The following is a 144,179-nucleotide window of genomic DNA, read 5'->3' as shown; positions in this document are numbered from 1 at the left end:
ACCTCCATTAATTCCCGAAATGCTCAGGCATGGGACATTCTGGACCTCCAAAGGTCCCAATACAGGGTTCCAATCGTTTGGGGGACTAAGGAAACATTCAATCTAGCCACAAAAGGGTTCCATAAACCCTAAATCCATATACACAATCAACATAGCAGAATGTAACTCGAATTATTACCTGAATAATGTGCTCTCTGTGTCCCCAATCCTCAGAACGCGACTTCTCTTGTTGTTCCCTTAACCAAGCCTTCTCTTCTTTGCAAGACAATGTTTCCAAAATCAACAATGGTCTTCTACTTTGCTCCAGATGCTCACAATCGAATTAGGGTTTCTCTCTGCAGGCTAGGGTGAACAATGACGGCCATAAGATCCCTCATATACGTCCCAAACCTGAACGGTTAGGGTTTTCGCTAAACAACGCAGACTCGCCGAGTCCACATCCGGACTCGTCGAGTCCAGTCGCGGACCCGCGACCAGATCTGCGATCCTACTCGGCGAGTCTAGGCTCCAACTCGCCGAGTCCCCTCTTAAAACACCCAAAAACATAATTATAACAATACCTGAAATTCCAGGCTGTTACAACTCTCCCCCACTAGGACTAGACTTCGCCCTCAAAGTCACTCTGAAAATAGCTCCGGATGCTGCTCCCGCATCTCACGCTCCGGCTCCCAAGTCATTTCCGATCCCTTCCGGTGTTGCCACTGAACCAACACCAGAGGTACCTCCTTGTTCCTCAGAACCTTGATCTTCCGATCCCTGATGGCCACTGGTCTCTCAGCATAATTCAGGCTCGCATCCACCTGAATATCCTCTAATGGAACCACTGCCGACTCATCGGCTATACACTTCCTCAGTTGCGACACATGAAAAGTATCGTGGATCTGCCCCAACTCTGCTGGCAGCTCCAAACGATAGGCTACCCGGCCTATCCTTGCAATCACACGAAATGGACCAATATACCGGAGTCCCAACTTGCCCCTTTTCCTGAATCGAATCACTCATTTCCAAGGAGAGACCTTCAGGAGAACGAAGTCGCCGACTTGAAACTCAAGCTCGGATCGGCGTCTGCCTGCATAACTCTTCTGTCGGCTCTGGGCGGTCAATAACCTCTGTCTAACCTGCTGAATCTGCTCTGTCGTCTGAAGCACGATCTCTGTACTGCCCATCACTCTCTGTCCCACCTCTCCCCAGCAAATGGGGGTCCGACACCTCCTACCATACAACAGCTCAAAAGGTGGCATACCAATGCTCGAATGATGGCTGTTGTTGTAGGAAAACTCCGCCAAGGGTAAATACGCATCCCAGCTACCCCCGAAATCTAACACACACGCTCGAAGCATGTCCTCCAGCGTCTGAATCGTTCGCTCGCTCTGACCGTCTATCTGGGGATGGTATGCGGTACTAAAATGCAATTTAGTACCCAGCTCCTCATGGAATTTATTCCAGAACCTGGAAGTGAAGCGCACATCACGGTCTGAAACAATCGAGATCGGCACCCCATGCCGAGATACCACTTCTCTCACATATATCTCCGCCAACTTCTCCGCTGAAAAACTCTCACTGATGGCAAGGAAGTGTGCACTCTTCGTCAACCTATCCACAATCACGCAAATTGCATCGACTCCTCTGGCAGTCCTCGGCAATTTGGTGATGAAATCCATAGTAATCTGTTCCCACTTCCACTCGGGAACCTCCAATGGCTGTAACTTGCCATGCGGTCTCTGGTGCTCGGCCTTAACCCTACGGCAGGTCAAGCACCTCTCAACGAACCATGCGACGTCCCTCTTCATACAGGGCCACCAATACTCTTTCCTCAAATCCAAATACATCTTCGTAGCCCCGGGATGGATCGAGAATTTCGATCGATGAGCCTCTTCCATCAAAGTAATACGCGTACCGCCCACGAACGGTACCCAAATCCGACCCTGAAACGTCAGAAGCCCTCGTCCATCCTTAACGAACTCTGAAATCAACCCAACGACCCGCTCTCTCTTCTGCATCTCTGGTCGCACAGCCTCAGCCTGTGCCCCACGAATAGCATCCAATACTGGAGTCATCACAGTCAATCTCAAACATACACCTCGCAGTGGAGTGCTCTCCGCCCTGCGGCTCAATGCATCGGCTACCACATTAGCCTTGCCTGGGTGGTAAAGGATCTCGCAATCATAATCCTTGACCACATCCAACCACCTCCTCTGACGCATATTTAGGTTGGGCTGATCCATCAAATACTTCAAGCTCTTATGGTCCGTGTATATCGTACATCGAACCCCATACAAGTAGTGACGCCAAATCTTGAGAGCGAACACTACTGCCCCCAACTCCAAATCATGCGTGGGATATCTCGCTTCACGAGGCTTCAGCTGCCTCGACGCATAAGCTATCACATGACCCCTCTGCATCAGCACTGCACCCAGTCCCGAAATCGATGCATCGCAATATACTACAAAATCCTCCATCCCTTCCGGGAGGGCTAATACCGGGGCTTCGCACAACCTCTGGCGAAGTGTCTCAAAGGAGGTCTGCTGCTCGGGTCCCCATGAGAATGCAACACCCTTCCGGGTCAATCTGGTGAGCGGCACTGCGATCTTGGAGAAATCCTTAATAAATCTCCGATAATACCCTGCCAACCCAAGGAAGCTCCTGATCTCAGAGGGTGACTTCGGCACCTCCCAACTCATCACCCCTCAACCTTGGCCGGATCGACCAATATCCCTTCCTGATTAACAACATGTCCTAGAAATTGGACCTCCCGCAACCAGAAGTCACACTTGGAGAACTTTGCATAAAGCTTCTCCGACCTCAATACCTCAAGGACCTCCCTCAAATGCTCCTCATGATGCTCTCTAGATCTCGAATACACTAGAATGTCGTCGATAAATACAATCACTGACCGATCCAACATCGGCCTGCATACCCTGTTCATGAGATCCATGAACACAGCCGGGGCATTGGTGAGCCCGAAAGGCATCACCACAAACTCATAATGCCCATATCGCGTACTAAACGCTGTCTTCTGGACGTCCTCATCCCACACTCTCACCTGATGGTACCCTGACCTCAGATCGATCTTGGAAAACCAAGATGCTCCCTGCAACTGATCGAATAAATCATCGATCCTCGGTAACAGGTAACGGTTCTTGACCGTCAACTTGTTCAACTCCCGGTAATCAATGCACATCCGGTGTGAACCATCCTTCTTCTTGACGAACAGAATAGGCGCTCCCCACGGCGAGCTGCTCGGCCGAATGAACCCCTTCCCCAGTAACTCCTGAAGCTGCGAGGACAACTCTTGCATCTCTGGAGGTGCAAGACGATAAGGCACCTTAGCAATAGGCGCGGCGCCTGGAATCAGATCGATACCAAACTCTACTTGCCTCACAGGAGGTACTCCCGGTAGTTCCTCGGGGAAAACATCTGAAAACTCACGCACCACTGGGACCTCCTCAACTGATCTCGGTCTCTCGGAACCCTCCCGCGTATCCATTACATACGCCACAAAACCCTTACAGCCCTGCTGTAGACACTGCCTCGCCCTAGCGGCCGCACAAAAAGCTGACCCCGAACGGGTACCCTCGCCGTACACCGAAAGAACTCCCCCACTAGGGTCTCGTATAGTCACCAGCTGACGCTCACAGTCGATGACAGCGCCGAATCGGCTCAACCAGTCCATGCCCACAATGACACAGACATCACCCATCGCAATAGGAATCAGGTCAATCGGAAATTCAACCCCGAAAATCTCTAGCACGCATCCCCGGAGAACCTCCGTGGCGCAAATCACTCTCTCGTCAGCTATAGAAACTCTCAAAGGCCGACTCAACGACTCACGACTAACGCTGATATGCTGACTAAAAGCTAAAGATACAAAGGACCTACTCGCACCCGAGTCAAATAACACTAGAGCAGGCACAGAGTTCACAAGGAAAGTACCTACGCATATAATAACATAAGCATAACATCTCGACATTAAAATAAATACATGAATTACAGCATACCTGCCACGACATCGGGCGCAGCGCGGACCTCCTCCGCAGTCAGCTGAAAGGCTCTCCCACGAGCCCTCGGGGCCTCGGCCTTCACCGGTCGAGTCGCAGTAGCTCTGGCAGTAGGTGCAGATCCCTGAAGAAGCTGAGGGCACTCGGCCTTCCGATGGCCTGTCTGGTTGCAATGAAAGCAAACCGTAAACCCCTTGGGGCACTCCCTAGCAATGTGCCCCTCCTTGCCACACTTGTAGCAAGCACCAGATCGGCATGCCCCATCATGACCCTTGCCGCACTTTCCGCAAGTGCGGCCCTTCGGACCTCCTGTCCTCGAATCGGCGGACTTTGTCTGCTTGGCTGCCGGCTGAGACTGAGCCGGCCGCCGGTCCACCCGCTGAGACTCGGCCTCTTCCCTGGCCTGGGTCTCCAACTCGATCTCGCGCTTCCTGGCATTCGCCTGAAGCTCAGCAAAGGTATGATAGGTGGAGTTTGACACAAACTCCCGGATATCCCTCCTCAAAACACCCAAGTACCGGCTCATCCGAGCCTGCTCTGTGGACACCAGCTCGGGGGAGAACAGCACCCTCTCATGAAACTTCCACGTGATCACCGCGACCGAATCAGTACCCTGCTTGAGGGTTAAGAACTCCTGAACCAATCATTCCCTCTCCACCGGGGGAACATACTCGTCTCTGAACATAGAAGTAAACCCCTCCCATGTCACTGCTGAAATCTCTGCCAAAGTGAAGTTCGCCGTTACGAACTTCCACCAATCATTCTCTCCCAGACGGAGCTGGTTCAAAGCGAACCGTACCCTCAGATGCTCCGGACATGAACAAGTGTAGAAGCAACCCTCAATATCAGCGATCCACCTCATCGCAGCAATCGGATCCTGCGTCCCATCGAACTCAGGTGGCTTCGTGTTGCTGAACTCCCGGAACAGCAACGAGTCACCCCCCTGTGGCCTGGCAGCGGCCACAGCTGCGGTAGCTGCAGCGGCTGCAGCTTCAGTCAATGCGGCGTACCGCTCCTCAAACGTCTCCATCAGGGTGGTCTTAATAGACCCAAACATCTCCGGGATCTCAGCCCGGATCGCTGCAGCTACCTCCTCGTGAATCATCTGACGAATCTCCTCGTCACTCACACCGCTCGAACTCGCTCCGTGGCGTGGTCTAACCATGATGTCTCTGAAATACAACATAAAACTATCAGAGACTCCATCGAGTATAATCGTACTCGATAACGCAACCCTACTCAGTCTCCGATATCCAGGGATTCTTACTTGGGTCTCCCACCGACCCGGTGTCTTCAGTAGTACGGGCCCAATACTACCGACCCCACCGCATCAGCATTCATCCCAAGTCTTCCTCCCCAAACCACGGATAGTGAGCACTCTACTTTTGTTATGCACTATCTACCCGCACACTAGCAAAGCATCTCATATCGGCAAACTTCCCTAGACTAAGGCATCACAAATTAGGCCACTCTAGTCCTATCATGAATACCTAGTCTTCTAGCATGCATACCAATTCATACCATATAATATTGTAAGGTATTTTGGGGATCTTTACCGTTCGGGCGCTGACTGATCGTACACACTGCTTCTTTCTTGTTTACCACAAAATCATTTATAAAACTTTATGCCTTTATTTTAAAAGTTTTCCTCAAATCCTCGGTTTGAGTTCAGTTACGCCCGAAGGTGCACCCGAATCCCTCAAACCAAGGCTCTGATACCAATTGTAACAAAGCAAATTTTCAAACAAATTTTTCATTTCAAAAATAAAGTATTTTCATTCAGACAAGGCATAATTATTCCAATTGTCATGTCAAAATACAAATCATAGAATTCCCAAGATCTCAAAACATCAATCAGTGTGTACAGATCACGTCGGTGCCTTCCCACGGTCCTCGCTAGTACCTGAAACACATACATAACAACTGTAAGCATAAATGCTTAGTGAGTTCCCCAATATACAACTTACGCACATACGCCTTTCCAGGCCCTGACCTTCCGGTCCATGTGTCTCAGGGGACTTTCGTCCCTGCTGGGTAAACCTTCCGGTCCTACCCACGCCGACCTTCCGGTCCATAACACAACGCCTTCCGGCCCATAACATAATCGCCTTCCGGCCCATAACATAATGCCTTCCGGCCCATAATATAATCGCCTTCCGGCCCATAACATACATAGCACGTATAACAAATAACTTACCACATATAGCACATATATCATATATCATATCTGACCTTCCGGTCACATAGTCAAACCCTTCCGGGTACAGTATAGTGAGAAGACTCACCTCGTGAATATCGAAAGCTAGCAAATCTCGAAATCACTCGTGCTCGATCCGCCGAGCTACAATCTCCCTATAACATCATATATCTCTTATTAACACTTATCTTCTAAGTTTGACTATCCCTAAGAAGTCAGACATAGGTCAACTCTGGTCAACGGTCAACGGTCAACTTGACCGGACTCGGCAAGTGCTATGGCGACTCGGCGAGTCTAGACGTCCTCACCAATTTTCTAATATTCCCTTTCTACTTGTCGAGTATCCCTCTTGACTCGACGAGTTCCTCCTGAAAGAATCGCGGGGCCACCCCGACTCAACTCGCCGAGTCTGAAGAACAACTCGGCGAGTCCCAGTTAATCTTCAATCTACTCGCCGAGTCTGTTCATCGGACTCGGCGAGTCCATGCCATGCAACCGCTCAAACTGTTTTCTAAAGTCAGAATTGCTCCGACCATTCATAGGTTTGGCCTTCCTAGATTGATCCATCAAGTAAGGTCCTCATTTCGGTGCTCATAATACACCCCATGACTCATAATTTACATTTTGACCTAAGGCATAAGGATTCCAATCCAAAACCTCCATTAATTCCCGAAATGCTCAGGCATGGGACATTCTGGACCTCAAAAGGTCCCAATACAGGGTTCCAATCGTTTGGGGGACTAAGGAAACATTCAATCTAGCCACAAAAGGGTTTCATAAACCCTAAATCCATATACACAATCAACATAGCAGAATGTAACTCGAATTATTACCTGAATAATGTGCTCTCTGTGTCCCCAATCCTCAGAACGCGACTTCTCTTGTTGTTCCCTTAACCAAGCCTTCTCTTCTTTGCAAGACAATGCTTCCAAAATCAACAATGGTCTTCTACTTTGCTCCAGATGCTCACAATCGAATTAGGGTTTCTCTCTACAGGCTAGGGTGAACAATGACGGCCATAAGATCCCTCATATACGTCCCAAACCTGAACGGTTAGGGTTTTCGCTAAACAGCGCAGACTCGCCGAGTCCATATCCGGACTCGTCGAGTCCAGTCGCGGACCCGCGACCAGATCTGCGATCCTACTCGGCGAGTCTAGGCTCCAACTCGCCGAGTCCCCTCTTAAAACACCCAAAAACATAATTATAACAATACCTGAAATTCCAGGCTGTTACAACTCTCCCCCACTAGGACTAGACTTCGCCCTCGAAGTCACTATGAAAATAGCTCCGGATGCTGCTCCCGCATCTCACGCTCCGGCTCCCAAGTCATTTCCGATCCCTTCCGGTGTTGCCACTGAACCAACACCAGAGGTACCTCCTTGTTCCTCAGAACCTTGATCTTCCGATCCCTGATGGTCACTGGTCTCTCAGCATAATTCAGGCTCGCATCCACCTGAATATCCTCTAATGGAACCACTGCCGACTCATCGGCTATACACTTCCTCAGTTGCGACACATGAAAAGTATCGTGGATCTGCCCCAACTCTGCTGGCAGCTCCAAACGATAGGCTACCCGGCCTATCCTTGCAATCACACGAAATGGCCCAATATACCGGGGTCCCAACTTGCCCCTTTTCCTGAATCGAATCACTCCTTTCCAAGGAGAGACCTTCAGGAGAACGAAGTCGCCGACTTGAAACTCAAGCTCGGATCGGCGTCTGCCTGCATAACTCTTCTGTCGGCTCTGGGCGGTCAATAACCTCTGTCTAACCTGCTGAATCTGCTCTGTCGTCTGAAGCACGATCTCTGTACTGCCCATCACTCTCTGTCCCACCTCTCCCCAGCAAATGGGGGTCCGACACCTCCTACCATACAACAACTCAAAAGGTGGCATACCAATGCTCGAATGATGGCTGTTGTTGTAGGAAAACTCCGCCAAGGGTAAATACGCATCCCAGCTACCCCCGAAATCTAACACACACGCTCGAAGCATGTCCTCCAGCGTCTGAATCGTTCGCTCGCTCTGACCGTCTATCTGGGGATGGTATGCGGTACTGAAATGCAATTTAGTACCCAGCTCCTCATGGAATTTCTTCTAGAACCTGGAAGTGAAGCGCACATCACGGTCTAAAACAATCGAGATCGGCACCCCATGCCGAGATACCACTTCTCTCACATATATCTCCGCCAACTTCTCCGCTGAAAAACTCTCACTGATCGCAAGGAAGTGTGCACTCTTCATCAACCTATCCACAATCACGCAAATTGCATCGACTCCTCTGGCAGTCCTCGGCAATTTGGTGATGAAATCCATAGTGATCTGTTCCCACTTCCACTCGGGAACCTCCAATGGCTGTAACTTGCCATGCGGTCTCTGGTGCTCGGCCTTAACCCTACGGCAGGTCAAGCACCTCTCAACGAACCATGCGACGTCCCTCTTCATACAGGGCCACCAATACTCTTTCCTCAAATCTAAATACATCTTCGTAGCCCCGGGATGGATCGAGAATTTCGATCGATGAGCCTCTTCCATCAAAGTAATACGCGTACCGCCCACGAATGGTACCCAAATCCGACCCTGAAACGTTAGAAGCCCTCGTCCATCCTTAACGAACTCTGAAATCAACCCAACGACCCGCTCTCTCTTCTGCATCTCTGGTCGCACAGCCTCAGCCTGTGCCCCACGAATAGCATCCAATACTGGAGTCATCACAGTCAATCTCAAACATACACTTCGCAGTGGAGTGCTCTCCGCCCTGCGGCTCAATGCATCGGCTACCACATTAGCCTTGCCTGGGTTGTAAAGGATCTCGCAATCATAATCCTTGACCACATCCAACCACCTCCTCTGACGCATATTTAGGTTGGGCTGATCCATCAAATACTTCAAGCTCTTATGGTCCGTGTATATCGTACATCGAACCCCATACAAGTAGTGACGCCAAATCTTGAGAGCGAACACTACTGCCCCCAACTCCAAATCATGTGTGGGATATCTCGCTTCACGAGGCTTCAGCTGCCTCGACGCATAAGCTATCACATGACCCCTATGCATCAGCACTGCACCCAGTCCCGAAATCGATGCATCGCAATATACTACAAAATCCTCCATCCCTTCCGGGAGGGCTAATACCGGGGCTTCGCACAACCTCTGGCGAAGTGTCTCAAAGGAGGTCTGCTGCTCGGGTCCCCATGAGAATGCAACACCCTTCCAGGTCAATCTGGTGAGCGGCACTGCGATCTTGGAGAAATCCTTAATAAATCTCTGATAATACCCTGCCAACCCAAGGAAGTTCCATAAACCCTAAATCCATATAGACAATCAACATAGCAGAATGTAACTCGAATTATTACCTGAATAATGTGCTCTCTGTGTCCCCAATCCTCAGAACGCGACTTCTCTTGTTGTTCCCTTAACCAAGCCTTCTCTTCTTTGCAATACAATGCTTCCAAAATCAACAATGGTCTTCTACTTTGCTCCAGATGCTCACAATCGAATTAGGGTTTCTCTCTGCAGGCTAAGGTGAACAATGACGACCATAAGATCCCTCATATACGTCCCAAACCTGAACGGTTAGGGTTTTCGCTAAACAGCGCAGACTCGCCGAGTCCATATCCGGACTCGTCGAGTCCAGTCGCGAACCCGCGACCAGATCTGCGATCCTACTCGGCGAGTCTAGGCTCCAACTCGCCGAGTCCCCTCTTAAAACACCCAAAAACATAATTATAACAATACCTGAAATTTCGGGCTGTTACACATACACCTTGGTACACTGGGCGTACTAGGTTCCATGACAGTACGCTAAGCGTACACAGCCAGGGTGTAAACCTTAAATTTTAGGGTTTGGACCCTATTTAAGCACCTTTATGGACTCATGCAACCTCTTATCTTCAACCCCTTCATCATTTTGAAACCCTAAAGTGTGTGAGTGCAGTGTAAAGCTTGAAGAGCCATTTTTGGTGTCATTTTGGAGCCTTGGAGTAGAAGGAAGAACCTTGAGCTTGTGGTGTTTAGCTCAAGGCTTTGGATCTAGCATTTTCTCTTCATTATACATCCTGTGGAGGTACAAAGCTTCAATATTGGTATATGTTTCTTGTGAATCTAGTTTTAGCCCAAAGTTATCACCTTTTTGTCCCAAACTTGATCCTTATGAGTAAGAGATACTCCAAGACATTGGAGTTGTCCTTTCAGAGGTTTTAAGGGGTGTTAAATCAGAAAAATGTGCTTTTGGTCATTAGGTTCTCCCCATGCATGTGCTAGAGTGTCTTAATGGGTTAAGAAGTTAGGGTTTTTGGAGCTAAGGTCTTAACAGCCATGATGAAACTATATGGTTAAGGACATATTTTTTAGCCTAAATCTGGATTTTGGACGTAAATGCTTAAGGAATAAGCACTTAATAGCTTAAGTGGAGAGCAACCAGCCGCGTACGATGGACGTAACAGGGGGTACGCTGCGCGCACGTGGTCAGCTCCCCAATCCCCGGTGACCATGTTGTACGCCTTGCGTACGTAAGGAGTACACCCGACGTACTCTGTGACAACCCGAAATTTCCATTCTGAACAAACCATATCAAGCCAATAGAGGTTAGGACAGTTTCAGTGAAATTCCAGACTTCGGGTATAAGTTTGAGTACTTCAGGGTTTACATTTCAGGAAATATCAGGAGAGTGGATGCACTAAGGTTTTGTGCAACACTGTTATTCCAACACTCTGTTATATTAGAAATCATTTCGGGAATAAAAATATTTTCTGCCAAAAATATCTCAGGACTATAAATAGAATTCTGAACCAATTTCATTCATTATTCGCATTTCCAACTAGAGAAAAGTCATTTTCTCTCTCACGGATCTTCGGGTTTTTATACCAAAACGTGAGTAACTCTTTCTAGTAGTGTTAGAAAGCTTTAAATATGTTCATAACATAGATTACATAGCTAAATCATTAGATTTAGGAGTTTACTCCCCAAGGTGTTCTTGGGCGGTAAACTCCCGAAACCGAGCCTAGACTGTCCCCCGTGATATACTACTGCCTTGGACTTGTATAGGAGTGTATTAGGGACATGAAATCAAGCAAGAATCACCCAAGTTTGGGAGTTCACGGCCCAAGAGTATCTTAGGCCGTAAACTCCAAAAATCATGCACAAAAGGGTGCTTTTAAGGCACCTAAAGCATTGGACATTTACTAGGAATTGTTCCCACTTAAATCAAGGACCAAAACACATCAAAACCACCTTCCAAAGTGATTTTATGGCCAAGACATGGTTCATGGGCCGTAAACATGAAAGAAGGACACCAAAGTGTGCCTAATGCCTTCATATGCTTTAGGTAAAAGTCTAGAACCTATCCTACATATGCAAAAGACTTGAAAGCAACAAAAACACCATTCCAAGGGAGTTTACGGCCGTAAACTCCAAAGGAAATGGCCTTGGGGCCGTAAACTCCTCTAAGGAGTGTTTCTAGGCCTTAAACCCTTCCAAGAATTTAACCACCAAGTTGGAATAATTCTAGGAATCATTTGGAACTTCAAAACACACAATACACCCATGGTTGGGAGTTTACGACCGTAAACTCAATAGATTACAACCATAAACTCCATGTGTGATGGTATATGGGGAGTAAACTCATATATGGGGTCCTTTGGAACCCTAAACACAAGTGTCGTGTCCCACAATAGCTTAGATGCAATCCTTAGGGCTTAAAACACTTATATAAAGTGTTTATTATGTCTAGGATGTCTTAACATTATCAATTAGTAATTTGAGACTAATTGAGTGCATATATGTGTGATTATATGTTCATTAGGATCGTAGTGTGTGTACAAGTCCTCACTTGACACCTAACAATCCTACACCGTCCTGTTCATCTAAACTACCAACTACATGTGAGTTCATACCCCATTAATCAATGTTTTAAATGATTTTAAATGTTTTAATGGGGGGGGGGGGGGAATACAAGTAGAAAACAATATGTTATTAAATCAATCTTATGTATTTTATAACTGTGTTTTCACTCAGTAGATTTCACATATTTCAAAAGGTGACACATGAAGTGGTTTCCTATCTTAAAATACCTTGATAACAAAAGTATTAGTTTTGAAATGTTTATTAAAATGACATCAAGTCATTCTTAATTATTGTTCAAAACTCCTAGATATCTTGCAAAACCATTATTTTACCTTCTTGAATCAAACTATACTTATGCACATATGTTCATATATATGTTAGAGATTATAGTTTTCACCCTTCATTTAGTTTCCAATACTCTTGGGTAGCAAGAGTGCATAAACCTACATAAACAACCAGTTACCTTTCAGTTAACTATCATAGGGATAGTTAGAAGATATCAAACATTATTACTACTATAAGGAATCACACAAGAGTCAGTTCATTCATGAGTCTATACCAATACCTTACATGATACATGAGTACACTTACTTAGGATTACATGATACATGAATATGTTTACATATACTTACCTGTTACATGAACACACTTACATGAATACCATACAGGAACACTTTTACATAGGTGCATTATCCTGTATTCACTTACCTGGATACTTGTACTTAGAACTACGAGGATGATTTATTAGTATTTTCTGTGTAAATTATTTTTCCTATCCCGGTTCAATGGGATATCTCGGCGGGACTTACCATTCCGAACCCCACTGATTAGCACCAGTGGTCGATGACCATCTACGGAGGTCTAAGGTTACTACTTATACTAGGTAGATCGATAACCGGGGCTAACCCCTCCACCCACCTGCTGCTGCTACAGAGGACAAGTGGACAATCTTTGATTGTTCATAAGGTTATACCTTTCGCTTATTGCGATGTTGTGTTACTCCTAGTACCCAGCGATGACACTTACATTAATACTTTTTCTGGACAATCTTTGGATGTTCGTTAGGTTACATATTTCGCTTAATGCGATGTTGTGTTAGTCCTAGTACCCAGTGACAACACTTACAGTAGTACATTTTCCTGTTTACTTTATTTTGTGATACTTTCACATAAACGATGAGTTAGACTAATTACTTTAGTACTAAACAATTGAAGGAAAAACTATCATTTTACTTACAAAAAATTCGGGTCTTGGTAGAAGACTACATTGTCATAACAAAACATTCGGGTCTTGGTAGAAGACTACATTGTCATAACAAAACATTCGGGTCTTGGTAGAAGACTACATTTCATACTTATAGAAACTAAGGTATTTTCTAGGGTTTTTCATACTTACATCAACATTTTCATTTAAAGGTTTACATGGCCTTCATAATAGATTTTCATAAGCAAGACAATGACACTTAATTACTTATGAATTCACCAGCTTTAAAGCTGATACTCTCTTTCAAAATAACTTGTATTCTCAGGTCAACAGTAGACAGGTACGATGGCCAGGTTTTGACAAGACGGAGCAGACAAGTCTCGTCTCTTATTTTGATTATTCATTTTATTGTTGTACATTATGAAAGAACACACATGTATTAAAACTCTACTTATAATGCAATGGATGATGTTGTTGCTTGTTTATTATATTACACTGTTGTGATACTGTACATGATGTCCTCCACCCCTGAACGTTTCCGCCGTTCGTGGTTTTGGGGTGTGACATACTCACTGAGTCAGCTCGGCTGACTCAGTTCACTTTGACCTGAATTTTGACTAGGGTTTGACCTAGGGGTATTTCAAGTATTTGAGTGGTAGTTTGAGTTTTGGTCATTGTTAGTTGTAAAGGTGACCAGTAGTGTGGGTTTCGGAGTAGCGTGTCATTTCAGCTTTTCGTCTATTTGTGAGATGAGACTTCTTACCACCTTAAGTGAGTCGAAGGCACCAAGGCTGACCCACTGTATTGCATGAGTAAAATTGTATGTTTTCTTATGATTTTGTATGATGTGATTCTATGATTTATGTATTGAGGTAATCTGGGCTCAGAGTCATTATGGACTCGGGGTTGATACGGACTTGGGGGTTAATTCGGACCCGACACAACTACTTGTTGTTATTTTGGGTTGATACGAACCTAACACATCCACGTGCTATTATATTATATGTATGCTATATGTGGTATTTGGGAAAGCTCATTGAGCTTGCACTTACAGTTTGTTTGTGGTTTCAGGTACATCCGGTACAAAGGGAAGGGAGTGTCCTGATCGCTTGCATCCACCTGTGTGACGTATTTTCCTTACGATTTTGATGTGAACTTTGATAATAAATCTTATTAGACATACTTTGGTTGGTTCTTATGAATACTTGTTGGTTTTCGATTAAAATAAAAATAAAAAAAATTATCACTATTTTGGGAACGTTACAGTAGGTTTAAGATTTCTAGTTTTTTTTTCTAAGTGTTTAGGATTATTTCTAATGTCATATTATATTTTTTTAATTAATGCAATGTAATGTTTTTATTTTATTTTGAAGTAATGATTTTTTTAAATGAATTTTTATTTAAATTTAATTATTAAAAAAAAAGTATGTCACCACTTCTTGTGTGTAGCAAAGAAACACATTTTTGTGGTAAAAAATGACACTGACACATATGTGATAGTGAAGGGAGTGTGACAAAAATGACATCACTTCATCCACCCTTAAAACAAGAGTTTATTTATGAATTATATATCCTAAGTTTGAATCATATTAAGTATGTATATTGGTTTCTAAATCTTTAAAGGTGATAAAATCCCACATCCAAATCATATAAGTGTGAATCTTATTTTTTTTTTAATATATCATTCAATAAAAACGTTTATGTATTTATTTATAAAGATTATTGTAGTGTATACCATCTAGTTAAGTTGTTGAATTAGCAAGTAAAATTTTTACACTATATTTTTTATATCAAAGTTATTACAATATATTTGAATCATTATTGATAAGTTTCAATAAATTTATTATACTATTTGATTTCATCGATATGTACTGAACTATATTTGATTTCAATCCAAATTAATTATACTATTTGTGTACGATTCATGTTATGTTAGCAAATATATTTATTATATCTTATGTATTATTGTTTTACATAATCGGCCCATTAGCCTTATCTTGATGTAATTTTGTATATATATGTTTAATGAATAGAATATCACTTTTATGGGAAAATACAAACAATCGCATGGTAGCAGAGCTTATCTATCTCCCTATTATATTGCATCGACAAAAACCCTAGATGATGTTGGATTAGGTGTCTAAGCCCATAACTGTAATTGGTACGTACTTGATTTGATGGTAGCATGGTCATTTTGGATTATCTTCACACTAGCAATTAGACAAGATGACTATCAGGGAGAGAGGCTGAATTTATTATTTAGAATGATAAATTGGGACATAAATATGATTTATTAATATATTATAAGAATAATATATTAATTATCTATCATATTGTTAATAAGTATTTAATCAGAAATTAATTTTGGGATTAAAGGAACAAACTGAAAGTGCATGGTGTGACACTCATAAAAATTTGCACCAATTTTAAATATTTTAATTCATTCAAAAGCCATTAAGTTATTACAACTTGTTTTCAAAAGAGTTTAAACATAAAAGTATCCCCAGAACCAAACCACAAAATCATGAAATATGAGGAGCGATACGATCACGCCTTCGCCTTGCCACGATCTCCTGAAGTACCTGAAACCAAAACACTAAAACTGTAAGCCCGAAAGCTTAGTGAGTTACCCCCAAAATACCAACCACATATAACTATATTCATATCATATCTCAATACAGAACAACCATGCATATCGAGTGTACAGCGTGACTGGTCCGCCCGCACCAGGCCTTCAGTCCACCTGGTCCACTCTCTGAGTCTACAGTATGACTGGTCCGCCTGCACAGGGCCTTCAGTCGGTCTGGTCCACTCTCTGAGTCTACAGTATGATTGGTTCACTCGCACCGGGCCTTTAGTCGGTCTGGTCCACCCTCCGAGCCTCGACACTTTTGGACCGCCCTCTTGGAGCCTTCAGCCTATCCGGACCGCTCGCTGGGCCTACGGTATATCCGGCCCTCCCTGGGTTTGTTGGCCTACAACACAAAGCAGGACCCGCTCAACCTAACCCCGGTCCAAAAACCATGTGCACATAAAATAGTTAATCACATAAAAATCCTCAGCCAAACAAACGGTTCAATCAGATCATGCAGCATAACAACATCCTAACCAGGATACCGACCTAACCAGGTCACTAACATAACACCATCCTAAAACCAGGATACCGACCGTAACCAGGTCCCTAACATAGCACCATCCTAAAACAAGGATGCAGATATAGCAACTCAAAAACATATCAAACAAATACCCAGATTCCCATCTGATAAAGGGCCGACCTTGGTGCCTTAAACCTTGTTGATATAGTGAGGATAACTCACCTTACACTTGCCAAGATGGAGAGATAGAATCAAAACTCCCCATCACCGCCACGAACACCACCACCTGATACTCCAATGAACCATAACCATAATAACCGAAATTACCAACATACCCTCGAAATTCAAACTGGTCAAAGTCAACCTTCCTGATTGACCCTACTCGCCGAGTCAACCCATTGATTCGCCGAGTTCCTAAACTCAGGAAACTCTCATAACACGACTCAACTCGCCGAGTCACCCCATGACTCGTCGAGTTCAACAATCTCCGAGTCATATCATGTCCAACCCACTGTGTGACCACTCAACTCACTGATCTGAGTCTTAACCAGAAGAGGTTGGGGGTTTTTCACTATGACTCGCCGAGTCCAAGAACAGACTCGTCGGGTCCACGGCAATCTTCATCAGACGCGTCGAGTTATTCTTCCAACTCGCCGAGTCCAAGCTCATCTTCATATGACTCGCCGAGTCCACCCATGCGACTCGTCGAGTCTCTTTAGTCCTTTATCAATACAGAGGCTTTTCGAGCCATTCAAGGGCTCCAAACAATAGATTTGGGTCCCTATAGTGCATTAGCAACATAAAGTTGCTACCTTTACGTGCTTCCATGACCCAAAATTCAAAAACCAAGCTAGAAAGGAACTTAACTCATGGGGGATTGGCTTTTGCATAGCAACTCAAAGGGCATTCTGCATATTGGATCCAAATAGAACTCAGATCTGGAGTTTCAACTCCAGATCTAACTCATGCACTAAAATCTCATCATATTATCCTCAAACAAACCTTAAGACTCCATGAAAGGTAGATCTAGAAAGGAGAAGGCCAAGATAACGATTCATTACCTCCAAAACGACCTCCCACTGAAGAATAATCCGAATCTCCACAAATGTCCTTGATCCAAGCTTCTTGATCTCCAAGATCTGTTCACAAAACACTTATCTAGGCTCCAAATTGCCTCCAAGGACTCTCACTCACGATTTAGGGTTTCTAGATCTCAAAAGGGTAGTAAGGAGGCTGAGGGGAGGACATAAAGTCCTTTAAATAGGGTGAAAACCCTAAGATTAGGGTTTTCTCTTCCCAACACCAACTCGTCGAGTCCAGCTCCCGACTCGGCGAGTTGGTCACTTAACTCGCAACCAAAACCCGCTCCGACTCGACGAGTTACCTCACCAACTCGCTGAGTCCACCCTCGTAATAACAACTTACTCCCCTGAACTCTTGCTTCCAAACTTGGGATGTTACAATTCTCCCCCACTTAAATTAGGCTTCGTCCTCAAAGCTGGCTGCAGCACATGATTCAAAGAAATCATTTCTACAATGCAGCCTTCCTCCTTGAATCGAACCCCGGTCTCTACTGACATTACTTATCACATCCCTAATGAAACCACTTCTTCTCATGTAAAACTTTGCCAACTGATCTAAGCCGGCCACCGACTTCTTTCCCCCGATAACTACACATATCAACTAAGCATCACCTGATGGTACCATCATATTCCCGACTTGCACCTACTTCCGCAACTTTGCGAAAACCAAATACCATAATAAACGACCGAACTCTATCATAGCTCTAAGCTATCATCCTTTTGTCAAAAATGACGACAACCTGGGTGCGTGCAATATTGCAACTCATCCAGTTCTCCTCCCGAATCTAATCCTCTTTCTGTGTTAAGATAACACATCCTTCAGCGTCCAACAACTCTCATGGACAACTAGCTAAATCACATAAACACTCATACCTGGCCCAAACAGCCTCGGGCTGGAATTCTAGGTACATCTATGACGGGTCCAGCCATCCCTCGGATGGAACACCACCACATACATAACCCATGACTACAACCATACTTGGAACCCAAGGATCTATCCTTACATCACTCCCGAACTCCTCTGATTCGACATCAGAAATAATCATTCCACAACCTTAACGGACACCCATCCCAGATGTGCTTCCATACAACTGGTACAATCTCAGTGCTCACAATCCATAACTGGAATACCTTCGATCATCCATTCACACTACTGCTTTCACTTCAGTTTCCCAACACTCCCTCCCTGAGCTACTTACATTTCTCTTTCCATTATTCAAGGAAGTTTACTCGACGACCTTTACCACACCATCAAGTGCCTTGGTGCTAAAACTCCATTCTACACTACCCATTGTAGAGCAACTGCTACTCATAACTCCTATATACTCCAAATCTGATCACATAACTAACAAAGCCCAAACACGACCTTTAGCTAACTCCATTATCGTGATCAATACTTGAGACCAGACCCATTGATTGCCATTGCATGGCGACATACTCACTCATTCCTCGCATACAGGTCCACTATCACATACATAGTCTTCAGCATGACTAGACAGCCTTACCAAGCCTTCAGCCTATCTGGACCACTCTCAAAACCTTCAGCACGTCTGGACCGCCCTTCTGGGCCTTCAGCCTGTCTGGACTGTTCTCCGAGCCTTCGGCCTGACTGGCACGCCCATCGGCCTTCAGTTTCTCCGAACTGCTCAAAACTATTGTACATCACCCTGAACCATTCTACCCGGTAATCACTCCCATGCATTCTGTTCTAGCCCTCAAGGGCTTCCGAACTCCAGATCCATCCCATGAATTTTAACCCCGGCTAATCCTAGGCCTCACGCCGATCAATTACCTCATCTAAAACCATGGTCTGTTCCATGCCTCACGTGTCTATCACCTGCTCTAACCAGTTCACATTCTCCGCTAAAGATACTGCTGAATCCAAATAGTTAATCATCCCTGGATGCTTGCTGATTCACCTGAGAATTTTCCAATTCTCCCTACTTAGTGCACCAACTACTAACTACCAATGGCGAAACCGGCATGACTCGATCGACCCCACTTGGTATAGACCCCTTCTCCATGAACTGATTCTGAGGGTGAGCAACCTCCACAGAACAACTCCCCCGTCATCACATATCCCGAACTCAAGTTGCTATTCCTAGCAAAGAGATCACATATCTTATCTTCGATCATCAATCCTCCTGGAGGCTAGCCGAATACCACTCCTAACTACTAAGATCCTCAATCCTACTATGAATCGCGTGGAAAAACAGACAAGTTTACAATACCACGCAAATAAAAAGATAACAAGATAAAAAGATGGAAACATACCCGCAGCTGCATCTGGCTCTGCCTTGACCTCCTCTGCCGTAAGCTGGAAAGCACGTCCCTGAGCCGTGGGAGGCTCCGCTCCACCCTGACCCCCGCCCGTAATCCTCAAATTGGCCGGTGTTGGATCATGCACCGGTCTTGCCACAAGTTGTGGACAGTTGACCCTCAAGTGTCCCACCTTGTGGCAATGATAACAAATCCTCATATCCTGAACCGGGGCCAACTGACGGCAATCCCTCGCATAATGCCCCTCTCTCCCGCACTTGCGGCACGCACCACCAGACCTACAAACTTCGGCATGACCCTTCCCACACTTCTCACAAGTGCGGCTGCTCTGACCTCCAATTCTATAGTCAAAGGTTTTGGACCGTTTCGGCGCCGGCTGCGATTGTAGCAGGGCCTGCCTCTGCTCTCGCAACTACAGCTCAATCTCCAACTCACGCCACCTGGCGGCCTCCTGCAACTCTAACAAGGTATCACATCTCTGCGTGGACACAAACTGCCAGATATCTCTCTTGAGCATACTTAGATATCGGGACATCTGAGCCTGCTCCGAAGCAAACTCAGGGCAAAACATCGCCCTCTCTGTGAACATCCTGGTGATCTTCGTCACCGACTTTGAATCCTGCTTTAGCTCCAAGAACTCTTGAGCCAACCTCTCTCTCTCAACCCGCGGAACATAACGAGTACTGAACATTTCCTGGAACTGATCCCATGTAACCGCAGCTCGCTGTGCATCAGAATAAGATCATGTAATCAGCCTCCACCAATCCTTCGCTCCGAGCCTCAAAAGGTTCAGAGCACACCTCACCCTCTGATCCGCAGGGCATGAACACGTGAAGAAACAACCCTCCATGTCTGAAAACCATCTCATAACAATGATAGGATCCTGAACTCCATCAAAGGTAGGGGTCTCGTATTATCGAAGTCTTAATACTAAAAACCTCGACTGGTTCCTCCCCCTACCACTGCTACAGTCAGTTTTGCAAAACTCGCCGAGTTGGCCGATTACTCCTCCGAGTACTCGCTACTCGACTCCTTACCGAGGCAAGTTGCAAAATACAGAGTACTCCCCGATCGGCCAGTTACTAAACTGAGAAATGTCGTAAAACTCGGTCAAGTCAGTGATTAATATGTATAATATAATTAATTAGTTATTATTTAACACACTCACATATGATTATTACTACATATATATCTTAAATTTTCAGTAATTATTCACTAAGTGAGACCATTATGTGTTTTTCAGTTTTTCTGTATTCACATGTATCTAATTTTGTTATATATTTCTATCAACTTATGATTTTAACTTATGATTTTGATATATATAATGTCCCTAAAAATATCTCTACATGAATTACCGAATCCGAGTACTCCCCGAGTACTCCCAAGTACTCGCTACTCGGTAGTCGGCCGAGCAGGTATCGAGTAACGAGTTCTACAACCTTGGCTACAGCCGCTACAGCTGCTGCGATAGCCGTCTCCGCAAGAGTTTCATAGCGCTCAACAAAGTACTCGACCATGGCGGTCTTGATCGACCCAAACATCTCCGACAACTCAGTCCGAAACATAGCAGTAACCTCATCATGCAGGATCTCACGAATCCTGACATCCAACTCACCCGTACTCATCTGACCAATGAACTCGGGAGGTACTAGTCCATCCAGACCACCCTCTCCTGTTCCCGATCTTGAACTGGATCCTGCCGTGAAACGTCTCGTAATCGCCATACAGCAATACACCAACAAGACCCTTAGACACATCACATACCCGCCCGGGGGGACTATCTCATAACCGACACTCTAGAGAGTTGTGACTTCCTTGATATGCGTATGGGTCCTGTGCTTTTAGTAGTACGGGCCCATACTACCTTCCACACATACCCATATTTGTCTCAAGTATCACCATATACACACATACAACGAGCGCTCAATCCTCACTCTTAGAGGAAAGCTGAATATATAATATAAGGAAAACCCTAGGCTAGTAGTTATCACATAATCAAGCAATTCTATCATGAAATTCCTGAAGATCCCTAGCCTAGTACTAGCATGTTGTTCTAACATATCACAAAATCAAATAACCTGTATGGTATTTTGGGGTCTACTTACTGGCTCTGGCTGATCGTATCCTCTACATCCTCCTTTACTTATTTTGAAAACCTTTTGAAAACCATTTTGAAAATCCCTCTTTTATTTGAGATTGGATTCACACGAATGTTCCTCCAATTCACTCAATCCAAGGCTCTGTACCAACTTGTAACACTCATAAAAATTTGCACCAATTTTAAACATTTTAATTCATTCAAAAGCCATTAAGTTATTACAACTTGTTTTCAAAAGAGTTTAAACATCAAAGTATCCCTAGAACCAAACCACAAAATCATGAAATATGAGGAGCGGTACGATCACGCCTTCGCCTTGCCACGATCTCCTGAAGTACCTGAAACCAAAACACTAAAACTGTAAGCCCGAAAGCTTAGTGAGTTACCCCCAAAATACCAACCACATATAACCATAATCATATCATATCTCAATACAGAACAACCATGCATATCGAGTCTACAGCGTGACTGGTCCGCCCGCACCAGGCCTTCAGTCCACCTGGTCTACTCTCTGAGTCTACAGTATGACTGGTCCGCCCGCATCAGGCCTTCAGTCGGTCTGGTCCACTCTCCGAGTCTATAATATGACTGGTCCGCCCTTACCGGGCCTTTAGTCGGACTGGTCCACTCTCCGAGCCTCGACACTTCCGGACCGCCCTCTTGGGGCCTCCAGCCTATCTGGACCGCTTGTTGGGCCTACGGTATATCTGGTCCGCCCTGGGTATGTTGGCCTATAACACAAAGTAGGACTCGCCTCAACCCAACCCCGGTCCAAAAACCACGTGCACATAAAACAATTAATCACATAAAAATCCTCAGCCAAACAAACGGTTCAATCAGATCATGCATCATAACAACATCCTAACCAGGATACCGACCTAACCAGGTCACTAATATAACACCATCCTAAAACCAGGATACCGACCTTAACTAGGTCACTAACATAACACCATCCTAAAACCAGGATGCAGATCTAGCAACTTAAAAACATATCAAACAAATACCCAGATTCCCATACGATAAAGGGTTGGCCTTAGTGCCTTAGACCCTATTGATATAGTGAGGATAACTCACCTTGCACTTGCCGAGCTGGAGAGATAGAATCAAAACTCCCGATCACTGCCACGAACACCACCACCTAATACTCCAATGAATCATAGCCATCAGAACCGAAATTACCAACATACCCTCGAAAGTCAAACTGGTCAAAGTCAACCTTCCTTATTGACACTACTCACCGAGTCAACCCATTGACTCGCCGAGTTCCTAAACTTAGGAAACTCTCATAACACGACTCAACTCGCCGAGTCACCCCATGACTCGTCGATTTCAACAATCTCCGAGTCCTATCCTCTCTAACTAACTGTGTTACCACTCAACTCATTGATCTGAGTCTTAACCATAAGAGGTTGGGGGTTTTGCACTATGACTCGCCGAGTCCAAGAACAGACTCGCCGGGTCCACGACAATCTTCATCAGACTCGTCGAGTTGTTCTTCCAACTTGCCGAGTCCACCCATGCGACTCGCCGAGTCTCTTTAGTCCTTTATCAATAGAGGCTTTTCGAGCCATGCAAGGGCTCCAAACAATAGATATGGGTCCCTAGAGTGCATTAGCAACATAAAGTTGCTACCTTTACGTGCTTCTATGACCCAAAATTCAAAAACCAAGCTAGAAAGGAACTTAACTCTTGGGGGATTGGCTTTTGCATAGCAACTCAAAGGGCTTTCTTCATATTGGATCCAAATAGAACTCAGATCTAGAGTTTCAACTCCAGATCTAACTCATGTACTAAAATATCATCATATTATCCTCAAACAAACCCTAAAACTCCATGAAAGGTAGATCTAGAAAGGAGAAGGCCAAGATAACGATTCATTACCTCCAAAACGACTTCCCACTGAAGAATAATCTGAATCTCCACAAATCTCCTTGATCCAAGCTTCTTGATCTCCAAGATCTCTTCACAAAATCACTTATCTAGGCTCCAAATTGTCTCCAAGGACTCTCACTCACGATTTAAGGTTTCTGGATCTCAAAAGGGTAGTAAGGAGGCTAAGGGGAGGACATAAAGTCCTTTAAATAGGGTGCAAACCCTAATATTAAGGTTTTCTCTTCCCAGCACCAACTCGTCGAGTCCAACTCCCGACTCGGCGAGTTGGTCACTTAACTCGCGACCAAAACCCGCTCCGACTCGACGAGTAACCTCACCTACTCACTGATTTCACCCTCCTAATAACACTTTACTCCCCTGAACTCTTGCTTCTGGACTTGGGATGTTACACATGGGCTGTTTTGTAATTATTTGATAGTTGATGCTTTGGGCCATTGGGTCACCCATATTAGGGAGGGCCAAAAATCCCTAGAAGGTTCTAGGTATTTTTGTCCAAGCTTTAAGGTAAGGGAGTCCATGGACTTGCTTAGGCTCCAAGCTAAGGATTTAGGGTCTCTGCCCTAAAACCCTAGCTGGCCTCAAGTATAAATAGAGCCCTTAGCTCTTGAATTCGGCCACACACTGTGAAACCCTAGAAGGAGCCGATTTTCAGAGCAAGTCATTCCCTTTCCTCTCTCTCTCTCATATTCACTCTCTTTCCTTAGTGTGTTTGTGAGCCATTAGTGGTACTATAATTGTGGTACTTGCTTTCAAAAGCAAGGATTTTCAAGTTTGAGTTGTTATTACTATATAACAACAAAGGTATGTGATCTAATATTTCATATGTGTTTTTCAAAAATATTAGTGTTCATTTGTTGTATGTCTAATAAAGAAAACATAGATCCAAACTAGGGTTGCATACACACATAGGATTGTTTGTATAAAACCCATCAGCCGATGGCTTCCTTCCAGCCGACCACTCTCTCGTTTCTCTTTTTTAATTACTCGTCTGATCTTCTATTCTTCTTTCGATCTCTTAATGTATACAAACAATATCTCAGACAAAATCTCTCCCACTATCAAACATCAAAAACGCAATACCTTTAGTTCTTATTATATGAGATGGACTATGATATTTGGCGAGAACTTTTCGAAATCCACTGTATAGGATATGGAGTAGATGATCACCTTTGTCCACCAACAGAACCTGTTACACAGCCGGATGTCAAGGAGAAAGACAAGGTTACTACTGGGAATGTGCGCGTTCTTCATGTTCCTTCTTCGTCTCGGTATGCTGGCATCTTTACTAAGAGTCTACCTTCTCCGTTGTTTCTTGATTTCAGATCCAACGTCGACGTTAGAGATCATCCTCCCGTTTTCACCAACGGAGGATGTTAGCAGATATATTTATTATATCTTATGTTGTATTGTTTTATATAATCGGCCCATTGGCCCTTATCTTGATGTAATTTTGTTTATATACGTTTAGTGAATTATTGATCACTTTATGGGAAAATACAAACAACTCCAATGATCATGTTACACCTAAGTTACCTAATAAGATTATAAGCAACGGGCTCGGTGAAGAGAAATGTGCTAACATCTTACAAAAACTTGAACCAATCGACCTCTAATTTTTTAGAATCTTTCCTTACCGCTAAACCAAAAACATTTTGATGATATGTTCATTTTAGCAATAAATTAATGACCCACGACTAAACAAAGGAGAAATGGAATTACAACTCTACGATGTTTTGGAAATTGATCTAATCAGTTGCTAAACTTATTTTTTGGCTTTATAAGGGCATAAAGTGACTTTTTCTCGTTTAAATAGTCATTTTGAGAATTTTGAAGGGGTATCCGGTTACCCCTTTCCACGTTGACAACTTTTTTGACCCACTTCCTTGAACAACTCCACCTTCAATGCTTTTTTAGAGTATGTATTTTGTAAGTCTAACAACTAGCAATGGATGAACCTGATTTGACATCAAAACTTTCTTGCACCATTTTCCAGCAAACACAAAGCTTCTTTTGGTTATCGGATGGTTTTGATTTTATTGATTCAGTCAACATAGGAGAAATATGGGCGATTACGCTATGGAACGAAGTTGTATGGCCTCTGTTTGGTATAAAATGGGGGATCTAAGTCTGGCACTATAAATAATATTGAGCCCTAATCTAAGCACCCAATCTTGGTTACCATGTTTTGTTTCATCGTTATCGAGAGCCAATCATAACTTCACCTTATCGTGTTCGTTAGTTTCTCGATATCCGATATATGTCCATATTTAATTGATTCGTAATTCTTCCACCAATAATATTGCTTCTTCGTCTATCGCTGTATAATCTGAAAACGATAAGAAACTAGTTTATAAATTCTGCAATTCCATGAAACCAATGGGTTGTGATTATCGGATACCTGGAGCATCATATGAACTCCACTTACTGACCGGAGACACAACTCGATATCTCGACCATGATGAGGAAAAAGAATGCACATTCTCGAAAAGTGTGTCAGATTCATCAGAGATTAAGGTTTTGCATTGAGATGAGGCACTTCAATCTGATATTCCGATTAACCCATCGAACAATCCAATTTTGTGAAATATTTGCTCAATTTAGATCTAAAAGAATCACTTCCTTCCTCTAAATCAGAACAATCATCATAAGTTAATGCCAAAAGCTTAGGAGCCGACTTGATTTCATGTGGTTTGGTAACTCAGATTGTACCCAAATTACCATCTTCATATTTGATCGGAACTTCAACAAGACGATCAAAATCGCCATTCAACACTCCTCAATCTTCCACAAACTAATCAAAAAAGCAACTCACATATCATATGTTTGTATTGAACGATTAGAGTTTGATTCTTCATATACATGACGATGATCCAAGATCCACCACATTTGTGTAATCATTAGCAGTAGCATATACATGTGGTACTTAGGTTAAAGGGACTTAAACGACATGTTACGACTCACTTTATGCCACCCAAAGCCAACAAATAAGTTTAGAGACTGATTAAAACCATTTTGAAAACATTGTAGGGCTATAATATCATTTCCATTAAAGAAATTATCCGAAAATACATGATTAAATTAAGTCATTGAAGTAGAGTTTATGTATCATTTTTGTTTATGAATCATTATGTTTCTTATGAATCCTTTAGTTTTTACAATATGTATAGTGTTTATGTTTTAATCCAACTAGGTTATAACCCATGTACTACACGGTAAACAAAATAAAAAAACATAGATTATAAAAATAGTAATCATTAATTAATTATAACATGGTTTCAAAAAATCTGCAATATTCTTTTACCCAAGATTATTTTTATACAACATTAGCTCTAAAACGAAGAAGCCATAGACAAAAAAATTATTAGATTGCAACTTAACATTTTAGTGAGAATTCCAATTGCATGTGTGTATTACCAAAAGGCTTATGCCTTCCCAATTCATTCCACCCCCAATTCCAAACAACCTATTAGGAATCCCATTTTTTTTTGTTAAACACAATAAAAGCAATAGAATCTAAAAAAAAACTCATTCCTATTTTTCAGTTATTAGCCCAAAAATGAAAAAAAAAAAAAAACCCTTTTTCTGTCGAACCATTTTTGAACCGGTTTTTGAAACCATTTTGGACCGGTTTCTATAGAACCGAACCGGTTTACATATGTTTGGATTATTTAGAAGCTGAACCGGTTTTAGGGTGAACCGGTTTTGACTAAGTTGACCAGAACCGAACCGGTTTTCTGAACTGGTTCGGTTCATAAAAAAACCGGTTTGTGCATGCCTAGTTTAGATTAATAGGCCTAAAAAAATGAAATAACCCAACATGCAACAGCAACCCGCAACAACAAACAGTTCATGCCTTCCTGTGTAATTTTTACAAAATAATATGTAGTTATATTAATTTTTTGGGTTTAGGTCATTTTTGGTAACTTAACTTTTGGTTTTGTGCTCATTTGATCACTTAACTATTTTTAAGTTTTAAAAGGTCATCAAACTTTTGACTTTATGCTGATTTAATCACTTAACTTTTGGTTTGGTCACATTTAGTCACTTAACTTTTAGGGTTGTGCTCATTTGGTCACCTAACTTTTAAAATTTTGCTCATTTAATCACCAAACTTTTAAAAAAATTTAGAAGTTTAGTGACTAAATGAGCACAATTTTAAAAGTTAGGTGACTAAATGTGACCAAACCAAAAGTTAAGTGACTAAATGAGCACAAAGACAAAAGTTTGATGACCTTTTAAAACTTAAAAAAAGTTGAGTGACCAAACGAGAACAAAACTAAAAGTTAAGTGACCAAAAATGACCTAAACCCTAATTTTTTTTTATCAATGATTAATATAGGCATAAAAATAAATTAAAATAGAGAACAGTCGAACATACTTAAAATTAATACGTTAAGTTTTATAGAAAATTTGAATAAGCTGCATTTTATTTATTGAGTAGGGGGAGAACAAAATCTAAATAGAAAAATAACCAAATGATCATGGGGTTATTTTTAATGCACATGTTTAGATTGACCGTATATTTTACAAAAATAACCAAATGATCATGACTTTGCTTTTAAAATGACTTTTGAGACTTGTGGCTTTTTCAAAAATCAAAAGTTTAAGAAGTTGTTTGGTAATTAGAAAATATCTTTTAAATTAGCTTTTTGAGAAGAAGAAAAATGGGGCTTTTAAAAAAGTCACGAATCTGTGACTTTTGGCAACTTTTGCCGTTTTTCTTTTTCCCCCCTCAAAAGTTTAAACAAACACATTTTAAAACTATCTTTTGGAAAAAGATATGAATCAAAAAGTTCTTTTCTAAAAATGATTTTTTGGTCTGAAAAGTTATCCCAAACACCCCCTAAGAAAACATATTATATTATTATTCTTTTTCATTAAAGTCGTTATCAAATTAATAAGATTAATACTATAAATACCCTAAATGTTTTCCAATTCCATCCTATGTGATTATTTTGTCTTTTGTTGTTGTTGGGTTTTTCCTATTTTGTTTTTTTTTTGGTTGTTTTTAATTATTTTTTATTTTTTTATTTTAATCTTATTATTATTATTATTATTATTATTATTATTATAAATTTCGATAACCGTATAAAATTCAGACAACATTTTAAAATTCGAATGAAATTTTAACATTCGGACGACATAATAAAATTCGAAAGATTATATAAAACGGAACAAAAACAAAGTTTGTCTTTATTTATCACAGATATATTAATTGGTTCGGTATTACATTTGTATGGTGCGTTATGCGGATTGAAGGCAAACTTTACTTTTGTTCCATTTTATATAGTCGTTCGACTTTTATAATGTCTTCCAAATTTATAATGTTGTCCAAATTTTAAAATGTTATCCGAATTTTATATGGTTATCAAAATTTATAATAATAATAATAAAAAAATATAAAATAAAAGAAAAAACAACAAAAAAAACAAAAAGGAAAAAAGAATTGATTAGATTCATTTAAGAGGGTAAAATTGGTTAAGGGAGTATTTATAACATAACCCATTAATAACCCGTGAAACAAGTTTTTGTAATAAAATAAAGTGATTTTCTAATATGTAATTACGAAAAATATTGTCATGATTAAATATGAAATGTATTTATTATGGAAATTATTAATGTATCTTACATTTAATTATGGTAATAATATTTATAATTAATGTATTTCATATTTAATTATGGTAATATTTGTTATAATTAATGTTTTTTATATATGCCTTTTAAAGCGCAGATGTTAGAAAATCCCTAAAATAAATTTATAGCTTTTTCTCGGTTTAAGGTTGTATCTTCGGCTCAAAGAGAGGGATTTATGTTTTCTTAAAAAAAGAAATTGGGAGCTTTTTAAAGGTGATGTCTGTGGGTTTGCTCATGAGTTCTTTGAGTTTGCTGCTATTCTAGGAGGATCCAACATGTCATTTATTACGATGATTCCGAAAGTCGATAATCCTTTGGCGTTTAAAGATAGATCGGCATAGGAGAAAAAAAAAAGAAGTTGATAAATATTAAGGTAGATTTTGATAAGGTGTGTATAATTCTGTCAACTGAGATTTTTTTTTTTTTTTTTTTTTTTTTTTTTGAAAAGCTTGGAGTGAGAAAAAGAAAAATCATAATTTTTGTCGCTTTAACATTAGCAACCGTGTCTTAATTAGTACAATATACAACAAAGACGATACAGCTTGTTATGTGTAAGTGTAAGAAACAAGATTAAAGAGAAATATAATATGAAGAAGAAAGAGATAGCAGCATGTACTAAAGGAAAGGCGTACAAATATTTGTATTAAGCATCATAAATACATGTATGACAGTACAATGTTCCGATAAGAAGAGAACATTACATATAAAACAACGTTATTCAAAAAAGAAAAGTTAAAAACACAAATACAAACAAACAGAAAACTGGAAACAGAAGCACAACAAAATTTACAAATATCGATACAAGGCAAGGCAAGAACGACTCTTTTGAGTCTAGTTATTGAAAACATGTAGTAGGAGTAGTAGTAAAAAGTCATTAAAATAGAGAGGATGTAATGCCAAAATCAAGATTCCAAAGGGTAAAACCTCCTCTCACAAAATCATAGTGTCCTCCTCTTAATGAAAGCTGCTTTTTCACCACAGCTTCTTTCACAAAAGGATATGTTAAAAGGTTCGCCAGAGATACATTCACAGCCTCCTGTAATATTTCATATTCATTTTTAACTAATCAAAATTATATATATAACTCAAATCAACTTGTTTGTCATATAATTAATATCTTTTATATATATTTTATGAATTTAAGTTGTTGTGAAAAATGAACATACATACCTTCTCACAGTTGGTACATTGATCAAGAAAATCCAAATCGGTGCAATCTGATTTGACCTTGCTCTTTGCAGATAAACCGATTTTCACCCATTGCTCTATGAAATCACTGTTCATTCAATATGCAAAAAAAAAAAAAAAAGAATAAAAAAAAAGTTATTTTTATAACGAAAACATGAATATGATATATTCGTCAGGTTTAATGTTGAATGAGAAAGTGGCGACTTACGTGGCGGTGGTTCCATCCTCAGGAAGGGACATGAGCCCTTTGATTCCACCACAACAGCTGTGTCCAATGACTACAATATTCTCCACCTGAAGGTACAACATCAACAGCGTAAGGGTAATATTGTCAATGTAAAATGAAACTAATTGAATATTTTATTATTATCCCTCTCCCAGTTGATAGGATATGAGTAAATAAATACTAGTAGTCTAATACATTTGATTAAATAAGTGGTCCATGACAGATAGAAAAAGAAAGAAAAAGATATAAGTAAAAGAAATGGGACTCCACCTCGCTCAATTGATTATCGTAACGCTACCGTTTTTTAACGCAAACTTTCTACTTTCTTTTTCTTTTTAGATAAGTAAAAAGGAAATTAAAGATGGAATATGCTAAACTTACGTGAAGTCGTCAAGGAAAAAAAAGGAACTTAATCCTTTTCTTCTAATTAATTACTTACTTACCTCGTTCCAAAATAATAGTTTTACTTTTTTGTTGTATTTAATTTAATGTTAGTTGCATGATAATTTAACTAATAATGAGAGATATTATAATAAAAGATATATTTATTTTTAGAAGCAGATTATTATTTTGGAACAAATAAAAAATAAAACATGGACTATTAATATGGAACGGAAGAGATATATTTTAAAGGATTATTGTTTTTATAATAAAAATAAATATCATTAAAACAATAAACTTTTTGCTTTGAGTAAAATAATTTAAAAAGTTATATGCATTTAAATGTACGTTACATGACCTTAATTCATTCGTCTTGACCCATTCAATATATGTTTTCTTTTTAATTAACATTTACACTTTAGATCAAATATAATTTAATACCAATTTTATGAACGAGTTGAAATTGCTAACCGAGGACACATGTAACGACTTTATTACATGTGGGAGACATGAAAATGAAATGAATGGTATCCAAAATTTTGAAATTTGATCATGTTAAGTTAGGTTGAAAGGTTTTCATGGTAGGCCTTCTTTTAAATAATGAGATTTTCAACATGATATGTTTGATAAGACTGAATAAACGGGGTAATATAGGTGGAGTCATTTTATATTAAAATAAGTTTAGAGTTAGTTAAATAAGTTAAAACCTTACTTAAATGATTGTTGAAATTTTAATAGTAAGATGCTTTGACCTCCAATTTTATAGGCAATGAGCATGAGAAATGAGACATGATCAATAATCTAGAATCTAGATACTTTTTAATAAAATAAGTTCTTTTTGACAAAAGGGCATATCTTGTTAAACCGTATGAAGGGCATATTCCAAGGGTAGATAGAGATATGGGACACAAAAGATGCAATACAAAGTAAGTAATAGTTGAGTTGGTCAAATTGCATCCACTCCAACACATTTAGGCATTTACCACCACAGATAATTGCTTCCTTTTACAAAAGGAGAAAACAAGTACCACTAAATAGAATAAAGTCCGGTATGGTACATAGGGTCCATAACTCACACCACATTTTCCTATCATATTTAATGTCCTTTTTTTTCTCACCTTTTAGAATTAAAAATAAGCTTAGTTTTTATTTTTTTTCTTTAAGAAAACAAATAATTTCCATTTTTGAAAAAAGAAAATTTCATATATTATCAAAATTTTATCTGAAAAGTCTGTTACTTTGTTTATTTATAAGAAAAACCATTTATATTTGTAAATGTTTTGAGAAAAAAGATTATTTACCTACTATAACCGATTAGAATGCCACTGTTAAATGTAAAACATAATTTATTATATTTTTCTGAAAATAGATACACAACTTAGTGGTTTTATTGACAAAATTATATTTTACATATAATGGTGACCTGTTAATAGGCTACAATAGTTGAAGAATGGTGTTTTTTTTAAACATTATTAAATGTCACTGACTTTTCTAGAAAACGAAAAAAAATAAAATATAACTTTTTTAAATAAAATGTTGAAAATATAATGACTTTTTTGAAATTAAGTATTGTATGTTACCAAAGGGTTTTTAATCCAACCGTATCCTCTTCCTCCAAGTTTGTAAAGTAAAAAGTAATTTAAAAATAGATAAGATTTATTAAAATAAAATTAGAAAAAAAAAAAAAAAAAAAAAAACGGGGTTTCAATTTTCACCTTTAGATGCACCACTGCATATTCGACGGCCGCTCCTACACCGGAGTGTTTAACCTGTAACAGATAATGTTTTTAATAAGTCAACTAATCCATCAATTATTGAACCACGTATCCACTATCATTGAAAGCAACCACATCCAAATATCGAATAACAAGATAACGAAGAAAGAAGAATTTTATTGAATAAAGAACGCTAACCATCATAAATTTTATAATAGTTTATGTTACTTAATTTGATTTATATAAAACAAACGTAAAATGATATAACTAGAGTAGATAGATATTTTTGTTTCAATATATAACTGAAAACCATGTGCTAGTTTAGACAACATGTTAGCAATTATGCTTTGAAAGATGCTTATGGGTTTGACTTCATTTAGTCTACTTAGATGAATAGAAAATGCTTATAAAATTTTTCGATTTTCTAAATGTTGAAATTAATTAATTAATTAATTATTTATTTATTTATTGAGTTTGAAGGATCACCGTGTCATAAGGGGGAACCATGTTAGCAATGTTTCTGACAACAAATGCTTCGCCTGGTTGGAAGTCTAGGATGTGTGATGGGCAAACTCTAGAATCCGAGCATGCAAATACCAAGAACTGTATTATAGTTCAAACAAAAAAATTAAACCCAAATCGAAACATGAATTCTGTTTATGTTATTTATTAAAGAGATTCAAGTGTAAATGTAATTAATGTAAAATCAAATCATTTATTGTATTTATTGGTCAGTTTAGTGTGAAATTACCTTTGGGCTCTGCCCTTTGGCAAGCTCACCATACAAAGCGGGATTTGTTCTGGAAGAAGAAAACATGAGGAAACAGTTAGATAGTGCATGAAAGATGAAGTGTGAGATAATTCAACTCATAAAAATAATGTAAATCGTATAATAATATCACCAGAGTTAAGTTTTTTTTTTTTTTTTCTTTAAAGTCAAATTTGAGGACGAGTAATGCCTAAAGGAGAAATAATAGTGTCGGCTGGTGGGTCAATTATCTAATTATCTAAAGAATTTAGAGCTTTATCAAGAAAGATTCAAATATTTTTTTTCTAACAAAAGAAAAGGTAAGTAGTGGATGATGATTTGTATAAAATATGAACAATAATTCGTGATTTTTAATGGCATAATATATAATCTGCTTCTTCCCATTTTATAGGATAAATTAATGAATTTTTAAAGCCTTCAACGAAAGTGACAAAATGGAAACAATAAATATGGCAGAATGGTTATATCCCACTACATAAAAATGAGCAGAAATGATCTGAGTAAATCCAAAAGGATGTACAGACGGACGTACTCATATTTCTCTTTCTTAAACCGAGCGAATCCGTCCTTGATCCTCTCCACCGGATTAAACTCGTCGCCGCCTGCTGCCTCCAACTCCGCCGTCAACTCTTTGATCTTAGCGGCGGCAACGGCTTGAAGCTCACCTTTCTCACTGCAAAACCGTTAAATTTTATGGCGTTAGCATTGCCGGTAAATACGCCGGAGAAAAAAATAGAATTCTAATAAACTACGGGACCCGCCTGATGACGGCCGGCTGACGGCAGCTGTATTGGTCAAATATATGGTGAGAAAATCAAAGCATTTAATCGAATTAACAATGCCAAAATTCTAAAGAGGACAACTCTGATCCATTTGTTTAAAAGTGTGAAAACAGCCGGCCAACGGTAATCATCACAGAACTGATCAGTCGTATATTAAAAAAAACACGGTTACCTCAGAAGCTTCTTCAATCCTTCAATGGCGTCTTCGCATGTATAACCATTAGTCGCCATGTCTTCTACAACCTGAAAATTTCGCGAAATCCAGTAAGAAAAAAAAAAAGAAGAAGCAAATTCTGTCAAATTCTACCGCTAACATGTAAAAATTGCTGATTATACATCTACGAATCGGATCAGATTCATAAACACATGTTTGTGATTAGATCATATCTGGATAAATGAATGATCGGCCAATTCAAAGAAGGTGAGACATAAATCTAAACAATCGATGATCGGAGTATATATAAAAAGTTAAAAACTATCGAATCGATGAAGTCTGATGATGATTTGGTTGATAATGGAGTAGCCATAAACCTTGTTAATGGTGTGACGATTATAAGCGTGTTGAAGCAAAATCTGCTGCTGATTAAGAGGAGAGAGATATCAGGCCACACACGTTTGTGTGACGATAAAGTGGGGGCGACTCTATTTATAGACTGCCCAACAAACCTTAGGTGGACTTTTTTATATAAATTTTTGTGTTTATTTATGTTCCTTAAAACATTTACATATGTAACATATGTGGCTGACTAAAAATGACATTCTATTTTACTACATGGACATAGTTATTATAATTTGTTGGTTGAATTTGATTAATTATTTTTCAAAAAAACTAGTTATAAATTAACTTAATTATAGTTTGATTTTTGATAAAGAATATTCATGAGATGTCTATTTAATAACACTCATCTTTTATATATATATATATATATATATATATATATATATATATATATATATATACTAATAAAAGAGTAGCTCTTTTGCTATGTGTTATCATATTAGACATTTTAATTAATGTGTTGTCACTTGTCAATCTATTAGTTTTCCATTTCAAATTTATTAAACATCCTCATTAATGTGATTCTATTTTAAATTTTAAATTTTAAATTTTAAATTATTGTTTTCATTAATTCACAAATAAAAAATATCTAATATATATTAAAAAGTAATATATAAAAATATATTATTGTGTAAAAGGTCTCTACGACATGGGATTAACGTTCAAAATTGAGATAAAGAAGTTCGTAAACATATGTTTTTTATTTAGTTTTTGCCAATCATAATTGTTCATCACTTAAATAACCTCATATATACAACATCAAAAAAAATCCAATATTTTAAATTAGAGTAAATTACACGAATGGTCCCTAACTTATTTTTTTAACTCGGAAGGTCCCTAATATTTGTTTTTGTTACGCGTTTGGTCCCTACTATTTGTTTTTGTTACGCATTTGGTCCCTATCTTACTTAAAAGACTATTATTTAAATATGGAAAAATTATGGGGTAGGTAAGGTAAGGTGATGGGGGTGGGGTTGGAGGTATGTTTATTTAAATAAATTAAAAAATAAATGGCAAAATAGTCTTTTTAGGTAAGACAGAGACCAAACGCGTAACAAAAACAAACACTAGAGACCTTCCGAGTTAAAAAAATAAGTTAGAGACCAAACACACAAATCACCCTAAATCATAGGGACCATTCTAAATTAGTTTCTACAGTTTTGAGTTTTAAATTAATTTCAAAGCCCAAATTGAGATACCCGTTTTGGCCGTTGATGTTGTTTTGTTAGTTGATGGTTTGGAATGTATATTAAGTGTTTTTTTTCAGATACTTTTCTGGTTAATATTATCTGGTATTATTGTAATAATACTTATATCACATTAATGGTTTGTACTGTTTTAAGACAATGACATAAATATTACAATATTACTTTTTCAAACGATAATATTATAATATATTATATTTTAGTATGATTTGTAAACAACATCATAAAACGAGGCCGAAAACTGGCAAATTTTTGGGACTTGGTTATGAGAATTTTTACGCTAAGAGGAATTGCTTTATTTGGAATTAAAATTTAAGGTTTAGTTATTTATATTTTATGATTTTACTTTATTTTATTAGACACTAGTTAGATCCATATTTATTCAAAAAAATAAAAATAAAAGTAAAAAGTAAATTGTAATTTTTTTTTCAATTAAATAAGGAAGAATGTTTTATATAGATGTAGCGGGTAACGATCAACAAGCTGTGTCGCAACTTTTTTTTGGATGACAAAACTAAGTCTTTTAAAAAACATCTATAGTTCTTGGGGTTATAACATTATTATGCATGACTCGTTGGACTATATTGAATAACTCCGCAACTTCTGACGCAATGAAACCGAAAGTAACAAATACAGAAGGTATAAACATGTGTTGATTTTTCATACATGTTTTCTCATGTTTTGTCACTTTGCATGATGCAACTTTTAAAACAGTTTGCCCCACGGTGAAAACCCCACTCCCCAAGTCAACAAGAGGGGAAATCATTGTTAGATCCACGCATGTATGTTTCCCTCTAGCCCATCTAAAACATCAGTTGGTCTAAGTGTTGATCTTTCGTCCAATGGGTCAGTCAGAAAGTTCACAGGTGCCTCTTTCTTGGCAGAAACCCCAACGCGCCTAAATATGTCAAAAAAAACATCCCTAACCAGATCGTGTCGGTACTTGAAACTCGAGAGCTCTTTACAATGAACAACATGCTCCCCAAAGGAGTCCAAGCATGTCTTGCGACACACAGGGCAAGTCTCGTCAGCCGGAAATAAGAGGATCATAAGGTGATACTTGAGGATGACACGATACTCCACTGACGATATATGATGGCCAAGACCGTCAATAGGAATAGTCATAAGAAAATCTTGAGCATGTGGGGCCCTTAGAGACTCAAAAATTGTTTTCTGCCTAATCGTCATGTCGAAGTGAACTTCCATGTCTTGGACAATTTTACTAAATGTAAATATGTAATTATTCCTAACTAACACCTAGCTACACATATGTCCACGACGGGACTTGAACCTTCGACCTCAAAAAGGGAGGACACCACCCGATACCACTTGGTTAGAATCCATTTAGTAAGTAAATTGTAAATTTGATTCATATGGTTTGTCGAAAAATGTGGACGAGGTTCAAAATGTTTCTGAATTGCATCACTGGTCCAAAATTGAATAATTTTTGTGGTTTTGGTCTTTGATAAATTTAAAAAGACTTATAATACCTTTTTTTTACATTTTTAACATAAATTTTAATATTTTAAAAATTAGAAAAAAAAACCACCGAACCACCCACCCCCTCCCCTACCCCCCCCCCTCTCAACAAAAATTCAAAAACACTTTTAGCCATCATCATTTTCACAACATCAAGTTCATCATCTTCACACCCATCTCCACCACTTTTCAGGTGAAGAACTCCGCAATGAGGTTGGGCTTAAAACTGATACAAAATTGACAAACTCTTGTGTCCCCACCCACTCACCGTACACCCATCTCTCTGTTGTTCTCATTCCACTAATCGAGGGGTTGTGAAACCCTGGAAGTTAAAGGAGTCAGATGAAGGTCATGAGTGTTTGTTGATGAAGGTAGATCTAGGAAATCGAAAACCCAGAGTGGCGGCTGATGAAGGTCATAAGACGGAGGCACATTCACGATGTCCATGAGTGTGGACGACGTATATTAGAGATCTAGAAAACCCCAACCTTGGAAAAAAAATCCTAGAACTCGATTTTCAGAAACCCACATCCCATCAATTTTTAGAAATATTTCCATTCTTCTCCTATCATCACAAGGATTTCTTTAAATAACTCACATCTGGATCGAGATTCACATGTGTGCGTGTTCTTTATTTTGTGTTTTTCTCCACCGGTTTTAAGATTTTTCTTTATCAGTGTTTACATTTGGAGTGATTTCTGCATCTGGATTGATTTTTGGTTTTGCATCTAAATCATTTATCTGGGTTTTTCATCAATAATTTACGAGTTTTTTTGAGTTTTTTCCACATTGATTCTCTATGTATGTTCATCCTTATGTGTGTTGAAGAAAATAAATTTGGAAAACCCATACTCTCTCTCTCTCTCTCTCTCTATATATATATATATATATATATATATATATATATATATATATATATATATATATATATATATATATATATATATATAGAGAGAGAGAGAGAGAGAGAGAGAGAAAGAGTGTGTGTGTGTGTGAGTGAGTGAGTAAACGGTGGAAAGGGTGGGTGAGATTTTTATTTTTATTTTTATTTTTGTTATAAAAAATTAAACTGAATATTCAAAAATTTAAAAGAGAAATTAAAAGGGTACTATAGTCTCTTAAAATTATTTTAAATTTATCAGGGACCAAAACTACAAACAATATTCAACTTTAGACCAATGATGTAAGTTAAGAAACTTTTTTGACCTCATCCACATTTTTTTTGACAAACCATAGGGACCAAATATGCAATTTATTCAAAAATAAATATGAAGATCTAAAATTTTAGAAAGTTTGAATTTGACAAAACTGTAAAATTGGTCCTTGTGGTTTTCAAAAACTGTGGATAGAGTCCAAAAAAATTTCAACTTGCATGGAGGGTCCAAAATTATAAATTTTCCTTGGTTTTAGTCCCTAAAAGACTTGAAATGACTTTTATGCCCTTTAATTTCTTTTCAATTGTTATTTATTTATTTTTAATTGTTTTATAATTTATAAAAAAGAAATGGACCCTATAACACCTCAGCTCATCCTATATTTCTTACTCCTTCTCTCGCTCATCAAAAAGTCGTAGGCTTCAATTACTCTCCATTATCACCCATCTTTCCCGTCGAGAAGCCCTAATGTCACCGTTGACCACTTAGATTTCTCACCGCCCCTCATCGCCGCTAAGTATCTTAATTCACATCACCTCTATTCCCCCTCTCCTTCTTGCACCACTATATTCATGTCTTGAAGCTTGAAACTTTCCATCACGAAACCTCGATGGTAGAACCCCATTTCGGACATCTACACGTTTTCTGTCGTTTCATCTTCAAGAATCTACCTTCCAACTCCATTGTCGTCATCCTCCCATCATTTGCGCAACCTCCTGATGATTGAACCCCACTGTAGGTTTCCTAAACACAGCTCCGATGAAATCCCTTTTCCCCTCAATAGGTTAAGTTAAACTTTGATCTATGTATCACCTTTCTAGAGAAGATGGTCAGGTTCAGTGAAACTCTAATTTTTATAGAGAACTGAGATGTTCACATTGGATCAAAAGAAAAAGAAAGTTGATGTGTGTAACAGAGAAAAAGAGGTGAGTTTGGATTTGAAATCAATTGCAATGTGTTTTGTGGATTCCAAATTTGGAACTAGATAATGGATTCCGGGTGGGGTGATTCAACGGTGAGGAGAGAGGGAAGCAAAGATCAGGTCAGTCAGTGGTGATCGACTTTTGACGAGTTACCAATGATGGGTTATATTCTTTGGTGTCGAAAACTAGCAACCACTGTGTTCTAATACCACACGAGTCAACTGAGTAGATATTTCTAATTTCTCAGGCTTTGTAAGAGATCATGAATTATGTGTGTGCGTCTTTGAGTTGCTGGTATTGAATCATCAACTATGTATATTTTTTTAGTTTATAATGTATTTATGTATGTGATTTGGTTTAGAGGAAAATAATATTGAAGAAGACGACCAAATTGGGGGGGGGGGGGGGCTACCGATGGAGAGGGTGGGGTAGGGTGTAATTTTACTTTATATTTTTTTCTAATTATTTAAATACTAAAATAAATAAATATAATGGAAAAAAGAGATGAATAGGGCAAAATTGACATTTCAAGTGAACCAGAGACTAAAGTCATGAAAAATTCTTGATTTTGGACCTTTCATGCAGGTTTGAAACTGTTTGGACCCTATCTACACTTTTTTGAAAACCAAGGGGACCAATTTTGCAGTTTTGTCTTTGAATTTATAAGGGAAAAAAGAAAAATATTTAATTATTAAAATTTAAATGTTCATTTCTCTTTTAAATTTAAATAAATAAATATTTAAAATAATTTGATTCAATTTAGAAATTTAGAAATTATTAGGAAAGTTACATTAATGAATTTGATATGCATTTATTATCAAATTTAAATATTATATAGAATTTAATAAAATAGAAAAAAAAAACAATACAAAATGACATATAAATATAATTAAATCTAAAATTACCATAAAATAATATGTGTCATAATACATGAGATAATGATAAATGAGAGAATGATAAGTGACAAAAATGATTTTATTTATTAAAGTAAGAAGAATATTTCATTTTTTTCTATCTTAAAAGTTTAACAAGGGTTCTCTTATTATAAATAGAGCTGGCGGTCATATAATTATTTAGTGTGAATTGAGATTTTGATAAACTTTTTAGAAAATAAGAGATAATTGTTAGAAAAACAAAGATTGTTTATTGTGAGTGTTGTTAGGGTTCTCTTACTATAAATAGAGATGGCGGTCATATAATTATTTAGTGTGAATTGAGATTTTGATAAAGTTTTTAGAAAATAAGAGATAATTGTTAGAAAAACAAAGATTGTTTATTGTGAGTGTTGTTAGATTATGGGTCTAAGAATATCGATATATACTTGAATTGTAATTGCAATTTTTTTTTAAATCTATTATTTTGACCCATGCCAAATCAAAATTGTGATAATCCAATAATGATAATTTAAAAGTCAGCCACTTCTAAATACGAAACACATAAAAGCAACTTGTTTTGAATTTTTTAGGAGACAGATGGAAACAAATGATCAATAGGGATTAAGATTGTTAACCATTTTCTAGAACATCAATATTTCTTATATGCAAGGAAGATGACAGTTAGAAGTTGGTTCAATACAAATATGTCACAACCTATTTTGGGTAGAACATGCATGTTCGAGCCCTTTCTTGTTATAGAAATCTGTTTGGGTTTTGGGAAGTTGCCAACGAACCCGTAGGGTGCTGGCCATTGGAACCTTATACCTAGGGGCACTGCCCCCGAATCCCCGTATTTCCGAGTTCATATTTATATTACTCTAAGTATGCATCATGCGCCTCCAGTCTCGGTGAGTAAATAAAACATAGTCTATCTCAATATTAATAATAATTACTAAAATATGTCGATAACATTAATATATTCAACAAGTTTTACAACGTGTTTGTTTGGCAAACTTGTTGATAATTGGTAGATGAAAATTAAATAAAAGCTAAAAGCTTAAATATAAATAGTTATTAGCTTTTAAAATTGTAAAATCAAATAAAAGCTAAAAGCTTGAATATCAAAGTTTTCAAAAACTACTTAAAGTATTTTTTTTTTTTTTCCTATTATAAGCTTTTTATTTAAAACAAAAACTAAAATCTCCTATTATGAAACGGGTTTTCTTTTCGAATTATATTTGTAAAAACAAAAACAAAAGCTTCATACTTAACACGCCATTAACACGCCATTAAATGTTTTACATTTGTTTTCGGATTTCCCATATATTAATTTATCATATATCATGTTGCCAATATGTAGATGTATTGATTCAGATAAGCTCTAATAAATTAGTTAGCTTATTATATTTTTTTTCGTAACATGTAAAATGAAAAACACTCAAAATAAAATATTAGAATATTGCAGATCGTCTTTTAACAAAAATATAAAATTAAGTTATTAGCATAATAGTATAAAACTATAAATTAAGTTATTGTCATATTCAACATGCTAACTATTTATAAGATAGAAAATTAGGCAAGTATCTTTTCACCTATATGAATGTGTATATACTTGAAATTGGATTGAATTTTTCAAAAACTATATTTTTAAAATGTCTAAAACAAAAAAAGTTATGTTATCGTTAGGGTGAGGGTTGTATTATTGATTCTTTCTAAATACGGTATTTTGTGACGAATGGAAGCATGACATACATATATTTATATTTATACATGTATATGTATATATAAAATATATGTATATTCAACGCGCGATATACATTTAACATGGGAAGGGAATAAAAGAAGCTTCATTGAAATGGCGGGCCACTAATCGCGCGAGGGAGGGGTCTATTTCTACTCTAAAGACGATTAAATTTCATTAAATTAAGTCCTAAAAGATGTGGCTAAAGTGGAAACTCTAAAGACGATTAGCGGCCAATTCTCACGGGTTTCTTGTATGGCTATTTCTACCAAAAGATTGGATTAGGTAATAGATTTTTTTACGTCAATTATATATGTTTCTTGGTTTTTGAATTTGTATGTCTTTATCTTGCATAGAATATCAAAGAGTGGATAAGGTTGGCAATTACAAAGTATTAGCAAACGATTTGAATGCGATGAGAAGCAAGAATCTAAGAAGGGAAGTGACTATAAAACTACAATGCGAAACATCCATAATGTGGGGGTGCAATGTGTTACTATGGGGCAAATGTGATTTTGTGGTCAATCATACTTCATCATCTTGTATTTGCCTTCGGAGTTGGGAGGGAATTTTCTTCGATTTCCTAATTTATAAGCCTTACGTAGAAATAAAGGGTTCAAAAAGTTTACTAATTAGTTTTATATTTTTAATTAGTTATTATTAATTTAAATTATTTTGTTAGAAAATGGCTGTGGAAAATTTAGGAATAGAAAAATGATAATTTTCTTGTGTTTTAGTAAGTTTAAGAAAAAAAATGGAAGAGAAGAAGTTGATGTGAAATAAGAAGTGTGAAAAGGATACCCATCACCTAACAATGGACACCTGTTATTATTGAATGTGCAACACTATTAAATACACGAAACGAAAGAGTCCCTAAACATAAATAAAAGAGGACTGTTTTATCAAATTGTATGTTTATGTGTGAATATATATATATATATATATATATATATATATATATATATATATATATATATATATATATATATATATAAAAGTAAAAAATATATACTTTTCCTAACTTTGGACATATATAAATATATAAATATGTTGTATATATAATTAACTGTAAGTGGGTTTGTGTTTTTTTCTGTTAGAGTTTCGAAACGATATATTGTATGTCCAAAATGAAGTATATGTGAATGAGATATCCATATTCAAAGTTGAATATTTGAGAATAGAAGTTGGCAAAAGACGTGTGTGTAGGAATAAGTCTCACATATTGGTAGAAAGACCTTAATCAAGTGAGTTTATAAGCTTTAATGTATGATAGGCTTACATGTTTGTGTCTATGGTTTTACTCCAACTTCTACCCGCACTAGGGTGGGGGGTGAATCTGACTCGACTCGTGTAACCCTTGTTTTTGCCAAACTTAACAGTTTTGGACCTTTGTTTGAATTTTTGGTAATTGGTGCATTTATTGCGCATTAATTGTGAAATTAATGGCATTTATTGGCACAATCAATTCTTTAATTACGAATTGATTTCTGTTGTATAAAAACGGACTTCTACTGACTCATTCGATACATATTTGCAAATACTCATCTTCTTCCTCATTTTCTCTGCAACCATTTTCAGCGATTCTTTCAAGAAAGCAGTCATATCCGTCAGTACACATTGTTACAGTTGTTGTACCCTGGGAACAGACGGCGAATCTGTTTAATAGAATCGAGTCCAACTCGAGCCTCAGCCACTGCGTTTTATCACTAACGTTTTTTCTTGCACATTATTTGATTCACAAATAGTTTATTCAATTAAAAAATGGAGCCAATAACTAACAATCTTAAACATATTTTATGGTCCTTAATTTTTTTATTGTTCTTCTTTATTTTCTGAATCGAGTGTGTATTGATTTCGTCTGTGTTGTAAAACCAGACTCTCGTTTTACTGTAAATAATTTAACTGTGATTTCGATTCTTTCAGAATTTCTAGAAATCCTGATGTTGTAACCCCTATTGTGAACTCAACTGCTACCATACCTGTGCGAAACATCATGGCTAATCATGTTGAGCAACCTGGAATTTTTTATGGTGTGGACTTCAAGAAGTGGCGGCAGAAGATTTTATTCTACTTGACCACTTTGGACTTGGCTCGATTCCTAACAAAAATTGCTCATGTAATTGTTGAGAGTCAGACTGATGCTCAATATATGAATGCAATTGATGCTTGGACGCATTCTGAATTTCTGTGCCATAACTATGTGTTGAATGGGCAAGCAGATGCACTTTACAATGTTTTTTTGTAAAGTTGCAACTACTAAGGAACTATGGGAGTCCTTGGAAAGGAAGTATAAGACAGAAGATCCCGGTACCAAGAAGCATGTTGTTGTTAAGTTCTTGGAATACAAAATGGTAAACTAAAAATCTGTTATGAGTCCTGTCCAAGACCTTCAGGTCATTATACATGATAACAATGCTGAAATAATGGACCTTAACGAGTCTTTCCAAGTTACATCGATGGTTGAAAAGCTTCCTCCTGGATGGATAGACTTTAAGAACTACCTTAAGCATAAGCGAAAAGAGATATCTGTGGAGGAACTGGTAGTGTGTCTTCGCATTGAGAAAGACAATCAAATAACTTTGAAGAAAGGTGGTGCTATTGAACCTTCTAAGGTTCATGTGGTGGAAACTAGTCAAACTTCCAAGAACAAAGGAAAAGGAACTCACAAAGGGAAAGGAAGGGGAAAAAACATAGGCCCCAAGGCAGGAACTTTCAAGAAGAATTTCAAGTGCTACAATTGTGGCCAACCAGGTCACAAGGCTTCAGAGTGCCTACAGCTCAAACGGGAGAACCGTCAAGCAAACATGGTGAATGATGACATGAAGTTGATGGCCATGATAACTGATCTCACGGCCATGGTCTCGAAGGTGAATCTCATGAATACTAATTCAAGGGAATGGAGGATTGACACGATGGCTACTTGTCATGTGTGTCATGACAAGGGTTGTTTCAAAACCTACAAGGAAGTTGAAGATGGTGAAAATCTATACATGGGAAATGCAGCTACCGCAAACATCAAAGGATGCTTTGTATGTTCCTGAACTTTGTAAGAATCTAGTGTTGGGTGGTTTGTTGAATAAGTTTGGATTTAAGCTTGTGTTTGAGTTGGACAAGTTTGTTTTGTCCAAGAATGGTATGTTTGTGGGGAAAGGATATGCCTTGAATGACATGCTCAAAATGAATGTATGGTGTCAAATGAAATTAATAAAGCAAGTTCTAGTTCTGCTTATGCTTGAGTGTTCAAATGTTTGGCATGGTCGTTTAGGACATGTAAATTACAATTCTATTAAATTTCTAGTTAAAGTAGACTACATACCTAAATGTGATGTTGACTCAAATCACAAATGTCCCACATGTGTTGAAGCCAAACAAACTAAATTACTTTCCAAACAATCAAAAGAATACCAAACCTCTTGATTTAATTCACACTGATGTGTGTGATTTAAAATCAATTCCTGCTCAAGATGGGAACAAATACTTCATTACGTTCATCGACGATATCATGAAATATTGCTACATATATTTACTTAAGAGTAAAGATGAAGCAATGGACAAGTTTGTTTTGTATAAAAAGGAAGTTGAGAATCAACTTAACAAGAAAATCAAAGTAGTTAGAAGTGATACAGGTGGAGAATATGTTTCCATATGCTGAATTTTGTGCACAAAATGGAATTCGTCATGAATTCACACACCCTATTCACCTCAATCTAATGGCATTATTGAAAGAAAGAATCATACTTTGAAAGAGATGGTTAATGTCATGCTAATTTGTTCTGGTGTAAACCAGTCAATGTGGGGAGAAGTTATTTTGTCTGCTAACAATCTTTTAGGGGGTGTTTGGATAGGGAAAAAAGAGGTGCTTATTGCTTATTCCCAAAATAAGCTAACTTTGAGTGTTTGGATAAAATCCAGCTTATTAAGCTAAATAAGCTAATTTTAATAAGCATCTCTCCCCATGCTTATTGCTTATTGCTTATTCCCAACACAAATAAGCTAATAAGCAATAAGCTAACAAGCTAATCCAAACACCCCTTTAAATAAGATACCTCGCAAAGAAAATGATGAAACACCGTATGAACTTTGGATGAGAAGAAAGCCATCATATAAGTACTTATGAGTATGGGGGTGCCTAGCCAAAGTTGTTGTACCACCACCTAAGATATAAAAGTTAGGTCCTAAGACAGTGGATTGTGTATTCATTGGGTATGCACAAAATAGTAGTGCTTATCGGTTTCTTGTGCATGATTCTATCCTGAGATGCACAAGACTAAAATAATGGAATCAAGGAATGCTTCATTCTTTGAAGATGTATTTCCGTAATTAAACAAGGAGGTTGAAAGCCCATCTTTACCAAATATTGAGGTTGTTCGAAAGTATGAACAATCTCAATCTAAGGAAGAAGAGATAGAACTCAGAAGAAGTAAGAGGGCTGGAGTTGAAAAACCATTTGGTGATGATTTTTTTCACCTATGTGATGGAAAGTGAACCTAAAACCTACCAAGAGGCGGTTACTTCTTCTGAGGGGCCTTAATGGAATGAAGCCATAAAAAATGAGGTAGAATTTATCTTACAAAATCATATGTGGGAGCTAGTGGATCTACCTCCAGGTAGAAAGCCACTTGGTTACCGTTGGATCTTTAAGAGAAAGATGAAAGCCAATGGTAGAATTGATAAATAAGGCAAGGTTAGTAATCAAAAGGTATAGACAAAAGGAAAGTCTGAATTACTTTGATACATATTCGTCAATAACACAAATAACATCAATTAGACTAGTGCTTGTCATTGCAGCAATTAGAAACCTACAAGTTCATCAAATGGATGTGAAAACTGCTTTTCTAAATAGGGAGTTGGAAGAAGAAATTTATATGGAGCAACCTGAGGGATTCATCACCTCGGTATAGGAGAAAAAGGTTTGTAAACTTGTTAAGTCTCTATATGGATTAAAACATGCTCTAAAACAATGGCATCAAAAGTTTGACCAAGTGATGATGGAAAGTGGTTTTAGAATTAATGAGTGTGATAAGTGTATCTATGTGAAAAACACCACTCATAGTTATGTCATCTTGTGTTTATATGTAGATGATATGCTTATCATTGGTAGTGATGACAAGATGATAAGATCCACGAAGGATATGTTGAAATCCAAGTTTGACATGAAAGATATGGGTTTAGTGGATGTGGTTCTTGGAGTCAAGATCACAAGAACCCAAAATGGTTTGATTCTAAGTCAAACACACTACGTGGATAAGATTCTTGATATGCTAAGGGAGATACTAGCATAGCTAGAACTCAAATTGATCATGGTCAACATCTACGTAAAAATAGAGGTGATAATGTTAATCAAGTGGAATATTCAAGAATCATTGGTAGTCTGATGTATTTAATGAGTTGTACAAGACCTGACTTAGAATATGATGTGAGCAAACTAAGTAGATTTACTAGTAAACCCAGTTCTTAAAACTGGAAGAGTATTACTAGGCTACTAAGGTATGTGAGATACACGTGAGAATATGGACTGCATTATGGCAGACATCCATCAGTTATCGAAGGATACACTTATGCAAATTGGATATCTGACATAAAAGATTACAGATCTACAAGTGGATATGCGTTTACACTTGGAGGTGTAGCTATAGCATGGAAATTGTCCTAGCAAATGATTATATCTAGATCTATTATGGAATCTGAATTTATCGCCTTAGATAGTTGTGCTGAAGAGGCAGAGTGGCTATGTTAATTTGTAGAGGACATTCCTGACTGGCCAAAGCCGATAACGGCCATATGTATATATTGTGATAACCAACCGGCAATTGGTAGAGCTCAAAGTACAATGTATAATGGGAAATCAAGGCACATTAGACGTAGACATAAAATGACACGACAACTAATCTCTACGGGGATTATCATGGTTGACTGGGTGAAGTCAAAGGATAACATTGCGGATCCACTTATAAAATGCTTGAGTAGAGATGTGGTTTATAAGTCGTCAAGAGGAATGAGACTAAATCCCTTGAATGAATAAATTCATACGAAGGAAACCTTACCCAGAAGACTGGAGATCCCAAGATCTGGGTTCAAAAGGACAACCTAGTTGTATGAGTGAGGCAGGTCATTGTGAGGGGAGATAACATTATGTCCTAGTTCATTCCTATATGTAGTGACAAATGAGGCTAAACATGGTTTTTAATGATTTTTGGAATCAGCTATGTGAGAGAGAAGTAGGGTCGCTTCGAAGGGAATTATGAGGGCACAATTCCTAAAGCTCTTACAGAACCAAGTTAGTGTTCATGACCAAAACAAACACGTCTATGAGGACATGACCTTGTCAAGGAGAGTCCTATGAGAATTATATTGTCATCAACACAAATGGAAGCTCAGTTCAAAGGCATCGAGATGTACTGACTGCTAGGAGATTAAATATAATTCTTAAGGGAGGGTTCAAAGGGTAATACCTACCCATCCTATGTAGGATTCAACTGTTGAAAATTCCGTTAGGAAATTTGATGCATATGGGGGATTGTTGGAAATTTTAGTAAAAATATATATATTTTTACTAACTTTGGACATACATAAATATACACATATATTGTATATATAATTAACTCTAAGTGTGTTTGTGTTCTTTTTCGTAAGAGCTTTGAAACGATATATTGTATGTCCAAAATGAAGTATATATGAATGAAATATCGATACTCAAAATTGGGTATTTGAAAATATAAGTGACAAAAGAGGTGGGTGTGGGAATGAGCCCCACATTGGTAGAAAGACCATACTTAAATAAGTTTATAAGTTTGAATGTATGATAAACTTATAATTTTGTATCTATGGTTTTACTCTAACTTCTATCCGCATGCAGGGTTACAAAACAATCATCATATTGATAACATGCATGAGGTCATGAAGATCAACTTTTATTTGAATCGAAATGAAAATTTACTTTCTGAATATCTTTTCTAAATGTGTTCACATTTATATTTCATTCGACCAAAAAAAAGGTAACAAATTCAGAGATTAATAAAGTATTATGCGTGCGACGGTGCGAGTCATACTCTTATGGCTGTGAGTAGTTGTCCATTCTAGCTATTTAAAAGCCATCATAATTGTCATAGGCCACATTTGGAAAGTGCCATTTGAATAACAATTGACTCTTTAGAATTATTTTTCTTATAAAAATAGAAATAATCGAGTGTATGACATAAGGAAAGATAGATATACTTGTATTTTAATTAATACTGATTACTTTAATTATAAAAGATAAATATATTCTTTAATCATTTAAAATGTAAAAAAAAAAAAAAGTTAAGAATCTACTTATCGAAGTATTAACAAAGATTACACGATCTTACACTATTACTCTATTAGTTATGGCCAACAAATTATCTTAATGTTATCTTGTTAGAGAAATTAAATATCCTCCTACTTTTTGTTCCTAAATATCTTCCTACCCAATAAAATGATGACATGTGTAACATTTAATGTTCATTTAATGAGATTTAATGATATTTTAGGATATTAATATGACACATGTCATCAATTAAATGGGTAAGAAAATTTATAGGATTAAAAGGTAAGAGGATATTTAATTTCTCATCTTGTTAATGGTATTTTACATATTTAATATTTATTAAATAACTTATTACATTTTGTGTGAAATTAACTTTATTAAAATTTTTAAATCATTGACTTAGTTTTGACCGATTCAGTTGTTGACTAACCCAATTTTGCTTTGTTTAGGCGCCTTGTGTGACCTCCCAAGGGACTAGCTTGGAAAAGTAAAGGTGTAACGATATTTATGAATATTAATATATTATTATAGTTACAATCATATTCATATTTATGTAATTTAAATATTATTTGATTGTGGTTTGTCATAAGTATATCAGTTTTGACTCATTTATATGTAAATCCATTGTTTTAGCTTGCACATTTTTTTTGACGGGCCAAATTAAGAATTATTCAGCTAATATGAAAGCGAATAATAAAGTTTTTATTTTTTTCAATCATATGTAACACATTAAGTATTTATAAAACTCAAATAATTTAACAGTAGACTACTAATAACTTTATATCACAATGTCAATAATACCAAAGCTCTTACCAATGGCTTTTTGGCACAACATAGCGCGATGCAACTCTTGAATTTCCCAGCCATATATTAGACTTTTATGCTCATTCACTCCTGTTGGAAATCACTAAACGCAATTTTTAATATGTTTAATGAGTTTTCTGAAAAGAAAACATAATTTACTTTTAATCTGTGGTAAATGTCATCAAACATTGACAAACGCTGTAAAAAAATACTCTATCAACATGGTCCATTTGAGTTTCTAATGTCTATCATGCAATCATAAAGTGATGTTTTTTTTAGAAAAATACACTATAACTTAAACATTAATGGTTAAAACATTATCATATCCCATTTAATTCATGTATAATGACATTAGTACTTATACATTACATTTGTAGCTTTTATAAACTATACATTAAGAATATGAAAACCTCATATTTCATATACACACTTCGATTTTTTGGAGGAAAAGGTATTAAACATATGGTATATATAACTAGGTTCTTTATATATAAGATATAAGAAAGAAAAAAAATACCTTAGAAAGTAGTTTGTTTCTCCAAACGAAGCAAGTGTGCTTTTCTCCCGAGATAAGTCTTTCATGGGGATATGGTGCTTAAATTGGGAGAAACAAAGAAAGGGGTCGAAGAGCCCAGAACAAAAATTGCTATGTTGACTTGTACTTTTTGTAGTAAGAACTTGTACATTTGTGGTGTTCGATAACTTCGTATCTATGAAGAAATGGTTATAAAAATTCTAGTAGACAAAATTAAGGAATGAAGACAATTTGGATAAAGAAAGTGATGGGGGAATTCACGTAGGCTTCTGAATGTGTTATCTTCTTGAAATGAGAGAATGTTACACATTTAGAAATCTGCTCCATATATCCATACATTCACTTATGCCAAAAAATGGGCCATAAAATCCTAAATCCTAACAACATTTTCAAATTTTTCAAAGAAAATACAACAAATTCTACGTATTTTAAGATACAAATCTATTAACTTTTAAAAAAAATCATAAGTTATGAATTATTGTTAGAAAGAAATGAGTTTAACCATCTACAACTAACTCTATATACTAAGTAACTTTTTTTTGGTGTAAAAATGAGTTTAACCATCTACAACTAATTCTATTTTTTTCTTACCGAAAGTAGTGTTATAAAAAATATTATTCTAAATTTGGAGTAGCACTATTATTTACTGGGAGTGAGTAAACCGAAACCAAAAACTGAAAAACCGATAAAACCCAATGGTTTGGTTTAAGTCTTTTTAAAACCAAAATATTGGGTTTGTTTTGGTCTTAAGAAATTCAAAAGTTGATGAAAACCGAAACCGGACAAAATTATATATATATATATATATATATATATATATATATATATATATATATATATATATATATATCACAATTGTAAAAATCCCGACTAGGTCCGGATTAGTCTCCGATTAATCTATAGGCGCTACTTGACTGACTAGAGGCGTCTAACGATTAATCTATGCATACATAATGAGTGAAACAGTATAACATGATGAAATTTTAACACTTTGAAAAAGTTTTATCTCAATAGAAACTATTTGAGGTATGATTAGTGTTGTTTTAATCATATTAACCTATTTTGTTATGATATTAGTAGTATTTATTAATTTTGATATGATATTACATATATTTGGTTTTTTGAAATTCAACAAATTAGCAATTGATGGTCCTCGATTAATCCCCCGATTAATCTCCGCCTAGCCGGTTAATCCTTTAACCCTAGTACACCGACTAGTTACCGTCGAGCGTTTTTTACAACTTTGATATATATATATATATATATATATATATATATATATATATATATATATGGGTCAGTTGAGGACTTAGAGGGATCAAAAGTAAGATTTTTGGGAAAAATATATTGCCACGACGTGGCATGCCAAATGCACAACACACGTGCGTTTTGAATGACCGCCACAACATGGCAAGAGGAAGGCCACGATGTGGCAGCTGTTGCAACACAAGCCCATGATTTTTTAGAGTTTCTTCCATATTTAAGCACCTGATCTCAAGGATTATGGCATCCTCTTCAACCTCCAACCCCTCCACTCAAAACCCTAGCCTCCATGGATGATTAGGAGCTTGTTTGATTAATTGTGTCACACCCCTAAACCGGAACGACAGAAACGTTTGGGGGCGAAGGACGTCATGTACAATATCACAACAATTGTATAATAGTAACCAAAGCAAACACAACCATTACATTAATAATGTAAAGTATTTACATATGTTCATAACATTGTTTATATGACATCAAAATATATAACAAAAGTATAAAAGACGCAACTCTAGAAAGCTCCGTCTTCTCAAAATCTTGCGGGTGTACCTGTCTTATCGGTTCCCTGAGAATACAAGTGATTTTGAAAGTGTATCAACATTTAAGTTGGTGAGTTCATAAGTATTTTTTAGTGATGAAAAACTTGTCTTGTATTTAGAAAATGCTAGTATGTTTCTCCAGAAAATCCAATATTTTTTATAGTGAATGTAATGTAGTCATGTATGTTCCTAAAAAAATGTATACTATAGTGGCGTACTTATTTCTAGAAAATAGCGTTTTGTATCTGTATTTATATGAAAATCCTTGTATATATGTCTGGTTACCACCCGTTGTAGTGTAAAGTAGTGTATCATTGTAGTATTTGTATGAAAACCTTATATAAATGCCTGGATATCCCAACTGTAATGTAAAGTAGTGTATCATAGAGTATTATAGTTTTATTAAATAATATAAAACCATTGAAGTGGTGTTAATCCCATAAACATGTGTGTTAGTTATACTGTTGTGAGTTTCATATAACCATGATAAAAGTACATTAAACAAGATTAAAGGGTTTAACAACCTACTATTTGTCTCCGTTTTAAAAATCTTTTAAAATACAATCTCTTGGAAAAAATGTAAAGGTAGAATTCCGCCTATGACCAAAAAAAAAAAACAACAACAACAACAACGACAACGCCAAGCGACGCCCAAGCTTTTTTACTAGTTTAAATTCAATTTTGTATATACCAATTCGCATATAGTTTCTTTTAGAAATGTGTGATTAGAATATAAAAGTCAAAACATATATTTTCTTTTAAAAATGTGTGATTAGAATATAAAAGTCAAAACATATTTTTAAGTAAATGGATAAAATGTAACGACCCAAAAACATGGTTAATTAAAACATTTATCAGAGTTCATCCCAAAATCATAAATTGTGAAACACAGATGTGTGCACTGCGATCAAACCGGGCCCTTCCTTTCCAAACCAATGATACCTGAAACAATAAACCAAATTGTAAGCATGAAGCTTAGTGAGTTCCCCAGAGCATACCATACACAATCCACATAACCACATAATCCATACTAGCTATAGCAGCTGCATAAACCATATCAATCACATAGCCATACATATAAACACATAAGGATGTCGTGGGCTCCTCCCAGGGTCTAACTCCAGGATGCCATGGACTCCCCTACATGGTCTTAAACCTAAATGTCATGGGCTCCCCTTATGGTCATTAGCTGGAAAGTCATGGGCTCCCCCACATGGTCTTACATCCAAGTGTCATGGGCTCCCCCCGTCGTCTTTACCTTAAAAGCCATGGGCTCCCCCACATGGTCTTACATTCAAGTGTCATGGGCTCCCCCCATGGTCTTTACCTGAAAAGTCATGGACTCCCCCACATGGTCTTACATCCAAGTGTCATGGGCTCCCCCATGGTCTTCCATGCAAGTATCACAAAGACAACTAGCATACCACATAATCACTAGCATACCACCTATGCATGCATACCAGACAAATCAGTAGGAGACTCACCTCACTTTGCTGAAGTCCCGCAAATAAATCTCTAACTGCTGGTTGACAGATTCCCGAACTGGCAACATCAAAACAACACCCAGTTAATAATTGAGTTCCAATCAATGGCGAAGCTTCAATATTTCATTTGGAGGGGCCGAAAATATAATTTGTATAAACATTGGTGAACAGGGGGCCATAGTCAAAACTTTATATTTTTGGGTTAAATATGTATAAAGTTAAAGCATAGGGACTATTTATGCCAAAAAAATCAGGGGGGCCAAAATTTTATATTTTTGGGCTAAATATGTATAAAGCCTATGAAAGATCCGCCCCTGGTTCCAATACATAACCATAAGTCCATGCTTGGGGTAAAAAGACTATTTTACCCATGACCTAACTTGGGCCACAACCAAGGTCCAAACACACACTTTGAAAGCCCAAAAACATTCAATAAGCCACAACCCAACATATGGACCAATTTTCCAAATTGGGCCCAAATTTCTACATGGACTTACCTTAAGGCCCAACCATTTATTATAGTCTAAACACTTGGCATTCTGATGGCCCAATATCTCATAATCATCAAGGCCCAATTATGGCCCATCTATGGCTCAATTTTCCAAATTAGGCCCAAACCCTTCCAATGGGCCTTATCCTAAAGCCCAATAATTTCCTTAGTCCACAAACTTGTTCCTATTTGGCCCACGAAAGCCCATAGCAACTCAGTCCAAGAAATGGCCCAACAAGAACCCAAACCCAGTTAGGGTTTTTCATATAAAATGACGTTTAGGGTTAAGTGTTCCTACTTAGGGGCTGTTTGGTTGGCCTCTTAATGATCCCATAAAGAGGCTGGCTCTGAATCGTTCAGATTCAGAGCGTTTGGTTGGAATTTTTTTAACCTCTTAATCGGTCAGATATAAAAGAAACGAGTCTTGATCGGTCAGAGTTGTTGAGAAGTCGGGATGAAAAAATTTCCAAATATTACCCTTAGCCCTAAAAAAAACGCCCGCCTCTCTTTTTTTCTTCCCCCTGTTCTCCCATCGTGCAACATTCTCTCTTTTCCAGCCGATTCTCACCTTGCCATCGGACCTCTGTCAGCCCCGCTCCACCTCTGCCTTCGCCGCCTCCCCTTTCGTTGGTAAGTTTTCTAATCTGTTTTGTTATGGTCGTTTTTTAGGCATCCTTCTGGTCGATTTTTCTGTGTTCTTGTGTTTAGATGATTGTTTTTGTGAAATCGATTTTCTCAATCCCTAAAACATGTTCCTGTGTTTGGCTGATCAATTTTTTGAAATCGATTTTTTCTTGTGTTTGGTTGATCAATTTTTGTGAAATCATTTTTGATGCTGCTCAATGTTGTATGAAATTGGTTTGATGTTCATCAAATAACAATGAACTGATCGAATAAGTTAATAGGTATATATGGATCGATGCTTGGATCCATATCTCTCCTTCAAATTTAAGAGTTTATTGTCAAATGTATGCTAAAGATTTGATGATTGAAGTTAATTACGGATGATTTTTACCCATAATCAGATTGTGAACCATTTCCTATTTAATGAGTTTATTGTCTTTTACTTGTTGAATCAACTGGATTCATATGTGATTTGTATACTTGTAATCTTTAGGTTTGGTTTCTTACTTGTGTTTGGTTCACAATTTGAAAATATATGTTCGCTTTTCTTCTAACAACACTTTTTTTTTATTACTTTTGATTCTCAACTTTTGTAGGGAGCAATGCCACTGGAAGTAAACAATAGCAACAAAGATCATGATGAGTTATCTTAGAATCGCAATGAACTTGTTTCAATCGAAACCCGACAATCAAATTTGTTTCAACCGATTTATTGCAAGATATTTTTATAAAATCTATTATACTATGATCTAAGGATCTATATATGACATATTTGGATGTTGTATGATATCTAATTTGAATGTTGTATGGAGTTTATTTTATATGCAAAAAATAGTAGGCCTAGCAATCATGTCGTGTTCGGGTTGGCGTGTCGCGGGTTGGCGGGTTGACGGGTCAGAATATGCCAACCCAAACACAACCCATTTAAATATACAGGTCACGGGTTGGAGGGTTTGGAACATAAACCCATATATGAGCCGCCAACCCATTTATTTATACGGGTTGGCGGGTTCGTGGGTCAGATTCCATAAATAAAATTGATAATTAAACATGAATAAATTCTTGATGGTTGATACAAACATATCTGAATTTTAGAGATTTAAGTCTTAAACATCAAAATGAAAATTAAAAACATTCATAGAAATATGTTACAGACTTAGCCTTATAGGTTATGACTTACGACCTTAGACCATCCACCACGAGTCAAAATGTCTAAACAATCAAATGGTTTATGAACCAATGGTATATATTATATAATACTTATTAAATATCAATACTTGATACATAATTACATTTAAAAATAAAATATATTTTTTATTAATAATATAAAAGGGTTGGCAGGTCAACCCGTTTATTTTTTGAGAAACCCATATATGACCCATTTAATAAACGAGTTGACGGGTTAGCGGGTTGACGAGTTGAAAAACTCAACCCAAACCCATTTATTTCGTGTCGTGTCAAGAATTGTCAGCCATAAAAATAGTTTATAGGGTTAAAATGGTCATTTTTCTTGTTAAGAGGCAACCGTTCAGATGCCTAACCAAACATCACTTTATCGTTAAGATACAAGTTCAAAAAGAGCCTCTGCATTATCCAGACATCTATATCATTCAAATATGAATCTTCCAGATGCTACCAAACAACCCTTTAACCCATTAAGGACTTAATTCATTAAGTCCACCACTCCACTAGTCCAAATATACAGTGTGGTCGGGCATAATTCCAAATTCCAAATCCAACAGTCCAAACACGGGGGGTTACCGACAACACCAAAGCTAACATATCCAAAATTAGGGTTTCCAACCTATTCATGTGCCAATTAACCAAATGGTTAGGTTTTTAGGTTAATTAGGGATTCATTAGTTGGGCACCACCCACCACTACCTCGAGTAGTAGTGGTCAACGGCGGTCCGCGACGACAGCCACCACCTTGTGGTGGTGGTGGTTATGTTTTTAGGCCAACACAAATACCTAAAATACTTCAAATAATAGTCCAAACACACCCAAATGCACACCGCCACCGGAAATGGTGGCTAGCGGTGGCAAAATGGCGACAGTGGGTGGCAGCTACCACCTCACAGTGGTGGTGGTGGGCTTTCCCTCGTTTTTTCCGGCTAGATAGTACGCAAACAACCCAAAGAACACATAACAACGTATATATACTCAAGAACATAACGTCGGACCGCCTCCTAAGCAACTGACGTCGCTGAAATATAGCAGAAATGGCGGCTAACGGGCGGCGACAGCCACAACCGACATACCTGACGTCGAACCACCGAAAAGAACGAAGGAGAAGAAGAAATGAGTTGCAACTAGCTTACTGAGTGTCTCCGACGACTCACGACCTACGCACGACGACCCAGTTCCAACTCCGATTCAGCGACTCATCGACTGCCTATGACGTCTCTGGTAGCAGGTTGCGTTTTGATGGCAAAGTAGCTGCTTGGCGGCCTGGTCTGATCCGAATACGGACGGAGAATGGTGGCGGCTGGAAGTGTCATGCATGGCGGCGGCTGATCTCCTAGGTTTAGGGTTTGGAGATGCGACGAGGGTAAGGCACATGTTTAATCCCGTGTTCCGAATGAAACATTGTTGCATTAATAAAGGTTCGGCCCCTGACCCCACAAAATCTTTTCAACTTTAATCCAATATTTACCATTCAGCCCCAACTTCCAAAAGTCTTTCAATTTAATAATTTACCCATTAACCCCTGCCTCCAAGAATCCTTTCATAATAAGTCCAATATTTTACCAAATACCCCCTGACTTCTGAAAATCTTTACAAAATAAATCCTGAAATTATACTTTAACCCCCGAATAATCCAAATTATAACATTTGGCTCCTTGAAACCAACGTCCCACTAAATATTATGGATTTTGGCTACCATTATATAAAATAATAATAAAAATCACATCTCGGGGCTTTAGAGTTTATTATTTATTTAATTAATTTTAAACAGAATGTTACATAAAAGCCAATATGACCTCCTTTAGTAATTATCAAATGGTTTATAGTATATCAGTATTAGGTGCTGTTTTTCTTCTTTAAGGTCGAAGTTCAAACTCTGTATAAGACATATGTGAAATTATGAATAGTTTAGGAGTTGTTTAGATCTATCGTGTAAAAAAAGTACATTTAGTAATTAGGGAAAATGTCACTGTAGCATGATAACTTATTATCATTTATCCGATTTGGTTACTTAACTATTTTTTGAGTAAAAGATCATTAAACTTACAAGTTACATGTCAATAAAGTCATCTTCATTAATTTCTAACAGATTCCCGGTTATCGAGGCTACATGACCGGTTGACTTGTAGCACTATGACCACGTCATATTGTTTTCTTTGAGTAAATGTCATTGCAGCACAATTAATTATTTTCATGTACCTGATTTGGTCACCAAACTATTTTTTTTGTGTAATATATCATTAAACTTACAAGTTTCTTCTTAATTAAGTCATATTTGTTAATTTTTTAAGGATCCCAGGTTACCAAGCCTACTTGGAAGTATGATGCACCGAGGAAGCTTATGTGATAGTGGGTCATGCCATCAGTCGTCCATCTTTTTTTTATATTTTTTTCTATTTAATTTATATTATTAAAAAAATATGGGTCACACATTCAACTCATCTCTCTATCTCTCTCACATACATGAATATACTTCGGAAATGTTCAAAATCAGTTTTTGGACTAACAAGTTTCGCAAATCGGAACCTAGTTCCAACAATCGGATTAGGGCATCAACACCGACGTTGAGCGGAATCAGGTTTTGGCTTATACATTTGACGTAGACGATGTTGGAGTTGAATCGTCCCGATGTAAGTGTGCTGCTAGAGAAGGGGGAAGAGAGAAAGACGTCTTCGTTCACGTACCACTGGTTAGAAGGGAAGAATTGATGAAAGAAAATACAAAAGTGATATTGGTTTGACTCTTGTTGAAGGTCTCGTTAATGAGAAATGGAAGAAGAATAGAACATCTCCGCTCATGCCGGTAACAACGTCTACATACTTCGCTCCTACTGGTAACGGGAAGATATTTTCGTTTGTGTACCACCTGTTAGAAGGGATAAATGGACGAAAGGAAATATGAAAGTGGTGTTGATTCGACTCCTGTTAAAGGTCTCGTTCATGAAAAGAGAATAAGGTTTTTATTATATGGGTGGAGCCTGCTCTAATTAATGTTATTAAAAAGATAAAACATAAAAAAATGTAACTATAACACATTTAACTATTGTCATTTACTCAATTTGATTAATAAACTATTTTTTTACGCAATAGGTAATTTAATTTCCTCGAAAAGTCATAGTTCCACATAGGCTTGGTAATCAGGTATCCGTTAAAAATTAGCGAAAGTGACTTAATTAACATATAACTTATAAATTTAATGAGTTCTTGCACAAAAAGATAAGGCTAATGTTATAAGTACCCCCTCTTCTTTTCTAATTCCAGCCCCTTATGTGACTTTTCTATCTTTTATTGTTTTTTTTCCCTATTTTGTTTTTTTGTTGTTTTTAATTCTTTTTTTATTTTTTATTTTAATCTTATTATTATTATTATTATTATTATTATTATTATTATTATAAATTTCGACAATCATATAAATTTCGGATGAAATTTTAAAATTCGAACGACATTATAAATTGGGACTGAACGACTATATAAAACAGAACAAAAGCAAACTTTGTCTTTATGTATCACAAATATATTAATTGGTTCGGTATTACATTTGCGTAGTGCGTTATACGGATTGAAAACGAATTTTACTTTTGTTCAATTTTATATAGTCGTTTGAATTTTATAATATCGTGTGAATTTATAATGTTGTCTGAATTTAAAATATTGTTTGAATTCTATATGGTTATCAAAATTTATAATAATAATAATAATATGAAAATATAAAATAAAAGAAAAAAATAACAAAAAAAAAATGAAAAAAAAAAAGAAAAGAAAAATGATATCAAATTAAAAGTAAAAGATTGATTAGATTGATGGTATATAATAAAACTAGTTATAAAACCCGTATATTATATGGGTTAATCAAAACATAATATTAAATAGGAACGATTAAATGGGAATTTTATTTGAATTTAAAATATAAAATAAGTGAAAATTATTTAAAAAAACATGCAAATTAAAATTTTGTGTTTAATTGTTTGATCCGTGTTCTAAACGAATTATTATAATAAAATGTTAAATACAAAGGTTTAAAGTGTAAATTTATTTGAAATTGAAATTTTAAATTTTAAATTTGAAATTAATAGTCATTATAGTAGGTTTAATTTATGGAAACTAAATTAATGATACAGTGGAAATGAATAATAAAGTAATTGACAAGTGGAAAATAAATATATTTTAAAATTATGACAAAATGACATGTAATCAATTAAATTAGAGAATGACAAGTATCAATAACATTTTCATTTATTAGGGTAGATTGGCAGGATACAAAAAAATAATTTAGTTATAAATAATGATAGTTTATTAAGCATAAATAATTACGTTTATATTTTGATGATTGAATGCCAGGTTTGAATCTATGTAGGGCTATTTCGTAATTCCAATAGCACAAACCAATGAAGGGCTCTTTCGTAATCAGGCATTCTTGCTATCATTCGTTTGCTGAATTTGGCGGGTGGGAATATTTTTGACTGTTTATTCCCAATAATGGGGCACACACACAGATCGAAAGAGATAAGTACGCGATGAAGAAAGAAGGACGCATCAAATTGACAAGTTGGGCAAAAAGATCGATGCAAGTTAGGTAGATTGTTCGAGATCACCAAAAGGTTCCTCGCTTTCGCTGCAACGTTCTCCCTCAGTTTCGGTGAGCACAGATGTCCATGATCAATTTGTTATTTGGAGTTATTTAGATGATATGTAATTCATATTTTAATTCAATATTTAGGGTTTGAGCACAAGCACAACAAGTTTCTGGTGTGTCTGATTTAATTTTTGTTCATGGTTTTCATCTGCCTGTAAGAATTGTGTAGGGTTTTCCTCTTCATATTCGTAATCGGCTTGGTGTTAATGGAAGAATGAATCGTTAAGTGTATACGTAAGATAAGTTACAATGATTAGGGTAAAACATAGTTAGTCAAGTTCCTTTGGTTCCTATCAATGATCCATGGGATCATGTATCAAATTAAGATTTGTCCTGTCTTACTGATGAACTTATGAGAGTACGTTCAACAAATTTTCCACTGCAATCACAAGTTACAACCAACTAAATACAAAATCTAACAAAAGAACAAGCACCCGGAGAATGCCTATCCACTATTATTCAAAAGGTTACAGGATAATCGGCCTCGATTTACAATAGAATCCCCTCTTAAGTCCTCTTCGATGCTAACCTTGATAATTTTTAATCCAAACCTTTCGTCTACTTAGGTTTTCTCCAGAAACCTTGAATTATCTCCTCTCCTGAGGCTGTAATTGGTTCAAAAATGAATTGGGCGACAGTAGGCTACTTGTGTTTAGCTCATTATGATCTTTCTTATCTATGGTTCATGAAAAACTTTTGAATCCCTTTTCCTATTCTGAAGAATTTCATCTCTATCTTTGTTTGAACAATAACATGTTTAATCAAAGAACATTCAAATGGTGCTCATTAGTGTCATGCTTTTAAACTTGTTCACAAGAACTCAGATCAGATGTATGTTTTGTTTACAGAAATGCACATATTTAAGATGTAAACAAAGACATGAGCTTATGCATCTAAGATTCCCACTTGTCACAAGCAGCCAACATCATAAGGAACAAATTAGGTTTCATGGAGCCTAATTTTTTCAAAGTTACACACTCTTACCCTTCTTCTATAATCTCCTGCATACACAATGCACCACCACATGGAGCAGCAGAAGTTTCACGAATCACAAGTCTGGTCAATGAGTCAACAACATCTACTAGAGTCCTCAAAGATGTTCACTTAGTAAGATTCTACACTTGCAGTTTACTTACTTGTGGGACCCAATGAAGTTTTATAAAGTTTTATTCTTTTAGTCGACACAGTTGCTAGATGGGTTTCTTGATCTTGCGGAAGATAACACAAGCAAGGATCTGGAGACATGTGGCGTTCTTGGGGCGTTTCTTGTAAGATTTTTTTTTATCTTTGAAGTTTGACCATTATTGATGGTCAAAGTAATTTTATGGAACTGAGTATTTGTATCCATTTTTGCTTCCAGAAAGAAGGGACCTATTATGTAACAACTCTTATAATACCAAAACAAGATTCTACTTCTAGCACAGTAAGTCTAAAATAAAAAATGTGTTAGATTTTTTTTTTAATGTTTTCTTCATATATGTGAGACTTTATATTGTTTTGCTTATTGAATAGTGTCAGGCTGTTAATGAAGAGGAAATATTTGCCATTCAAAATGAACAATCCCTTTTCCCTGTTGGATGGATCCATGTATGAATACAATTATTATTATTATTTTTTTCTTTTTACTAGATGTTTTCTTGATAAAGTAATTATATGGTCTTTTTTCTTTTTTTTCAGACACATCCTTCCCAAAGTTGTTTTATGTCATCAGTTGATCTACATACACAATATTCTTATCAGGTATATATGTTACAAATAACTAAGATAAATGAAAGAAAATCAGTAATCGTATTTTTTTTTTTTTTCGATTTATTTAATCTCTGCAGGTGATGGTACCAGAGGCAGTTGCTATTGTCATGGCTCCCACAGATACATCAAGGTATGCCTGCCCCTATATTTATTTTGGTATCCATCAACAGATGTGATTGTCAATTTAGTGTAAATTACATTATTGTGTAGCTGATTTCTTCAAATTTGATCCAAAAAACAATTCTGTTGCTTTTTTGGTCCTTATTTGAGGTTTTTGTATTTTCCACATTAAAAAGAGTCGTAACTTTTTTTTTACAAATTGGATCTCATTTATTTATTGCATGTAAGGAGTTACGGGTATTTTCGATTATCTGACCCTGATGGGATGAAAATTGTGAGGGAGTGCCAGGAGACTGGATTTCACACCCATTCAGAACCTCTCAATGGAGCTTCCATTTATGAAGACTGCTCCAATATATATCTTAACCCTAATCTCAGACTAGAAATATTTGATTTACGACATTAATAAATAATAATAATAATAAAACCTCTTTTGGTGTGAAACTGTTAATTAACATAAAGCTTTCCAAGTGCCGTAAATTACAAAAAGCTCTTGTAAATATATTTATTTATGTTGTGTTGTTGTTAGTAGCTAACCTGCATAACATATATATTGTTTTATCATATATCTATATGTTATTGATTAAATTGCGATTCATACGAATGCGATTCTAACTTAGTATAAGGTGGGGACATTAGTCTTTGAGATCCGACTCTTGTTGCTTTAGATTCAGAGTACCCAATGCTACAATTAGGTCGGTGAAGATGTTTCGGTTGATACTAAATTGGATTCAAAAACAATGGCCATACCTAATACCAACTAACAATAACAATAACAATATATATATATATATATATATATATATATATATATATATATATATATATATATATATATATATATATATATATATATATATATATATATAGGTTCAAATGTTTCTCACATCTATTGTGTGCTACAATGTACCAATAAGAATTTAGTAAACATTAAATGTATATTAAATGATATTCATACTTATAATTTTTTTTTATGGAAACTAATTAAATTTGTCATTAATGTCAACAGTAATATTCTTTCAGAATGAATTCGTATCTAAAAGAATAAGAGTGTATTCAAGTAGAACGAAAGTATATTCTACTAGAATACATTTTCATTCTTCATATTCCATATAACTTTATTGTATTTTAAGTGAGTGAGTTCTGAAAGAATGTTATTGTGAACATAAAAACCTTGATACAAATTTATTCTGAAAGAATGTTATTACTGACATTAATGACGAATTTAATTAGTTTCCATAAAAATAAAATTATACTATAGATATCATTTAATATGCATTCAATTATGGAAATCATTTAATATCTATCTTTATTTAATTAAATAATTATTTAATTTTATTAAATTCCTATTGGTGCATTGTAGCACACAATAAATGTAAGAAACAAATTAACATATATATATATATATATATATATATATATATATATATATATATATATATATATATATATATATATATATATATATATATATATATATATATATATATATAGTTGAGTATAACGTAAACAATCAAACACATAAATAATATTCACAGGAAGAAGATTGATTATGTGTTTCGATTATGTGTTTCCAGTTTTCCACTATCGATGTCAGAGTGTACATCCATTAATCCATATGAGAAGGTAAACATCTTTGATTCGAATCAAGCGATTTCAAAGCATCAAACTGAAATTATAATAGCAATAGATAAGTAAATTTCCAGAAAAGAGAGGTTGTCAAAAGCCCATAAATGTACGAACATGAACGGATAAACGAACGAAGTTTTTTTGTTCATGTTCGTTCGTTTAACAAATTGTCTTGTTCATGTTCGTTCATTTATGTTCATGAACATACTAAACGTACATAAACGAACGAAAATAAACGAACAAAGATAAACAAACACAATTGAACATATATGAATATAAACGAACTATAATATTATAATGTAATAAAAAACAATTGAAGATATATGAACTTAAAAAAACTTAAACAAACAAAAATAAACGAACGTAAACGAACAACATAAACGAACGTTTATGAACGTAAATAAACGAACGAGACATTATTCATATTCGTTCATTTAACTAAACGAACGATAATTTGTGTTCATGTTCGTTCATTTATTAAATAAACAAACATAAACGAACTTCCCGCCGAACAGTTCAGGAACGGTTTGCCGAACGTTGAGTTCGTTTACAGACCTAGCCATTGGTCTAGCTGAAAGGGTTGATTTGTCCACCAGAATCATTTGTTACAACGGAAACGTGGAATAAAAAAATCCTTCTCGTTTCTTTGATGTACCTTGTTGTACCAACATGTCTTCATGGTAAAATGTCTTATTCTATGTAACAAGTTGAAGTTCGGATTAAAACTAACAAGTTGAAGTTCGGATTAAAACTGCATTGGAAAAAACTAGTTTGAAAATCGGATAGTAAAACATATGGGCAACTTGCTGTAATTTTTGCCAAACATTCTCTATTGGAACTTATGCCGAATAAATAAAACGCTCGCTTGGCCATGAGATGATGCCTATTTTTGACCATTTGCGGTTGTTTAATGGATCAACACCACATTTATCTACCTTAAATATATATACAAGTTATTTTCTGGTTATTAGGGTCGTTTTAGGGATCAAAACATTTTTTAGGAAGCCTCCAAATAAACGTATCAACAACAATTTAAAAAAAATAATAATGATACAAAGATAGCATTTATTGTACTAAAACTGGTTTTAATCTAGTATCATGTCATATATTCCCAAATCGGTGGTTTGAATTAAACCTAATCGATTTGACTCAAACCGACTTTTTCCCAAACCAATTCAACATCTCATGTTCTCATACCATATTTTTAGACCGAACCTGTTTCTTGCCCACCGCTTGTACAATGTAATGTAATTTGTATGTTAGGTATAGGTGCAAAGGGCCTCAATGGGTTTTGAAAACTGAAACTTGAACAACTGTGTTTTAATCTTGATAAATTTTATGTAGCAGCCCTTCACGGCTTCACACAACAACTCAAATACTCAATACTTAGCAAAAGAAAAAATACCAAACTACAAAAGCCCTTGGGCTACTTTTTGATATACAGCTGATTATGATTATCTGTTGTGTTAGTGTATATACTAATGGGCCCTCAATGTTAACTTTTATTTTCCATTTTATCAATTATTTGAAATTTTCTTGTTGCTTGTAAATTGTTTGCGACTTTTAAACCATTTTCATCACACGGGCATATAATTAATCGCTAGGCACCAAAGAAAATAAAAATCTTGGATCAGTGCCACTAAAATTGTATCTAAAATATCAGTTACCGTAACTTGTTAAATAATGTCAATGTACGATTGTTGATGGTAAAGAAAAGATACGCAGGTTGATATTACCTTAAAATAATTCGTAAAGCAATCAAAAATTGATATTATTATATAATAAGATACAAACATGGTGTGCAAACTATGTAATAATATATGAATCAAAGCCTACATAGTACATAATACAAAAGCTATGCATGAATTAAGTCCTAAATAGAAAACAATCGTTTAATGGGTGTTCAAAATATACATAACCAAGACAAGGAGAAAATTTTATAAAAATTAGGAATACTAAATAATATTTAAAAGATATTAAAATATACTAAAATAATATTTTTAAAAAAATTAAAAGAATAAGTCAGTCTTTTCAAGTAATCTCTATTCTTTATATATATTAAAACAGAAACCTAATTACATCACCTAAAACAATCTGGTCCCTTCGATGTTTTTCATTGATTATTTTAAACCACTGGATCAATTTCGCTGATGTCATCGTAACAAAAGGAACTACAAATACGCATTTGTTACTGTCTATAACCATTTTCCCTCCAAAATAGGGATTGCTCTCTTCCTCTTTCTCTCTCAGATGAAGATAATATCAAGAGCCGATGATCTCTTATTCATGTCCTTCCTCCTCAAGAGCCGATGGTCTCTCTAATTTCCATCCATGTTCTTCTCCATCAATGCATCTCCTGCATTGTGTTTGTCACCAACAACTTGAAATTGAGATTCACTACCAAAGATTATTCTCATTGCGCTTTTCATCTTCTCAAGGTATTTGAATTTTTATGAATCTGCAACTGGTTTTCCATTATGATTATTTTAACGGGAATCTTGATTTGAATCACTCTTATTTGGATTTTAGGTTTATATTATGTGTATCCGATTTATGTTTCTATCTATTGTTTTTTAGTAATCGAATCGAAATGGTATTGATTCGTTCTGGATTTGACTGCGATTAACGAAATCAAACAGGTTGTTGGATGTGAAGCAAGGTGTAAACAAAGATGGGAAGACAGTCCTCTTGGGTGAAAATTCTTAAAAAAATACCATTTCGATTGACAAAATGGTTAAAATTCTTTAAAAAAAAGTTAATTTGAAGATTGTAAAATAACTTGTATCATTTCGGATATTGACCCTTTGGTATAGAGCTCCAGAAGTCCTTTTGGGTGCTACTCATTATTCAACGGTTGCTGACATGTGGTCTGTTGGCTGCATATTTGGTACTCATTCTTTCTGAATTAATTAAGTATGTTATGTATTATGTCAAAAAAACATTAACGTGTTCTTCAAATTTGAAGACAACAGTAGTCAAAACATAACCGATGACATTGTTACCACCTACACATACTATGATTATACTTCTGGATTCATCCATCATTGTAATCTTACTGATTTGGAGGTACTAATTTTGATTTCTACTATCAAACTTTCTTATAATTCGTCAACGTTTAGGATCTTTACCCTAATTAAAAGAAAATTTTGTTTGGAATCATATTGATTAGTTTTGTTTTGCAGCATGATACAATTATATTTCAACTATTTTTTTTAAAAGTATATACACATTATATCATCCTACTTTGCAAATCTGCAATAGGATCCTAATATTTGACTTTACCGGTTAGACTTTGGCCAAAAAGTTACTTCTTCATCCCTTAATCTTTGGCTTAAGCCACTGAGTTTGTTATTTCACAAATAAGATTTTATAACATTAATTTTTTTAATTGTTCGTAACAAACTATGTTGACCAAATCTATTATTGTCATTTTGTTTTAAGTTTAAATAACAAACTATGTTGACCAAGTCTATTATTGTCAATTTGTTTTAAGTTTAAAGGTAATCTCCTTAATCTTTGGCTTAAGTCACTGAGTTTGTTATTCCACAAACAAGATTTTATAACAATAATTTTTTTATTATTCGCAACAAACTATGTTGAGCAGGTCTATTATTGTCAATTTGTTTTAAACTTAAATAACAAACTATGTTGACCAAGTCTATTATTGTCAATTTGTTTTAAGTTTAAAGGTAATTTCCTTATGCCCAAATGTATAATTGTCAACACTAGCACGTACTCTAAGAATTTTAATTTCTTTCATGAATCTTATATTCTTATTTATGCAGATTATCATTCCAATTATACCGTCAGTCATAAACACTTTCCAAAATAATTATATGTATATTTATCATGTTTCAATACATAGAATCCAAACATTTATGTAACATCCCAAATTTCGAGTCCAAAAATTTCTTTTAAAAACATTACTAATTCATAGCGTTAAGTCATTCAAACATACAAAAAGGGTTTACATGACAAATCATAGTTTCATTTCCAAAACACTTGTTTAATTATCAGAGTAAACATCCCAGGCTAACTTGCCATGGTGTGTGCACTGCAACCCTCCCGAGCTCCTCTTCTGAAAATTGAATACCTGAACCAAAACTGAAAACCGTAAGCACAAAGCTTAGTGAGTTCCCCAACCTACCGCATACCATACATATCTACTGATCCATACATGCCATACATAACACTGACCACATAACCACATACTGGGCTCCCGCCCGCTGCATTGGGCCTCGCCCGCTATCGGACCCCGTCCGTCACCAGGCCCCGCCTGGCTTCGAGCCTCGCTCGGTGTGACATCCCCAAAATCACGGCCAGAAAAGACCGATTTTGTTTATGCTTTATAAAAATCAGAGTACTTCATTTTATAAAAAGGTTGCGGAATTTGTTCCCAGAAAAACATGGTAAATACGTTATTAAAACATTTTCAAAGAAACGTATTTATTTCATTTTAAAATGTTTGGGATGTCATCGTTAATACCGAAACATAAGCATAAACAGAACTTACAATGATTTACACTAGTGATCTACATCTCTTTTAAATCTCTCAGTGTAATGTCACTTCACTTCGTCACCTGTGATATACATAAACTGAGTGGGTCAGGTTGGGAAACCTGGTGAGTACATAGGGTTTTCAACCCACAATAATATAATTATTATGTTCAATCAAACAATCAACCCAATTACCCATCCCCATTATCTTCTTTACTCTTTAAGGATTTAACCTAAGAGTCATCTATCCTGCATTCGTTTATTCCGATGTCCCTTACTTCCAGGGTTATAGGACTGGCACTAAATCCATAGCCGCCAATGTTCGTTCATAAAGCACTAATTCCATAGCTGCTATAGTCTATTCATCGGGTACTAAATCCATAGCTACCAGTCTTTATCTAATAGGTACTAAGTCCATAGCTACCAATGTTCAACAGGTACTAAGTCCATAGCTACCAATTCCTACAGGTACTAAATCCTTAGCTACCAGCGTCTAACTAATAGGTACTAAGTCCATAGCTACCAAGTCCCAACAGGTACTAAATCCATAGCTACCAACGTCTAAAAGGTACTAAGTCCATAGTTACCGGTGTTTGTCCCATAGGCATTAAGTCTATAGCTGCCAATGTATACTCACGTCATCTTCTATCTCTCATCATTCATCTACCCATCTCATACCCAACATTTTCGTATATATAAAATACGTATACAGTTTAAGTCCTTTAAAACATGTATAAAACGTTCAACCAGCATAGACAGCAAGTATTCAGATAATGTGCACACATAGCACGTAGTTTATATAAAATACTTCATATCTATGTGTAAGATGAAAGGGACTATGCACTCACCTGAAAGGTGGTGAGTCGGCACTCGGACAGCACTTCGTTACTCTTAAAACAATTATCCCTTGACGAAACCTAGTATCATTACCACTAGAGTTTAGTCTAACGCTTGACGAGACTAATTTAATAGTCTAGCTATTATTACTATTATATAAGCGTTAAATAACACTCAATATAACTCATAATAATAGCCCAAATAATTATTTTAAGGTCCTAACAATGTTACTATAATTAAATAAAATCTATATTAAATATACTATAGGCGTAGCTCACTTACAGCGGGTTTTTATTAAAAACCGGGCTTCGCTGGAGCAGCGTTTCCGAGCCGAAAGCTTTTCTTCTCGGAGCCGTCGGGCGCTCCGGGGCTTTCTTCTTGTGATAGGGAGGTTCCCTAGACTTGGGAGGGGTTTAGGGAGGTTAGAGAGAAGTTAGAGAGAGAAAGAAAGGCTTATGGTGTGAAGAAAATATGAGGAGTTCACCCTTGTATTTATAGGAAGTGTATAGTAAAGTAGTCTCCAAGCTTCGTCTGTAACTTTTGCATACGAGCTCCGTTTTTGTCTGTCTTTTTACTGTTGAGTTCCTATTAATGAGATCTTCAACTTTCATTTAGACCTCGTTAGCTAATTCTCATTCTATCTCGGATTTACAAAACTGTATCGAATTCGCCGCGCTCGAAAAGTAGAGACTAAGCTTCGTCCATAACTTTCGCATACGAGTTCCGTTTTTGTCTGTCTTTTTACCGTTGAGTTCCTATTAATGAGATCTTCAACTCTCATTTAGACCTCGTTGGCTAATTCTCATTCTATCTCGGATTTACAAAACTGTATCGAATTCGCCGCGCTCGAAAAGTAGGGACTAAGCTTCGTCCATATCTTTCGCATATGAGCTCTATTATCGACGTTCTTTATATCCATGCGTTGTTATTTACGAGTACTACAACTTTCATTTAGATCCCGTCGGCTAAAAATCGACCGATCTAAAATTCAGATTTCGGGCTGTGCACTGCTATGCTAAATCTTAGAAAAATCATAACTTCCTCATACGAAGTCAGATTTGGGAGTTCTTTTATCAATGTTCTTAGTTTAACATATTCTACGACTTTTGTTTAGATCGCTAAGGCTAAATCTCGCTCTATCGTAAATTCACTATTTACGCTTCCCGGTATCGTGCCGGTTCCGTCGCGAAACTTCAACGGGTCATAACTTCTTCGTTATAACTCGGATTTCGGCGTTTTTTATATGTACGAAAACCTTGTAACATACTCTACAACTTGGTTAATATTATTTATTCTAAATAATCTTTTGTCAAAAAGTCGTTTTCGACCCCTATTGCCTCTAATTTGACTAGCCCGGATTTGCGGGCGTTACAATTATCTCCCCCTTAGGATGATTACGTCCCGGAATCATCAACGAAACAGGGTCGTATAATGACTCCATACGTCATCTCTTCATCCTAGGTAATAATTATAACTTCTACATTCCTTCAATTCTATCTCTTAAACTCATTGACTGTAAGAGTACTCGATCGTGCGCCTGCTCTCTACCTCAGGTTAGACTCCAAATTATGACCTTCAAGTCACAATCTCGATTCTTGCTGGATATGGACTTGAGATAAGTTCTTTTATTGCTACTATAGATCGATGTGTCATATTCTAATGACCTATCATCGTATGTTGCAACACTTAGACTTAGGTCTCTTAGAGTTAAATTCTAAAACAGACTATGCCTTCCTTCATGTTCTAATGTGATATAATCACACTTTAACATTAGGCATTTCTAGCCACCAACTTCTTTAACAATGAGTGCGATACTTCTATTGATCGCTTTGATTTCAACCGTTTGGTTTAAGTCGGACGCTACATCAAACTTGGTTCTCTGAACCACACAACATACTCATCGTAGTCGGACTCGATTCGATATGACCACTAGGGTCGGAATATCAACAATCTTCTTAGTCATTACCGAAACGATGGTAACAACATACTTGAATAAAACGAAATCAATTACTAGCTTCTTGGTAACCTTGTGACTTTCCCTGATCCAAGTGTGAGTCCTGTGCTTCCGGTAGTATAGGCCTCTACTACCATTCACACCTACTCATACTCGTCCCAAGTATTGTCTCGCAGTTTCCCAAGTCACCATGCAGCAAATCATACAATCATTCAACACATCAGATAACAAAACGAAGGTTTTATATTAATTCTTGAAACGATTACATAGGTGTTCAAGTTCACCCTAGACTATGCCTCTACTAGGCTACATCATACGAAACTATGGCTACTGCATAATCCGATCTTCGGGTAAGAAGTCCTCATTCTTTATTCCTCGCATGGTTCTCTGCTTCGTCGAGGATCATGTGAAATGCCCTTGGCCTTGGTGGCGTTTCTGGTCTTGCTGCTTTATTTTTCCTTGGGCAGTCTCTGGACATGTGCCCCTTGCCTCCACATCCGTAGCATACTTTGTCATTATGTGTGTAGTCTTTGGAATAGTGACCCGTCCTCCCACACTTGTAACAAGTCACTTCTTCGTTGCACTTCCCACCATGCTTCTTCTTGCATTTATCACACCATCTTGTTTCACCTCCATCTGCTCCTCCAAGTTTTGAGAATTTGCTTTCCTTGTTCGACCTCGAAGATCCCTCAAACTTTCGCTTCTCTCCTGCCTTATCTTTTTCTAGACCCTTTTCTCTTATCTGGGCCTCTACGTTCTTAGCTGCCCTAACAGCTGCTTTCAAGGTAGTTGCCATTTTGACCATTGGACCAAAGTCAGTGGGCAGTCCGTTAGCAAACGTATCAATCTTGGAGAGTTCAGTAGGCACCAAGTAGGGAATAGCTTCATCCTCTCGGTAAATGCGGTGGCATACTCATTAACACTCATCTTCCCTTTCTTCAGGTTCTGAAACTCATTGTTTAGGTCTATCAGATCCACCTCTGAGTAGTACTGCATTTTCAACTGTTCCAAAAACTCTTCCCACGACATCCTTAAGGCTTCTCATCGTGGCATCGTATCTGCCAATAGCTTCCACCAGCTCAAGACTCCAGTTTTCAGCTGTCTTATTGCAAAGACAGTCTTCTGTTTCTCATTACAGCTGCAACTCTCAAACACCATCTCCATCTCAGAGATCCAATCCATAATCTCAACCGGCTATGGGCTTCCTGAGAGGCTTGGTGGTTTCGCACCCAAGAAATTCTTGTACATCCGCCCATCCTTGTTGTTTCTCCCTTCTGGGCCATTCCTTTGCTCACCTTGAGTCCCAACTTGACTCACTTGGCGGATGTAGTTCCCTTCCTCAGATTGCTCGGGAATCAGTTCGGGTTGCTCAATGGGCATAGTAGGTTCGTCCCTATTCAACATCCGTCTCATTTCTTCCCTTTGTTCAGCCAACATAGCCCGAATCATGGCTTGAACTCCAGCCATGGTGACTGGCTCAGGCGCAACTTCTTCTACAACATGTATTTGCTGAACCACTGGGGGTTGGTTCCTGTTCCCATTTGCGTTTACGTTTCCGCTACGGGTCCTTACCATCTCGATCTATACACCGAATAAGGTGAATTTAGACCTTTACTTGACGTTTAAATCATCCTTATCACTCCGAATAAGGTGAATTTGGGACTCACCCCTGTCCTGCTACTGATGAGTCGTCGAACCCCGTCCACACTCCTACTGACAGTGAGATACGGGCCCAACCCAATCTCACTCTTTTCCTAACTTGGGCCTCGCCCCTGCTCTACTGCTAATGAGGTATGGAACACCGTCCACACTCTGCTATTGGTGAGATACGGGACCTCGCCCACACTCACCTCCCTACCAGACACATACATGTATCACACAAACAACAAGTATAACTATCATACAAACCATTCCTTGGGCTCCCGCCCGCTAACATTGGACCTTAGTCCCGAATGTCATACTAGCATACTGTGCCTAGGGCTAACCCCTGGGTTTTCCTACTCATAACTATATGGGCCAACATTGTAGTCATAGACCCATTCACACAAAGGGAAACTCACCTGCACTGAACTTTAATGATAACCCTCTGGCTGTTGATCGACAACTCTCTGATCCGCTGCTCCACTAGCTCCCCGAGCTACTAATATCAATATAACACTTAGATCCAAACTGAACTCTAGAAGTCAAACTAAGTCAACTCTGGTTAAAGTCAAAGTCAACCTTCCAGTTGACTCAACTCGCCGAGTCAACACATAGACTCGCCGAGTCCCTAAACTCAAAAACTCTCCAAATATGACTCAACTCACCGAGTCACCCCAAGACTCGTCGAGTTCAACGATCTCTGAGTCCCATCTTGTCCAAATCACTAAGTCACCACTCAACTCACTTATATGCGTCTTAACCAGAAAAGGTTGAGGTTATGCGGCCAGACTCGCCGAGTCCAAGACAATCTTCAACAAACTCGCCGAGTTGTTCTTCCAACTCGCCGAGTCCACGCTCATGTTCATAAAACACGCCGAGTACACCCATGTGACTCACCGAGTCTCTTCAGATCTCAATCCATACAGTGGCTTTTCGAGCCATGCAGGGGCTCCAATCCATAGATCCACTCTTCTACGGTCTATCCCCCACGTAAAGTTGCAAACTTTACGTGAAACCAAGGAGCTAAAGGCCCAAAACACTCTAGGGCTAGGGTTTAAGACAAAAGGGCTTCACCAATAACTCATTGACTATTTCTTTAAGTCATTCTGGACCATCACAACCCTAGATCTGAAGTAGCAACCTCAGATCTAAGCCCCAAACCCGAAATAGATCTCAATCTTGCCAAAATAGCCCCAAAATCTCATTCAAGAATAGATCTAGATGCAAAAATGGTGAAGGTAACAACTTATTACCTCAAAGATGACCTCCCACTATAGAATAATCCAACTTTCTACAAAGCCCCTTGCTCCAAGCTTCTTGATCTTCAATATCTCTTCACAAAAACCCCTTATCTAAGCTCCAAATTGCTTCCAAGGACTCTCACTCACGATTTAGGGTTTCTAGATCTCAAAAGGGGAGTAAAGAGGCTGGGGAAGGGATGTAATGTTCTTTAAATAGGGTACAACACCCGAGATTAGGGTTTTTCTCGCCCAGACCAGACTCGCCGAGTCCACTAGCCGACTCGTCGAGTTGGTCACTTACTCTATGCCCCGGACCCCGCTCTGACTCGTCGAGTTCCTCCCCGGACTCGACGAGTTGACTCATGACTTAGGGCTTTTCCTTTCTTTTCTTGGTCTTTCTGATTTTGGGTGTTACAATTTATAATTAAATCGTTTAATAAGAAAATATTAACTTTAAATCTTTTCAAATTTATGTACCCTTATCAATTTCAAATCTGATCATTTAATTATATCTTATTAATTATGGATGTAAATCATATATTTTTTTATAACTATTTTAACTTAATATAATATTAGGACTCGTGTTTTCCAATAATACCATTTTCCATATTTTGTTATGATATATAGATATAGATATCTTATAGAATCAATGTTTACCATTCTATATATCTTTATTAACCCTGTATAATATTACGTATCATATAAATCATGAAAAAAAATTGTTTCTTCAACCTCTCAATCACGAAAAAAAAAAACTGTGTCTTAAACCTCTCTTTACACTTGCTGCTACCTACTTCTATCATCCATCATCCATAACAGGTTTCATTATCCTCTGCAATGTTCGTTTTTGGTGTTATATTATGAATCATATATGAAATGGTGTTTTGAATATATTTATCATGTATGCAAACTGCTTTATTTTTTCCTTTTTTTAGTGTTAAAATATTTAATAATTCTAACACTTCTTAATTCACATTCTGTCATCGAACTTCCTTTGTCAAATGCTATTTGATTTCCGTCTTTATTGAATTGAAAATTGTTTTTTTGGTGAATATGCGGTTTACACTTTTTCCTTCATTAAAACAACAAACATGACAGCAACAATCGCTGTCAAGGTGCATAAAACCAATATGTTGGAATATATTGATGTATTTAGCAACAATGTTTACAAATAATATTGACCATTTATGTTACAATCTCGTAAATAAACATGTATTCAATATATTCTGTCACATGGGTCATAATATAATTTCACTATCAACGTTGTCCCATATTATCATTAATAACAGTTATATTTCATCTATTTTTTAAAAGTAAATACACATTATATCATCCTACTTCGCAAATTGCAATAGGATCCCAATATTTGACTTTACTGCTTAGACTTTGGTCTAAAAGTTACTTCTTCATGCCTTAATCTTTGGCTTAAGTCACTGAGTTTGTTATTCCACAAACAAGATTTTATAACAATAATTTTTTATTGTTCGTAACAAACTATGTTGACCAAGTTTATTATTGTCAATTTGTTTTAAGTTTAAATAACAAACTATGTTGACCAAGTCTATTATTGTCAATTTGTTTTAAGTTTAAAGGTAATCTCCTTAATATTTGACTTAAGCCATTAAGTTTGTTATTCAACAAACAAGATTTTATAACAATAAATTTTTTTATTGTTCCTAACAAACTATGTTGACCAAGTTTATTATTGTCAATTTGTTTTAAGTTTAAATAACAAATTACGTTTACCAAGTCTATTATTGTTAATTTGTTTTAAGTTTAAATATAATTTCCTTATAACCAAGGGAATAATTGTCAGCACAAGCACATACTCTACAAATTTTAATTTTTTCATGAATTTTATATTCTTATTTATGCAGATTATCATTCCAATTATATCGTCAATCATAAATACTTTCCAAAATAATTATATGTATATTTATCATATTTCAATATATAGAATGCAGACATTTATGATTAAATCGTTTAATAAGTAAATATTATCTTTAATTTTTTTCAAAATCATGTTCCATTATCAATTTTGAAACAATCATTTAATTTAATCTTATTAAAAACGATTTAATTCATCTATTTTTTATATATTTTTTATTTAATATAAAATCATGACACACGTTTTCCAATTATATCTCTAGATTTGTTAAGCAACTTTAATTCGTTATTATCTTCACCAATATTGTTTAATTTCATTCTTTGTATAATCTTGAGGACTGTTATAGATGCTTCAACAACTCTATTTGCTAGAGGTGTTGGCAAAACTGTTATTTCCATATGTTCAGCAATTGGACATTGTTTACTTTTGATTTATCACCATATCACATTAGACAAACCTCACAATTGCAGATGCGTTCATTAAAATTAATAAGATATAAGTTTTTTAGACTGTTATACTAATTATTTTAAATTAATATATACTTTTATTTTAACATTTGATATATGTTATGTATGTTAGGACATTTAATATAATTATGCCGTATAGAACATAATATAATTTTTTGATCTATTTATAGGTTAAAATCTGTGTAATACACATGTTGATAACATAAATGAACAAAATAACAACGAACTTTGAAAGTATGTTGCTATAAATAACAGAAATTGTTTATGTTACTATTTTTTGTTAATAATTTTTTGGGAAAAATACAAAAAAGCCCAACCAGTTATACAAGTATATGCAAAAAAACTCTTATATTATTTTTATGTTCAGAAAAATCCCTATATTATTATTTACGTTTCAAATAAAACCAAATCGTAAATTTTTAAGAGAAATGACCGGCTAAAAATATGATACGATATACATATCCCTTATCTTTCTTCGATTGTATGCAAAAACATGTCAAACCAACATACATTTGGATTACTTTCACTCGATTGTGTTATCTATATGGTTGATTTTTCTCTTCTTAACTAATCGTTTTTATCCCAAATTAAAATCAATGTCGTATTAAAAAAATAAAAATGTAAGAAACATTAGATTTTTAGTTGTTAATTTCTCTTAAAACCCGTATTTTGGTCTTTTTCGAATGGTAATTATTAATATAAGGGTTTTTCTGAACATAAAAATAATATAAGAGTTTTTCTGCATATACATGTATAATTGGTTGAGCTTTTTTGCATTTTTCCCTAATTTTTTTATAGTTTTTAGAACTTAATAAAATTATATATTTCAGAATATAAGCCTAAAATAACAATTGAATTATATAGGTTTTGTTCATAACCCTAAAATAACAAAGTATACTTCGAAATAAATAAAACAAATAATATTTAAATAATAAATTCCAAAGATGTTTGTATATATTTTATGCATTCCTCCATATTTAACGCATGTTATAATCTAGTTTAGAACCAAATCCAAAAGAATTTTCTCGGACTTTTTCCATGGAAACCGAAAACTTTTTAAAGCCAATCTACTTTAGGCTGGAGGAAGAGGTGCCACCGAAACCACACTCCCTCCTATGCCACGTAGAAGCCAACTTAGATTTATTCTTATTTCATCAACTAGAAACTGCAACGAGGGAGTGAGAAAAAGGTTAGGAGAGAGAAAAGAAAGAAGATAATTGGTTGAGAGAAGAAAGAGAGTGCAAGCAAAAGAGGAGAAAAGAGAAAAAGGAGGGCGGCCATGGACTACCGCACTGCGGCCAAAACCGCAGAGAACCGTGGTCTGGGGGCGGTGTGCGCGGCTAAGGTGGCACAAACCGCGCCCCAAACCGCAGCCACACCCTTTAGCTCTTAGGCCTTATGGTATACTCATAACGAGTATGTTCGTGGTCTATGTGGCCACGAACAAAAATGTGAACACCACCCCATACTCTTAGTGGTGGCTAGTAATGGAAAAATTCGTGGTCAAATATGGTGGGAAGCATGGATAACAACATCCAATAACTTTTTTTCTCTCTCCATGTCTCTCTATCTCTTTCTACCTTTCTCTACATTTTAATTAATTTAAAAATATATATTTTTAATTTAAAAATAAAAAAATAAGAAGAATATATTGGTGGGTATCCCATAAGTTTAATAGTCGAATGTGGTGATTAAATGGCAGCCACCCCTATAGTGGTGGGTATAATGGATGAGTTCCCATAAAGACCAGTTGTACACCTTTTTCATAACTTTGGACTTTGGTTACTTAAATCAATCAACCATGAAAATGAAACATAATCATTCATTTCATTTTGGTCAACTCCATGCTACCCAATATCTTTCTTTGATAAAAAGAAATCTGTCACGTAATTATAAATTATACAAGCAGAGGAAGCTTTTTAGCTTCCTCACAAAGCCATCGGTTGTCCCTAAATTTGATCATGGCTTCTAAACAAAAACAGTCAACCTAATCAAATTAACAAATGCATTTCAATTTTAATAATATTACGCATCCAAATTACCAACAAACTTCATCATCAGAGACCTTAATCAAAATTAAAAGGGGTGTACATTCTTGCTTAACCCACCGTTCACATTCGTGAAAAACCCCATTACTCCCGGCCGGTAGGGTAGGTACGACCGCCGCCGTTCTTCTTCCGTCTGCCCTACTTTTTGCTTCAAGTACACCTCATGTGCCGATGCAGTTCCCTTTTTTGCCTTCGATACCTTTTTAACAACTTTTTCCTTTCCGGCGGCGTTGACTTTGACATTTGATCGGTCGACGGCGTCGGCTTTTGACTCCGACGTTGTTGCGCGATCAGGACCATCTAGGAAGACGAATGCGTCACGCCCATCGCTGTTGCTCCGATTCATTTTGTCTCTGAATCTCCACAGCTTCGAGAATCCGGTGGAGTTGCTCTTCAGATTCATTTCCTTCGTGCCGTTGTCCGACTCTTTTGACAAAGAGCAGAACGTTCCCGTTGCCATTCCGTCGGTCTCTTCGTTTCCTGACGACGGAGATAGTCGAGGCGATTCAATGAAAACCTTATCCACCTGAGCAGAAATCGGCAACCGGCGTCTTCCTTCATCGTACTCACTGCCTGATAGCAAACTCTGATCAAATAGAGGAAACACCGGCCGGATCTGGCCGCCTTCAACGTCCTCGGTAATCGCTGAATCGTTATCACCTATGCACATAAACGTAAAATCACCTTCCTCCGCCTCATCATCATCGTCTTCTTCTTCTTGATCCTCGTCATCAATTTCCGCAGACTCCGGTATCAACTGTTGCGTATGAGAACCATCGTAAGCATTAATTTGAAGACGCTCGAAACCAAAAGAATCCTCAGCTGCCGATTGACTCACATGATCATCAGGATGTGGATGTTGATCATCATGACTGGTAGAAGAAGAAGAAGATGATAAAGTCGTGGACTCCATTTCGTAATCAATCGCGATGTTGTTCTCCCAAATCAAATCTTATAAATTAAAGTTTTGTTGTTTGTAAATATGGGTGGTTTGGGTTTTTAGTCGGCTAGGTATGATTGTCTGCATAGATAGTGACGGCTAATATAGGTGGCCTGGGGATATGGTAGGGGTAGGGGTAGGCGGTCCATGAGTCAAACAACCTTGTATTTTATTTTTATTTATTTTTAATTGCATTTTTAGTTTTATTTTTTTTAGAAACGGTCAAAATTATATTAAAAATACACCAACATCTAGCAACGAGAACTAAAAATAATAAATACATTTTAACCCGATCACCCCATGAATAATTTGTCATTTTAACCTTATGTTTAACCCAACTATAGGACAAGGACGTTATATTTTCCATGATTTCAGTTGTGTTGGTATGAAATTTGTTGATCATAAGTCGCTTCTTTTTATTTGGATAATTATCTCATTGAGCAGCGAAATTTATAAGTTTAATGACATCAGAGAATTGGTAGAGGATATTACATCATCTAAGAATTCATTCTCTGATAGCAATCGCCATATTGCAATTAAGAATAAGATAATCCCCACTTTCAAGTCTACATACAAGAAAAGAGATAACTACACCCATGTGTATCAAGTTATCAGCAATGGGTAATTTATCCATCATTGCTTTCCATACAAAACATAAGACTTTAAGAGGCACCATTTTAGTCCACCTGATTGAAATACCAGAGTTGGAAGAGAGTTTAGAATCTAGATAGCCTTAAAACTTCCATTGAAAAGATACCATCACTAGATAGATTGAATCTAATTCCATCAGAATTGGTGCCCAATTGTAAGGAACCAATAATGGAGTAGAGACTAAAGAGTTCATCGATATCTTCTTGGGGGCTAGGATTTTGAGCCTAAGACCAGGTATGCCCATAAATGGAACAACAATTAGCAATACAACATCTTTTTACATTCTCTAAGGCGTATAGATGCATGAACTTTTGCTATAGAGAAATAGAATCCAACCACGGGTCTTTTCAGAAAAGAAATTTATTTCCATTAACCAGGACTAAAGGAAATATATCAAGGATACATGAACCAAAATTGCTTAAACCATGGACAACTATAACCACATTATTGTTGGGGTTGAAAAACTCTTCTATTAAACACTAAAATAAAATTACAATAGGAAGAGCAACTCTCACACTCAACTATTACAAAAAACCAACCCTCTCATTAACACTCTCACTCTAAGTGTTATACTATCTGTTTCTCTGTGTTTTGGGATGCTTACAACTGAAGATGAAGCATCTATTTATACCCATGACAACCACCATTTGTGTAACCTTCATTAATTGTGTTCATCATAGGGTAGGAAGAAAAACTTGTCACCGTAGGTTTCATTTTGTCAACAAAGATGGCTACTGTAGCTTTGGAGACTTTGGAGGCTGGAACACAACAATTATTCCACACACCATAGATGGATTTATTAGCAGCATGGTATGCCGACTTGATCTTGAAGTTATAAATGCTATAAATTACATTTCTCCAAATAGAGTCCGATCCATTTTGAGCTTCCACCAAGGATCCCACTCCCAAACCAACATCTTTTTTTGACGTTATAACTTTTGACCATGCAACCCAATGGATTTTTGATTTGTCTTCACCCCCAACCCAAAGGAATTTTCTATGTATTTTTTCAAGAGGTTCAATGATACCAATATGAGATTTGAATAGGGAGAAGTAATAAGAGGATACTTTACTAATCCTAATTTACTATCTTTGTAGGATACTTACAAATCCTATCCTATTGTCTTTTAAGAAATTTTATTAATTCTAATGTATTTTATCTACCACTCTAAGGTGTCCCTCTTAGTAGTTAGATCTATAAGGTGGTTGGAATGTATTACTATGAGCCCTCATAATTGATGTTGTTTGAATAGTGAGTAATTACAAAGTTATCTTGTCGAGATTATAGCTATCAATCGCAGGTGAAGATGTCAAATCCCATATAGAGCTATACATATCTTTCTAGCTCTTGTGTGATTAACGATTATAGGTTTGGGGTAGATGAATTTAATGAGGCTAAGGATGAATAATAACAGCACACTAACACATTAACTTTAGGTATTTTATCTTTTATTCTTCTTTCTTAGTGATTTCCTGTAACTGTCACAATATAAACCCTTTTACTTTTATTTTTGATAATTATACCTTTTAGATGTCATAATTATCTAGTGTGTGTATGTGTGTGTGTGTGTGTGTGTGTATATATATATATATATACCATAATTATGGTTAATTTGAAAACTGGATATTTGGGCAGAGTAATGATTATATATAGTGTATATTCCTATATTTGACCAGCATTACTTGTAGGTATTATGTTATCCTAGGAAATTGGTCATCATAAATTCTAGGTAATATCTTTTCATAGATTATCGGAAATCATAACTCTTAGGCATAATATCATAGCTCACAACTAGATATAGTATATATATATATATATATATATATATATATATATATATATATATATATATATATAGTTTGCCATACATATATATATACCATAATTATGGTTATATATTATTTGCCATACAAATATATACCATAATTATATATATATATATATATATATATATATATATATATATATATATATATATATATACACCATAATTATGGTTAATTTGAAAACTTGATATTTGGGCAGAGTAATGATTAGGTACAGTGCATATTCCTATATTTGACCAACATTACTTGTAGGTATTATGTTATCCTAGGAAATTGGTCATCATAAAATCTAAGTAATATCTTTTCATAGATTATCGGAAATCATAACTCGTAGGCATAATATCATAGCTCACAACTAGCTATAGTATATATATAGGTACATTATCCTAAGGTTTCATGATTTATATAAAGATTGATATATATATATATATATATATATATATATATATATATATATATATATATATATATATATAAAGCAGTTTATAATCATTTATCCCCCCCCCCCCCCCCGGTAAAACTTTTAAAATAGGGAAATGGGGCCGTGAACTCACTCTAGTAGTGTAATCTGAAGCATCCGTGTTACTGCACCCGAAGTTTCGTGCCATTGGGAGGACTTTCATAATAGCTCGAGATATAGAGAGAAAGAGTTTTGGGTGTGAATAAATCAGAAAGCGAGCACCTCTATTTATAGTGCTTGTGCGCGAGGTGCACTTCATGCGCGACGTGCACTTGAATCGTGGCTCCATCCAGAGTTTGCCACATGTCACACTTCTTACGATCCACGTTTCTCTTATCTCGACGAATCTGGGTGTCAGGCGTGCTCGTATAGCATGGCATGCACCTCTAAATCTTTTATAAAAATTCATATATTCCTTATATGATTCTTGTTTCATACCCTCTTTATATATTCGTGTAGCTCTCTACTAGTACTTTCCTTAAGGTTGCATCGGCAAATTTTAACTTTTCTTTTTAACCCGTATTTTATATTATTCTAAAATTCATATTTTCTTCATATGAACTTAATTTTTGACATTTTTCATTTTAAATTTTTTATCTCTTTAAGTACTACGATTTTCTTTTTTGTGATGTTGGTCAAAACTCAACTGATATTTTTATACCATTTCGATGTTAATAACGTTATTAACACAATTGATTTTTACTTTTTTATAAAATCATACTCCTCCAATCGGATTCAAATTTGTACAACGTTTATATCCTTGGGATCACTTTGTTGTGTACTTTCCAAGTACACTGACCATTATAAAAAAGTTGTGTAACTTTTTGGTCACTCATTTTGACCCTATTATATGATTGATCATATTTATCCTGAAATATGAAAAGCTCTATTATCATTGTTCGTCGATGCTAATCTCTAATGACGGTCGATGACATGAATTTCCCAATTGTCATAGGTTATGGCTTTTGAGTAGGATCATCTATTTGATTATCTATCTTATCCCTGATTACATACACCTATACATTCATTTGGTGATTCGTCGGTTGTAGCTTAGAGTGTAGTACGAGTCATCTATATTATGTAAACATGTTGTAGTGAGTTGTTAGATAGGTAGACTGTTTTAGATAGTTGCACATGTTGTTGGATTATTTGTTTGTCTGTTTATTATATATGTTGACATATCTTGTGGGGAGTGGAGGGCGGTCCTGCTTTGTGTGGTAGGCCAAGATACTCAGGCGGGCCTAGGGATGAGAGTGGGTCCAAACCCGAATCGGTCGACCCGGACCCGGAAACCCGAGAACCGGTTTATGAGATTTTCTAGGACCGAAAACTGGACCGGTATATAAGAAACAGTCCTGGGAAAGGTACTGGGTGAAGTGAGTTTAGAATCGGAAAACCAGGAAACATCAAAGTGGGTCTAGAACCGGAAAACCTAGGAAAACCGGAATTTTTTGGTAATTACTTTGAAAATTTTCAACTTTGATATCCCAACTTTGGGGGACTGTAAGTCATTGAATATTAAACCAAAAATGACAAACTTATAGTCTATAATCATGTATAAACTCTAAACGACACGTTGCAATAAACCTCATGATATTTCGACTTCAAACGAATTAGATATGCATGTTTTAAAATTTCACAAAATACAAAAATAAAGCTGAAAAATAGAAAATTCATAGCTTTGAAATCCCGACTTTGGGAGACTATAAATCAATCAATATGAAGCCAAAAATGATAAAATTAACATCTAAAATCATGTACAAACTCTATATTGCACTTTGGAAAAAACATATGCTATTCCAACTTCAAACGAATTAGATATGCATGTTTTAAAATTGTCACAGAATACAAAAAAAAAGTTGAAAGACATAAAATTTCCATCTTTGATATCCCGACTTTGAAAGACTGCAAGTCAATGAATATAAACCCAAAAATGACAAAATTATAGACTAAAATCATGTATAAACTATAAACTACACTCTGAAAAAACCTCATGCCAATTTGACTTCAAACGAATGAGATATGTATGTTTTAAACTTTTCATAGAAATTGGTTCTGGTCCCTAAAACTGATTCTGGTTCCTAACACAGTTCCGGTTCCTAACACGATTCCGATTCTTAAATCCGGTTTACTCGGACCCGAAGGACCTGAAACGCGGATTAACCGAAACCTGAATAGTGCCATTTTTTAAAACCGGGACTCGAACCGATTTTACATGTTTCGGTTCTAACGGTTCTGGTTCTGGTTCTGGTCCGATTCCGGTTTTCCGGTTCTAAATCCCATCCCTAAGAGGGCCAACGTTATACTTAAGGATAGGGACGGACAAGCTTTATGCTGGAGACGAGTGGGGCGGACCAGTCATGGACCGAAGGCTAATATTTGTATGCTTGTATGTATATTATGGTGTATGGTATTTCGGGAAACTCAATAAGCTTTAGCTTACAATTGTGAATTAAATATTTCAGGTAATTCAGATGATTGTGGAAAGATTAAGGCGTGACTGTATATGCATCGACAACTTTTCGTATTTTCTGATTCTTCCTTTCTAATCATACTCTCATTTTTGGATGTACACTTTTGGAACAAATAGTTTTACGATGTTACTTTTAAGAAAATGTCATCTTCTATTTAAATTAAAAATCAGAAGTTTTGTTGTGAAAATTGGCATGTTACACACGCCCATCTAGATACTTCCCTATTTGAAGTGCAAATACAATCACTTTGGATTTTTTAAAATTAACTTTCAAACTGGATAAAACTTGAAAGCACTTGAGGATACTAGTAAGGTTACAAATACAATTGTTCTCCCAGTCTTCAATGAAAAGTGTGACAACAACATAGAAGAGATGAGAGACAATCGGGCAATTGTTTGGAGGTTTTTTGGCATTAAATAAACTTTTACTACATGCGTTCTTCATTGCAACATTGAGGCCCTCCATGGCGGTGATGAATAGAAAAGGGGAAAGAGGGTCGCTTTTTCGAACGCCTCTAGCGATCGGAAACTCTTTAGTAGGGGAACCATATACTAGCACCGAGGCACGAGAAGACATAAGGCATCCTGTAATCCACATCCTTCATCTAGAGACAAATCCCATTTGTCCCATCACTGGGTCAAGGTAATTCCAATTAATAGAGTCAAATGCCTTCTCATAGTCAACTTTAAAGATAAAGCTCTTCTTTTTTTTGCCTTTCTAGCCCAATAATATATCTCGTTTATGATTAAGAGACCTTCAAGAATGTTCCTACCCGCAATATATGTCGATTCCTCTATGCTAATCACGGTTCCAATAACTTGATTAAGCTTAAAAGCTAGTGATTTAGCAATGATTTTGTATAAACAGCCTATTAGGCTGATTGGTCGATAACCCCCGAGCATGAGAGGGTCTTTAATATTACGAATAAGGGTAATGAAAAAGGAGTTTGATCATCTTGAAATTTATCCAAATGCCTCAAAATGTTTTACAAGAGCCCAAATATCATTTTTTATAATCTCCCACTTAACCGTTAGCAACTTGAATGTAAGTCCATCGGACCTCGGAGCCTTCTCTCCCTCACACGCACAATTTGCAAATTTGATTTCTTATAGATTGAATTTCCCATCAAGGAATAAACATTGGTTTTATAGGATCCTCTTAAACACAAAAAGTAAGCAATCAATGCATGCATTATATGGAGAGGGATGGATATGAAACGATTTGTTTGTTAAGAGAGCGACTTTCCAATAATTTAGAAATATACATTCTTTTATTATAGACATAGGGATAATACGGTAATTTTTTAATTATTATTATAATTCTAAGATTTAAAATTTGGTTATAAACTATTAAAACATTGTAAAAAAAGATTTGATTAAATATGATATTTTGAATGTTTATGAAGGATAAATATGATATTAAGAAATTAAGTTTGACAAATATGATATTTTGATATTTAAGAAGAGTATATATGAAATTCTTCCTATAAATTAATGTCACGTAATATGACAAACCTGTTAAAACTTAAGATAACCGGTAATATTTTCTTAATTTGAAGTTTTGAACAGTACAAAAAAATTTAATCGACAAATATATATATATATATATATATATATATATATATATATATATATATATATATATATATATATATATATATATATATATATATATATAAACATCGTTACCGAATATGGACAACCCTAAATACATTACTTTTCTAGCTCATCAACCCAAATATATTTGCCATCCTTAAAACTTCAAAGATCAAGGATAAAAGGAATATAGTTTTGTTGTTTTCTATTGAAAGAAAATATTTTTTGTTTTTTTTTCTTTTTTTAAAAAGAAAAGTTGTTCGTTAGGTATAAACGTGTAATAAATAAAACATATCTCGAAAGCTTATTTATCTATGAAATTTTTTGTCTCGGTATTAAAAGCAAATCCAATAAATTAAATTTGGAATTTGTTTTTTAGCTCGTGGGAATTTTTTTAATCGTCGTATTTTATGTTTCGTTGTAAAATACATTATTATATTTGGTATGTGTGTAATAAATAAAACATATATAGAAAACTTTATATTTATTTAAAATATATAAATGTCCTTCACATATTAATAGTTTTACATTTTAACCACGTGTGCGCGCGTGTATATATATATATATGTGAGTTCTATGAAGAACAAATAATTATGACAACATATGTTGGAACCAATAATCAAATGACATGTGTTTATTTCTTTATTCACAAGTAATGTATTGTGGAAGTTATTTATATAGTTACCCTAAAGTGATGTGTTGTCATGTTTTCATTGGTTTAAATATGTGTTGGTTAATCATTTATTTTCCATATAACTTTTTCATATATATATATATATATATATATATCCATTAAAAGTATTTAATTTTGAGAAAAAGGGTCCACCCTAATCATAGATTCATAGTAATATTTTATTGTTGGTTTAACGAGTTTGGAAGTTAAAGACGGGAAGCCAGATATCTATGGGAACCCTCCAGATCCATTTGACATATAACTTTTTTTATACCAAATGTTTTTAAGCGTAACCATATTAAGTGGGTGTTTGGGATAGTTTTTAAAAAAGCTTATTAGTTTTTTAGCTTTTTAAAAAGCTAATAAGCTAAAAAAATGTTTGTCTATTTAAAAAACGATTTTTAAAATAGTGAAAAAGCAAAGTTTTGAAAAAGCTGAAAAATCCTACCTTTTTAACCATTTTACTCCTGAAAAAATAGCTTTTGCATCCAAACACTTTTTAAAATCAGTTTTTCCTAAAAGTCATAAGGCCAAACGGTATACATATAACGAGTGGGTTTGTGGTCGAGCTGGCCACGAACAACGAGCGTGCACACCACCCCGTTGTCTCGTGGTGGCTTGTTTTCGTGGTCACTTGTGCTCGGGACAACGGATTCAAACGAGACATTTGATTGGTTGTTTGGTTTTTGGCTGTTGAACGGCTATTTTGGCCGTTTTTTTTCAAACTCAAATTTCTAATTATAAATAAACTTCTATTACCAAAACTTACACCCCGTTCTATTCTCTAAAACCACAAAACATATACACATGGATCCCACAATACATATGAAATTTTTAAAAAGTTTTGACTCGGATGACGGTGTAGAATTCGTCGAGACATTCTTCAATGTTGTGCAACACGTTCACGCCGAAGAAAGTTCGAATGCAGCGCGTACAAGGGCGGTCGTCAATCGTGATCGCCAAGCCGCACACGACTTATTGGTATGTGATTACTTTGCTGATAATTGTCTTTATAATGACGACTCGTTCGAACGTCGTTTCCGTCTGAATAAGGCTATATTTTTACGTATTAGTAATGCTTTAGAATCTCGTTATGATTTTTTCAAACAAAAACCCGACGCTAGAGGAAGAATGAATTTTAGTAGTATACAAAAATGTGTGGCTGCTCTTAGGTATTTGGGATACGGTATAGCATTTGATGCATCTGACGAATACTTGAAAGTATCCGAGAGGACCGCAGTTGAATATGTAGATTGGTTTTCAGCATGTGTTTATGAGGTTTTTCACGTAGAATATTTGCGTAAACCTACTCAACGTAATATTGAGAGCTTATATTCGGCTCATGAAGAGAGGCATGGATTTCCTGGTATGCTTGGCAGTCTAGATTGTACGCATGTGGCTTGGGAAAAATGTCCAACTGCATGGCATGGTCAGTTCACTCGAGGAGATATAGGTGAACTAACTATCATCCTAGAAATTGTTGCATCTCAAGATTTGTGGATAAGGCATGCCTTTTTTGGAGTAGCGGGGTCTAACAATGACCTTAATGTTCTTGGTCAGTCTCCACTTTTCAACGATATTTGGACCGGCAAACCACCTGATATGACGTTCACGGTGAACGGGCACGCGTACAAATACGGTTACTACCTTGGTGATGGAATATACCCAGATTATTCTACATTGATGAAGGCATAATCGGTTCCTCGAAATGAAAAAGTAAAATTTTTTAAAAGAAAACAGGAATCGGCGAGAAAGGATATCAAGAGGGCATTTGGAGTCCTTAAGCAAACATGGCATGTAGTGAAATATGCTACACGAATGTGGGATAAAGAAAGAATTAAACGAATGGTCCTAACATGTATTATAATGCATAATATGATTATTGAAGATGAAGGTTGAGCGATTTGCACGTATGATCCAAACGACGTTGTTGTTCCAATTGAGGAGTTCGTACCCGGAAAGAATGTTTTTTTAGAGCGAGTTGTTGAAATTCATAATAGTGTAACTTGTTTCAATCTTCGAGAAGATGTCGCGGAACATTTGTACCAACATAGCATGAACAACGATTAGGATTTTTATATGTATGTTTGTTCGTTTTTTTATTAATGTAATGTTTTTTTTCTAGATTAACTAAGTAATGTAGTTTAAAGTTGTTATTTTATTTTTATAATTAATGAAAAAATAGTTTTAAAAAATGAATGCTTTTTAATTATAAAAAATGTAATTTTATTGTAATTTTTGAATTTAAAAAAAAGTAATTTTATTGTATTTTTGAATTAAAAAAAATAAAAATAATGATGTGGAGTGGTGTGTTAGTGGTAGGTATCCCATGTTAGTGGTAGTGGAATGTAGTGCTGGTGTGGCACCCACCACATATGTGGTATGTGTTGGGTATAACGGATGATCTAAGCTAATAAATACTTTTCTTAAAAATCACCTTTGATATAAAAAAGCTAACCCAAACATACCCTAAGTATTATCCTTTCTTTTTTTTAGGTAAAGGGTTCAGATATTATTTTGGATATAGATGAATTAATACCGTTAAAAAAATATAACTTTTTTTATGTAGACTTATTTTCATCTCTTTCAATCCTCTAGAATCTAGACAATAATATCATTTATTTCAATTTACTATTTTGACCTATAATAACAAGTTTTTTTGAGGTCAATGGTTCAAAAAAATATAATTTACTATTTTGGCTTTTAATAACAAGTTTGATCTATAATAACTTGCTTTATTATTAAATTTTTTATTATTCAATATTTTCTAGAATTTAAGATAGAATAAAATGCAAAAATGGTTAACGCTATCAGCAATTTTCTAGGTTGGATTCCTAAAAGTTTACAACTTTCAATTTTAATAATTTTTTTTAATCGGCAAATTTAATATATTAATAATCTAACACCTAATTTTATCTATGTCAACAACTAAACTTAACTATCGATTTCAAAGAAGGAGAACATTTGATATCATTATGTTAGAAGCTCTTTGGTAAAAATTGAAACTAACTGGAACTGGTTAGTGATATTCTGTCCGGTTCTCTGTTCTTTTAATTCATCATTTTTTTTATTTTCGGTTATTTTGGTTTCCATCTAATTCAGTCCGGTTTCGGTTCCAAACACATTCTTAGATAACACACATTTTAATAGAATCGAACCGGAACCGAAACATATTGGAAACGGTTTGTGGTATTCTCTCTTGCCCTTTGTTCCTCATTTATTCTTTAATCGGTCTTCTATTATTTCGGTTCTGGTCCAATTCCTAAACCAATTGCATCCTTAGTCTTATGCATATAATTATTAGGTGGTAACGTAAAAACACATTATCGTTCCTATAATATACTCATTATTTCCAGTTATTTATGAAAATTGTACTTACATAGTAATAACCGGAAAACTATTATTTAACATTTATTTTATTTTAATGAAATATATTATATATTTTCTACATGTATTTTCATACCGTATTACTTTTGTATTTTTCTACTTGTATTTTTTAATGTATTAAACTGTTCTAAAAAAAGCTTTTATAATTTCCTTGTCAACTAATTTTAATGTATATTATTATTTTTAATAATAATTAATTATGTTTTTGCTAGCAACTAGATTTTTAAATTTTCTATCAATCGTAGTGTTAGTTTGTTTAACGACTTAATAAGTATAACAATTAAATACACTGACTAAGATTTCCATATTTTAAACTGTAATTTTTCATAACTTATTACCGGTAAGAACAATTTATGTTTGAAATCATTGGAATAAACATGATTACTAATAATTTGCTTTATTTCTTTTACTCTAAGAAAACAAAATGAGGAGATAACTCATGTATCTTAAGACTAGGTTATAACCCGTGGAAACCACGGTTACACAAAAAAATAAAATTTTATAATAAAAAGTCATAATTATTAATCAACTATAGTAAAGGATTGAATATAAACAACTTATCATGATCCTTGGTGATTTTATTACAACTTTTAGGGACACCAAAATATGATAATGAGTAAGCTAAAGCAGATGTAGCAATTTCTAGAGATGAACAGCGGAATTGGGTACCCACTTTTGGAACCGGAACTGCATCGGAACCGTCGGTTCCGAAATCGTAACCGCCTTAAATGGTTCCGGTTCTGGTTTTCATTTTTACGGTTTTGGTTGTCATTGAATTTTATTTAATGTCAACCAAAACATGTGAAAAACTCAAACCCGTGAAGGTTTGGGACACCAAGATGTATAATAAATAAATATAATGACACATAGATAATTATGTTCAAAATCATTGTAGGTGTATTAATTATTATACAAAAAACAGCAAGAAGAATCGTCAACTAAGATACGTTGATTACAAAATAAAAATAAGCAAATTTTAATTAAACATACCAATATAATGTCAAAATATATCGGTAGATAACATGTTAAAATTATAATTTTAAAGACTTTGAAGTATAATCCAATTAACAATGAAAATCATGTTACGAAATATTAGTTTGTGAATGACTATTGGATTCTCTATTTCTCCCATGACTCCTCATCATTATTTAGCATTAGTAACAACCATTTCAATGTGTTTTATGAATGTAATAATACACCATCATAAAGTGCATTCATATTATAGCTCATCTTTCATCTTATTTGGATAGTATAAATAGTGAGTCATATGTATTAGAAACTTGATGATTTCATCACAAGTATTGGAATAAAAGTTCTCTCTACTCTTATTTCTTTCTTTACCTTATAATTTATATTGTTATTTGATCATATTTTATAACACGTTATTAGCACGAGGCTCTACCATAGAGTTCCAACTTCTTGTCGTTGTCAGAGAAATATGGATATTCGCAAAAGAAATGAGGAAGATATATGTCTTGCAGACAGTGCAACAACACATAACATTTTTAATAATGAAAAACATTTTGCTTACTTATCAATTGGAGAAGCAAATGTTAATACAATAATGGGTAGTGCAAAAATGATTGAAGGCTCCGGAAGAGCGAATATCATATTACCACAAGGGACAATAATTACAATTGGAGATGCATTATTTTCATCAAAATCACCAAGAAATTTATTAAGTTTTAAGGATATTCGGTCCAACGGATATCATGTTGAAACAACCGATGATGGTGATAAAGAGTATCTCAATATTACAAAAATGATATCGGGTAAGAAAAGTCTTTTGGAAAAAATACCCGTATTGTCCTCCGGATTGTATTATACAAATATTAAAATGATTGAATCTCATGCTATTGAAAATAAAAGGTATGATAACATCTACAAAGTTTGGCATGACCGGTTGGGCCATCCCGGATCAGTTATGATGCGAAAAATAATTGAAAGTTCAAGTGGACATTCCTTGAAAAACCAGAAGATTTTTCAAGCTAATGAATTGTCTTGTGTTGCATGTTCTCAAGGAAAATTAATTTCCCGTCCATCATTGAATAAAGTTGGGTATGAAAGTCCTAGTTTTTTAGAAAGAATTCAAGGGGATATATGTGGACCAATTTATCCACCATGTGGACCATTTAGATATTTTATGGTCTTAATTGACGCGTCAACTAGATGGTCACATGTGTGCTTGTTATCTAGCCGTAATCTCGCTTTCGCAAGATTACTAGCACAAATAATCCGCCTAAGGGCACATTTTCCCGATTACCCAATTAAGAAAATTCGACTTGACAATGCTGGAGAATTTACATCACAAGCTTTTAATGACTATTGCATGTCGATTGGGATAACTATTGAACATCCTGTTGCATATGTTCATACACAAAATGGTTTAGCTGAGTCGTTAATCAAGCGCCTTCAATTAATTGCAAGACCATTACTAATGCATTCTAAACTTCCTACATCGACATGGGGACATGCAATTTTACATGCGGCATCACTTATACGCATCAGGCCAACTAGTTATCATAACTTCTCCCCTATTCAACTGGTTTGCGGCCATGTACCAAATATTTCACATCTAAGGACGTTCGGATGTGCAATTTATGTACCCATTTCTCCACCTCACCGCACAAAAATGGGTCCTCAAAGAAGAATGAAAATTTATGTTGGATACGAATCTCCATCAATAGTAAAATATTTAGAACCATCAACTGGAGATTTATTTACAGCTAGATTTGACGATTGTCATTTTGATGAATCAGTTTTTCCAACATTAGGGGGAGAAATAAAGAAGATGGAGAATAAAATCTCTTGGAATGAATTATCACTTTCAGTTTTAGATCCTCGTTCAAGTCAATGTGAACTTGAAGTGAAAAAGATAATTCATTTACAAAATATAGCAAATCAATTGTCAGATGCATTTACTGACCCTAAGAGAGTAACAAAGTCTCATTTACCAGCTGTAAATGCTCCTGTTAGAATTGATATCCCAGAAGGAAAAAATACAGCTACAAATGAATCAAAGGCACGCCTGAAGCGTGGAAGACCAACCGGTTCCAAAGATAAAAATCCTCGAAAACGAAAGGGAGCAAATATAATTGATGGTCCAAAAGAGAAAACAGAATCTTTTGAAAAGATTAATGAAGCTCCAGAAGAGCCCAATGACATAACAAAAGAAACTGAGGTACCTGAAAATTATGAAAATGAAGAGATCTCAATAAATTATGTCATGACAGGAATAAGATGGAACCGAAATAAGATAGACGTCGACGATAATTTTTCATATCATGTTGCATGCGAGATTATGGAAGAAAATGAGGATGTTGAACCTAAATGTATAGATGAATGTAGAAATAGAAAAGATTGGCCAAAATGGAAAGATGCAATAAACAAAGAGCTTAATTCTCTTACTCAACGAAAAGTTTTTGGACCTGTAGTCCGTACACCAAACGGAGTAAGACCAGTGGGACACAAATGGGTATTTGTGCGCAAAAGAAACGAGAAGAATGAAGTTGTGAGATATAAAGCAAGACTTGTTGCACAAGGTTTTACCCAAAGGCCCGGAATTGATTATGAAGAAACATACTCTCCTGTGGTTGATGCAATTACATTCCGTTATCTAATAAGTCTGGCAACGCATGAAAAATTAGAGATGCGTCTGATGGATGTAGTTACCGCCTATTTATATGGTTCACTTGAGAATGATATTTATATGAAAATCCCAGAAGGGTTTAAGGTGCCAGAAGCACAAACTCCTAATTCTCGTGAAGTATATTCGGTAAAATTAAATAAATATTTGTATGGATTGAAACAATCTGGTCGTATGTGGTTAAATTGTTTAAGTACATTTCTTTCAAAAGAGGGCTATAAAAATGATCCATTAAGCCCATGTGTATTCATAAAAAGATCCGGATCAGAATTTGTGATAATTGCTGTTTACGTAGATGATTTGAACATAATTGGAACTCCTGGAGAATTGGAAAATGCCACTTCTTGTTTGAAAGAAAAAATCGAAATGAAAGATCTTGGTAAAACGAAATTTTGTTTGGGTCTTCAAATTGAGCACACCAAAAATGGAGTTTTTGTACATCAATCTAGTTATCTAGAAAAGGTGCTTAAAAGGTTTTATATGGATAACTCACATCCATTGAGTACCCCGATGGTAGTAAGTCATTTAGATGCCAAAAAGGACCAATTTCGGCCTTGTGAAAAACATGAAAAACTTCTTGGTCCCGAAGTACCGTATCTTAGTGCTATTGGTGCACTAATGTACCTTGCTAATAATACGAGACCTGATATATCTTTTGCTGTAAACTTATTAGCAAAATATAGTTCTTGCTCAACAAGAAGACATTGGAATGGAGTCAAACACATTCTTCGATATCTTCGAGGTACAATGGATATGGGCTTATATTATTCTAATTCATCAAATGCGGAGTTAATTGGTTATGCAGATGCTGAATATTTGTCTGATCCACACAAAGCTCGATCCCAAACAGGTTATTTATTCACTTGTGGAGGTACCGCAATTTCTTGGCGTTCTGTTAAACAAACTTTAGTTGCTTCTTCTTCTAACCATGCAGAGATTATAGCAATTCATGAGGCAAGTCGTGAATGTATCTGGTTAAGAAATTTAACTTGTCATATTCGTGAGAGTTGTGGTCTAACTTCTAACAGGAATGTTCCAACCATACTATATGAAGATAATGCGGCTTGTATAGCCCAATTCAAGGAAGGGTTTTATCAAAGGAGACAGAACCAAACATATATCACCAAAGTTTTTCTTTACTCATGATCTTCAAAAAGAGTGTGGCATCAACATCCAGAAAATTCAATCAAGTAACAACTTGGCAGATTTGTTCACTAAAGCGCTCCCTACATCCAAATTTGAAAACATGGTACAAAATATTGGAATGCGACGCTTTAAGGAAATCAAGTGATGTGATAATCAGGGGGAGTTGGAAACATATTGTACTCTTTTCCTTAGCTATGTTTTTCCCAGTGGGTTTTCTTAGCAAGGTTTTTAACGAGGCAATTGTTCCAAATATCTATTATTAATCATGTACTCTTTTTACTTAATAAATGGTTTTTCCCATGAGGTTTTACCTATTAAGGTTTTAACGAGGCATGATACAATCGTCATTCAAGGGGGAGTGTTACGAAATATTAGTTTGTGAATGACTATTAGATTCTCCATTTCTCCCATAACTCCTCATCATTATTTAGCATTAGTAACAACCATTTCAATGTGTTTTATGAATGTAATAATACACCATCATAAAGTGCATTCATATTATAGCTCATCTTTCATCTTATTTGGATAGTATAAATAGTGAGCCATATGTATTAGAAACTTGATGATTTCATCACAAGTATTGGAAAAAAAGTTCTCTCTACTCTTATTTCTTTCTTTACCTTATAATTTATATTGCTATTTGATCATATTTTATACATGTTAAAATTATCATTTTAAAGACTTTGAAGTATAATCCAATTAACAATGAAAATCATGTATTAAATTACCTTAAAAATAAAACGCTTAGTAGAAACTACCAATTTTGCTTAACATATTAACTATTCATAAAATTAAATAATCAGATCAAGTACATACTCGTATAGAACTAATTTAGTGTTCGAGTTCGAATATGTACTACAATTTCCTCATCAGGTGACAATGTTATAATTAGTTATCCTAATTTACAAGCCATTTAAAACCTTGGGCACCTTTGTAAACAGAGGATCATCAGTGAATGCATTTAAATGTTAGATTCCTGCCTCCATATGAACCTAGAGTGGCTAAAGATTTTTGTGCATCTGATATAGAATGTAAAGGACTAGACCATGAACCCTATAAGAAGCCATATATAATTTCACTTTTTTCCAAGTGATTATGAAGAATGTAATAAATTAACAGAGTACATAAATATGAAAATGCATGCCTGTCTTGAATATGTAAGTCTAGTCCTCATCTTATTTCACTTATTTTGTTCCTGCATAAACACTTTGTGAGTAAAAGAAGATAACAATAAATACCATAATAACCCTTTAAGTAATCTCTTACTAAGAGCCTTAGATACTCACTTTGTACAAATGCAAGAAGGATTAAGATTCCAGAGTTCAAGTAATCCCTTTAAAAGCCTAAATCTCTAATATATATACAAATTTAATAAAGAACATATATGCAATTGATTTGATTTTAGAGTTAATACTTCCATCTTTACTAACCAATATCAATGGAAAACCTCGAATATAATTTTCATAAAACTAAAAACTACTGACAATCACCAGCAATCAAAAGATAGAGATGAAAAATATATTTAGAGCCAACGTGAGCTTCGATACAAAGTGGATGTTTCCAGAAACACATCTACAACCACGAACAACAATGGGAAGTATTAACAACATTGACCATAAGAGATAAAAAGATTACCAAGAAGATGAGCTTGTGTTGACAAATTAATGAGATGATCGAATAGATGAAATAGAGATCCTACAATCACCTGCCAAAGAACACCCTTTATACCATAAACCCAAAATCCCCCAAAAAAAACCATGAAAAAAATTTCAAGAACAATCCGATTTGGGAAATCCAAAAATAATGTCGAACACTTTAATTTTTCTTCAATCTACTACCGGTGGGGTAGCAATCGAGGATCCCTAATTCGAAAATAAACAACTATTGAGGAGAAATATACGATCCCATCACTAAAAAGCAAAAACAGAAGATGATAGATATATTGAAACATCAGTGTGAGAAAACATGGTTAATTCAAATGAGGGAGGTAAGGAAGACGATGATACCACTTACAAGGGAAAATTGGAAAGAGTGAGATGTAAAGCAAAGGAGAAAGAGAGTACATTATACCTGTATAAAGCGTTAGAAAAAAAAATAAACAACCATCAGCAGAAAATATGAACCTTTTAGGGCTCAAATAGAAAAAAATATATATATCTGACTAACCTTTGCTGATTTCATCATGCAAGAAGAAAGTATGATGATTCTTGTTCCCTTAGAAAGACAATTAGTGGCGATGTCTAGGGCTTCTAGAGAAAAAAAGAAGAAGCAAAGATGGCGAAGTAAGCTCTTCCCATTTGATTATGTTTCTACCATGAAGTAGGTGAATCAAAAAGCTACTAAGATGCAGTGAGATACCCGAATCACAGGAACATATGGTAGAGATATGGAAGATGGGGTATTCAAATTTCCAATTTTGAATCCCTGTGTAAATAGCTGGAACAAAAATCACGCAATAGTTGTTACTGGTCCTGATTTGTAGGAACAAATTATGGAGAATGAAATAGGTGGGAATTATATCGATGGGTTTATAAGAAGACGCCACTTGGCAAAACAGAGATGTAGAAATAAAACACGTGGCATCTCTAAGAGTCTTTTATTAGAAGAGAAGATTTACTACAACTTATTCCTAATTATATTTCTATTTACATATAAAAAAATTAATATTGTGTAATTATAGTATATAAAGATATGTATGTTAAGGCTAATTCGTTCCGGCTAGAAGAAAACAAAAGTATGTTTGGCATAAAAAAAAATGTGAAAGAATTTTTTTGGGACAACAGATAATTATTTTTCATTTTTTCTTAGCATTGAACCCAATAATATCTAGTTGGGTGTTAGTTTAATACCTCCATGTTAACAAAATGGTTAGCCCCAGCTTGTACGAATAAAAAAACAAAATGAATAAAATAAAATAAAAAATGATTTATTAGAGTTTAGTTGGCTCGGATGAATAAAATGGTAATTCAAACATGTGTTTTACTAAAAAATACAAACTACAACGATAAATAAAGATAATAATACTATTTTATAAAAATAAATATTAATTCAATTTGTGTAAATTATTAAATAAGTCACATAAAAATATTATACTTCGCTTCAATACATATTATATGTATTGTAAACTAGGGATGAACAATGGATTAGACCCGGATCAGACCGGCCCGAAGACTGAAAATCATGAATTACTTTACCCCAAAACCAGACCGTTTTTGGGTGTATCAGGTCCGCGTTCGGCCCGGACCAGTCCAATTCCGGGTACTACATCGGGGTTCAGGATTCAGACTGAATTAGACTTTAGCAATATTGTTTACGGTTTCTGTTGGATCTTATTCCAGGTACCAAACTGGATTTTTGTATACATTGGTTTTTTTGGCTATATACATGAGTATATATATAACCAAGAATACCTATTAGTCTATTATTTTTGGTTTTATAGATATAATTTTGCTATTTGAATATAATTAAGTTATTGGTTTATCATATTATTAAAATACGTATTTATAAATGGTTGTAGATTTTTATAAAACATAATTACTTTAGATGTAATATAATCTTGTATCACACATTAGTAAGCACACATCACAACAAATAGGGGAGTTAATGGGTGGTTAATCGAACCTAAAACATATTTCAGAAGGTTAACCAAGACTATCGATTCGTTAATTTTTTGAACCTAAACCTAAACCGAAAAATCAAGTTAACCGGTATTCGGTTAAATGTTTTTTTTGGTTCGGCTATCCGGTTAACCAATTAATCATTGCTAATCAATAAAAATACGTTAAGATTACTGAACCACATAACAAATTTCCTAAAAAATAATCAATGACAATGAATAATCCATATAAATTGTTTAATTATCTTGTTGCTTTAATTAATAAAGAAATTATGGTGAATTATCAAATCTCCATGGAATATGGAAAATAATATCGACTAATACAAAAATGTTTTTTTTAATCAATAGATAAAAGATAGTCAAATATTTAGTTATTTATGTGAAATGGTGATCAAATGCAAATGACATTTTAATCAATATCAACCTATGTATATTTATTGTAACACCTTGTTCTAAATCGTTTCTAATTCAGGGCTATGACCCGAAGATCGGTTATCATAAGGCTTAAGGACTTTGGGAAAGAGGGATTTAGACTCATTGGGTGTGGGTAAAGTTAGTTAGATGATCTGGGAGATCGGTTTGAGTTTTAGAGTCAAGGGGTATATTGGTAAAGTGTTAGTTCGAGATTTTTGTTGAATTTTGGATTTTAGTTCAGGAAGTTTTAAGGCAAGGGTGAGTTGATAGAAGTGTAGAGTTTCTTGTCACATTTCTGTGGATATAAGGATCGTCAAAATCGAACTTAGAACGAAGAAGATATGGCATTCAGAAGTTTGAATGATTATGGATCAGCCTAATACGCAGGGCGTACTTGGAAAATACTTGGGGCGTACTAGGCAAGGGAGCTGCGGGTGCTCCTTGGAGTACGTTGGGCGTACTAGAGTTACGCATGGTGTACTCTAGTCAGACCCATACCCTAACTTAGGGTCTTGGACCCTATTTAAGATCCTTAACTTAACACCAAACCCTATTATCTTCAGCCTCCATCCCTTTAAACCCTACCCTCCATTAGTGTGGTTCTTGAGCTTTTTGAGCATTTTCATGTTTTTTGGTGATCATTAAAGAAGAAGGAGCTTCTTGGAGAAGTGTGGGATTGCTTAGAGCTTTTGGATCCAACCTTTATGCACCTTGATCTATCTTCTGGAGGTATAAAGTTTCTATCTTGATGACTCTAGGTGTTAGATCTAGTTTAAGGAGTATTTGAGGTTCATTTTGTTCCTTAGAGTCATCCTTGTGAGTATGAGATACCCCAAGAGGTTAGAATTTGTTATCTTGGCATTTATGAGGTCCCTTGCTCATAAAAATGTCATCTTAATGAGTTATTTTTTATCATGCATGAGTTTGGGTGTTTATTATGGATTTTATTGAGGTTTTGTGTAACACCCCATTTATTTAATAAATAAATAAATAAATAAATAAATTAATGAATGTATAGTAGCCTTAAAATCAATAATTACATAGCAAAGTGTTGGTCTCGAGGAGCTAATTGTCACAATTTTAGAAGTCGGGGGTTAAAAATGTATGTTTTGGATTGGATTTGTAAATAATTATGAAGGCAGGGACTACTTGGTAAATTATTGGGACTTAATTTGAAGACATTTTGGAGGCTTAGGGGCTGTTTGGTAACTATTGGACTTAAAATGAAAGGAATTATAGGAGCAGGAGTGTAATGGGTAAATATGGGAGCTGTTTCGAAAAGATTTTGATGGAGAGGGACCATTCCTGCCATTATGGAATGAAGTTTGTTAGGACACGGGTATATAATTGTTCCATTGCCTCAAACCCTAACCCTAATTATCACCTTCGGCCGCCACTCTCCCTTTAACCACCTCCGGCACCGCCACCCCTCTCCACTGTCAAGGTCACAAGCATTGTTGTCGTGTCTTCCTTTGCCGACGACGACAAGGTCGTCGCATGCTGCCTCACCAATGAGCGCCATCGTGACGTGGTTTTCGGAGACGTAAGCGAATCGTGGAGGAGCTGCCGCAATCGGTTGAAGACGCCCATCGTTCCACTGTTGCAGTGCCGCAAATGGTTTTCTTCCCTCTGCTGCATTCTGTCGTTGCTTCGTCGGTGTCGCCTTCCAACTCCATCCACCGCCGATAACTTCGATTGTAGTCGTTGCTGCTACCGACAATCGTGCTGCTGCGTCACCACCTCCGCCCCAACGGTTGTTCCTTTCCATTGCCGACCTCCGACCATTGCACGCCACCAGGTGGGTGGTTTGTGCGAATTTAGCGTGTGATGTTGTTGCTGATTTTGTTGTTGTGTGTACGTGATTGCTTGGCCGGAGATCGAGAGAAAAACCCACCATCGCAGCTGACCATGGTGGTTGTTGCCCTGAAATCGCTTTCTGCAACCACAAGCCACCGTGAGGTGGTCGCTATATGAGTATACCCTTGGATGAGTGTGTTTTGGAGTCGGTTGCGCAATGTATAGCCGGAAAACCCACCGTCGCCACCGTGAGGTGGTGGCTGCCGCCATGTACCGCCGTCGGCCACCACTAGGGTGGCTGTGTGTGTGTGTTTATCTTAGTGTGTGTGTTATTTTTTTAGGTTAACGCATTGTAAATTTTAATTAGTGGCTAGTATAGTGAAGAGAAAACTCATAACTACCACTGTGAGGTGGTGGCTGCCGCCACCAGCCGCCGTGTTGGGTGGCGATGTGCTTTTGCTTGTGTTTAGTTGCTTTTGGGATGCTTGGACAAAATGGACTAGAACCATAACCACCAATGTGAGGTGGTGGCCGGCGCCATGAGCCGCCGTTGACCACTACTACCCGAGGTGGTTGTGGGTAGTGTCCGACTTAGGAAAACCCTAATTGACCTAATGAAACCATAATGGTCCTAAGGACTTAGATTTTGGACCTAATTGGATTGTGATGGGCTGGAATCCCTAATTAGGGTTTAGAAAACCCTAATTGTGGATATATGTGCTTTGGACTGCCAGGGCCCGCATTTTTAGATGATTGGATTGGAATTATGTATTAAGCCCGTCCACATTATATGATTGACCCAATAGATTGATGGACTTAATTGATTAAGTCCTTAATGGGTTAAGTAAGAAACACTTAACCCTAAATATCATTTTATGTGAAAACCCTAATCTTGATTAGGCCTTAAGTTGGGCCTTTCTATTGGATTTTGGTGATCGGGCTATTGATGGGCCATCCAAGAATAATCATATGGACTAAGAAAAAAAATATGGATGGGCCTTAGGGTAAGGCCCATGTGAGGGTTTGGGCCTAATTTGGAAAATTGGGTCATAGATGGGTCGTAACTGGGCCTTGAGGATTATGAGAGGTTGGACCATTGGTATACCAAGTGGTTGAACTAGATTAAATGGTTGGGCCTTAAGATAAGCCAATGTAGAGGTTTGGGCCCAATTTGGAAAATTGGGCCATGTGTTGGGCTGTGGTCTATAGTTTGACTTTTGGGCATTTGGATTGGGCCTTGGACTGAATAAAACTAAGTTAGGGGTAAAGTGGTCTTTTTACCCCAAACCTGGACTTATGGTTACATATTGGAACCCACTTATTAATTGGGTGTTATTTTGATATTGACAGTTCGGGAAGCTGTCATCCAGTAGTCAGGGTTTTGTCTGCGGGACTTCAGTAGTGTGAAGTGGGTTACCTTCCACTAGAAGTGAGTCTAAGGCACCAAGGCAAACCCACTAGTAAGAGTTATATTAGAGATAATTGTCTTCGTGATAATTATTTGGTATGTGGTTATCTGCCATGATTACATGCTAGCATGATATGATGTTATGTGATAGTAGGTAGTAGGGGGAATAGTCCCCGTGTTATGGTCGTAAGGACCGAAGGGTAGGTCCGGCACCCCAGATATGTCTGACAGTATATTTATGCTATGTTATTATGTGGTAGTAGTATAGGATGAAATAGTCCCCTTAGCCGGTTGAGATAAACTGGAAGGTAGGTCAGCACTCCAAAATTGCCAGACCGGGTAGGTCGACACCCCAGAGTTGCCAGACAGGGTAGGTCGGGCACCCCATAATTTCCCGACAGTACGCTTGTTATGTGGTATGCGGTATGATGGGGGAACTCACTAAGCTTAGTGCTTACGGTTTATAGTTTTGGTTTCAGGTACTACGTTTTCAAAGGAAAAGAGTCGGCTCGATCACAGCGCATCACACTATGTTTTCCGCACATGGGATCTTTGGGATTACAATCTGATATTGTTTATATTGATATGTTTTGATTATTCACACTTTGGTTTTGACTTGGGATGTTATTATGGATGTTACTATACTAATTGGTTTTATGAATTGTTAAACTAAAAACGAAATTTTTGGTCTTCAATTTTGGGATGTTACATTTTAGTCCCATTAAGCCTTGCATAGGAGTAAAGTTGCCAACTTTACATGTTAACACATCATTTAGGGTCAAGATAAGTGTTTGGATGCTTTTGTCTTGACCATTAAGAGCTTATTTCAGATTTTTGGCCTCTAATCAATATGTTAATTGTACCGTGTACGTGGGAAGTACGCTTAGCATAATGCATTGACAACTTGTACTTTGTGCTTCGAGGGTGAGTACGTGGGGGTGTACCTGATCTTTGTGAAATGAATTATTTGTATCCTACTTTTTAAATATGAATTAGACACACAAAAGGCAATGGACCTGTCAATTGGTGATATAGTTGAATACGCAGGGTATCGAACTCAGGGAACGGTAATTAAACTAATAAATATAATTAACTAAAACAAGTAATAAAAGTAAAAGGGTTTCTCTAGTTTTGCAAGAATAGAAACTTAGATAAACTAACTAACACACAAATTAAATAACTAACGACTAAAGCAAGTAAAAATCAACTAAATTCAATAATACAAATACTTCTGTTTAGGTTCGGTTTATCTACTCCTATGGTTGATTTTATGGCAAGTGAAATGGATTAATTGTTATTGGCTACCTATTAAAGTGATTAGGTTCACATTCGCTATTACCATTCCTTAGAAAACATATCAATTCAAACAGTGACAAGTTGATTAAACTAATAAATTTCCTAGTTAATTATTCGGGTTAAATAAGACTTGTAGTGGTTATTTAAATTGGTCGTTCAATTAACCTCTTGTTGATGGTTTATCACACAAGCTCATACATTAATTTACTCATTCTCTAGTTAACCCTAATTTCATGTTCGCTATTCCTAGGCACATAACAATGCTTTCACATAAATCACATGAGATAAGCAATTAAGAGATGTTCATGCAACTTAATTACTTGATAGTTAACAGAAAATAGTTATGGTTAATGCATAAGGTTCTTTAACAAGCTTAATAAAACTAAAATCACCAATAAAAAATTAATCCAACCACAAATCAATCCATAGTTGTAAATTTTCCTACCCTAAACAGAAGATATAAAGTTTAGCTCATAATTGTAGCAGAAAGCAACTCAAAAACAATGTCTAGTAGTTTAAACATGATTAAAACAATAGATAAAGTAAAGAGTAAACTTATGCTGCCTTTAATATTCTTAGAATTGAAAGCTAGGGTTGACTCTCACAATTTTCAGAGCTCCAGTAGCCTTCCTAGTCGCAAGGTAATCCTTCAAAAATCCAGAGAGGGTTTTGTTTCGGAATTGGCCTCTATTTATAGTTTTCAGAAAACAAAGGCCACTCGTCGAGTAGCCAACCGACTCGCCGAGTCCCCTAGTAGAATCCATGTACGATATGGACGTTATGTTTTGCTTCGCGAACATTCGTGGGTACTCATCGAGTAGACGTCCAGACTCGCTGAGTCCTTCAGGATTTGGCTTTTTTTCTTCTTTCTTCAATTCCCGAGCTTCCAATTGTATCTCCTGCTTCCTTTTGCTTTCGAGCATATCTTTTGGACCGAACATACATTTTAAACATTATTAAGTACCTTTTGTCCATTAGTTGCAATAAATTAACCAGTAAATAACAAAAATCTATACTAAATATATAGCTAAATATGCACATATCAGTACCCTTCTGGTACGCGGGGCATACTCCCCAGTAAGTCAATTTTGGGCCATTTAAGGTTTGAACCTTGTTGGGCCATTGGACTTCTGACTTTGGTTCATGGATACACCAAGGGTTTTCTTGGAATTAGGTCCATGATGGTTTTGGGCCCAACTAGGAAGATGGGACATATTAGGCTATATTGTTCCTTGGGACGCCTTTTAGGAAATTGAGCTTTTTGAGCAAATAGGATGGGCCTTGGTCTTGGGCCAAGTAAAGAAAGGGTAAAATGGTCTTTTACCCTTTAGGAAGTTGGAATATGGATTGGGCCTCGAAGTTTGAGTTATTAGGTTAATTATTAATTAATGTGATATTTATTGTTAGTTGGTGCGAGGTTATCCGGTTCAATGACCCGAGCAGTTAGTTGGTTATCAGCGGTTTGAGGTGAGTCTTCCTTCGCAGTATACGTGGGTCGAAGGCACCAATGTTGGCCCACTAGCTTATGATGCAGTGTGATTGTCTTTTTGACAATTTTCAATTATGTTTGTATTTGCTTTATGATTATGTGATTTTGTTATTATATTATGTGGTAGTAGTATGAGGTGAAATAGTCCAGGTATCCAGTTGAAATGGACCTAAATGGATTGCAAGAGCACATCTATGCTTGATAGTATCCGGTTGAAATAAACCAAAGGGGGTAGGAAAGCACCCATATATGCTTGATAGTATCCGGTTGAAATAGACCGAAGGGGTTGGAAAGCACCTGGATATGCTTGTTAGTATCTGGTTGAAATAGACCGAAGGGGTAGACAAGCACCCATATATGTTTGGCAGTATGTTTGATTAGTACGTGGTATTTTGGGGAACTCACTAAGCTTCGTGCTTATGGTTTTCAATTTATGTTTCAGGTACTTCCAATTTGAAAGGAATGGGTCCGGATTGAATACAATGCATCCACCAATGTTTCCGCATTGTGAAGATTTTGGGATTATACTTTGATGACTCTTTTATTATGAAATACTCTAAATGTTTGAACAAAAGATAATTGGTGTTTTGATTGTATTAAAAATGAAATTTTTACCTCATAATTTATGGGTCGTTACAAGTGTTGGATAAGGTGTCTAAGTCGATAACTATATTTGGTATATACTTCACCCGAGAGTAGCATGGTCCATTTGGGTTGCACTTCACCAGAACAATGTGTAAGGATGGACTTTTGAGAAGAGGTTATTTATGATTTATTAATATATTATAAGTTCTAATATATTAATATGAAATCATATTATTTAATTAGTATTGATCAAGAATTAATTTGGAATTAATTTTGTGGTCAAAAGAGACTAATTAAATATATGAGGATTGATTGTGTAAATCATTCATTCTTATATAGTGAGCTTGTGATCCATAGTTCTTTATGATGGGCTAAATCCATGTGGTGACCCATGGATACTCCATGGAGGTTAAAACCCATGGAGCATAAGGAATATGGAAAGTAATGCACATTAGGGTTTGTATGGTGTAACCCTAATCATGACACACTATATAAGAGATCCTCTAGCACATGAAATCGGCACTAGTGAGTCTTTAGAAGAGCATATCCGATTTTTTGAGCAAGAAATAATATCTCAAGTCCTCCATTTGTTGGTGGTGATTTGTGGTTCCAAGCATTCACATTATTGGTGTTAGGCTCTTAAAGCTTCAAGGTTTGCAACTACACTAAAAGGTATGTCATCTAACTAGAATTTTGTAGTATAGATACTCCATTGTATGGTAGATAGGATGATGTTTTGGAATTTTGAAAGTTTGCTTGTATATTAGAGAAAACATAGTTCCAAATCATCTAGGGTTGCATGTACATCATAGGAGTGTTAGAATGCTCAAAACCATTCGGTGGTATCAAAGCCTATGATTGTTTTCCAATATACTTGACACTACTTGCTTTCAAATGCTTCAAAAATCGATTTTCTGCTTTCTGGACAGTGGACTTGCCGAGTCCCCTCACAAATCTGACCAACTCGCCGAGTCAGTTCATGCACTCGACGAGTTGGTGCTCCAGAGTGCAGATTTTCGAGTTTTAAGGTTGCAATTGGACTAGGATCATTACCCTAAACTATTTTTGAACTTATAAACTTGTTTTTTTGATGTGGTAAGGATCATACGAATCCAATTTAAAATATAATTGTCAAAGTTTCATGTTTTGTATTAGTTTATATGGTTAGGCTAATTACATGAAATTTGTTTGATTTGAATTGTCTTGTTGATATGAGTTTAATCTATATCATGGACATTATTTGACATGCTTGTTAGTTTAATTGATGATCTTAATGGCCTTTGATGTGCTCCATAACTTGTCCTCAAGTTATGGAAAATGAAAAGACACTTCTTTAAGAGGCATTAAAACTCATAGGTTATGGACTCTAAAGGTTTTGACAAGTTTCAAAACTTTCCCTCAAGTTTTGGAGTTTGTAAAGTCACTTTAGAATACTTTAATTCCAAACCCTATAATTTTAAAATTTTAAAATTCAACCCTTATACTTTATAGTATTATAAGTTAATAATATATATATATATATATATATATATGTGTGTGTGTGTGTGTGTGTGTATAAGATCAAGTCAGTCATATCGTTAGTAAGCCTCATTCACGAAGTTGGTCTATAAGGGGGGTATAAGGTTAATGCCAATAAAATGGCAGTTTAATGGGTGTCCACTCTCACCCACCGCTTCCTTGACTGGTGGAGGGTCGTTAGCCGAACGGGTAGGATAGGACTATAATTCTCATTAAGTATAATGGTAATAAAGTAACTAAATGTTTTATTAAATTCCCAATCTTAGTTACTTTAGGAAAATGTGAAATTGATGCTAATCCATGAAAATTGCACTTTGCACCTTACCAAGTCGTTGATGGAGTGTGTGTGGTTAACCGACACATTAACTTGGACTAGTAAGGGTAGCAAAGTATGGCTCGATTTTTATCATAAGATCAATGGAGCGTGTGTGGTCAGGCCCGGTGATGAAGGGGGGCAAGCTGTGCATGTGCACAGGGCCCAAAATTTTTAGGGGCCCCTTTTTTACGTATACTACGTTCAAGAATCAGTCGGAGTCCACACCCAAAGGCAGAAAAACGATCATTCAAGCGGTGATCGATGATCGACTAAATACCAACTCAACAGGTCTGTGTGGCACAACCTCTTCATACAACAACAATAATGTTGTCGAGACATCGAGGCTTCAAGTACGCAGAAGAGTTGATGCAGAGAGGATCGGCGAATAACTATGTCGTAACAATTTTTTTGCATCGGTCATGCCCTAGAAATTAGGTTAGGGTTTCTAACTCTTCATGTTGTTTTTATTCATCCTATTGATATATACGAATCATCTGGTATTCTGCTTTGTTGAAAGCAATCAAATCATGTTTACAAGTGTAATTTTGTTTGTCTAAGAATTATATAGTTACAATTAGCAATTTTGGTGTAGTTCTATTAACTAAGTATTTTTCATTAGGAATAATTTGCTTTTGAACCAGAAAATCTGTGATATATGTTGAACTTTTTCTGTTAATTTCCTTTGTGCGTGTGATATAATTAAACACATTTATTTTGAGATAAAGATGATGGAATTTCTTTCTTTTGGGTTGTTGTATCAGAGCTGCCCATTATGTCGAGATTGCACCTGAATGTGTGAGATTATATTATAAATACAGATGTTCACTTCAATACAATGCTCAAGAGGAATCCGATCCATTGGTCTCAGGTACTGTTTCCAAGAAAGAATCCACTAAAAAGGATCAATAAATCTGTAGAAAGTGGTGAAAATACTTTGAATAAAGCAATACTAAATAAGGTACTTCAAATCTTCATAATGCACATCAATGATGTTTGAAACTATTTTCAATAATAAAAATGTAGATGACAATGACATTTATATTCTTGGTTTTTTTGAACTGGAGGATAAAGATGAATATGATGAAGGAAGTGATGGTGAGGATGAAGAAGACGTACTTGGCCTAGATTTAGTTTTGGAAAATGCTCTATGTTCAAGGGTAATTTGGGAAAAAGAACAACATTACACAATGGAGAAAATAGACAGTCTTTCAGCTTTAGCAGATGTAGCCTTAGAAGGAGGTATGCACATTTCAGTTTTATATAATTTAATTCGTTACATGTTAGGGCTTAAGGGCATTTTTTTTCGTCTCGTCCTGGGCATTTGAATCCTCAGGACCGACCCTGTGTGTGGTTAACCAACACATTGATTGGGTGATAAATGACATCGAGAGTACCAGACACATTTTGCATGGTTATTCACACCTTGTCTATGATTCTCGGTATCCCAGTCACAAACCTGAATGGAATAATCGATATTTAAACATGCCATTGAATTGTTCAATGAATCTCAAAGGATCTAGGAATTTCAATCCAATTAAAACTTAATAACAATTTTGTTTTTTATGGTGGAAATTGGTAAATCGTCATTTACCTAACTTCAAATATTTTGCAAGTTGATTACGACATCCCACTTCCAATTTGTAAAATATTGTGTTGGGTCCTAGCCTTAATATTTCATTTGGGTGTTTTATTAAGGATTCTTTATCTAATCTAAACTTTGTCTTTCTTTCTTTTCAGATGTCTTCCAACACTGCTTATGGATCAAACCCTACTGGCTCCTTCTATCTCATGAACCTTTGTGGGAGAGTCATCTTTGATGGTTCCAACTTCAATGATTGGATTAGGAACATTAGGATGGTCACTCGCTATGAGGACAAGGAATATATCCTATACAAGGAGCTAAATGATTTGATGAGTCTTCTGTTACTCTTGAGGAGATTGTTGAGTTTAGGGCACATGAGAAGGATGCTACCAAGGTAGCTTGTATCACGCTTGCGACTATGTCAGCTGAACTCCAAAAGTCCTATGAGGACTTCTACCCTTTTGATATGCACCCGGACCTGATGGAAAAACACCATCAGAGTTCTTTTCAAGAGAGGTATGAAATCATCTCTTCCATGATAACAACCAGGATGAAGGATGGTGAACCCATCGCGGGCCACTTGCAGAAAATGCAAAGGTTTGTGGACCGATTGCTAAACTTGAATGTGAACTTACCTGAGGAGCTGGTTATAGATATCATTCTACACTCCTTATCTCTATTCATGATCAGTTCCGAATGACCTACCATATGAACAAGGAGGAGGTCACACTTAGCAAACTTCAAGGGCTTTTGAGGACCGCTGAAAGTGGTCTCAAAGGTAAATCGGTTTTTACTACTCCTACCACTGCCCCTGTTCTGGCAATTAGACAAGGGAAAGGGAAGAAGAGGAAGGCCCCCTCAAAGAGCCTCAAGGGAAAGTCTCTTGATGGATCCTCTTCAAGTGGGACCAAGACTGGTTCTGCTGCTCCGATTTCCATTCCTAAAGAAGCAGAGTGTTTGTACTGTAACGAAAAGGGCACTGGAAGCGAAGCTGCCCCAAATACTTGCAGGATGTCAAGGGTGGGAAGGTTAAACCCACCCATGCAGGTATTTATACTATTCTATCTAAAAAAATATCACATACTAACTCTTGGGTGCTTGACACAGATTGTGGATTTCACATTTGTTCTGATGTGAAAAGCCTAAAAAGAAGTAAGGATGTGGACCACGGGAAGATAAACGTGATCATGGGGGATAGGAAGGCTTCACCTGTCACCAAGATTGGAGTTTACTCTTTATTGCTTAGTAGTGGGTTAGAAACAAATTTGAATAATGGTTGTTACTCATCTGATATGGCGACAAATATTATTTCCTTTCATGGTTTGTACAAACAATGTTTCACATTTTCGTTTGATAATGAAATTGGTGCAATAAATGCTTATTATAATGGTGTTTTTTTTTTTATTTTAAAGCATTACCTTGTAATGGTGTATATGAAACTGTGAATGTTGTAGACAGCTTAGGAAATGATGTGTTGCATATCGATTCTTCCAATGAATTGGATAAAACATGCTTGTGGCATTTTCATATTGGACATGTCAGGAAGCAGCGCACAGGCCAACTCCAAAAGGCTGGAGTTTTGGAGTCATTTGACTTAAGTTCGGAGGACACTTGCGAATCTTGCTAACTTGGAAAGATAACTAAATCACCCTTCACTAGTACTTGTGAAAAGGGTGAAGGTTTGTTTGATCTCATACACACCGATGTGTGTGGGCCCTTTAGAACCGCCACAAGGGATGCTAACCGCTTCTGTGTGACTTTTAATGATGATTACAGTAGATATGGCTATGTCTACTTAATCAAGCATTCGTCAGAAACTTTTGAAAGATTCAAAGAGTTTAAGTAAGAAGTAGAGAATCAACTGTACAGGAAGATCAAGATGCTCTGATCCGATCGAGGTGGTGAGTATCTTAGTATCGAGTTACTAGACTATCTTATGGAGTGTGGAATTGTTTCACAGTTGACCCCACCTAGGACACCACAGCTTAATGGTGTGGCTGAGAGGCACAACCGGCCCTTGTTGGACATGGTTCGTTCCATGTTGAGTCGAGCTTCGTTACCTATATCATTCTGGAGGTATGCCTTAGAGACTGCCGTCCATATCCTTAATTTAGTCTCAAATAAGAAGGTTGCCAAAACACCTCACAAGATGTCGATCGGGAAGGCTCCTACATTAGACCACATCAAGGTTTGGGGTTACGAGGCTTTCGTGAGGCTCGAGACTCACGACAAGCTCGAACCATAGAGTGAGCGGTGTACTTTCATCGGCTACCCACATAAATCATTTGGTTATCTCTTCTACAGACTGAGTGATAATGTTGTCTTCGTTGCGAGGAGAGGAGCTTTCGCGAGAGAGAGCTCATAGGCCAAGGAGACACTGGGAGGCAAATTGACCTTGAAGAGATTCAAGAGTCAAGCGATGAAGGAACCTCAAACACTAGCGATCAACCTGAGGAGGAAACTCCTGCTGAACCAATCGACAATTATGTACCTCTGAGGCATTTCGGTAGAGTTAGTGATCCACTCAGTTCTATGGTTTCCATATTACTGTAGAAGGTGATACATTTATCAGTGATAACACACTGGTAAATTTGGATGAACCTAACAATTACAAGGAAGCCATGGCGGGCCCCGAGTCTACTAAATGGAAAGAGACGATGGACAATAAGATTCAGTCCGTGTATGAAATCAAGTTTGGAACTTGGTGGACAATATACCAGGTCGTAAGACAGTTGGGTGCAAATGGATCTTCAAGAAGAAGACCGACATGGATGGAAAGGTACACACTTATAAGGCACGACTGCTTGCGAAGGGCTTTACTCAAACTCCGGGAGTTGACTATGATGAGACCTTCTCACCAGTAGCAAATATTAAGTCTATTAGGGTTAGGCTAGCCATAGCTGCATTTCATGATTATGAAATATGGCAAATGGATGTCCAAACCGCTTTTCTTAATGGAAAGTTGGCTGAGGATGTTTACATGAGTCGACCAGAGGGTTTTGTCGATACAAAGTACCCTAATAGAGTGTGTAAGCTTGAAAAATCCATTTATGGGTTGAAACAAACATCTCACAGATGGAATCCTTGTTTCAGTGATAAGGTCAAAGAGTTTGGCTTTTCGAGAAGCGAGGATGAGTCATGTGTACATGTCAGAGCTAGTGGGAGTATAATTAGTTTTCTGGTGTTGTATGTGGATGGCATACTACTCATAGGGAATGACATCCCAACATTGCAGGAGGTTAAGTCCTGGCTTGGGAAGTGTTTCGCTATGAAGGACCTTGGGGAACCTACCTATATTCTTGGGATAAGGATATTGAGAGACATGAGTAAGAGACTAATTGGACATAGTCAAAGTACCTACTTAGACAAAGTGTTGAAGAGGTTCAACATGCATAATTCCTAAATAGGCTGAGATAGCTGAGATGAGTCGAATACCATATGCTTCCGTTGTTGGCTCGATCATGTATGCTATGACTTGTACTCGCCCTGATGTGGCTTTTGCTTTGAGCATGGTAAGCAGATATCAAGGGATTTTTGGCAAGGCTCACTGGACTGCGGTAAAGAACATTCTTAAGTACCTACGGAGGACTAAGGACCGGGTCCTTACCCTCGGTGGGAGTGATGACTTAAGAGTGACAGGGTATAGTGATGCCAACTTTCAAACCGACAGAGATAGTTTTCGCTCTCAGTCGGGCTGGGTGTTTACCCTAAATGGAGGAGCAATTACTTGGAAAAGTTCCAAGCAGGAGACCATAGTTGATTAAACGTGCGAATCATAGTACATAACAACAAGCGAATCGGCAAAGGAGGCGATATGGCTGAAGAATTTCATCGGAGACCTTGGAGCTGTACCAGCTATAAAGTAGCATGTGGAAATTTTCTGTGACAGCGATAGTGCAGTTGCGTTAGCCAAGGAACTGAGGGATTATGGCAAGTCTAGACACATCAACATGAAATATCACTTCATAAAACACAAGATAAAAGAAGGACTCCTCGTGGCAAAGAGGGTATCATCAGATGAGAACCCGACAGATCCCCTCACGAAGGGACTGAGTAGGGTTAAACATTTACAACATGCGAGTCGCATTGGGCTGAAGGATGCTATTAGTTTTAATGATTAGATATCTCTTGAAACTTGTAATAGTTGAAATGTAATTAACATTTGATGCTTAAATAAAAGGTGTTTTTTATTTACTAGTATGGTACTGTCTTGTGTCAATCATTTACTATTGTTTCACTTTGCATGTTTTGACTTCCAGAATAATTATATTATTCAAACTATCCACAGTCGATCATACGTTGGAAGTAGGTATTGAATCAAGACTGTCATGAACTTGGCTTGTAGATCTGTCTGAATAGTATTAGACATAGCGAAGTTTGCTGCAACATTCATGAGTGCTCATTAGGTCCGAGTATTGGATTAAACCCACGCTCACTTGTATCACTTCATGGAATTCATCTCGAGTGATCGTGAGACGATAATATCATATAAGTCTTCAAACCTAGATATACGAGTTGTTGACTATAAGTTTGTTGTACATTGATAGTACGAAAATGCATCGGTAACTCGATGTTATAAAACGTGCTGTTGTGTATGATTCAATGAATAGTTAGTACAAGAATATACTGTCACAACTAGCATTTTTAGCTAGGAAATTCTCTTCTCACATAAACATTATCCATTGTAAAAGCATATACTGTAAGTGAATACTATACTCTATTCTCATTCAAATATATCTCATATGCTCAAATAAGGGTTGGAAACCCTAGAAGTTCTTGATTAGGTCCATTTTGGACTAGGACTTCCTTATTGGACTCTATGGACCAATAAGCTTCCAATTTGACTATCATGGGCTTAGAACCCTTAAATGGGCTCTAATTGGACCCACATTAATTTATTTCAACATTATGGTCCATATTGGGCCTAGAATGAAATAAGTTAAGAGTTTTGAAACATGAATAACCTAAACTAGTCCAACAAAGGGTAAAAATCATATTATATTTCTTTTAGGTTAAAACTCATCCAACCTAACTTCTACATGGGCTAGAGGGCATAAAAGCCCAAATTTTTCCTTTTCCTTCTAAATTCTCGGCCCATGGCCCAAATCCAAGAAGAAATGAAGAAGGTTTGACTTTCAATGCCACCTCCTTATTCTCTCATGGATCTCCATGCACAAACACATGTTTCCATGCACATGTCACTTCACTCACTTCTCATTTCTCTCTTTCCCTTCCCTTGGCCGAGAGTTTACACACACACACACATCTCACAAAAATCTCTCTAAATCACTCAAGACTTCTCTCTTCCTCTCCATTCAAAGTCTCGAAATTTTTCTTGTGTTTCAAGAGGATTCTTCAAGGTTATCATCATCCTTTGGTAAGTTTTTCCATGCCTAAGCTTCAAAACTCCCCTCTCACATGAGATCTCTTATTCTAAACAAGTTTCTTTGGTGATCATACTCCTAGAAAACTCCATAAACTCGAGATCTTCATCAAGGGGTGCTAGGGCCGAAAATCACCAAGCTTTCTTCCATCCTTTCTTCAAAAACCGAATCAACACCCTAAGGTGAGCTTCATACCCCCTATTTTTTGTTTTTATGAGTTTTGTGGGGGGGGGGGGGAATACAAGTGAAAGTGTAGATCTATATGTGTTTTGTATGCCTTGTATGATTTCTATGCTTATATGTGTGAATTTGTGTGTTTATAATGTTGGATCTAGCCATAAACCCCTAAAAATCGAGATATACCCTATGTTAAATGATATTAGCATCAAATATATTTCTACATACAAAGTGTTCCAAGAAGAATAGCTAAATGGTTTAATAACATCTTCTTTGGGCTAAAAACTCAATTTTTGGACATAAAATGTTAAAAATATAAAGTTAAAGGGCCCAAAATGACATATCACGAATTCTGATGGATGAGGAGTGTCAAAACAGTTTCAATAAAATATTTTCTGGAAATATACTCATATGGAGGGTTAAAAATACAAATTTCAAGCTTAATGGGCTAAAAATGACAATTTCGGCCCAATAGGGCCCATTATGCGAAATTTTCTGTTTTGGAGGGCCAAAACTGTGTTTTTCTGTAAAACAGTGGACTACTAGTGTTCCAAGTACTTTTCAAAGGTTTAAAATGCTTTTCAAATTTAAAAAGGACCAAAGTTGCAAAAATTTTCCAATTTGGGCCAAAATTGTAAAAACTGCGAAAAAGAGGGGTTATAACCGAGAAAACTGCAATTTCAGGGATTTAAACTGTTTTCAATGAAAAATAAGCTGAAAAATATTAATTTCAATAATTTTTGGTGTTAAAATGTCAAGAAAAATGATTTAAGGACCAAACCGGAAAGTTATTTAATTAGAGGGTTGAAAAAGTAAATTTTACAAACAATGAGGGGCTGAAAACAGAAAACTTTCAAGGCTAATTCAATACACGCAACTTGATCAAACATTGACACCGCGACTACCTACGTAATACAATACACAACAATACCAAAAATCGTTGTTAAACGAATTGATTCGGTCTCGAATCAATAACAATCCGAAAATACTAACACGACGATAACTCGATTCATACACGAAAACATTTGGTAACTCAACACACACGCGAGAGTGCACAGACGTCTACGCACCATCTTTGGGCCCCAAAGTGTAAAATCTTGTTTGTTGGGCCTAGCTAGCCCAATGACCTGATCTTAAGGCCCGAAGACTCCTACCTTACGAGTTGTTGGATCTTACATGATCTAACACAGCGTAAAAGGACTTTCAATGGCATTTATACTATTGGTTCCCAAGGGTCCTATGGTATTGCTAGTAAAGTCGGTATTTCATGCGAGGCGGGTCAAGGACCCCTCGTACCCTTTTTATCCCCAACCGGTTAATGGAGTCATCGTGGTCTTCGTGCCCTTTTTCTCTTCGGATGTGGGACTACAAGAAGTCAGGGCGGTCGGATAACGTGATTAGTACGGACGACGCCTACGGGATCGTTAGTATAGTTATAAACAGGTCGTTTGTGTAACACGTGTTTATAGCAATTAGTCATGCGTAAAAATAATCCGACGTCGCCTGGAATAACTGACTTCACGCGCTGCAATGGTTTTATGTTTACTTCATGGAATTCACAGAATTAGGAAAACATCGGGTTTTCCTAGGGTTTTTCAACACACACGATTTTCAAAACGTACACAATTTTGATGAACAAATTTTCTTACAACTATAGAAACAAACAAGCATACCTATGGACCTTCACAAACTTTTTTCAGAAACTCTTTTCAGAAAATATCAGATTTTCTGGTGGTTTTCAAAATGATACAAAACGTTGCTTTTCAAATACTGCTTATGAACTCACCAACATTTCATATGTTGACGTTTTTCAAAATACTTGTATTCTCAGGTAACAAGTGAACCAAAGGAAATATGTACTCAGTGCTGGATTGCAGTTGTTTATCTATGAACCGAACAATTTATTTTTGGGAATGTAATGCTAAACAATGTACTCAGTGTAAACTTTATCGGTTGTACTATATTAATGCATGGTGATGAACAATGTTATGTTTCATATATATTCAATGTTATGGTATTCAATTAAGTCACGACAGCCCTCGGACGTTTCCGCCGTCTGGTTCGGGGGTGTGACATATACTGTCGAAGTTTATCTGTTCCTTTTAGTCCTTGGAGGATTAAAAGCAATATCTTGGGCCCCTTGATGATTTTGTTTTGACTTATGTGTCGGGCCCGGTCAGAACTAAATTGATGTGTTCGATTAAGTTCTATGTCAAACAAATCGGAAATCGGGAAATAAACTGCTGGACAATAAGATTGACTGTGTTCCGTGTGTTTGTCCAACTGATATCTTGATAACATAGGATTATATAATCACTTATATAAAATGGTACGTCTAAGTTCGACAAAGGCATTTAAGAGTCAGGATTGCTAGTCGGATCCTGAAGTTATACTTATAACTATAGTTATTAGACTTATCCAAGTGGGAGACTGTTGGATAAGGTGTCTAAGGGGTCGTTTGATAAGGCTTCTAACTGGGTCCAAATGTAAACTATGTCCAAAAAATTTGATTTGGATTTTAAACTCATGGACTCGGTCCAAACCTTGGACTCGGTCTATGATATTCATCTGATTCAGTCCCTTCTCAAAATTTGAAGGACCGAGACAACTGGAGAAAAAGTGGACATTAACCATATTGTCGATATCCTCTATACCAATCTCTCCTCCTTCGATCATCACATCTCCAGGCTCCAACGATGTTACTTCTATATAGGTCTACCAACGACATGTGCAACGACGTGCCCCGCCTCCACCTACGCCGCCTTCGTCCGCTTCCGCCCGACGTCGTGCCTAATCTCAGATTGACCTCCTTCATGCCATAGGACCCCCCACCCCCTTCTTGCTTGCACCATCGAACAATTCCGACGTCTTCTTCCGACTCAGGTGTGTATTGTTCTTTTTTTTTTCTTCCTGTTTTTATTAGTTTGTTGGATTGCTTTTTCATGTTCACATTTGCCAATACTCTGGTCGATCAAAATTTCTTTGTTTACTCCAACTATCTAAATGCTCTATCACAAAATTGATTGTGTTTTTTCTGTTTTAATCGAATCTTGTTTTCAAAAGCAAGAACATCATTTGTTCATCATTTGAGTTTTTGAGTTGCTTTTGTGCCTAATCTCAGATTGACCTCCTTCATGCCATAGGTCCCCCACCCCCTTCTTTCTTGCGCCATTAAACAATTCTGACGTCTTCCTCCGACTCAGGTGCATATTGTTCTTTTTTTCTTCCTATTTTTATTAGTTTTTTGGATTGCTTTTTCGTTGTTCATATTTGCCAATACTATGGTCGATCAAAATTTCTTTGTTTACTCTAGCTATCTAAATGTTCTATCACAAAATTGATTGTGTTAGTTCAATTTTAATCGAATCTTGTTTTCAAAACTAGAACATCATTTGTTCATCATTTGAGTTTTTGAGTTGGTTTCTTGTGAAATTGTATATGGGGTTTATAGATTGACTAACGGTTGTTTCAGATGTGTTATTAACAATTATAATACCAGTAGTAATGATTGTAGGGAGTTGGACGATATTGTCCCTGATGATATTGATGTTCTTTTTAAGCTATTTGTGGGAATGAAGTGAAAGGAAGGAAGATGGAAGCATGATCTTTGTGATGAAGCAAGAGTCTCGATTCAAAGAATGAATTGCAAAAGTTGATGCCTTTCTTGCTTCATAACCATGTTTTTTTTTTTTTGTTTTTTTTTTGTTTTTGTTCATATGATTTCATATGGGTGGTTTAGGATGAGATTCTAGAATGAAAATGATCATATTGCAAAACATTATAGTTTTTCTCGAATGTGAAGTGATGATCTAAAATGGGACAAAGTTGTAGTTTGTGGGTGGTTTAGGATGAGGTACTCTTATCTTTTTTTTATTATTAAGTGAGTATGCATTTAAGAATAATATCAAGTGTTTTTTTATTAAAGATTTAAAGTCGTTAATGCTTTTGTTAAGTATTGTTTTGGATAAAATGGTTTGATATATTATTAGATTAATGAACAAAATTGATGTACTTTCTTATAGTGTTTTTAAAAATGTTATTTAAGGGTAATATAGTCATTTTGCGTAGCCAGTCAAATGCAAAATCAAACAGCAAGTTTCAGTCAGAAGCTAACTCAGTCAGAACTTCTAACTCAGTCAGTTTCTAACCCAGTTAGTTCTAACCCAGTCAACAACTATTAAACGACCCCTTATTTATTTACTTTTTAGTTTTCATCTTATATTGAGGGGCACCAGTGGTGGAGCCAAGAATTTTAATACGGGGGTACAAATATAATCGAAATTTAAAATAATATTTAAACAATCAAAATATGGGTAAAAACATAAAGCCTCTTGAAATTGTATTTTTGTACAAAAGTTGTTGAATGGATGGTGGAATACCGATCTCACTATTGTCTCTAAACTCTCAGCAATCACTTCGATTAATTAGAAGAAAAAAAAAACAGACAACAAGATTTAATGTTTCAAGCTAAGGGTGCAAGGTAGTTAGACTTACTTACATTTAGAAAAATAATATGTAACGTTTAATATATAAAATTTATTTTGGGGGTACAGCTGTACCCCAACGCTTCATCTAGCTCCGCCAGGGATACATTAGTCAAATTCAAGATATTAAGCGATTTTGATCATATTTACAACACTCATGTTGATTTTTAATGGCATTTTAATGAAGAAACCCTACTACAAAGAAACATATTTTGGTGATTTCTTTTGTTATTTTTCACTTACTTTCATTTTAAAACAAATATAATATCAAATATGTCTTGGTGATAAAACGTTAGTTGAATATATGAAATTATCATTGGTATCATTTTAGTCTTCATTGGCGTATAAAAAAGTACTAGGTGTGAGACCCATGTATTACATGAGTTTATTTAAAAAAAAATTAAATATAAAATTTTAACAATTTGAAAACTTTAAATTTATAAGAAAAATAAGAAATTTTTTGAATTATTAAAATTAATGAGACTTTAATGCATTAGATACCTTACATATATAAACCATTTTCTAATAAATACCTTACATATATATTACCTTATATATTAAATGTGGATTTTAATTTAATAAAATCAAAAATACAATAAAATGACAAGTGGAAAATAGAAAATTTTAAAATTTCTAGAAAATACCATGTGTCCAAATGAATGATAAGAGGACATGTGGCAAAATTATTTTCATTTATTAGGGTAGATTTAAAGCCGGGGGAATTAAAAAAGTAGGTTAATATATCAATTTGAATATTGTAATGCATGACTAGTCGTTGCAAAATGCTTCAAAAGCTATATGTTAAATTTGAAAATATATAATACTAGACTTTAGGTATGGTGACTATGGCTTATGTGAGTATGTGACAATGTGGTGGTGATGTGAATATATCCACCCCTCCACGTTAACAACCAATGTGGTGAATTTTTGTGATGTAGACCATATAGTATTCATTGAAAAAAGAATCATCACTCGATCATATATATATATATATATATATATATATATATATATATATATATATATATATATATATACACACGACAAATACAAATATATACTAAACTAATCCTAAATTATTTCATATATGTCCATAATGAGATTAAACCCTCGATTTCATGGGAGGACAACACCAAATACAACTAATGTGGTTTAAATGTGATGAATGACTTTGAGTATCATACTTTTATTGTGATGGTGTAGTGGATATACATATACCCCATGACTTTATGGCCTAAAGGCTAGATACGAACACAAACGTTGTTTTTTAGTCCATCACCATTATTTGAATGGACAAACAACCCTAGCAAAGCCAAATTTGGGAAACAAAGATTGTTTTGGTTTATACATTCATTTATTTTCACGTTTTCAAGAGGCCTATTTTTCCAGAACCCTAAATATATTCGGATATTAGATGATCCCACAAGTGTGGGTGAGTTTGTAGGGTTATTTTTTACTTACAATAAAATTTAGGGTCTAAATGTGAAAGGTCCAATTAGGGGTGTCAATTTATGACACGACACGACAAAAATACACAATATGAAACGAAATCGGGACGAAATCAAAATTTGAATTCCTTTTCGAGTCGTGTTCGTGTCAAGTGTAAAAAACACGATGTCTTGTCGTGTCGTGTTCGTGTTTACAAATCCACACGAAATTGACATGATTTAGCATATGTTTGTCGTGTTTGTCGTTTTTATCGTGTTATGTAATTATGAATTAAATAAAATATTAGTTATGTAATATTATCTTTGTCGTGTCGTGTTGTGTTGCCGTTTTTTAATTAGTTTGTTTTCGTGTTAGTGAAAAAAAAATACGACATCATGTCGTGTCATGTTTGTGTTACAAAAAACCTTGTCGTGTCGTGTCGTGTCAGATAAAAACACGACACGACGGCCCGATTTGACAGACCTAGGTCCAATAAAAGGTCAAAAATTTATCGAGCAAGCGAGTTGCCTTGCATTTGGTATCGATACGGTAAAACACATGAATTAGTATTTTTTACACGCAAACCACCGATTTATAAACGCAATTGATGACACGACACGACAAAAATACACGACACGAAACGAAATTGAGATGGAATTGAAATTCGAATTCGTGTTCGTGTCGTGTTCGTGTTCGGTGTAAAAAACACGACGTCACGTCGTGTCGTGTCGTGTTCGTGTTCAAAATTTGACACGAAATTGACACGATTTAACATTTTTTGTCGTGTTTTTCGTGTTATGTAAGAATAAATATTAATTAAATACATTAATTTTTATTTCATGTTATCTTTATCGTGTCGTGTCGTGTTTGTCGTTTTTTAATCGGTTCGTTTTCGTGTTAGTTAAAAAAAACATGAGATCGTGTCGTGTCGTGTTCGTGTTACATAAAACATTGTCGTGTCATGTCGTGTTCGTGTTACATAAAACATTATCGTATCGTGTCGTGTCAGACAAAAACACAACACGATGGCCCGATTTGCCACCTACTTCCCAGCATGCCAAAAGTATAGAAGTTAGAATGGTAAAATAGTAAAATATCAAATTTAATAAATAACATTAGAAAACAAAAGAAAAAAAACGGTAAACGGGCCGATATTAAGCTCTAAAAGCCCAAAGGAATTCCAAAAAACACATCTATGAAATATGAACTATCGAATTCATACAAGACGAGCTTATGTGGTGAAATATTCATATTTTTGAGATTTGTTCACTGAAAATTAAGATCATATGCTTTGACACCATTAACCTCAAAAATCCCAAAATGTTTCTCGAATTCATTCCCGTTTTTTTCATCTTCATCAAACAAGTCAAACAAGAAAACCTCCACACCGATCCCAGGCCTTTTCGGTGTACCAACGTTATCCAAACCCCTTTTCACAACATTCCCATTGTAACACAATGCATTCTCCCCGCTCGCCGCTTCTCCGCCCGCCGTCGGCCACCCTGTCTCCGTCACCACCACCGGAATCTCACCATACCCTTCTCTCTCCATCGCGTATATGAACGCATCAACCGTCTGATCAAACAAATTATCGTAAACCAGATCCTGGTCATGCAATGAATTCCCAGGTCTGAATAAAGCAGAGTCTAACGACACGAATTCCCGGTTGTTTATGTAACTAAAGTAAGGGTACACGTTCACCATTAATGGCGATGATGTGTCGCGGAGGAATTGAAGGAGTCGGTTTAAATCTAGTAAGATATTCGCGTCGAAATATGAAGATGATGGAGGGTAGGAGTTTGAGAGAATCGAAGCTGCTTGTGCTGATGAGATTTTAATCTTTTCCGATAGGCCGATAGATTTTAAAGCTTCGTAAATGTTTGAAATGGCGGGGAGCACGTGGGGTGTGTAAAATGGGTCTTTTAGAAATACTTCGTTTCCGACGACTATGTACCGGATTTGATCGGCTGGGACGTGGGCGAAGATATTGGATTGAAGCCATTCCTGAGCGGCGGTGGCGGTGCTGGTGGCGATGGAAGGGAGTTCTTCGTTGGGGACTCCGATAGTGAGTTGGATTCCGGTGCCGGAAAACGGCTTTAGTGACTCCGGGTCAGGGTTGAATAGTCGAACGCTTGAGATACCATTGGTTTTGATGAGATTCACGGCGTCTGAGGGCGGTGGAAGGTTGTTGGCGACGCGACCGTAGCAGATTCCGATAGGGACAGCAGCTGTGCAAAGAAACCACGGAAATTAGGAAATCAATCTATCCCATGCTGTAATGAGTTGTACATTGTGCATGCACAAGTTGTACAAATTTCAGACTTGCTTCCCTTCTACATTCCGATAAGATATAGAAATGAAATGACAAATTTGCCCCTTAGTTATTTATAAGTAACCTATAATAATAAAAAGTTTACTTATGAATTTGGATGTTTTTATTGCTAAAAGAAACATAAATGGACTATGTTATATAATTAAAAAACAATGCACTATTAAACAAAATCTCAAGATAATTTACCTGATAGTTGAAAGAGAAGCCCAAATGTTTGTAAAGAGATGGAAAGCTGGAGTATATTTTTTGTGTCATGTTTCATTTTTAGGATAGGAGTGTGATGTTGCTTAATAATGGTTGTATATATAGGTGTTTATATCATATTATAAAAATGGGTTCATGTTGATCAAATTGATTAATAACTTAATGAATAGAAATAATAATATTTTTATTTAGAGGATTAAGCACATACAACAAGAATGTACTTTGGTTACTTTTATTATAAGGTAATATATGTTATCGAAAATAAGTTCGTCTCATGATTAGACTTTTGATCGGTTTTGTTCAAAGAAAGATATTAGAATTTATTTAACTATCAAGTTTTGATACGATACTATAATTAAGATAAATAAATCATTATTAATGAAGGATAAATGAAAAATTGTTTTTAGTTTAGATTGTTTGAAATAAGGAATGATATAAGTTACGTTGGTAAATATGCATTTAATTGTTATGTCCAAATAAATCAATGTTTTGGAAACAACAAGAAGGTTTATATAGTTAATGATCACAATATTCGAATGGGAACTCTTAAGCATAACATTGTTATGGTTTGGTTGGTTTTAGTTGGAAAAGGTTTGTGCAACTCGAATTAATAAGAAAATACATCTATTACTAATATATATCGGTATTTCATTTTTAGAGAGAAAGACAAAATGACGAATATAAACATCAGTTAATCATTGGATGAATATGTTTTTTTTACTGGTTAGTAAACTAAATAATCATAATTTATCACAACACCGAAACAATTACTAGTTTCATCTTTTACAATTTGAGATAGTATAACCATTACATCAATATCTCGGTTTAACATAACCAATTATCTTATTTAATTTTCTAATATTATATAATTACATTTAGAGAAATGTAATTACCTCCTACCTTTTATTCCTACAATTATTCATACTCACTAAAATTATGACAAATCACCATTCAATTTAATTCAATGTTTTAAAAACCGGTTTTTTAATTGAACCGGTCGGGTGACATTTTCCGGTTCAACCGGATGGTCAAACCGGTTCTATATTTTTATATGTTTTTAATTATCTTGCATGCATTGATTACAAAACTTGTCATTTTTTTAGTATTACAAACGTAAATAGAATCCAACATATAAAAACAATAATTACAGAAGTCAAAATCAAACAAAGAAGCCCAAAACAAACACAAAAATCAAAGAATATCCGGTTCAACCCAGTCAGTAAATCGTTATAAAACCGGTCCAAATTGAACTGTCCTCACTTCCGGTTCCCGGTTCGATTGGTTCGAATCGGTTTTTAAAATACTGATTTAATTTTATTTGATATATTCCTAATATAGTCTTAATGAGTTAGTTAAAAAATATGGAATGATGACATTTGTCATAATTTTATTGAGTAGAACATTTGTAGGTATAAAAAATAAAAAACAATTTAATTTCTCATTTATTTAAAGTGTTAAGGTAATAATAAAATGTTGAGTTATTGGGTTATTTTATATGTGTTAGGTTAACCGTTTTGTTTATAGTTATTTTTTCTTTGTATTGTATTAATCTTTTACTTTCATATAAAACTCTAGTCTTTTTTCATGTCTCTCTTTATTTGTTCATATGATATCATAACTCAAGTTATTTGATTATTTCCTTTTGATATGATAATTATGGAGAACGGTGTAGTAAATTTTAGTTGCAGGGATCAAATGATGTTCTGGTAAATTTTTATCGTTTCTTTGTTCGTTTGTTGTTAGTTTTTTTTATTATTTATTTATTTTTTTGTTATTGTTTGAATTTATGGATTGTTGATTGTTGTTTGCTCTTTGTTTGTCTTCTTCTTTGTATTCCATAGTTGTTTATGTTTGGTTTGATTGTTGTTAATATGGCTCCCAAAGACGAATCTATTTAGTCTATTAGCACCCAACTAGATGACAATTATTATGCTTATTGGAGTTATGTAATGAAGAATTTTCTAAAGAGTAAACAAATGTAGGGTATTGTTACAGGTGTCAAAGGGGAAGCCAAATGATAAGAAAGCTGCTAGTTATGCAACATTACTTGATGCTTGGGAAACTGATAATTTTAAGATTATCACTTTGATTAATAATTCCGTGGTATTGTCAATTGGTACCTAATTGACACAATATAATCCAACACAAGAAGTTTGGGATCACATGGAAATAATGTACACTTAGTCTAACTTTGCTAAATAGTATCAATTAGAGAATGATATCCGAGCCCTCTAGCATAATATTGTGAGTGCTGAAGATTTTTATTTTGTTATGCATGATCTATGGGATAAGTTAGTTCTCACATAGTTTATTGAATTGAAAGGCTCCTGACCCTATATAGTGATTAGGGAATAACAACGTTTTGTGGAGTTTTTTATGGCATTAAGTTATGATTTTAAAGGCCTACATGGAACAATCTCCATAGTACCCCTCTCATCATAATTGATTTAATTGTTCATGGGTTGATTGCAGAAGAAACACATGTTAAAACTCATATCACCAAAGGGTTTAATTTAACGTCCCAATTTCTCAACATTTGTTTTTAATTTTTAATTCAGATCAAAGAAGCCATTGTGTTAAAGTAACATCATAAAAACCATTTGTTCCAAAAGTTTACATTCTAAAACCAAAGTATAATCATTAGTGCAGAATCACAAAATACGAAGCTGCCGATGTGTGTACAGTTATGCATTCGCCCTCCCACGATCATCTGAAGTCCCAGAAACATTTAATCCACAACTGTAAGCCAAAACTTAGCGAGTTCCCAAAAATGTCACACACCACAATACATATACAAGCATACACACATTGGCCTACAGTCCATCACTGGTTTACCCCTCTCGCCTATAGCATAAAGTTGGTTCGCCCCTGACCTTCAACATAACGTTGGCCCACCCGAGTATCTTGGCATACCGTACAAAGTATGACTGCCCTAAACTCACCAGAAGATATGTCGATATATGTAACAAACAGACAAACAAACAATCTAACTGCACACCCAATTGTCTAAACTAATCTACCAATGTAACAAATTAATACAACATGTTCACATCATACATAGGGATACTACTACACTCTACGCTACAACTGGCAGATCACCAAATGAATGCATAGTTGTATGTAATCATAGATAGGATAGACACTGGAATAAATGATCATAATCTAATGCTACAACCAAACAAGGAACATGCAAGAAATCATAGATCAAGAGTTCTTAGGCTATCTTACATGAATACATACAACTCCTACGTCATTCACTACGACGATCACCAATCCTATCGATACCCTAACCAACATACCACTATTCGTCTATATCTTATCATGCAAGGATATACACTGTAACACATAATATATTGAAGAAACTCACCTAGGCTAAGCAACAAAAGCTCAACAACAACCTCAACAACAGAAAAACTAACGCAAGCTACCTAATGCCAAACTGAAACCAACGATTAGTCAAATACCCAATTCTACTAAAGTTTGACCAAAAGTCAAACTAGTTAAAAGTCAACGATCAACCTTCCCGAACCACCATGCGGTGACCAGCCCGTGGCCGCCCCATGGTTGCTAGATGACCAGATAGTTGCAAGACTACTCGATCCAACGTGTCGTGGTAAGGCATTCGCCACGTTGCGATTACGTTTAAACAACTTACTCTATTAAGCACTTAATCCTTAACGTCCAATGCTTAAAAGCTCAGATCTAAAGCTCTTAGGGGACTTAATGGATAAAGTTTCTGACTTTATCCATTACACCACCAATCCAAGTCCCAAACTTAAGTCTGACTCCATTAAGAGCTCATAATGACCAAAACTTGTGCACGATTCAAAGGGAACCAAGACTTAGCAGTTTTTCCATCAGATCTAGTCCATGAATGGTGATCAATCAAGTCCAAGGTTCTAGAGTTGCTCAAAACTCCAAGTACATTCTTCTAAAGGACTCAAAAGGACTCTAAAGCATGAAATGGAAATTATAAATAATAAAGGTGGAAGCTTTATACCTTCCAAAGCTCCACAATGTGTAGGAGATGCAAGATATGGAGTCCCAAACACCTTCTTCAAGCAACAAGACCGCCACTCCTCCTTCTAAGTTCACTTCCAAGCTGGAAACACCCAAAACACACACTTAAGCATAAAGAACACTCATACACACTTTAGGGTTTCATTATAGGGAATGAAGGCTGGAAATGAGAGCAAACGCTAATCATAAGGTTGCTTAAATAGGGCCTAAGGCTCGAGACCTAGGGTTTTGAACCCAACCGCCACCGCGTTGTGGCCACACCTTGACCACGTCGTGGCCACTTAAATGACGCGTCCGATTAAATGAAGTGACCATATCATAGTAATTCACCATCATCACGCTGCAGTCAGTTAAACTCCCCAAAAATTTCTAAGATTTAAAATAATTAACCCAACAGAATTATACCCGAAAAACGGATGATACAATTCTCCCGCGCTTAAACAAGATTTCATTCTCGAAATCCGCCTAAGGATAACATCTCACGCAATGCATACCGTTCCAAAAAGGTGTAAATCCAAACCCACATGTCATTCCATCAAAGCTTACCACCCGAAGTCTATTCTAAATACCCTTGCTCCACAATCCAGAAGACCAGAACTTAACATTTTCAGAAATACCCTAACTCTTGGGGGTGCTTTGGGAATCACCAAACCCTGAAAATCATGGAGAACATCCATATTCATCCATTTGAGTAACCCATTCATGCACCTAACATGGTTTCCCCAAGTCCATACACAACCATACTCGAGAAAATCTTTTGGTCCTACAAACTGGCATTGGGTTTATTTTATACTGACTTTTTTGTCTAGCTTTTTAGCTTGATTAACCTTAGATAATTTAGCTATTTTCTATTTACAAACCATTTTTTTCTCATGTCTGTTACTTGTTCACATAAAGTTCATGTCTAAACATTCTAAATTGTTTGAATGGATATATTTTAAAAGCCCCCGATAACATGCACCAGTCATACGATCAATATGAAAATTGTAAATTATAATTTCTTGTATGAAGCATGCTTATACAGCTTTAAACTTGAAAGTTGAGATCATACTTACAAATTATTATTAGAAAAACATTTAGTAACTTTTGTTACCTTGATACCGACTGTTTAGTCAAATAGGTTCATAATCCCCAAATACATCATCGCATGCATTTAATAAATGAAAAAATCGATAACTTAGCAAACATTCAAACTTATGCCTCTCCTTAATAATTAATAAAGAATATATAAAGGCATAAACTAGCCATAAACTTTCGAACCCAAAACTTTCACGGAGTCGGTTCTCGACAATGTTGATTCTTAAGATGTTACAAGTTTTGAAATTTGAAGGTCGGTTCTCGAATCTCTATTATTTGCCCTGCCCAAGAACCCCGCATAAAGTAATATTTATAACTATTTTTATATTTTATTTTATCGAAGGCGATCAAATAAGTATATTGAAGATTATTATTAAGAGTTATCGATTCCAATAACCATACAAATTATATAAGGTATTACTTGATTTTTTGAAATGGGTTTTCGGTAATATTGTTTTATTTTTGAAATACAAAAATTGAGGAATTACTTAGGAAATTTTAGGTACGGTTTAAAAAATTTACATGGGTAGTTATAAAATCTCATAAAAAAAGTAGTTCAAATATCTAACAAAAAATAGCTACAAAATCTTTGCAAGAACTACATCGAAAGTTTTATAGAAAAGAATCATTTCGAAAAAGACGAACCATTTTGAAATTTTTTTAAGGAAATAAACATCTTGAAAATTTTAAAACATTTCGAAAAAATAATATGAAAAATAAAACTCATTAGAAAAGTGTGTCAATACGATACTATAACATAGTATGTTATTATTAGTGACGAGTTTAGAATAGAAAACCATGTAGTTCACTAAACTCTAACCGATTTAAAAAATGGATTTAGTTGAGTCGGTTCACAAAAAAAATGTTTTAGTATGTATAAAAATTATAGTTGAAATGACTGAGCCCGAAATGGTTTTCCTTAATTTTTTTTTTTACTAAAAGGAACATATACTTGGATTTAGTCAGTTTACACCAGACATTAGCAAGTTTATGTTATACAAATATGAAAGAAGAAACATTTATTTATAATAAATAACTCCTTAATCATTGTTTTCTTAGAGTAATACGTTTTCTTAGAGTAATACGAGACTACTTAATCTCACATGCTTTTTATTGTCTTTAGTTTATATATTTTTTCCATCATTTTCTTTTACCAAACACATTAAGATAGGTCATTCAAAATATTTAAGGTAGGTCTTAAATGTTTTTTTTGTATATGACTTCTTATAAACTTTTTTAATTTTAGGTGGGTCAAGTGACCCACCTTCCCATAACATAGCCTCACCACTTGTTGTTATTGAATACTTTCGTCCAAATCAAATGTTAGGATAATAGTCGTTGTTGGTTTGGGGGTGTGAATTTGCCTTACCCTTACTCTTACATTTACTAATTATCATCGACTTTAATGATTCAGTCAATAAGAGCTTGCTAGTTTAGGTGATTCACGAGTATGTCCTAATTGTTACCTTTTTAGGTTCTTCCTATTCAGAGGGTGTGGTAAAGGATTAATCATCTCACAATACGTATTATTATACCTCTTGTGGAGAAACATTGGTCAATCCAAGAGTAACAATGCAATTAAACTAAGAAATTACAACTAACAATTGTATAACCACAAGCTAAACATGTGTACTGTCATTGCCTACATATACAAATGTTTTCTTGAAAATAAACGTTAATATCTGTACAGTAGTCATGTTCTGTTTTTTATTTTAAAATTAGTAACATCTTCAATGTTAGACTTCATCATTTCTCTGGATATTTTTGTTATAATCCTATGAGGTGATTTCATGTTGAATTTTTGCAGCAACATATATACAAGACCCAATACCTTAAAAAAACATTATGTTAAATACTACATGGTATTTATCTCCCTTATTTCTCCGTCTTAAATACTATTGTTGCACGTATTACCGGAAAAAAAAATACACAAGTATGTTATTGATAGTTTTTGCTTAGTTGTACACAATAAGTTCATCGATCCCATCTTGTTCAAAGTCATAAAGTCATATCGAACCCATGAGAAACAATATCTTACCTATTTTTTGTGCCCAATACGGTCAGGCCAATCACATATTATAAATTTCAGTATACCGCACAATGAAAAGTAAGTATACTATGGTGTTCTTGGATGCGGTTTCTTGTCTTAATCAGTAAACCAAACAATAAAAAGTAAATATACCATGTTGCCTAAGAAATTTAAAATTTCACTAAGAAATTTAAAATTTCACGAGACATTGTATCTAGCCGTGCCAATTCCTAATTTTTTTTCCACATACGAAATTGAAAATTTTTCTTTGATTTAATTTTTTGTAAATTTTTGGTGATCATATAAAAACAAATTTTACATGATTTTGCAATGGGCGGTTAATTCTATATAAAAGGTAAAAAAAAGATGCTATTTTTCGACTTCTCTGTTACCAATACTTAAAGTTTTAACTACGATCAAGATCTATATTATCAGGATTAATCATAAAAAATATCATATATCTTTTTATATTATAAAAATGACCAATTATTTCGCAATTGATAATTGCAAAACACCGTTCTTATGCAAAAAGAATTGTTAACGACAAAAATGCATTTCACACAAATATGGTCAAATAACCTCCAAGCAATGGGCTTGACCCATATGCAATTTTAGGGCTAAAATTGTTCGACTCTATCTATATAAGTACATATAAATCTCAATATAATTTTTCCAAGCCATGCAATTAATGCAATTAATACGTATTACGGTTATTCTAATCATGTTAACAATAAAACTGATGGTTATTCTAGTCGTGTGAATTATGTTGGTGATTTTAGTGTCACCATGTCATTTTATATAACTGAAGCTAACATGTGAGCTAAGAGGCTAGATAATTTGTACTCTAATATATGTACGAGTTTGTGCGGAGTGCACGCATATATAAGATCGAATTAAAAGTTGGTTCGACGACAAGTGAGAGGTCCGTGGTTTCCAAAGGGATGACGCCCCTTTGGAGGGGTCTAGGGGCAGCGCCCCTAGCGGGGTCTAAAGGGCAACCTAGACCTGACAATTTGATAAGGACACGATTAAGACGACACAAACACGATACGAGTTTTCTGTGTATGTGTTTTAAAAATTTGTGTTTATTTGTGTCTGACACGTATTTTAAATTCGTGTTTCGTGTCTTACAAGTGTCAAACACGATTTTACCTGTTTAAACACGTATAAGACACGATACAAATTCGTGTTGACACGTGACACGTATAAACACATATATACACATATATTTTAGGATTAAATTTTATATCTATAAAATACTAGGGACCGATTGTGTAAAAGTTAATTCTTAGTTTATAACTCTAAAGGCCTAAATTGAATTGTCCAAAATTGCCGACATCTTAGTTCTTACATCTCAAATTCATTCTCATCTCACGATTCGGTATTCACGAATTAGTTAATCACAATCATCAATTTATCGGACAATCGCCAATCAGACATATACATTCATCGCTTATCAGTTATCACCGGCTGAATCGTCCCACATCATCGGTATTCGGTGCTTCTCCAATCTCCAGTCGACCAGTCCTTCAGCCTCTCACGTCTTATCGAGTCACCGTTGCTCGCCACTCACATACCTCGTCTTTCTTTCTGAAGTGAAGTTGAAGCTACACAATCTCATACCTCGTCGCTCGCCACTCACTGATTCTCGTCGCTCGCCACTCACTGTATTCGTGTCAGACACGAATTTACACGACACAAATTTGGTAAACACGAACATGACACGAATTATAAAACGTGTTTGGGGTATCAAACACGAACACGACACGTAAAAAATTCTTGTGACACGTGACATGACACAAATATACACGTTTTTTAACCGTGTTACACGAAAACATGAATAAACACGGTTTTAATGCCTTTTTAAAGCTAGGATGACCATAACATGCAAATAATCTTAATCCAAAGTACAAAGTTCAAACTCAAAATTACAATCCCAAAATATTTTAAAACAAGTAAACGACTAAATTACTAACTATTAACCTTGCAAGAGGTTGAATTTTTAACCGAATTAGGTTCCTCATTGATATGCAAACTGACAACTTCGTTCACCACATCACCAACATTATAATTAGCTTTTCTGAATAACCAATCTTTCGTTAATATCTTGACAATGCTTCCGCAAATGACACTTTTGTTAATATCTTGAAGTCGCAATTGAATGTTAGGAAATCACTTATTAAAGATGGTCAATTTTTTCATATACGATGTTGTGCTCACATTCTAAATTTGATAGTTCAAGATGTGTTGAAAGAGATTGATGATTGTGTTTCTAAAATAAGAGAAAGTGTGAAATATGTCAAAGCATCTCAAGCTCACAAACGACAATTTGTGGATTGTGAAGTTAGTTAGTTTGGATCCAAAACGGGGGTTAAGACAAGATGTTCCAACAAGGTTGAATTCCACATATTTCATGCTTCGAAGTACACATTACTTTCGTACGGCCTTTACTCATTTAGAAGCAAGTGATTCAAATTATAGATTTTGTCCAACTAATCATGAGTGGGACAGGATTGAAGCCCTTAGCAAATTTTTATGTAGTTTCTATGACATTTCTTGTGTATTTTCTGGGTCAAAATATCCTACATCTAACTTGTATTTTCCTTCAAATTTAATGGCACGTTTGACCTTGGAGAAACATAGGGACATCAATGACGCAAGACTTAAAAAAATGGATGATTTGATGTTTGCAAAGTTTGAGAAATATTGGTCCGAGTTTAGCTTTATTTTGGCTCTAGCTATGGTTTTTGATCCTCGATACAAGTTACAAACTTTGGAATGGGGCTACACTAAGATTTATGGAGAGAAATCAAGTCAATTTGAAGAAGTGAAAGATACTTTATCATCTCTTTTGATATTTATTGTAGTAATTCTGCAATGATAATCAATAATGGCTTAACTTTGAATGATGTGAATGAGGCTAACGAAAGCTTGGATGAAATTGGTAGCGGTATAAATGCGAATGAAGCTTGGAAGATACAACTTTTTGTTTAATATTTATTTTACATTCAATCATTTATTCGTCAAAATTAAATCTGAAATGATGGATATTAAAAATGAAAACTGTTTTTTTTTATTATGAAAAATGAAAGCTAAAAGTGAAAACTGTTTTTTTTATTATGAAAAATGGAAACTGGAAAATGAAAACTGTTTTTTTCTATTATGAAAAATGAAAATTGTTTTTTTTATTATGAGAAATGAAAATTGTTTTTTTATTTTGAAAAATGAAAACTGTTTTTTATTAATTTTTTTTATCATATTCATTCGAGATTTTTAATGTTCTCATTTTACTAATACGAGTTCGACTCTTTTGATTACGAGCTAAAAAATCCGAACTTGACCTATATTTGGAGGAGCCCCGGATGCCAAGAACAACAGAGATAAATATTTTGGAATATTGAAGAGGGCATCAGGTTCAATATCCCAATCTTACTGCTATGGCACGAGATATATTGACTATTCTCATTTCCACTGTAGCTTCCGAGTCTGCATTTAGTATTGGAGGTAAAGTTCTTGATCAATATCGAAGCTCCCTCAAAGCCGACGTTACGAAAGCAATTATTTGCACCAAAGATTGGTTATTTGGAGAAGCTAATTATAATGTTGGTGATGTGGTGAACGAAGTTGTCGGTTTGCATATCAATGAGGAACCTATTTCGGTTAAAAGTTCAACCTCTTGCACGGTTAATAGTTAGTAATTTAGTCGTTTACTTGTTTTACAATATTTTGGGATTGTAATTTTGAGTTTGAACTTTGTACTTTGGATTAAGATTATTTGCATGTTATGGTCATCCTAGCTTAAAAAAGGCATTAAAACTGTGTTTATTCGTGTTTTCGTGTAACACGGTTAAAAAACGTGCATATTCGTGTCGTGTCACGCGTCACAAGAATTTTTTACGTGTCGTGTTCGTGTTTGATATCCCAAACACGTTTTATAATTTGTGTCGTGTTCGTGTTTACCAAATTCGTGTCGTGTAAATTCGTGTCTGACACGAATACACGATACGCAGACACGAATTATGAGGTCTAGGGCAACCCATGACGGCATACCCTAAGAGAAATCCTAATCTCGTTTATTATGTAAACGACTTTTCTCTTTGAGAAGATACGCACGAAATTCTTAAGCTTTCGTTTTCATCAAACAAACACAAAATCTTTCTAGTCAATTAGTTTACGACTTCTGTGTCTAGAATTGTAAGTGTCATATTGGATTATCCTAGACTGAGTTTTTTGCAACCCAGACATAAGTGTTCTCATGACAGAAGTGGTATCTAGATCTCCACTACAGACCCTCTTTTTCTAACAAATCAGATAATATATGTATGTTTTTATTTTAATTGCATCTTATACTTTGTGTTTGTTGACCGAAAACATAAAAGTTCATTGATATATTCCAAAATAACATTAACCAGAAAATGGTAATAAAATAGATTCACTTTTTGAGCTACCTACGTGAACCCGTTTCAGGGCCAATACATGTGAGGTCAGTGCGAACTAGCACTATTTTGGGTGTGTCCGAGATTTGAACATTGGACCTTCATTGTGGATGTGATGCCTCAACCACCAGACTTCCATAACTCTCACTAAACATGAACATGATAATTTTGTCTAATGTTCGGAGAGAAACATTTTTGGTAAAATGGAACAAATCATGAAATTATTTTGCAGTTTTGATGCTCGGCTACTTCCATAACTTAGCGGTTTTGTCTTTGCCATGTTATGGAGCATATGGTTCAGTAGGAGTTACCTAGCAGTTTTGTATTATGATATGGTACTTTATAATGTAACTAATTATAAAGCTTCTACATAATAGTGATATTTTCCCATAATACAAGAGCAAAATACCATATCTTTAAAACAAAAAATTAATTCCCAAAGATTCTTCCTTTTCTTTTGTTAAAAGCAAAGAATGATTCCAAGATGATCATCTTTGCTTCAAATATATCTCCCAGTCTTCTTTAACCTTTCTTGCTTTTACAAAACATATCAAACCATTATTAGAATATTATAACTTTTTTTTATGTTGTATTGATTAGTATAAAAAGAACAATCAATTTTATATTCATAGCGTAATAATATCATGAGCTTATGTCACCACTCACCCTCACCAGTAACATTATCAATTTGGAGGTTTTTACTTTCCGTTTTATTATATTAATGAGATCTATAAAACTAGTTAACGAGTTGAATTTAGTAATTTTATTTTAAAAAACAAACAATTCCAACTTATATGTTTAATGGATTTAGCCACAAGCATCAAGTGTAATTTTTAGTTATTTAATAATCAATACGCCATGTTGTATTATATGTAGCCATGTAGGCCATATGGTCCAATCGGATTGTTTTGTTGGACGTCGCCACGTTGGTTGGTTTTGAACTTTTGGGCTTTAGTTAAATCATAATCTCATTATATATATAATATTTTTTTAGCATGACTTATAATTTTTTATAATATAAATTATTATAGGAAAATCTAGGATAAAGTCTTAATATTTTGACTTAGTTATAGTTTGATTCCAACATTTATATTTTAAACAGAATAGTCTTGATTATCTAATTTTATACGATAATCAGACATTTTCTATGAAAAAAACAATAAGGATTATTTCATTAAATTCGGCATAATATAAAATATCAAGACTTTTCAATTTAAAAAAAATAAAAGTTAGGATTAAACTGTAAATTAATCTAAAATATTAAGATTTTATCAGAAATTTCCCATTAATATGTATACAAATCAGTTTCCATTATCAATGAAGTTATTGGTCGTTACAAAAGCTTTCCTACAGATCATTTCAAATAAATTAATACGGATTATAAGGTGATATAACTTTATTTATTATCTCTTAATTAATAATTTATTTAAAATAATTGATTAATAATTTTGAGTTTTTACTATAAAAGTTTAATTCATTTTGTAACTGTGATTTTCACGGGTTATAAACCAGTAAATTATATAAAAAATCCTTATTTAAGATTCTATTGACAAGATACTATAAATAAAAAGAAGCATTATCTCTAAAAGACAAAATTGCAAAAATGGTCCCTGTGGTATGCATTTTTTTGGGGTTTTAGTCCAAACCCCGACTTTTTTGGCTTCGTGGTCCTTTTGAGCTAGTTTGCTTGTGATTTTGGTCCTTCGGAAAATTGAAAAGACTAAAATGCCCTTTCTGATATATTTTTTTTTATGTTTTTTCATTTTAATTTAAACGAAAAAGAAAATAATTAATTAATTTGGGTCCCTCTCTCTCTCTCTCTCTTACACACACACACAAAAACGTGGATATCGTCTCTCTTACCCATACATCTTTCCCTCCCTCTTTCTTCCCCAAACTCAAATACCTAAAATCACTAGACCAACATGAATATAGTAATCATCTTCAAGATTGAGGAACTTTTGAATTCAGGGGAGGAAAAACAAGAAGGGATGGGGAAGAAGATGGTACTCACTCTCTCCCTAATCTGATGATTTCTTCTCTCGCAACCACCATTCTCTCTACTTCGCTACTCTCTCATATATGGACAACAAACAACCCATCACATTCGATCTACTTCTGTTACGGGAGATTCTATCACCAGAAAGAGATCACGAAGATGATGACATGCCTTATTCCTCCTCGTTACTCTGATCTGCAGATGGGCTCACAAACAAGCGAGAACAAGGGATGAGCTAGTGATAATCCGTAGATGATGATGGTCTCGTTAGGAGCTAATAATGAAGATGATGGGGAAATCGAGTTTCAAGTTCCATAAATCAATGTTTCAATCAATAATGTACTTATGGCAATTCCATTTCCTTTAAAAAAAATTTAAAAGAGATTCTATTAGGAAAAAATGTGAATCTGGGTTATCTTGTACATATTACAATGGCTAAAGTACAAACATCATAAACTTGTGCCCATTGACTCTATGGGTGTAATTTTTAATATTCAAAGTGTTGTTGTAAAGCTTTCATACACGAAACAGGTTCTATGCTTGATATAATGGTTGGTAAGCATCGACTTATAATATTAAGTTCAAGATCTGGGCTAATTTTGGTGTTTAGTATTGTATGAGGTTTGAAGAACATCATCTGAGTTTCCAATAAACAAAAAAGGGAAGAGTGAATGTTGCAGTCAGAACCTTGATTGATGAGAGAGAGAGAGAGAGAAAGAGAGAGAGAGAGAGAGAGAGAGAGAGAGGAGGAGGAGGAGGTGGGCCCCTTCTTATTTTTTTAATTATTAAAATAAATAAATTAGTGTTAGATTTAAGAAGAAATGAAAGAAAAATAAAAAATAAATACTTCAAGGGTATTACAGTCATTTCACTATTCAGAGGGACCAAAAACACAACAAAACTAGCTTAAAAGGAACACGAAGCCAAAAAGTCGGGGTTTGGACTAAAACCCCCAAAAAATGCATACCATAGGGACCATTTTTGCAATTTTGTCTCTATAAAAATCCACTTTGAATTAACAACATAACTGTAATCGGGGTGTTAGCGATCGTGATTAATGAATTTTCTATCACTCAATGTTAGGGGAGCGGGTGAAGATGCGAAAGTCAACTGGGTTAGGAGGCTAAAGATCAAACATAAGGCAACCTTTGTTGGATTACAAGAAACTCAGTTGTCGGACTATTCATATATTGATGTTAAAGGTTGTTGGGATTCAAATGATTATGACTTTGTTGGTGTTGATTCCAGTGGTCGATCGGGGGGTCTCATATCTATATGGGATACCAGACTTTTTCAAAAAGGAGAGGTTATTAAGAATCGTAAGTTATTGGTAAATGCAAGAACAATGATGGTATACTGAATATTGCTAATGTGTACGGTCCTCAGTCCCCAACTGAAAAGAAGAACGTATGGATGGAACTACTTAGTCTCATAAAATCGAGACCTGGCATGTGGGTTATGTTTGGAGACTTCAATGTAGTACGTGAACCTGGTGAAAGGTGTAACTCCCAATTCTGTCCTGCTAGCTCCTTTACCTTCAACAGATTCATCTAGGAAGCTAATCTAAAGGATTTTAACATGGGTGGTGAAAGATTTACATTTATGAGCAGGGTTGATGCCAAATTAAGCAAGCTTGACAGATTCTTGGTATGTCCAAAATTCTTGTCATCTTTTCCCCTTAGTTCTGTGACAACACACCCACGTGAACTATCCGATCATCGTCCTATTACCTTAACATCTGTCGTGTCAGATTTTGGGCCAATACCGTTTAAACTTTTTAACTCTTGGCTCCTTAGGGATGGCTTTAATCAAGTTGTATCCGAAGCATGGAATAAATTTAAAGGGTATGGTACTCCTGACGCTTATCTGGTTGCTAAACGCAGGTTCTTGAAGGAGATGATTAAGCAGTGGCGGTGGGATGGGGATCAAAAAGAAAAAAAAGAGTTCAACGACACTTTGAATCTGGTTAAAGAGATTGAAAAGCTTGCGGAATCTAGACCTCTTTCTTCATCAGAAATGGACATATGGAAAAACGGGATCAACAGGATAACAGAGATGGAACGATTTAAAGCTTTGGATCTGAAACCAAAAGCTAGAATCAAATGGACCATCGACGGTGATGAGAAAAGTAAATTTTTCCATGGGTTCATTAATAGCAAAAATAGGAGGAATCTTCTACATGGTCTCTTGATTAATGGTCGATGGACTACGGAGGTTAACGAGATCAAGGAGGAAGTCTTCAGATTTTTTCAGGGAAAATTCTCGGAAGGTCATGTTTCTAGACCCAAACTAATCAACCCGATGTTTAAGAATCTTCCAATGATGGATGCCATTAGAATCGAATCTCCTATCAGTCTTGAGGAGATTAAGGCTGCGATTTGGGACTGTGGAAGTGAAAAAGCCCCAGGACCCGATGGTTTTACCTTTAAGTTCCTGAAAAAATTCTGGGACATTATCAAATACGATGTAATGAAGTTTGTAAAGCATTTTGAGGAGTGTGGCTCACTTGCAAGAGGGTGTAACTCGTCATTCATCACTCTAGCTCCCAAAATCAAAGACCCATTATCTTTGAATGATTATCGCCATATAAGTCTTATTGGGTGTTTGAGCAAAATCATAATCGAATAAAGTCGGTTATCAGGAGTTTAATCGGTGATGAACAGTCGGCTTATGTGGAAGGGCGCTGCATACTTGATGGCTCTCTCATGATTAATGAGGTTTGTACATGGGCTAAGAAAACATAGAAAAATATCCTTTTCTTCAAAGTTGACTTTGACAAAGCATTCGATTTAGTGAATTGGCAATATCTTGATTCGGTACTTGAACAAACGGGTTTTGGGAACAAATGGCGGATGTGGATTCGGGGATGCCTGAATTTGTCTAGGGCTTCGGTGATAGTTAACAGATCTCCAACGAAGGAATTTCCTATCTCAAGAGGGGTTCGTCAAGGTGACCCCCTATCTCCATACCTATTTATTATTGCAATGGAGGGGTTGAGTGTGGCTCTTAAATCGGCTTGTGAAAAAGGGCTCTTCAAAGGAGTTCAAATCCCAGGTAATGGACCTAGCATATCTCACATATTCTATGCTGACGATGCGTTGTTCGTAGATGAATGGTCGCGGTCTAATCTCAAGAACCTCGCACGTATATTGAGGTGCTTTCATATCTCTTCGGGCCTCAAAGTGAATTTTCATAAGTAAATGGTTTGTTGTATTGGTGAATAGAAAATTGGGCGAACCTATTGGGGTGTGCAGCGGGTGTTCTTCCATTCGAGTATCTTGGCGTTCCAGTTGGCGCCAATATGAATCTAATTAAACATTGGAAGTCTATCATCAAGAAATTTCACTCCAAACTCTCCGCATGGAAGGCTAAAACCCTGTCGTTCAGGGGGGGGGTAACTTTAATAAAGGCAGTCCTGGGTAACCTGCCTGCCTACTACTTATCCTTATTTAAAGCTCCATTGGGTGTAGTAGAAGAATTAGAGAAGATAAGGCGAACATTCTTATGGGGTGGATGTGATGAAAGGAAAAGGATTCACTGGGTTAGTTGGGAGAAAGTGCTAGCAGCGAAAGGTGATGGAGGATTAGGAGTGGGTTCCATAAAGGCCTTAAACATTGGACTACTCGTGAAATGGTGGTGGAGATTGAAGAATGAAAACCATTCACTATGGGATCGGGTGATCCAAAGGATCCATAACTTATCCAACCAACCTTTTGATCATCTATCCAATCAGAAGTATAGTGGACTCCGGAATACTATTGTAGGAATCAAAAAGACATTGCTAGAACATAACCTAGATGTTCATGACATTTTCAAAATAAAAATCGGAGCTGGGAAAAAACTTTATTCTGGTATGATAATTGGTTAAACTCTGGGAGCCTAAAAATAAAGTATCCTTCCTTATTTGAATTGGAAGCCAGGAAACGATGCACCGTAGCCGATAGAATTGCTACCTCGAATCTAGTTTGGAATTGGAAGTCCAACCCTAGTGCTATGGGGCTTGAATCTGATGTCAATGCCCTCACTAGTGAAGTTTCTGGTACCTACTTAGGGCCGGGAGTGGATCACTGGATCTGTAAGTTATCGGGCGATGGTATATTCTCTGTTAGTTCCCTAAGACAGTTTATTGACAAGCTGCAAGTTAGTATTCCTGGTACATCTGAAATTTTATGGAGTTGGGTGGTCCCAATCAAGGTATTATGCTTTATTTGGAGAGCTGTGCAAGGTCGTATTCCATCAGCTGTAGCACTGGAGAAAAGGGGTACTTTGGTCAATTCTCTGTGGTGTAGTTCGTGCATTGGGATGAACGAATGTGCTGATCATATTCTGATTGACTGTCCATTTGCTACCCAGATCAGGAACAATATTTTGAGTTGGTATGGTGTAAGAAGTGATCAGAGTTCAATAAAATCTATTGGTGATTTTCTGCATTTCACTGCTACCTGGGGGAATTGTAATTCGAAAAGAGAAAGGTTTACTGCCATCAGCTATGGGTTGCTATGGAACTTAAGGAGGTTCAGGAACAAACATTTATTTCGAATGGAGGGTACCTTAGTACGTCAGGGGACTGAACGCATTAAGTCCATGGTCTTTTATTGGTTAAAGCATATGGGCAAAAATGTAATCTGTAACTGGGAGGAGTGGTTAGTATCTCCATTTTCTGGTTTGTAAGTTATGAACTGTATGTATCTTGTTTGTTGGTTCCCTCTTCTAGTTCCTAGCTAGTTGGGGGTACCCTTTATTAATATATTTGTCGTTTCCAAAAAATACTGTAATTTTAATATATATATATATATATATATATATATATATATATATATATATATATGAAAATGATCAAATGAGAACATCTAAAAGGTTGAGAACGCGAGAACAATTCTGAACCAATCAATATATAAGGGCATATTAGTAATTGTATATTTTAACTAAATTAAAATAAAATAAAATTCAATCAAATTCCCTTAAATTTAGGAGCAGTTACCAAAAAAGAAATAAATATTCAATTTTTTATTTTTATTATTAATGGAATATAAAAAACATTTTTACCAAAATTTATCTTAAAACTGAAAAAAAAAATTAAGGAAAATCAATTTTTTCTTCTAATTTCACGGTTTTTTTTTTCAAAAAAATGAATAGAAATCGAACCCTAAATTAATACATTTGTATTCACAAATGATTTTTTTTTCAAAAAACCTGATACTTCTCCAATCACAAATGAATACACATCAATTTACAAGTAATCCAATTTCTTTTTTAATCGACTGAAAAATAAAAAGAGTGTAAAAATTATCATTTCTTCGTAAAAAAAATACATCTAATCATAAATAAATACATTTATTAACACATGATTACACTGCTATTCACAAATGAATACACTGCTATTAACAAATGAGTTCCCTATTATTCACAAATGAATAAATGAATACCTCTAATCATAAATAAATATATTCATTCACACATGAATGCACTTCTATTTACAAATGAATACACTGTTATTCATAAATAAATACATATTTTAACATTAATATAGAACACAATACAATTTTTCATTCTCCTCTTGCTCAGCTTTACCATTTGGTTTCCCATCAACTTTAGGAATAACTTTGATGTTAAGATCAACCACGTAGCTAGAAGCTTCAACAATTCAAGCATAAGACTTTTTGCTAACATCATTGACAATAGTAACCACTGGGATGATTTTGATTTGGAATCATTATCAACAATCATCGGCTCATTATCCCATTTAAGATCCAAAAAACTAACTCCCTAGTTCATTTTCAAATCAGTCCCACTATCTGATCCCATCTTCACATCATCATTCGAACCCTCATTCATTACTTCATCATTACCACTACCAGAATGCTTCACAATCTTCATAGGAATAAGAATCGTAACATGAGATGTTTCATGAACAGGGGACGTACCAGGAATCTTACCCAAAATACCCTTAGCATGAATCTGATTAAGATGGCGGTCCCAGTTTTGACTTTCTATGGTTTGACAATTCAAATCGAAAATCAATTCTGATTCCTTCTTTGAATATGAAACTCAATTTTAGAAAAACACCGAATTTGATTTGGAATTGAGTTTCTAAAGATCCATTATGCATCAGTTCATAAACAAGAAGCTTGGTTTCATCATGAACACAATACCCCAATAAGGTGATGATATTCGGATGATGAATTTTACTCAATAGATCAACCTCCGTCTGCAAAAAAGAAAACCCTAATCACAAAATTGCAAAAATTAAAAGATTAATTAAAGTCTGAACCTTTAAGATAATGATAATTCACCTGGAATTCTTTAATGACGTCTTGACTAATACCATCTAATCTTTTAACAGCTACATGCAAATTATCATCGAGTCGAGCTTTATACACGCATCCAAATCCACCTACGCCTAATATCTCGCTTTCACCGAAGTTATTTGTTGCTGATTCTAACACGTTATAATCCATAACAACCACCGATCCCTTTCGATTTTGGTTTTGAAAACACTGTTAGTTCTGCTAACGAATGAACTCAATGGAAGCCCTCTCAAAGAATCTTGAAA

The 144,179-nt window shown here is 35.7% G+C and overlaps 4 protein-coding genes and 1 pseudogene across 13 annotated transcripts; 3 read left to right on the top strand and 2 right to left on the bottom strand.

The window, feature by feature from the left end:
* Positions 1-30,069: 30,069 nt before the first annotated feature.
* Positions 30,070-51,107, bottom strand: LOC145101000 (carbonic anhydrase 2-like). Of its 4 annotated transcripts, none has more exons than XM_079038165.1 (10): positions 50,928-51,107; positions 50,420-50,500; positions 34,558-34,628; positions 34,136-34,276; positions 33,586-33,634; positions 33,321-33,437; positions 32,835-32,888; positions 30,721-30,806; positions 30,495-30,600; positions 30,070-30,360 (listed from the first exon to the last, which is right to left on the bottom strand). In XM_079038165.1, the coding sequence occupies exons 2-10, from the start codon at positions 50,471-50,473 to the stop codon at positions 30,199-30,201; spliced, it is 840 nt and encodes a 279-aa protein (XP_078894291.1). In that variant the 5' UTR covers positions 50,474-50,500; positions 50,928-51,107; the 3' UTR covers positions 30,070-30,198. The 4 variants fall into 4 exon arrangements, with proteins under 4 accessions (XP_078894291.1, XP_078894292.1, XP_078894294.1 ...); XM_079038166.1 differs by having other exon boundaries at positions 50,420-50,513; positions 50,928-51,066; XM_079038168.1 differs by lacking the exons at positions 50,420-50,500; positions 50,928-51,107 and adding an exon at positions 34,917-35,051.
* A 9,823-nt stretch (positions 51,108-60,930) lies between these two features.
* Positions 60,931-65,253, top strand: AMSH2 (associated molecule with the SH3 domain of STAM 2). 6 transcript variants are annotated; one of them, XM_079038163.1, is made up of 9 exons: positions 60,934-61,168; positions 62,014-62,272; positions 62,344-62,433; positions 62,526-62,588; positions 62,678-62,752; positions 62,843-62,905; positions 62,992-63,044; positions 64,612-64,660; positions 65,179-65,253. In XM_079038163.1, exons 2-9 carry the CDS (start codon positions 62,114-62,116, stop codon positions 65,236-65,238), a joined length of 612 nt encoding a protein of 203 aa, XP_078894289.1. In that variant the 5' UTR covers positions 60,934-61,168; positions 62,014-62,113; the 3' UTR covers positions 65,239-65,253. The 6 variants fall into 6 exon arrangements, with proteins under 6 accessions (XP_078894287.1, XP_078894289.1, XP_078894288.1 ...); XM_079038160.1 differs by lacking the exons at positions 64,612-64,660; positions 65,179-65,253 and adding exons at positions 61,250-61,278; positions 63,263-63,478 and having other exon boundaries at positions 60,935-61,168; XM_079038161.1 differs by lacking the exons at positions 64,612-64,660; positions 65,179-65,253 and adding an exon at positions 63,263-63,478 and having other exon boundaries at positions 60,931-61,168; positions 62,353-62,433.
* Positions 65,254-88,663: 23,410 nt separating this feature from the next.
* On the top strand, positions 88,664-89,551 carry LOC145098019 (uncharacterized). The gene has a single exon (XM_079035705.1). The coding sequence runs from the start codon at positions 88,664-88,666 to the stop codon at positions 89,549-89,551; it is 888 nt and encodes a 295-aa protein (XP_078891831.1).
* A 33,130-nt stretch (positions 89,552-122,681) lies between these two features.
* On the bottom strand, positions 122,682-124,123 carry LOC145099932 (glucan endo-1,3-beta-glucosidase pseudogene; annotated as a pseudogene). The gene is made up of 2 exons (XR_013704703.1): positions 124,048-124,123; positions 122,682-123,757 (listed from the first exon to the last, which is right to left on the bottom strand). The product of XR_013704703.1 is annotated as a glucan endo-1,3-beta-glucosidase pseudogene (transcript).
* Positions 124,124-141,619: 17,496 nt separating this feature from the next.
* Positions 141,620-142,297, top strand: LOC145098018 (uncharacterized). The gene has a single exon (XM_079035703.1). The coding sequence runs from the start codon at positions 141,620-141,622 to the stop codon at positions 142,295-142,297; it is 678 nt and encodes a 225-aa protein (XP_078891829.1).
* Positions 142,298-144,179: the final 1,882 nt, after the last annotated feature.

Source organism: Lactuca serriola, chromosome 4 (assembly GCF_051521515.1).
Source record: "Lactuca serriola cultivar US96UC23 chromosome 4, Lser_US96UC23_V15, whole genome shotgun sequence".
NCBI classification, from domain to species: Eukaryota; Viridiplantae; Streptophyta; class Magnoliopsida; order Asterales; family Asteraceae; genus Lactuca; species Lactuca serriola.
Note: the sequence above shows the minus strand (reverse complement) of the source record. Positions and strands in the feature narration are given on the sequence as shown.

Coding starts and splice junctions, on each gene's coding strand:
- LOC145098019 (XM_079035705.1), top strand. CDS start 88,664: ATGGATCCCACAATACATATGAAATTTTTAAAAAGTTTTGACTCGGAT.
- AMSH2 (XM_079038160.1), top strand. CDS start 62,114: ATGGAGCCTAATTTTTTCAAAGTTACACACTCTTACCCTTCTTCTATA. Junction 62,434..62,525: donor GCGTTCTTGGGGCGTTTCTT/GTAAGATTTTTT, acceptor TTTTGCTTCCAG/AAAGAAGGGACCTATTATGT. Junction 62,753..62,842: donor TCCCTGTTGGATGGATCCAT/GTATGAATACAA, acceptor CTTTTTTTTCAG/ACACATCCTTCCCAAAGTTG.
- LOC145098018 (XM_079035703.1), top strand. CDS start 141,620: ATGGGGCTTGAATCTGATGTCAATGCCCTCACTAGTGAAGTTTCTGGT.
- LOC145101000 (XM_079038165.1), bottom strand. CDS start 50,473: ATGGCTGGGAAATTCAAGAGTTGCATCGCGCTATGTTGTGCCAAAAAG. Junction 30,807..32,834: donor ATGCAGTGGTGCATCTAAAG/GTGAAAATTGAA, acceptor TTGTACCTTCAG/GTGGAGAATATTGTAGTCAT. Junction 30,601..30,720: donor GAGGATGGAACCACCGCCAC/GTAAGTCGCCAC, acceptor TTGAATGAACAG/TGATTTCATAGAGCAATGGG.